General features: G+C 39.9%; 4 protein-coding genes across 8 annotated transcripts; 1 reads left to right on the top strand and 3 right to left on the bottom strand.

Annotated features, from left to right (window-relative positions):
* Window positions 1-5,634: 5,634 nt before the first annotated feature.
* On the bottom strand, window positions 5,635-21,523 carry hs2st1b (heparan sulfate 2-O-sulfotransferase 1b). Its single transcript, XM_004552871.4, has 7 exons — window positions 20,928-21,523; window positions 16,668-16,909; window positions 12,669-12,754; window positions 12,148-12,286; window positions 11,963-12,060; window positions 6,864-7,021; window positions 5,635-6,659 (listed from the first exon to the last, which is right to left on the bottom strand). Exons 1-7 carry the CDS (start codon window positions 21,049-21,051, stop codon window positions 6,433-6,435), a joined length of 1,074 nt encoding a protein of 357 aa, XP_004552928.1. The 5' UTR covers window positions 21,052-21,523; the 3' UTR covers window positions 5,635-6,432.
* Window positions 21,524-27,906: 6,383 nt separating this feature from the next.
* Window positions 27,907-96,792, top strand: LOC143415147 (uncharacterized). Of its 4 annotated transcripts, XM_076880611.1 has the most exons (6): window positions 27,907-28,134; window positions 59,601-59,685; window positions 87,296-87,423; window positions 88,444-88,496; window positions 88,616-88,693; window positions 88,903-89,120. In XM_076880611.1, exons 2-6 carry the CDS (start codon window positions 59,629-59,631, stop codon window positions 88,995-88,997), a joined length of 411 nt encoding a protein of 136 aa, XP_076736726.1. In that variant the 5' UTR covers window positions 27,907-28,134; window positions 59,601-59,628; the 3' UTR covers window positions 88,998-89,120. The 4 variants fall into 4 exon arrangements, 2 of the variants coding, with proteins under 2 accessions (XP_076736726.1, XP_076736727.1); XR_013095762.1 differs by lacking the exons at window positions 59,601-59,685; window positions 88,903-89,120 and adding an exon at window positions 96,593-96,792; XR_013095761.1 differs by lacking the exon at window positions 59,601-59,685.
* LOC101485282 (claudin-18) lies at window positions 28,402-32,464 on the bottom strand. Of its 2 annotated transcripts, none has more exons than XM_004552869.2 (5): window positions 32,123-32,464; window positions 29,808-29,972; window positions 29,595-29,724; window positions 29,392-29,502; window positions 28,402-29,225 (listed from the first exon to the last, which is right to left on the bottom strand). In XM_004552869.2, the coding sequence occupies exons 1-5, from the start codon at window positions 32,340-32,342 to the stop codon at window positions 29,084-29,086; spliced, it is 768 nt and encodes a 255-aa protein (XP_004552926.1). In that variant the 5' UTR covers window positions 32,343-32,464; the 3' UTR covers window positions 28,402-29,083. The 2 variants fall into 2 exon arrangements, with proteins under 2 accessions (XP_004552926.1, XP_004552927.1); XM_004552870.3 differs by lacking the exon at window positions 32,123-32,464 and adding an exon at window positions 31,561-31,895.
* sox14 (SRY-box transcription factor 14) lies at window positions 79,554-81,597 on the bottom strand. Its single transcript, XM_004552868.4, has one exon. It carries the CDS (start codon window positions 81,122-81,124, stop codon window positions 80,408-80,410), a length of 717 nt encoding a protein of 238 aa, XP_004552925.1. The 5' UTR covers window positions 81,125-81,597; the 3' UTR covers window positions 79,554-80,407.
* Window positions 96,793-121,896: the final 25,104 nt, after the last annotated feature.

Genomic DNA, 121,896 nt, shown 5'->3' with positions numbered 1-121,896 from the left:
GCTCATTAGCCAATTAACCAATATCTCCAAAGCTATTACATATATTGCCATTATGTTTGGTACATTGCCCTTAGAGGCTGAACCCTACTTTGGTGATCCCCCAGACTTTTCCTCCAGGTTATTCCAACTTTGTGCTTTTTATTAAATTTTCGAAAGTTTGATGTCTGCCTCGGAATGAACTCTAACAACCTTAGAGAGCCTCTTGCTAAAGCAAAGGTCAAAGCATCACCACCAGGCAAATGATAGACCTTTTATCTGATTCAATTTAATCCAGCCATTGCTCTATCAATCACTCGATAGAGGATTGGTATTTCTGTCAAATTAGATTAAATGTCCTGAATCATTTCTTTTATTGCATCATCATTTATTGCATCATGTTATCAGCAATAAAACAAAGAAACATAAATTTCAGTGTGGACCAAAGAGGTAGAGCAGCTGAGCTACCACGTCACCCCTAAACAGACCCACAGTGAGATATGATGAGACTTAAATAAAACTAAAAAGAAAAATGGTCAAACCTGAAGCACCAGAGACCGAGACCTCCTGACTTTTAATCCGTACAACGTCTCTCGCTCCAAACTTCTTGGGTCCTATACTCAGTAGCTAAATGTCTTTTATTTTAAGGACAATGGCAGTGACAAGTGATTATTTTCTTCACAGAGCTAAACGTCTATTACTGGTGATATTTAAAAAGTTTGGGGTATTCACCAAGAGTTATTGCTGTTCTGAAAGAATTTCTGAAACCCTCAAAGACTCCTCCAACCATCTGGATGAAAGAACATTTTGTTTGATGCACACAGCATCCATTCTCTACACGCCTTCCCTTCCCTGTCACCTGCTAGAGTAATGACATCAGGCTCGATTGCAACATACTGATGCTAGCATTTAGCTCAAAGCACTGATGGTCCCTAATTGGCAACGCTCTTGTATAAGTAAAACATGAGTAACACAAAACAATGATGTCCTGTTTTGATCAGCACTTACTATATTTTCTCACTGACACCACAGTAGGAGACATTTGCTTGTTCCTGTCATCCTGGGAGCTGTATTGTCTGGAGCAATAGCTCCAGGTAGGATCTCCCATGCCAAATAAGTCCCAGGGTAGGGACCAGACAAAGAGCAATTCAGAAAAGCCCAATGAAACACAGTTCTTAGAGCTAGTTAACCTCACTCGGGAGTGGAAAACTGGAGCCCTCACCAAGAGATGGGTGCCAGGCATAGTTTTGGGGTGTGGAGCAGCCTGGGCATGTCCCTTTGGATGTGTTCTGGGATGGCCAACTAGGAAGAGACCCCGGGGTAGACCCAGAACCTGCTGGAGAGATTATATTTCTCATCTGGCTTGAGAATGCCTCAGGATCCCCCGGGAGGAAATGGAAAGTGTGGCCAGAGTAAAAGGATGTCTTGATTACCATGCTTAGCCTGCTGCCACCATGAGCCGTCTTTGGATGTGGAAGATAATGGGTGGACTTTTTTTTGGAATTCATTTCAAAACGTTTAAAAAGTCTTTCTGTGTGATGAAAAGCACACTTAAATACAATTTACTCCAAAGAAGATATTTAAAAAAACAAAAAACAAATACCCAAATCAAACTGGTTCTTCCAAGTCTAAATAGTGAGGCTAGTCCAAGACTGTGGTAAAGCGACATTCTTTCTACAGCCTGCAGGGGGCGACTCATGGTTGGAAAAAGACGTCCAGGTAAATATAATAGAGAACAACCTTTTTGCTTTTCTGATGACTAAGGTTTAAATTACTGATTCGAGGCCTTATTAAATGCAACATCATGATAATTTTGTAATTTATGATCCTCATTAGAGGCCACCAGCAAGATAAATGGTATTTCTTACTGTGATTGATGTCACAGTAGTTATGTCAATGTTTTGCATCCCTTCATTCATCCATTTTCTTCTGCTTATCCAGTTCAGTGTCACAGAGGCAGCGTACGCCCCGGACACATTGCCAGTCTGTCACAGGGCTAATGCACAGAGTCAGCCAACCGTCTATGATCACATTCATACCTATAGCCAGTTAAGTCTATGATAAACAGTACAGTGTTCACCGTAGTCATGTTCACCATTTCAGTTTGTGTAGCATACTGATATTTTCTCCTTAGACAACACTGTTGCTGACGGGAATACTTTTCATTTTAGCACGTGTTTGGTGATGAACCACAGCACAGAAATTCTGGTCTGATGATACAGGGGTGAAAGGAAATTTCATGGCATTCAACAGTTTGAGTAAGATCTTTTTTTTTTTTTGCGTTGACACAATATATTTAGTGTGATGGTTATTGGTGTATTTTAGGATCACATAAGTGTTTTCAGGCAAGCAGTTTGTGAGTTTCCCCAAACATTACCATGTACTTCTCCTCCATAGAAATGGATGCTTAGCCCCGTGTCTTAAATGTAATGCTGATACTGGAGGGGGTAAACTATCTGTGTAGCCTCAAATAGCTGCTAGTGTGGCTGAAGAGTCTTTGTCTTGTTCAACTATCCTTTTCACATCATGAAATGTCAATGAGTAACAGGCCAGAAGGCAAGAAAGCATTAATGGATGAGTCTGGCGATGCTTTATGATGATGATGGCCTCCATCATTTTCTCTCCCTCCCATCAACTACAATCTATCATCTGCACCAGGCTCCAGTAAAATATCAGGGACACTTGAGGTTTTCTTGGCCCAGAGCCTCTGACATGCTGGCTTAATTTTACCTTCCACTGCAGCGTGGCGCATTTACATAAAACACAGAGAGAAGTAGTACACATAATGGTCCCCTTTGGCCAAGCGCTTTAAGGTCCTGTCCACAGTCCCAGCGAGGGGCAGTCAAGCTGCCTCTGCTCTGCTCTGTTTGTTTTATGGAGCAGTAGTGAAACCACTTTGAGGTCAGCTAGCTGCAAAAACTGTGCTGGGTCTCCTATGGTCTGCTGAAAAAGGCTTCAAAGCCAATCCAGAGGGCCATTTGGAGAGGTCCAGCCAACTTCCATTGACAAAAAGAGGTCATTATTGTGCATACATTAGATCATTTCACTTATATCAAAGCTGCTGATCAGTTCTTCTTGCAAAGGAAGAGACAAACCACTAAAAAAAAGCCCAACGTGTTCCTGTTTGCAGGGAACTTCAGTCACACATCCTGAATTAATTTGAGTGCCGTCATTATGCAAGTACGGCACAAATTGTCCAAGACCAAGTGAAACTATTTATAGCCGTCACTAGGCCTGTGAGCCAAGTGTGCCTAATGGTGTAATTTGTATTGTTAATGGTAATGCACTGTTAGTTTGTTCCATTTGGCTTTGCACAGGTGCATTAATGTGGGCCTGTTGAAGCGTTGCAGTCAGTCCAAGAACCCATGCTGCTATGTGCAGGTTTTCAGCAGCACCACGGCTCCCTCTTGTGGATCAGAGTGCTTAGAACACAGGCTGGCTTCAAGGTTAAGGAAGAGCAGGTTATTTTTGCTAAACGAAACAAATGAAGTGGTCTTATTGTGATGGGAAGACCTGCTTTAAACCAGAATGTCAACCACAAACAGTTACAAGAGCAGCATAGACTTTTGAAAAATCGTGTTCCTAATTAACCTTCAAGCTCATCAGGCACAATCAATATAGAGTGTAGCCTTTTTTCCTAATTGAGATGAAGTAATTATCAGACTGTATTCATCTCATTAATGAAACAATGTTCCAATATGCCTGCAGCAAAACTGTTAATTGAGTTCTATTTTCTGAGACAGGCAGCCTCTCCTTGTGTCCATGGCCACAAAGCATCAAATGTGGGTTGGGGCCTTTGTGCTCGTCTCTGTGCAGACACAGGAACAGGCTGTGGACTGGTGGAGCATGGTAGTGCTCTCCCCCCACAGACACTTCCCCTCCCCACTGCCTATTCTCCCATCAGAGAGGAGGCAAGAGTTGGTAATACAGCTGACTTCAGCAGATCATCCCGTCCCAGTGTGTTATTTCACGGTTTCAGTGGTTAAGTGCTCCCTGTTGAGTAAGATATAGCGAGGCAATTATTCTGTAATTATGGAGCCAAAAGACGAGAAATAGAGTCAAGAGTTACTGGGCTCATGTAAATCACTGTAACGGATCTAAAAAGGGTGCAAAAACAGGTTGGATTGTCCACAAGTACAGTCCAGACCATAAGTATGTGGACAATTACATTTTTCCTTCCTCCAAATCAAGTTGGAGTCAGGTGAAATGACAGAGTTCTCTACTAAAAAATTTAGTAGCTAAGGATCCAGTTATTTCTGAACCTCTCTTGTATGGGTTTAACATGTTTAAAGCGCAAACATATTTCTATCCAATATCCATACTATCCCTGATCCAATAGAATGAAGGTACATAAAGCATACAGAGTATTTGAAACTGTATGCTGATGGATTCTGCAAAACATTTGGCTGCGAAACTCTCAAATATCTAATTTAACGCAAATTCCTATTAATGCGACTGTGAATGTCACTACACTCTACTCATCACCCAACCCACCCATGTAGTTGATACCTGCTCCTCCCCGAGCCAGGTTCTCCTGGAGGTTTCTTCCTGCTAAAAATAGGTTTTTTCTTTCCACTGACGCCAAATTTGGCTCGTGGGGTCTCGTCCATTCATTTGTCTATAAAACTACACTGATGCAGAATAGCAGACTGAGGTGACTGTTGTCAGGTCACACTATAAAAATAAAACTGAACTGATTCATTCACCTGGCGAATATCCCCAGATAGTGATCCAGCTGTTAATGCAGTCAAATGGCTGCTCCAAGATGCCAGTTTCTAAATACGCAATTAGGGGAAAAAACCATCGGTTCTACGCCAGAAGTGGAGAGTGGAAAGTTAGTATTATCCACTAATCCACAATAACCACATTACCAAAGAATACAATTGAAAAACCATGGAAAAATCCTTTATATACACAAGTATTAAGTGAATTTAGGTGAACCTTGATTTTTTTTTCCTTCTTTTTCTTGCTTACTGGCTGCAAAGAATTTTAATCTCAACTGTTCCATGCCCCTGAATGCATGATCCTAAAATGAAGCATATCATTTTCTGGACATAAATTTTTAATAGATTTTAATTCTAAAACTATCTTAAACTCATATAAATATCAATTTTAATGAAATAATCAATGTCTCCAGTATTAATACACAGTCAACTTTCACAGTCTGCATTTTTGCAGCTTTCTTTCCTGGCATTTCATTAATACAGCAGCTCCTTTCTCCTTTCTAGCTTTACCATCCAAAGTCCATAAACATTTACACAGAGCTTTTGCTGTTCAAGACACTCATACTGCTGATGTGTCTGCAGCAGCTGTGCCACTTTCAACGTGTGTTATTTGTGTAATTTCTTCATGCTACTGTAATGTTATAGTTTTATCTTCCTTTGTAAAAATCCCTCGCTCTGCTGTCAGTGGACTTGTCTACATCTCAGGCACACAGCCAACACCCCTTTCATATGAACGTGCTCATAACTTGGATGGAGTTTATCAACACTTTTGTGTTACTGCTTATAGCTCGATTGCCACTGTTACAGTGTGTGAAATATATCCTGGGTATGTCGAAGTCATTTCATATTGTATCATTTGGTGAAAGTTGCATAAAACAAGTAAATCACCTTTTAAAAGCCAACCAAACTTATTCACAAAATTCATCACACAAACTTGCAGTTATTTGTTTATATTCAGAGTGTTACTGTGGAGAGTGGAAAACAACAGTAATCATAGAAGCAATGCGCCAAAATAAAAGGAAAGTGAATGTGGGATCAGAGGAAAAATAATATTAAAGAAATGTTCTATACATTAATATAAAGGCACTATCAGTTTCTTCTTGCTTGCAGTAGTACTGTACTCAAACATTCCAGCTGTTAGTCATTAGTACCTTTCTCCTACTCCAGGTTGTCCTTTCAGACTAAAAAAACCCAAAAGAACAGCAGCTGTCTTTTAAGAAAAAACATGCACATTAATATCTGTGATAAATCACTGAAATAATGTGTGAAACATGTAAAAATTGAGAAGATCTCAGTGGAATAAAAAATTACCAGTCACGCACCAAAGGATGCAATGATCCAATCTGTTTTCTTTTGCTACAATTTGGTCCAAAAACATGTTAACACAGCATGTAGGAATGTAGCCGTGACCATCTGCACTAAACACTGTTTTGAAGCTGCTGAAGTAGTTGAGGTTTCCTGCTTTTATTTTGAAAGTCCACCCAAACATCAAACATGGTAAAAAACTCTTCTTGTCTTAAGGTTTGGGAAATTCTTTCTCACAGTATAGACTGACACCTTCGTTTTCTCAACAGCTGCTCTAGCAATAAAAAAAGTAGAAATTTCACCACAGTGTCTGAAAGGATTTCCCAACTAGACCCCAGTGAAACCAGCACTGCTTAATGTCTCGTACTTTCCCGGTGTACACGACTTGTCCCTGTGCAGCTTTGTTAATGCTTTTCTGTTGACACTTTTAGTTCACTTTGGGGTAGATCTTTTCATAGAAGAAGCTCTGTGCAAGGACAAAGAGTTCTCCGTCTTTTTCCCTGACGGCGTGGGCACGCACAAACTGAAACTGTTCAAGTGCAAACTCGTAAAATTCATTTTCGATTTTCCAGATGTTTGACTGCTGCAACTTGGCTATTGTCTCTTTGGTGGGGGGCTTCTTCTCTGTGGTCTTCCTAAGGTGGGATTTCTTTCCTGGAGGAACACAAGAAGGTTTAATGATTCCAGGTAGCATGTTGTTACTGCTCTACTAAAAAAGCATTCAGTCAGTTAAGTGTAAATTGAGACCAGGAAAAGGATTCGTCATATAAAAGTAACTCCAGTACTGACAGGGCTCGTTTTAAGGGCATCACAGCCACAAATAAGAAGTAACAGTATGAAATTGTGTTTTGTTGCTACCTGTTCTGTAGAGATCTGTGGCTCCCTTAAAGAAGCGTGGGAGTGCTGCCTCCAGGATCATGATGAAGTCCTCGAGTTCCTCCGTTACTCCCACTAACAGGTACTCGTTTACCAGGTTGTATTTGGCCTGTTCCAGAGCCCATCTACTGCCCGCGTTCCTGCACAAGAAACGGAGATCACAGTGTGAGTGAGTTTAATTTGGATCGCCTCATCTGAAGGCCAGGCTTTTCTTCTGTTACTTATCTACGTCTTTGACATCACTGCACAATACTCCCTAGCGATAGGTGGGTATTATGCAAAGACTGAGCAGCTTTCTTGAATTCTGCCGTTCTTATTTTCATGCTAGCTCTCTTCCAGCAAACTCTAAATTTTCTCAGTGATGAGCAAAGCCGTTGTTGCATTTAAGGAGCACAATGTCCAGGAATGCTGATCATTAAAAGAAAATGACTACATGAAAGGAAAAATGTCAAACTGCATGCATTAGTAACAAGGTTACTGTGATCACACTCATTTACTGTTTAATTCCTAATAATGAAAATGAATGACTCAGTTTATTTATTATTTATTTGAAAATAATCAAAATAATCTCCAAAGGGAATTCAAAGTCATTTCCAAACTGTACACAAGTTTTTTTCCTTCTTTTTATAACAGATGAGTAATTATGATTTTAGTCACATTTCTAATTTCACTGTACAAAAAGCTAAAAATATACATATTCCTATTGTTGAGGTGAAATTTTAGAATAATGCTGACAAAAAAAAAATCTGTCTTTGGCTTTCAAAAGACATTTGAGGGTTATGAGGATGAATGATGAATGTTTTTCTTCTTTTGGAGGATAGGGAGGCTTTAATGAGAAGATCCTAGGTTGGAAATATATAAATACTGCTTCTGCCACAGGCTGTTCAGTCACTAATGAGTCTGAGTACACAGATTGTGGACTATATATCTATATATGTGCTGTTTACATCGTCTGTGTAATATGTGATTAGTGAGGAGAAAAAAACCCCAAACAGAACTATACCATATCCTCATCACTGTTTACAAACAACAGATGGAGCCTTTTCTTTCACTCAGCTTGGAGAAAGAATAAATTGTCACACTGCGACTAATTCAAAACAGTCATCTAACATTTTATAACAGACACTGACAGTGAATTACACTTTAGTAGATAGTTAATTACATTACATTCAATTAATCCTTACATTAAGATTCTATTAAGATGTAATGACACTCCTCCATGACTCACTACCTTATTCGTGTTGGAGGGGTTTGTGTGTCCCAGGGGCTATCTCTGGGTGAGGGAGCAGACAAATAGCGATTCAAAAACCCCTATGAGTGAAAGATTTAGGAAACAGCTCACGCTGCCCGGGATAGGGTTACCAGGGACGAGTATTTCAGTACCCCTTCAGCTTGCTGCCACTATGTTGGAGTTTTTCCCAGTGAACAGGAGGGTTTGGTTCCCTGAGCCTGTTTCCCTTTCGTTTGCCCTTATGCCCCGAACGACAGTTTAGAGTACCAGACCTTCTTGGTATCCGTGGGTGGAGTGCTTGAGGGTGTTCCACCTGGGGGCTCCGTCGTCTCACTTGGAGACTTGAACGCTCATGTCAACAACGACAGTGAGACCTGAAGGGGCGTGAAGGGAGGAACGGCCTCCCAGATCTGAACCCTAGCGTATCCATAAGTGCACGTGGCATCACGACACCCTAGGCCACAGGTTGATCATCAATTTTGTAAATGTATCATCAGATCTGCAGCAGTATGTTCTGGACACTTGGGTGAAGAGAGGTGCTGAACTGTCAACTGATCACCACCTGGTGGTGTGTTGGACCCTGTGGCAGGGGATGATACTGGAGAGACCTGCGGGCCCCTAAAGGTATAGTGAAGGTGCGCTAAGAATGCCTGGTAGAGGCAATGCTGCAAGGCTGTCTTGGTTATCAATGCCTCTACAATGTTGTTGGAGGTTAGAGGCCATACCTCTGGAATGGATCTTTAAGAAGAGGAAACTGGACAGTGTGCTCCAACTATAGAGGGATCACAGTCCTCAGCCTCCCCAGGGAAATCTATGCCAGGGTGCTGGAAAGGAGAGTCTGTCCGTTAGCTGAACCTCGGATACAGGAGGAAATATGTGGTTTGCGTCCTTTTCACGGAACACTGGACCAGCTCTTTACCCTCTCGAGATTACTTGAGGGTACACAGGAGTTTGCACAACCAGTCTACATGTGTTTCGTGGACTCTGAAGGAGGCGTTTTACCGTGTCCCTCTGAGTCTTCTGTGGAAAGTGCCTCGGAAGTATAGGGCTTCTGGCCCATTGCCACGAGCCATTTGATCCTTGCAAGAGCTTGGTCCGTATAGCCGGCAATAAGTTGGACTCGTTTCCAGGTGGGTGTTGGACTCCGCCTTTGTCACTGATGCTTTTCATAATTTTTAGGGGACAGAATTTCTAGGCGTAGCCAAGTGGTGGAAGGCTTTCACTTGGGCGATCTCAGAATCTCATCTCTGCTTTTCGCAGATGATGTTTCCTGTAAAATAGTCAGATGTCTATTCATATTAATGTACAGAATTCACCTGCTTGCTGCTACTACTGCACATTCACCCAGTGTATATACTATATGTATGTATGTATGTATGTATGTATGTATGTATATATATATATATATATATATATTAGGGGTGCAACGATATTCGTATCGATATTGAACCGTTCGATACAGTGTATCGAGCAATACAACATTTGTAATTTATTTTATCAATTTTCCTTCTGGCAATGCTGTCTGTGTTGAGCGCTCAGTGAATCTGCATTCGACTACTCCGCCTAGGCTCGACAGTGCAGCCTAGGCGGAGTAGTCGAATGCAGATTCACTGAGCGCTCAACACAGACAGCATAGTCAGAAGGAAGAGCGCAGGGCAAGCTAGCGAGACAGAAGTTAAGCTCTCCTTGTAACAGGCAAATTGAACCTCATTCAGATCTGGCGTTTGGAATTATTTTGGTTTTCATGTGACGTATGACCCTGAAGGTAAGCGAGTCATGGACTAAAGTAAAACAGTATGTTGGATGTGCCATGCAATGCTCAATTACATTGGTGTGAACTAGTGTGTTAGCGCAGTTAGCTCGTTAAGTGTTGGCCGTCTAGCCCCATGCACGGGGCGATCGGTGGTAGCTCGTTAACGGAGATTTGCCGTGTTGTGGCGTTAAGGTCATTTCAACGAGATTAACCTGAAAGCACTAGTGGGAACACAACGAATATGACTGCACATTTACGCCGACATCATCCTAGTGCAAAAACAAAAACAACAAGCATGCTACTAACTTTAGCCGAGTCATTTAGACAGCTGTTAGCACATGATTCTCCTTATGCTGCTGAGAATATAGCCCAGAAGAAGCGGATAGTATAGCTTTTATTTTGGAAAGAGCCATTTCTCTGTAATAAACTCTCTTTTCCAAAGATGAGTGATTCCTCAATCAGATACAGGGCTCGCAATATCGCTAGCCCGACGTCCCGGAGCTAGCGATTTTTTCAGTCGGGCTACCAAAATCTATCTCTTCCCTGCCCGTCGGGCTATTGTAGGAAAAATAAAGGTCAATGCTTTTGCATTCTTTCAGAAATGTAGCTGGGTAATTATGTCATTGGCATCGGTGAGCCACTGTCAATATGTGACATATTGAAATCGCGTTTGAATTTGCGCTTGTTTTTTTGCTTTCACTTTGCAATCCTGCGAACTGTGTATAGAGAGTGACAGCACTGATCTGTGAGTGATGATAATTTGTGCACCAATTCCTCTGACATCGTCTTATTAATCGTTAGCTTACTATGCAAACATGACAAGTGAAATCTCCCGCAGCTGAGCTTATGTGAGTGCATGTGTAAAAGCATTTCAGTTCTGCTGAGCCAAATAAGACAGGTCAGGGTGAAGAAGTGACAGCCAAAGAAAAGCTTACCACAAAACGGAGAAGTTATGACAAATCAGACTATAAGGCAAAAAGAAAGTGCAGCTTTATGGTTTCATGGACAAAAGAATTTCTGTGGCTGCAATATGATGAGCTAAATAACCAGGGCTGCACATAAGTGGTCCGCAGGTGCGCATTCGCTGTCAAAATAAAAAACACGCACAAGGGTTAGGGTTAAATTTAAAAACTGTACTTTTGAGTTAAAATATATATTTATAATTTTAATAAATGACAAATAAAAAATGCATGAACATTTTTTTGTATCGAAAAAATATCGAACCGTGACACCAAAGTATCGAACCGAACCGTGAATTTTGTGTATCGTTGCACCCCTAATATATATATATATATAAAATGTTCTTCCTCTACACCGCCCCCCCCCCAATTTTTGCACATGTCGGGGAGCGTGTCAGGCTACATTTCACTGTGTGTTATACTTGTATAACTATGCATGTGACAAATAAAGAACCTTGAACCTTGGTTCTGATGGCTTCGTCAGGTGGTGGCCTCCAGCTCGCACTGAAGCAGTTCGCAGCTGAGTGTGAAGCAGTGGGAATGAGCAACTCCAAGTCTGAAGCCATGGTCCTCTGAAGCTCACAATTGATGGGAGCGGGCGATCGACAGACGGATTGGGTCCGTCGTGGTGAAGAGAGAGCTGAGTGTAAAGGCAAAGCTCTGTATTTACCGGCCGATCTACATTCCTACCCTCATCTACGGTCACGAGCTTTGGGTAGTGGCTGAAAGAATGAGATCATATATACAAGTGGCAGAAATTTGCTTTCCTCAAAGGGTGGCTGGCGTCTCCCTTAGAGACAGGGTAATGAGTTCAGCCATCTGGTAGGCCCTCAGAGTAGAGCCACTATTCCTCACTTTGAAAGGAGTCATTTGAAGTGGTTTGGGCATCTGACAAGGATGGCTCCTGGCTGACGTGTTCTGGGGATGTCCCATCGGGAGGACGCCCTGTGGCATGACCCGGGACATGCTGGACATGCACCCTCTCTACATTTATTTGTATTTCCCATTTTGTCCCTTCGAAACGACTTCTGCCCTGCGCCACTGCTGCATCCCGTTGATGCTAAGCTAGCAGCCTAAACAGGAGTTGTAGCAGTTCAGAGAAAGAGAATGATCGGGCTGTCAGGTGCAGCCCACTCACCAGCACTCTGAATAGTGACCACAGAAGAAAGGGATCTGCAACCACAGTTTCTCCGGAGCACAGTCAGACCCACCTGATGACACACACTCATCAAAGGTCTGAAACACAATGCGAAACGCTTGTCATTGTATTATCCAGACAAAAAACAGGTCATTCGAAAAGGATGCAAGCTGTAAAAGAAGCACCTTCTTGTCTCCTTGTTTCCTTCGTCGAAGGCCTGGTCTGTAGTCATCTCCAAAACGTAAAAAATAGTAGTACGATACAAGGCGCTCTATGGGATCACGCACCACATTGATGTACAGTGGTTTACCTTTCATGCCATGTCTGAACAAAAAGAAAAGGGAGGGCACATTCTTTAAAATCTTTCGAGACTTAATTTATACTTCACTGCAGCAGCACATGAAGCTGTGCTGCTGAATTTTATTGCATTCAAAAAGCATATTCTCCCTAGTGAAAGCATGGAGCAGCATCAGGGAGTGAGAGTGCAAGTTAACCGAATCTCTCTCACTGAGAAACACTTAGACCATTAGAATAATTACCTGTGATCACAGAGATGATAGTGTCAGGGGAGATAAGGACAACAATGCCATTAATCAACACTAAAGCACATGTTAGCGATCAATACGTGACCTCCCTTTATCTGCTCTGCTGGCTGTTTGTAACTAATCTGGATATTAATGGTATTACAGGAAATGAAGGGCCTTACTTTGAGAAGTCCAGATAAGCTACATGGCCGTGGTAGAAGCCGGGCTTCATCTCTCTCCATGAGGTGACGTTCCTGACAAAGCGCACCTGGAGACAAAGATAATGGAAACTAATTACGGAGCCGCGGGGAAACGGAGCCACAACAGAAATGTTTGTGCTACATGTTGCTACAAACTTTACTCAGTTACAGCGCAGAGTTCAAATACAGCAAAAGTGTCAACCCTTCCCAATGAACAAATGAGCATTTGCATTCATATTTATAACTGGAACACATTTTGATAATGAATAATAAATACTAATAATTTTTGGTCATGTGACAGGGTGGAGCCCTGTAGGTCAAAACGCTGTTATAACATGCAGGTGAATCCCAAAGAAGTACATGCCTGTCACTTCTTCGTCTGTTTTCAAGCACAAGCTCTGAACAAGCTGCAGATTTTGAGCACTTGAATTTCACATACAGCTCCAGTCACTAAAACATCCTTGACAGAGTCTTTCCTCTTACACTGCGCCACTGAATGGACAGAATATTTATCCATGCATGTTTTTGGTCTGGATGAGTCACAAAAGCTGCCGTTTAAGGAGAAGAAGTTCAAAGTAGAATGTCAAAGTAAAAACAAGCGTTAAGTAGCTAATGTCCATCCATTTTCTAAACCACTTATCCAATTTAGAGGGCTTGAGCCTAACCCAGCTGTCACAGAGCCAGGATACATACCGAACAGGTCGTCTGTCAGTCCACTGAACGGCTAACATAGAGAGACACAATCGCACTCTGATCTAACATGCGTGTCTTCAGCTTGTGGGAGGAAACTGGAGTACAGAAATTCTTTATCATAAAGATACTACAGAAATGAAACATGAGTATTAATGGTGTACACATTACATGATGATAACGTAATGATCTAAAACTCTGAGATTACTTAAAATGTGTTTATGTAAGCTTGAAAAGAAGTTCTTACTTAAATAAGGCACATAATCTGGTAACATTAAAAAAATTATTTCAATCAAATTCTGGCACCGACGTCTGTATAAAAGGTTCCTTAAGCTGTAACATTGTGTTCAAACAGTGTTCGGATGAAATGAAGATGATTAAATTGTGTGTCTACTAAAAGGTTTCTAAGGAAACTGCACATGGAGCACTAAAACACTGGAAAGTGGATCAGGTGGAACCAAAGCACAAATCACTGAAAATTACTTCATAGATTCATAGAATTTTCTAAATAGAGAACAAAAGCCTCTAAATAGAAAGAATACTGTCAAAGAAAGGCCGTTTACATGCTGAGAGGACGAGCAGCATCTGTGACCAAATGCTGAGGAGAGCAAACAAGGCCAAAAACTTTGAGAGGGTTAAGAAAGACAGATTTAGATGTGAACAAAACTTTATTACAGAAAAGTGAAATGTAAGGACACATACAGAATTATACCACAGCATATCAAGCCCACAGGGAAACAGGGTGATGGGAATATTGAAATCTTCTGGAATAAAACTGGTTCTTGAATGCTGCAGTCAGGAAAACAAAACAGAAGCAAACAAACACTAAGCTAATCTGAAGTTCAGGGACTTTTTGTGCCCAAGGCACAACACAAGACCTCATTCACATTTGCAATCATATCTGCTTGTATGAACAGTATTCAGTATACAACAGCCCACAGTTGGAGTTATAAAACCAAGCATGACAGAAAGACTGCAAACATACTGGCGACGCAGACGGTGACGTGCTGAATCACAATATGTAAACACTCTTAGCATATAACGCATCGCTTATAAATGTATTTCATCACAGACACCAAAACCAGCAGTGTTGATAAATATAAACCAAATCTAACCTAATAAAAACAGTCTAATATGTATTACACCATCTCCCTATCACATCCACCACCTTCAGAGCAGAGAGAAGGCAACTGGACTGCGGGTTGATATCAAGCTGGTGGCAGGGTTCAGGAAAGTCTGGTTTGCCTTATATATGATGCTTATTACCTTGAAAGTCAAATTACCGTAATGAATTTCAGAAAATTTGAGAGCACTGAAGAATGTTAGGGTCAGTTGGTTCCATCAGTATTTAACTGTATAAATGACCAGGATGATGTTAAGTTTTCTTTCAGATTCTGCAAACATGGCCTCTCCACGAATACACTGGATGCGCAGTGGCAGCTCTCACCTGCATATCATCACCACCTGCACATATCCACTGCCTGGTAATAGATGTTTTTATTATAATGCACCAACTCAAATAAAATACACTCACCAAATTACGGTGACACACATCACTGCAGTAAGAAGAACCAATGAACACCAACCTAAATATGATCCATAGATATTCATGGGGTGCTTTGACCATTTGTGGAATGAGGGTGGTAAACATAAAGAGGTTTAGATATGAGGCTGGTGTAGATACATTCCCAGATGGACTATTATTATTATTATTATTTACAAAGTGGAATATGTACCTTTTTAAAATCTGCCTTTTATTTGCTCAAACTATTTTTGTTTTTTCTGCTCACGCTTAATATGGAGCCCATCCACTCTTTGATTAATGAGGCCCCTTTGACTTGCTTTGGGGTACACCACCAGTCTAAACCAGCGGACCAGTACCGGGCCGCGAGAGTTGAGGCTCGGGTGTGAAATCTATGGTTTTCAGGGTTTTTATCGTTAACTCTGTTTCCCTGGGTCTTTTCCCGTTGTTGTACTTCTGTCTTATTTTGAAAGAAGTATTTACGTGTTACCATAGCGACCAGAGAGCATTAAGGGGCAGAGAGGAGGATGTTAGTCGCATTTCAGGAGGATGCTGCTAATAAAGTTACACAATTACACTGTGAATTTGCGTTTATTATTATATTTACAAATACCACCGTTTTTGTCTTGGTCGTATCATTTTATTTTGTTGGCGCAAAAAAGATTGGGGACCACTGATCTAAACTATTAAATAACTAAACGCCTTAGACGTTATAAACTTTAGCTTCTAGTGTAAATTATGCCACTGATCAACAGCATAAAAACACAACACATTACACACATGGACAATATTATGGACAATTAATTATGACATTTGAAACATACACAGATTAATATCACCCTACACTATTAATAAATATCGCAAAGTCAAACATACCTTGGCTGGACTGGATGTTTTAACTTGATACAAAAGTGTTCATATGTAAAAATGAATCTTGGCCGTGACGGGACTGCAGACTGTTGTTTACCCTCATACGTGTGTGTGTGTGTGTGTGTGTGTGTGTGTGTGTGAGGTGGGGGTGGTGAGTAGGTGCGAGCCTGTTGTGAGACGGCAGACAGGATATTACTTTGGCAACTACAAATAACACCACTATAGCTTCAGGGCATTTACACTGTGTGAACTGAGCTGCTCTCAGCAGTAAACATTCACTAAGAGTAACAGGATGCGGAGAAAGACACAGACAATTCTCAAACCAAAATATCATCAGGTTTCATTATTTTCAACGTGCAAACAAACACACCGGAGAGAGGGATTCATTAACAGACAACAGCCGCAGATGATTTTCCCTTCCACCACCACAGAGTACCTTTTTCATGAGTGATGTGGATCATCAGAATAGCGTGAAATTGGCAACTCTGTTTATTACAAGTGTTATTAATGAGAATAAGAGATGCAGCAATGTGCCAACACTGGCACAAAAGCAGGAAAGGGGATCGCTTGCAAGTAAACAAGGAAGCAAACAGGATACTAAATGTTAAAACTTTAAAAACACATTTTCTCTGACCTGAAGATTGCACATTCTTAAATATTCTCTCTAGGACTTCAGCATGTAAGAGTTGCAGAAATATGTCAAAAACAAAGTTAGCTCAACCTAGTGAGATGAGGGACAATAATGAATATTTCTAAGATACAGAAGAAACATTAGTGGAAAATACTCCACTGCGATCTGTCTAGGTATAGAAGCATAAACAGAGCCTTTAAAAATGTATTCCTGCGCAAAATATAATAAACGTTACTCTGTCATTTTGGCTGAGTGTGTGAAGTCTTACTTGGTCTTGTAGAGACATGACAGGGTTGTTCTTGGTTGTGTTGATGTGCAGAACGTGGAAGCGATTCTTCCCACACAGGTCGTAGGCGATGTTAGTGAAGGACGTGCTGGCTGTTTTGGGCACTCTGTTGTAGATGATGACCGTGTCGTCGTTTTCTACTATCGGCGAAACTTCCCGCCCACCCCCGTATTCGCTGTGACGCTGCTCTACTTCGGCCACCTCGTGTCTGGCTATGGTGCGTTCTGAACAAGCAAGTAAACACAGTCTGTTGTTAACATTTTAATTAAACAGCGCACAACTGAATAAGCACAATATTATAATATTCGATTTAGCACTAAAAAAGGACAGTCACTCCAGCTTATCACACCACCATGAAATAGTCAGTCAGTAGTTTTAGGGAGAAATTTGCATGCCAGGTAGCTGGATGTTGTTCGAAGAGATTTATTTAACCTTTATGTCTTCCTATTCGTCTTCTTTGTATTTGCTGATTAGCTAAACAGCTGGAATGAGTGAGGAGCAGGAGCAGACTGGCAGCTGCCAGATGAAATAAACCCTGAGATGAGATTCTCCCCTCCCACAGGAACATGGCATAAGGCCAGTGAAGCTTGTTAGTTAGCATGCCTTAATTAAAGAAAACAACAAGTCCTTCAAAGCACAATAACATCAAAACAAGTAATTAGGCTTTTGATGATAACATTGACAGGAGGCATAATTAAAGGTGTTTTCTCCCTCTTCTTTTCTCCACTGCAATGTTAATTAAAGACAATTACGCGAATGGCCTTGTGTCTCTTAGACCGGATGTGTGGCGCTCAGTATGCTGCAACATCCAGCAGTCCAGCAAATCCTTTACTGTCTGACACGATGAAGGCTGATGAAGCTCGGGGGGTGGAGGCTGTTTGAGTTCCTTTTGTCTCCATTTTAAGGCAGATGGATGGTCACTTATATTAAAGATTAAAGAAAATGGGATGTGTGCATATTTTTCTGTTAGGCGTGTGTTCCTGGTAACTTATTTACGGGTTGATTAAATGGAAGAAAAAATAGTCAGACCAGTCTTTAAGCAAGAACGACAGTGAAAGCAGTCCAAATTGAGCACAGTGTAAGTGGTGAGGTTAAACTAATGCATTTGTATTTAATGAGAGCCGCTTGAAAGCATATTTTGTATGACGTAAAAATGTCAAAATGCTGTTGAGATGGCTATGGAGCCGAATCTGGAACAAAATCTTTCTCAAGAAAAAAGATTAAACTAAGTACACTGGCAGGCGTCAGTGCTACTCAGCATCCTAGTAGATACACATATGACTTCTTGTTATCGAATTCAGAAGATTTTCAGGGAACCTTTGATGGCTGAGGAATAAAAATACTGAAACTACAACTTCAACAGTTTATTCAAACTAAAAAAAACATGTACAGTTATTTTTCTGTGTTAATTTCCTGTAAGCATTAATTACTTTCATCTTTACTTTGATACAGTATAACTTTTGATATTTAAGATCATGATTTTTTCAGTTGGAAATTTTATGTTTGCAGATTTGGGTGTGTTTTTAGCCTTTTAAATCATCTTTGATTGATGAGTTTTGGCCTTGATCTCGCAGGGCGTCAATGTGGCATTAACTGAGAGAAGGGTGGAATCATGAGCGATGACTTCAGATATGTTGTGGAATGCACACAATGTCTGTGTAGGTTCTCAGTCATCCAGGTCATGGAAATTTAAGGCACTTGGAAAGAAAAGCGACTGGACTTCCTCTTTGAAGAGAAAGGAAACCTCAACATTGAAGTTTACCGGAAGCCCACACACCCAGATCAGTACCTATTCTTTGACTCCCACCACCCTCTGGAACACAAACTTGAAGTAATCAGGACCCTGCAACACTGAGCCAAAAACATTCCCTCTAAGCCAGAAGGGAAAGAAAGGGAACACACATAGGTAAAGAAAGCTCTTAAAATATTACACCAACTAAGGAGAAAATGAATGACAAACAGAACAATATTGTTATCTCTTATGTAGCAAGTTTATCAGAGAAACTCGGGAGAATCTTCTCCAACTATGACATCCCAGTATACCTCAAACCCACCAATACACTCAGACAAACACTGGTTCTTCCCAAGGACAAAACTCCTAAACAAAAACTAAACTGCGTAATATATGCTGTTTTCTGCATCGAGGAGCGCTCAGACCTCTACAGTGGAGAAAACAAAGAGCCAGTCCATAAACACATGGCACAACACGGAAGAGCCACCTCAACAGGACAAGACTCAGCTGTACATCTGCATCTAAAAGACAAAGAAGACAGATGGACTGAAAGAGCCATCTACAGTGGCTTGCAAAAGTATTCGGCCCCCTTGAACTTTGCAGTTATTTATTTGTAAAAAATGTTTGGAATCATGTATGATTTTCGTTCCACTTCTCACGTGTACACCACTTTGTGTTGGTCTTTCACGTGGAATTCCAATAAAATTGATTCATTTTGCAAGCCACTGTATGTGCACAGAGGGGGTGGCTTCCAACACCAACTGTCTGCCACCCGCAATCCAGTGTTGAGATCCCTTCCGAAGCACCTTAACACCCACTCACGTCACTTGATCTCAATAGGTCACAGGACAGGGTGAGGCAAGGTCTTAAAATGGTTTCACCCAATACCTCTGTTAATAATGACCCACACCCTTTTTCATACCTTGGCTCATGTGATGAGTCTACGACCCTCTTAAGGGACAACTCCCAATACAGCTTAAAAAGCTGGGACTCTCTGCCATTTGGACTTAAAACTGAAGAAGCTTCTCAAATGAGAGGTGAAACATCTTCTATTCTATTGTATTCATTTGTATTATTTTAAACATTAAAATACTTAATTATCACTTCCACAACATCTGCTTGATTAGGCTTATAAAATGCGGATGACCAGGGTTAATTTTCTTGGTTGCCAGGGCAACACATCCCCTCTGAATAAATTTAGTCAAAAAAAATGTGATAATTATTATCCTTGAATATAAACTAATAAGATTTATTATAAGTCACTATTTCACATTTTGCTGTGAGCACATATTCCCGATATACACGTGTACAGCTCGCTTCAATCAAACTTTATTAGTAAGTGATGAAAAACACTGTTTGTGTTTATCTTAGAAGTCCATTGCACAAAACTACTACTAATCTTCTGGTTTCTAAACGGATATAGCCTCCAGTGTCAGCGTTTTTCAGTGTCCCAAATTTCTTCTAAAGTTGGGAAACGAGCTCAAACTTGCAGACACACAGAGCCAAATGAAGATCAGATCCTGCTGTAGATGATTTGGCCTCACAGAGCTCTGATCCAAACAAAATGATTCATGGCAGCATTTCTGTGTTCAACCACGCTTGACGTTTTGTGCTTGTAACCCAACATGGAACTTGTGTGTGTTTCCAGGAATCTTTACTGAATATTAATGTGGAATGTCTGGCAGTCTGCGCAGGTGTTGGCTGCACTCTGTTTTCACATTTGAAAGGTACAAGTGAAAGAAGTAATTGTGCAGTAAGGAATCAACATGGCTAGTTTACAAAAAGTTGTCATCACTTGTGTGTACTTTTCTGCAATAAATGTTTAAAATTACTTTTGAAAAAAATGTCTATATATTATATTCTTATGTTGATGACCAAAGATTCTTTGGTGGGTGCCAAGTTTTTATTTATTTATTTACATAAACAGGGAAAACCCTGTGCTTGAAGGGATATACTTCTGATGGGTGGAAAAATATGGATTTCCATCAAAATCAAAATTAAAACATACTGGCGTTGTTTTCAGGTTTATCCTTTTCCAATTAGGTCAAATCCGTGTACACAATTAGCCTGGGGAGGCTTTGGTGCATAAGCTTATTGAGACTGGAATATCTATGTATGTGTGTCACATGTCTATGTTGATAAACACTACTCTTCTAAATTATCTTACAGTCTTACAATCTGATGATAATAACAAAGAGTATAATAAACACTGAATTCAATAATAAGCAAAGCCACTATGGAAACTAGCTGAAACCAAACTGAACTGAAAATAAAAATGAAAATAAATTGATCACAATAACGTCGATGTTTGAGGACTTTCAGCATTGTTATGTAAATGATTTTTAAGTTTTAAAAATCTCCTGACTTTTTTCCTATAATGTAATTTTTGGTAAAAACTTGTCCGAATGTTTTCACTTTTTATAAATTACAAATTCTATGTTGCATTGCCGCAGTTTTCAAGCCTCAATAAGCTGGGTTACTAGGTGAACCCACCTTTGCTGTGGTCTTACCTAGTTTGGCTCTGGACTCGTCCAATTTCTGGATCTGATTCTCGATCAGCAGCATCGCCACTCCGAATGCCAAAACAGCCAAAAGCTGGATCTTTGGCAGCATCATGATCCTTAAAATCCCCATCAAACAACCGAATGAATCATGCCGTGGATGCCGGTAGCTTCAGGTTTCACATCCACTGATAACGTTTAACCCAGCACAAGCGTCTGCTGCTGGAAACTGGACTGACTCGGATGTTTTGATTTATATATTGCAAATCGAAATCCGGACGCCGAGGTTAGTTGCTGAGCATCATTAGTAGATATAGAGCTCAGCAGCCATCCTGCAGGGTTAACTCAGCGTTAGCAAAACAAACTAACAGCAGCTAGCTCCGTGCTAACACTGGCCAACCTCACACTACCGGCATATTTCAAAACCAGCTTCGCTGTTCGTGTTTTATTTTGGACTTAACCTGCTTTGCCAACCGCGAGTTCGTGCTGAGCTCACAGACATGAAGGCAATGAAACACAGGTGACTGCATGAAAGATAACCGAGTCCAAACTAAGCTTCTAGCAGGAGTGTCGCTTCTTCTTCATCCTGTGTTTTCATTGGACAACCTCAGAAGAACTCTAAAGGCTCATGTCGCCACCTACTGGACGGCAGTGTGTGCAACAATTATTCCCCACAATGCATAGAGAAAGTTCACAAGATGTTAGTGAGACAAGCTGTTTTGTATGATTTGGAAATGGTGGCGCTGACAAAAAGAAAGGAGGCTGAGATGGAGAAGGGTCACTGGGAGTAACCAGAATGGACAGCATTAGAAACATGTCAGAAGGACAGTTCAGGACAGGTGCTTACAGAGTTAGAGAGGCAAGGCTGAGATGGTGTGGACATGTGCACGGAAGAGAGAGCGCATACAGTGAACAAAGGTTGCTGAAATAGAAGCTGCCAGGCAATAGAAAAAGCAGAAGACCATACAGAAACAGGAGGGTGCTTGGGATAGGGTGGGTAAGGTAGATGATCCATTCCTGCCCTAAAGGGACCAATCAAAAGAAGACGAGACGGAAAATAAGTAAAGGTTAGAACCACCATGCTTAGCCCAACAGTCCAATAGATATATAAAACCTTAATTTTGCTGTCTTTAAAGATGGTTCATCATCACTGACTATACAAAAACCATATTTAAATTCTTACACTGCTGTTTCTGTCACAATCTAAGAGGTATAGTTATGCATGTAATTTAATAAATGTAGTATTTGTTTAGTTTTTTAGAAAACAAAGTCAGTAAATAAACTCAATACAATAGTTCAGATATACACGATTCATTAAAACAACCCAACAAACATATATTTGTGGTATGTAAATACACAGAAAGTTTTAAAGATGTGCAGAAACTTTGTTAAAACACATCTAATCTACTACAATCCAAGGGTTGATCATGTGACGCTCACACATTTTAAGTTACTTCTGACTAAAAAAAACACACTGTTGCAGTCTGGCTCTCATGTGAGGCACAGGACAACCCCAAAAATAACAGAAGGTTTGCTTTACATTCCATTATAAGTTCGACTATCAACCATGTGTCTTATTTTTGTATTTTTCTCTATATAAATAAAGACATTTCCTTCATAAATTAATGCAAAAAATGTACCAGAAATTAAGAAAGGTAAGTTTGACAAATTTCCACAAGGAAGTACTTGAATGAAAGGTGCTACTCTGTTTTTAGCAATAACTTTTCATCTGATTTAAAGGTTTTTCTCCACTATGATTATGGTAGCAAGGTAGTAAACGGTTAAAAATATTATTTATTTTATAAAAGGTTACATTAAGCTGGAAACAAACAAGGAAAAAGAAGTTACTTTCCAAATCTGAAGAACTACACCCCTGAACCCTGGATAACTGCAACCTTAGCAAGAAGTGTATTTGCATAATTGCAACAGAGATCCTTCCACTTGAACCTGATCTTGGCAGATTTTGGGAAAAGATGAGAATTTTGGTATTTTATTGTTATTAGGAGGAGTTAAGAATCTATTTTTATGAAATGTCTTTATAAATCAAGAACTGTTTTGGTGGCAGTGATGATTTTAATCATTTGGGAAATCCATGGTTTAAAAGCTTGTAAAATATTTCATGTTATTTATTTAGTATTGTTTGCATGTTATGTTGTTACTGGCTGTGTATTTTGCTGTTTTATTGTAAGCACAAATCTTCTACAGATCTCTTAAACTGTTTGTTCTGTTTTAATCTCTTAACCTCATCCAATCTATCACCTGCTTTATGAAGATGTTTAACTTATCTCACATCTCCATCTCAAAGAGTTATTAAAATGCTGAACATGCTCTTAGTTCTCCACTACATTGCACAACTGACATAGTGTGGAGGCCTCTTCCCAATTAAACACAGAGGGGAATGAATGTAATTTGGATCTGTGGGTGAGTAAAGATGAAAAACCTTACAGGATTTTTGAATTTCAGGCAAAAGCCAAATATTTAGAAACTTGAGATGATTATAAAGAAACTCAAGTTTTTCACCATTGCAGCTATTCAGAGGTCTGACAACTGATTTCTGTAAGTGAATGCATGTTTTTGGTATTGTACTGATAACGTTGTCAGCAGAAGTTCAGGTTGCTGACGGAACTCGGGCTTAAAAAAAAGCATGCATGAGGTGGTGGTAACAGAGCTGATCCACACCTCAAAGGTCAAACAGAAGTCTCATTGCACGTGTGCTGTTCACAGATAAGTTAACTTCCTTGTCCAATGTGAGTAGGGAAGAGGGGGGAGATACCAAAGTGAGTTATCAGAGCATTGAGATGTATCAGGTAACCTTTAGTTTCCCTCATAAATCTGTGTTGTGAGTTGGATCTTGACGCTTCCTCTCAGTGAACACAGCAAACTCAAATTGTATAAGCGGCCATTGGATGCGAGCTTTGACCCTAGAAGATGTTTGAGAACAACTAAAGTGTAGTAAATGTATTCCAGCCAGTACCCAGGGTTTTAAACGACACCTCACTAGAATGATAAAAACAAAAACCCCTGCCACATGACAACATCTGCTCAGATGTTGATCACAATATTTTTGAGCATCTTAAGGATACAACTGAACCAGCCCGGGTCAGAGAGGTACCACCGCTAAAGCCCACAGATCCAGAGGTCTAACCTCCAACATCCTAATGCAAAGCAACCAGTTTCAGAGATCTGCTGTCCACTCAACGACTGGCTACAGCTGTTTTAGAGTTATGGAGAAGGTTTTAATATTGTGGCTGATCTCTCTTAATTATTTTCTACATTAAATAGTGTTAAAAGTAGTTATTGTTGCTTTTGAATTTTTACTTCTATTTACTTTTTTTCCCACTACAATTCATATTTTTTTCAACTACGGTGGTCATGTAGAGGTTCACATTTCTAGTTTTTAGACTTTCAATTAAGCTTAGTATTTCTGTCAAATAACTAACAGATCTTTGGCTTGCTGGGACATGTTCTAGAAAAACTGCATCATTGTGCTTTGGTCGCAGCTGGACTTGGATACGCAGTAGAATCATTTACTGATTTCTTCATGGTAGTGCTCACCAAACCCACTGTCGCCTTATAGATGTGGAATGCCCCGTGCCTCATTTTAAGGATAAAGGTCATCACTCATAACAACTTCCTATTGATTTGGAGTAATACACTGGGTACATGGACACATGGATTCAAATTATTTATACTTTTACATTTTTATTTTATGGTCCTGCTATTTTAAAATCAGGAGTGTTTGGATTGCACTGTCATACAGGGATGATTATTAGGCTTCCAACATTGGGAGAAAGAAAAACCGCCCAAATATTTTGTTTTCCTGCATTTTTTTAAGGAAGGTACTGTAGATAAGATCAGATTCTTAGAGTGGTCAGGAAATAAGAACAACAAAAGGAAAAAAGATCTTCAATCGTGAATTTACGCTTCATTAAAAAAGCAGTGATGCTGAACTGATCCGCTAGGTGGTGCCAGAGGTCCGGGTATGAGGACATGTTTTCAGTAAAAGAGCCATTTTTCAAAGACCAGTGTGATGGAAACTGGGCCCTGTCCGCTGGACGTTACTGAAGAGCACTATGAAATGTAATGGGTCCATGCTCGGCCTTGTGGCCCCGGCCTTGCAAAGCTTTAGATTACTGGTTTTTGGACCCCCAATGGACTTCAGGCTAGAAATCCTCCAGAAAGGTAATATTTTTCATAGTGAACTTCAAGACTGCAGCCAGTCGTCAGGTGTATTTGTAAAACATCTGAATATTTGAAATCTGTCTGTGCATAAAATGTCAGAAAGAAACGAAAAACAGGGATTATTATTCTTTTAGTGCCAAATGAACCTATTTAGACATCTTTAGTTGTCTGACTAACTTTCAGAAACTTCCAAATGTGGAGTTTATACCACAGAAACATGCAAAATGATCAAATATTCACATTTAAGAAACTAATTTTCTGTCAAATAACTAATCAGCTAATTTATTCAGCTCTAGAGTAATCCCTGGTGCCTAGGTGTCGGTGAAAATATTACAATTTTCATGCATTGTAAGCAAGGGGCAAGAAAAAAAAAAGCAATACATTATTGTAATCATATTATTTGTCTAAAGAAACACTGTTCATAAAATCATTGCCCAATTTGTTATTATTCATCAAACAATTGTATCACTTTAGTTCAGGCCTTTTCTGTTGTGAGTGGCTGTGTGCAGACAGGAATAGGACCCAAGGTGCAGACTCCGGAGACAGATGTGAACTCAAAACAACTTTAATGTTAAACTCAAATATAACATAACTGGAAAAATCAAAATAAACTTACACCGGCAGACTGACAGAACACACAGCTAAGTAAACGGTAGATCACAACACAGACACAAAGAAACACAGGGCTTAAATACACAGAGGAGCAATCAGGGAATGGGTAACAGGAGGGAAACACAGCTGGGGCAAATCAGAACTGACGAGACAAGGAAGCGTAAACTGAACACACTGAGATAAGACAGAGACCTTCAAAGTAAAACAGGAAACACAAAACACAGACTGAACAAAAGACACAGACTCACATGCAGGCACTACAGTGGGACCAGGGCAGACACAGACTGACTGGACACGGGGATATAGCAACTAAGGATACACAGAGATGCGAACTAGACAAGGGAATACAGCTGACAAGGGAGACAGAGCAACTAGAGAAGACAGAGACATAAACCATAAGACAGAACTCAAAGAAACCAAAGACTAGAAATGATAAATAATATAATAAACTCAAAAACCCTGGGTCAACGACCCAAGCATCCTAACATTTTCGTGTGTGCTTTTGCCATAATTGTGACTTTAGATCAAAGTACTGTGGATTTGCTTTGCAGAAAGGACAAGATTGAGATTGCAAAATTGCAGTGATCAGGTGTAACATATGAACACGCGAGGTTTCATACTGTTAATGTGCCACATTACTTTTCTTAGGGAGTTAATAAGTAATGCATGAGCAATACTTTGCAATCCCAACGCAGTTACATTTACTTAATAACTGGTGAAGCTTTAGGAAAAGAAAATAGAACATGATTCTGCTGTGCCAAAAATTGTTAAGCAGAAAAGAAGCTTAAGAAGGGTTGTCTCATAGTCTCAATAACTTCCTTTAAAATTAAATTAAAACAATTAATGACTCACTTTAAGAGTGATTAAATGTTATTAAATGTAACTACTACTTAATACTTTCATTAATTTCAATTATCAAGAAATGTGATTTCATGCAAATCACTGAAACTCTCTTTGCTGGATTTAAGGGCATAATCCAGCAGAGTAACAGACAGCTGTGCTGTCGTGGTATGAAAGATCAGTCCTGTTACATCTGAACAGTCAGCAAGGATTATACCAAAGACACAGCATCTATCTGAGGAAGGAGCACAGATTTTATTCAATTACACTGAAACAATGTGGAAGTAATTTTATTTATCATTGGGCGCTGCAGGGCAAGAGATAACATGTAACTGATGACCACTTGTTTTGATAACGCTAATAGGATAAACAACACAATAATCAATATGAGTGTTGTTTCAGATGGTTGGAGCATGACTTGTATGAAAGCAGAAATAAACTGTTTTGGCTTTTGATAAATGTAATTTCATTTTTCTCAAGATTTCTTTCAAGTACACATTTTACAAAGTGCAGAAAATTTAATCATGTTAAAACTTTCAAAGTATAAGAGTGTCAAAACTATGGTGCAGTCTTATGAAAAATCAGCTGTCCCTAAATTAATTACTACATTATATGTACATTTCACAAGCCTCTTCACACTCATTTTCCACTGGTTAGTTTCAAACTGTACAAACCTACTAAATGTCGCTGCACCATTAGAACATAACCAATGTCCTAGAAAGTAAACACTTCAGTATATATGGCTCATAGACTGTATGGTGAGGAGGGAGCTCTGGCTAATAAAGTCCTGTCTGGAAAACAGTAGCAGATCTTGGTATTTTATAACACTTGCTGAGTTGTCTATCAGATTCTGACTGAGATTATTTCTTTTTGCAACCAGAAGAGTGGCCCCTTCAAAATACATTTGCATTTGTTTTACTTTTCAGACCCAGAAGCTATATTCATGCTCAAGAGGAGAGTAAACTAGCCTCTGTAAAAACAAAGCCATTGTATTTTTATAGGTTGTAAAATAATCCCTAAAACAGTAGTTTTAGGTGGATAAAAGGCCTTAAGGTTAGTCATGTTAGAGCAGGTATGACTTTGCTGCATGTATGAATGCACATTAAAATAATACATTCATAAAATAAACTTTAATTCCATTTAACCAATAGTACCAACAACAACATTTGGTTAGTTAGGCAAGAATTAGACATGACATTTTCTATTTCTATTTATTTATTATTTGTTTATTTATTAAAGTATCAGGTTAATGTGGCTAACATGTTGTCTTTTCCACTCCAGTTCAAAATGGGGATGCATTAGCAAGCTAATGCTAATTTGCTAATGCTAACGTTGACTAAGCTAGCTGGCAACAGTAGCTGCATTTTGAAAAAAATAGTATGATGTTAAGGAAGGGTCCATAAAGAGACTCTGTAAGACTTTGTAAAGAAAAGAAAGGTTCACTTAAAGAGGCTCTCAGATACAATTTAACCGTGGTTCCACTGAGCTGATGTGTGTCTAAATTCCTCGAAAGGCATAGCAAAGGTTTGTCTATTAAGACTTTGACTGGAAAGCCCCAACCTGGAAACAGACCTTCATCCAAGTAAGTAGAAGATACGTTACTGACATAATATCACAAACAAAACTGTTAAAAAAAAACTTGGGAGCATTTAAAACAAGAGGTGGGTCATGTGAAAAATAACGTTTTCGCAAGACTCTGTTCCTGTGAAAAACTAAACTCCACCTCATGATTCAGTAACTTGAATGATTTTCTGTATGACTCAGTCTCACGTTGTTGTGGAAGAATTTCACAACAACTCATCAACCTTCACACACCGTGCTGACGGATGTATGAACACCTCTGCTTGGAAGAGCCATACTTGTTCAGTGTTTTTCTAATTTAACTGTCATGAACTTTAACATTTACATAATAACTAAAGACTGTGGATTCTGAGATGTAGCTGCTGGAGTTTTCCAACATCTCTGAGCACTGTACAATCTGACCTTGAGGTGAATTTGCAGGGACATTATGTCAACACACGTCCGACAGCTCGAGACCAGCAAACTGCCAAAACCTCTGCTTTTGTAGAGGCGCTCACACTTGCTGATAATCAGTAAATCAAGTACATTTAATTAGCATATGGATTTCTTAATTTCTGTGGGAGCAGTAGGTAGTAGTAGTTGTTGTATTGCATCTTAGTGCTTCCCTACTGGGTAGATTTCACAAGAACCTGTGCAAATATCCCTTTGTTTTAATTTTTTATTTTTTATCCCTGTCAAACATGACATTTGCACATTCCTCCACTGAGTTTAATATATGCGTTATGTGTTGTGCTACTGAATTTAGTGTCAGAACAGGTAAGAATCACCTTTTATTTAACACAGACACACATACAAAATATACAGCACAGACTTTATAATTGTGATTACATTTGAAAAAGTAACATGAAATTAGGCCTGAAACCGGTCTTCCAAATTAAAGTAGAGAGAAATAAAAAATGAATGCTGAATGTAGAAAAGTTATCACAGAGCGTATTAAAACAGACATGGTTCTACACGTAGTCAAACCTCTGGTTTGTCTGCCTTTCATCCATACTCTGAGCTTTGTAGGAGTCGTTGTAGACGGGCCGGGATCTGGTGTCAGGCCTGTACATCGTGTTCTGGGAGGCAGCTTTGTAGGCCATCCCATCATACCTGAGGGATAGCGTCACATACATCAAACACTGAAAATATAATCTATGTGCGTACTGTATTTTGCCCTATTTTGCAGTTTTCACATCTCTGCTACTTTATTGTTCAGGAACAGAGAGGTTACTGTCCCTACCAATCTTTTTAAAGATCACAAATAGTTATAAATTACCGGTGTTTCTCTGGTGTCATTGCACGGCAGGCTAGGCACATCAAGATGCCACCGATGAACAAGATAGCGCCACCAATCCAACCCACGAAAAGTGCAGGGCCAAAAGTATACCTGAAAGATTATTAAGGTTAAACATTACCAAAATTAATTCAGCAGGTAATATATTACTATATATATATATGCTAATTTCAGTTTATCTTTACCTTGGCGTCAGAGCTCCCGTTAGTCCACCAACATTGCCTGTACTGCTGAATCCACTGGCAAATGTAGTGAACTGAAAACTTTGTACAATCAAATTAGCAAAGGCTGACACCCCAGCAATCCCACAGACACCTGAAAAAAAATCCGAATTAATGCTGGTATTATCGCAAAACCGTTCTTCTTCGATATCACCTGAGCATTGTTAGTGAAGTAACCTGCAAGGAGAAGCATGATCCCAGCCGACAGAGTCATGGTGGCTTTCAAGTTGTCCTCCATGTTCCCCATTTTCAAGCACTTCAGCGAGAATATGGCGATCAGTAAGCCGATAGCGCCAAGGACGATCCCAACAATCATCAAGGCTCGGACGGCTTGGAGCAGAGCTGAAAATCAAAGTTATGACATTTAGCATATGTTTAGGATATATCTGTTTGTGAGATTGGTATTACCTTGTAGATACTTTAAGATTTATCAAAAAGAAAATGAAAAAAGAAAAAGAAAATGCTGCCAATTAACTCAATGAGTTTAAATAAATAAAAGATATACAATATTCAAACAACCCAAACTTAAATATATTTCAAATGAGTAGAAAATTGAAATGTATTATAATACATAAGTTCAAATTTTAGGTTTAAATATTTCTGGAGTGTTGCAAGTTAAGCATGCATGTTAAAATATCTTCTTTTTATGGTTAATGTACTGCGCTGTATGTTTTAGAAGGCAACACTGTGCCTTGTACAGCTTCAGTTATTATGTACTAAAGGTAATATATACAAAAAATGTGATTATGATTTGACTACGCAACATTATATTAAAAGGTTTAAATTAACTTTTACTCAGCATCATTTATATTCATCCAGTCATAATCAGCTCTTTTTAAAAACCACTTGAAGTTTTGACAATACATTTCGCTAATTATATTTTTGTACTTTTACTTCTGAGTACTTCTTTGATCATGGCCACCATAATACAAATCACACACTAGAAACTAATTATAACTGTAAGGTAGCAGCTTCAATAGTTCAATATATTTTGTCACAGGAAAACGGCAGGTCGGCCATCATTAAAAGTTTCCGCTGAAGATAATATCTGGCATGAAAGAGACAAGAGATATCGTCATTAGAAACTGAACTTGCTTTTATTTTCGTAATTAGTTTGAAACCGTGGTTAAAATGAGTAAAATGTAATACAAAAAGAGATCAAGGTGTTTTACAGCATAATACAATCAACTATTATGCAAGGATTTCTACCTTCTTCTACATATATTATGGAAATATATGAATCCATAGACATACAAGAATAACTGGGCTGAATTACAAGTTTAGCAGTAGTTCTAAAAAGTCTCTGAAAGGGGATCAAAATCCCCGGCAATAATAAATATATTAGTTTTACTGATGCACATGTGCATCATGAATAGAGGCAGGAAAAGCCCGACACTCACGGCATTCACTTTCAATTAAAATGTTTTAAAAAGGGAGAAAAAAAAGCACATTACAGTTATTTCCCAGCACTCATAAATCAAAGCAGCGTGTGGTGAAACACACTGAACTAAATGCCATCTTTCAGCGTCCTCAGATATTGTACCTGTATTATTCTAGATTTAATCCCTTAAGACCTTATATACAATATGCTCTACACTACATTCAGCTGTTAAGTACAGAGTGTGGAAATGTACTTTACATTGTGTGACACTCTGCTAAAGCTTGTGCTTGCTCAGCTAAGCTTTGGATGTCTCATCAAATTTCTATTTGATTCCGGAGAGACACCATCTTTTCTGCAGTCGACTGCATTTTTATTCCAGGGCTGGTCGGAAAAGTGGCAGGGGGTGGAAATGGGGGGGAAAATCTGCCCTAAAACCTCCCAAATATTCTAAAGTACCTTCCGAGGTCCTTTAGAAAATGTTCTCCTTAATCCGACATGTCGAGAAATATTTGATAAATGTCTTTTTCTCTTGGAGTGTAATTCTCTTACCTGGCAGGCCAAGTATGGTGAAATAAGGCCGACACTGTGTGGTACCGTACGTCGTCCCTACACACGACTTCCATAAACCAGAATAGGTATAAAAATTTGTTATTACTGTAAAAGATCGGTCTTGTAAGCTCCACTCGTCCATTGTTGTTGCAGCCGATATTAAAAACAGGCCCAATGTCGACAACATGAATCCTATTAACTGGGTCATTGTGGCAGCCATTTTAGATGTTCCACTCAAACTGAGTTACCACCAGAGTCAGACAGTCATGAAATGGCAGTGTTTGACTGCTGCCTGCTGTTATGTAGGCTTCGACATGGAACAGACCTTATCTGATGTTTACCCAAGACTTACTTCCAGGTTCCGGGAAACTGTGGGGAGCACATTTTCCCCTCCTTTCGAAACAGGGTGTGAAAACACACGCCAAACATGGTTCTTTGTATTGTTCTTCTTTCTGAATTAATATTTAAACCACCTACATGTATTGCATAACCCCCCCCCCCCAAAAAAAAGTCAATTTCATTTTTTTGCCATGTCCGTTGGTATTATTGATTTAAAACATACCTGGCAGGCCGAGGATGGTGAAGTATGGTCGACACTCTGTGAAGCCGGAGCTCTGCCTAACACAGGACCTCCACAGGCCCGAGTACGAGTACACGGCTGTCACAACGTTGTCAAAGAGGTCTTGTGTGGCCCACTGGTCCATCCCCGTCGCGGCGATTATTCCCGCTATTCCTATCAAACTCAGAACGAAGCCTAAACCCTGACACAACGTGGCCGCCATGCTGCCGTCTTCTTTCTGCCGCTGGAAACCGTCAAGTGCTCTCAGCTCAGCCTTTCCTCAGCACTGCAGCTGTGTTTGAATATGATATCGTCCAGTATGAAGTCTAAAAGGACTTTACCAGTAACCCCGCGTGTTTGCACTTATGTACAGATTTGGGTGGAGCGTATCAGTATCAGTGTCGATTAATGTTGGTAAGGAGTGTTCGTCGTGTAGAGGGTTGGAAGTCTGTTTGTGAGTTTGTGTAAATGGTCTTTGAAAATCTAAAATGAGGAAATGATGATGGTCTTTTGGTAAATTTGGAGAAGGAGGTCATTCAGCTTCTATACCAGATTTGTTGGGTAGAAATGGTAAACAGACAGGGCCTTATATAGCGCTTTTCTACTCTTTTGGAACACTCAAAGTGCTTTATACAACAATCATCTGAGTGTTCGTTAATCTAAAAAGAAATAAAGTTAGACCACTTCATTTGATTTTAGATTAACAAACACTCAAGGTCATGTTTTAGTCATGCCATGAAATTGATCCTTTTACACTATTTTCTTCTGCTTTAAACACGTCACCACAATAAATGTGTCACAAGAATGACCTACTTCCTGATTCTGAACGAATCTGAACACATAGTGTGCAGACTGGTTTTTTATAACTAAGTCCAATAGGTTCTTTCTACCTGGACTGTTCAGACTTGGTTTGGTCAGATTTGAGTGACAGTAGCTGGAAAATGAGGATCATACGTTGCTGTTTTATAAAAGTAAAGCCAAAGCCAAACAATCCAGAACAATACAAGACAGTCAGATTGTGGGGACTTGGCTCAAGAGGGGCGTGCTCACATTTGGACCTTGAAACTGCACAGTCAGGCATTACACAGCAGACTCTGATTGCAAATGTCAGCACACGCCTCTTGAAAGTTTCAAAAAACAAGCAGTCTTTTAATATTTAATCGTAACGTCATAAGCACTTTCTGCAAAGTTGTTAAGCTAGCCAACATGCTACCATTCAAAACTGACAAGAATCTTTCAGGGACCATTGATCCATCTACTGTTCGCTAAACCCTCAACAGAAATGGTCTCAGTAGAAGGGCGACTGTCACAAAAACAACCTCAAGAATATTTTAAGGAAGAGGAGAGAAAACGCCAAGAGGCCAAATTCCCCAAGAACTAAATTGAAAACCATAGCAACAGGAAGTGATGAGTATATGTGAAACTTTTGGATTGAATCATCACTTACACCATGATGCAGGAAAAGACAAATATTGGAAAAATCCAAATTTACAGTACAAACAATACAAAAGCTGTGTAAACAATTTCATATTGGTGAGATGGGATCCAAAGTATTTAGCTAATGATTACAAAGGTTTCAATGAAGTACGACCCTTTTTTGTTGTAACATAACATCATCTCAGTTTCTGGTCATATTTTTGTCCGAGATATGTTGTTATAGTCACGACATAACAAGAAACAATAACGAGATTGATATCATTAAGACAGTCTTGTAAAGATGAGGACAGTTTTTCTGGTTTAATACGAATCAGATTATTTTTATTCTGTTATGTTATAATTGAATAGATCAGTTTTGAAAAAACTGCAATAAGCTGCCATGTACTTGGACTTGTTTTCTTTCTTTTAAATAACTGACAAAATTAGGTTATTTCAGAACAGGGCATGCGGGTTTAGGCCATGTCCTGAAGATGGGAAGCCCGGCGTGTCAGTAGCTGTGAGATGTATGCTTCTCCCACTTACTGCCGATTACTTCTGTCTGTCATCCAAGGTAGCACTCAAGCATTTCACTCTGTTGATTCACTCTGAATCTTTCCCCAGGAGAGGTGAACAGAAACAGCGGTCGGAAATAAAGCATTAAAATGTGCTTGCACCCACAACAGTTTTGCTTTCATCAGCTTAGATGATTGCATTAACATGGTACTTTCAAGATTTATTTTGAGCGTAATTCTTCACTAAACTGTATGTTAGACTTGTAAAAATGATTTCAGTTTAGAAGCACAACATCTGCAGATTAAATATTGTTCTATGCCTCTGCCAGGCTGTTAAACGATACTGGATGACAGCATTGTTGGGGTGGGTGCTGCGTATCGTTGTGGCACCAGCAGCCAGTCAGGCGAAAGTAAATACTGATACGATTGTAGTGAACTGAAACCAATTTGCCTGTGGCTGATATGTCGGGGAGAACATTTGAGACACCGGGACTGAATCGAAACTGGGTTGGGGCCTTGTTCGGAGTAAAAACACAGCCTCTGCCGCTCAGTATTCACACATTTATATATAATTTCTTTACTTTTTCATCTTTTCATTTGACATTAAAACTGCTGTTGCCATGATTTCGTAATTTCAAAATAACCTAAACACAGTTTCAGCCCTTAGTCTCAGTGCAAGCACACAATTAATACACAAACTAAAATAAAGGAAATTAAACCTAATAAAATACAAGAGAAGAACATTGTTAAAAAACATTAAACTACACCGCCTCTCTGGCCTCTTTTCCCACACAAAAATTACTCCTGAAAGTTTTCTGAAAACAAGTCTAATGGCCCACCCAGTGAAATGTACCCTTACATAGGCGGCCAGATTTGATTAACATCCTTTGAAATACCAGCAGCTAGTAACAGGGTGTACTAATGATTTTTGCTGTCTGCTGGGCAAAGCCATTTATCCCCCAGCAGGCCAAACCTTAAGCAAATAACTTCTCTAGCTTCTGCTAGAACCACTGTTTACTTATCACGAGCTGCCCATGAAAATGCACATAAAAAGAGAAGGTACTTCACAGAGATTTGTTCACTGAAGGTGTTTGTTCTGCTGTGAATAAGACTGTAAGAAACAGCTGACATTGCCTCCACATGTCAGTAGGTCTGCAGCCACAAACTCTCACTGTACCACTCAATACTCAATACTCAATACTCAAAACCTAAACATCTACATTAATGCACAAAATGTTGATATTTTCCTTTGATCCATATATAGCTAAGCAGACAAAAGAGTAATTAAGAAACATGCATTTTCTCACAAAATAATAAGCTGTAAAAATCATCATACCAACAACTTGGAAATAAAATACCGGCTTATTACTATAACATATTTGTGTCCAATACTCCTTTTAGCCGTGTTTGGGTTATAGCAACTTGGGGAAATGTCTGAGGGGTTTAATGGCCAGCTACAAACTTCTTCTGGATTGAAACAGGGATGGAAACCTTTCAAATGTCGGAGTCGAAGCCAACTAGACTTGTTTTATAGCTTCATGAAGATGTTTCATCTCTCATCTAAGAGGCTTCTTCACCTCTAAGAGCCGAAGTGAAGGAACAGGTATTTAACACCTATGCATTTCAACCTTGGAGGTAGTCCTGAGACATGTCACATGATGACCTAGGCTGTCCTCCTGTGAGTTATTAAAGTCGTGAGTGGGGGTTGAATTGCCAGGGAAGGGATCGCAAGACTGAGTTATAGCTGGTCTCAAAGGCCACCACCTCTGTTCATTGATGGTGAACCATCACTACCTCACTGGGAGTGAAATTCTTGGTGCTCCCCATCACCTTTTAGAACTGATAAAGCCTCCCGGATGAGAGTGACACATCCTCATGAACCTGCCTTGAACTCAAGTATTCAGTATTGAGAACTTACACAGACACAGTTGAGAAGGTAGATTAAGAAAACCCACATGTGTCAAAATCTTTTTCAGTAAATTTAGGAACGAGTTGTACTTGAATACCTACTTTAGCACAATGTAGCTAAAGTAGCTCACGTTTACCCATATCTGGACCAATGTTTTTACTCAGCTAGTGCAAATTTGGTCTGAGGTGGTGGGTTGATAGTGTTTTCAGAGTGTGAAGGGCAACAGCTGCACTCCTTATAGACAGTCCTGGCTCCTATGAGAAATGATGGTGAAGACAACAAGCTGCAACTCTCCTGGGAAGAGTCCTCCCTGGTGAAAGTAAACGTCTCTCCGTCTAGCTGCAGTTGCTGTTAGCATTGCAAATCCTTGTTTGGAAAGACATGTTCGTGATTCTGTGAATACAAGAGGTTTTCTTGTGGTGCATAAAAGTCTCAAAAGATCATCAGAACTCATACTCTGTTGACTGTGAATGTTTTTCACTGGTTTTTGCCTGGATTCAAATATTTAGTTGAGGAGTTTCAAAACTTGTATAATGACTCTTTGTTGATGCAGTGGATATATCTCATGTAGGAGGGGATACAGCACAATCTGCTGCTGTCATTTTCTATAACTTTTTTTTTAAAGGAAAAAAAAAGAGAGAAAGTTTGGAGACAAACCTTGAAAGAAAATTTCCACACCAACTTCTATTTTGAACTCCAGTCAAGAGCTCCATTACCACTCAGGCTACAATAAGAAAACACTAGAAAGAGATGTGCTGAAATGATGAAAGGCTGTCTCAGAAAATGGTAGAAAAATGGCCCATTTACTGTCCTCCACCTTTTGGGAGTCTAAATGGATTTTTATTCAGCAATCAGTGCACTGCCTCCTGACGAACACTAGAGGGCAGAGTGAGTGCAGAGAACAGAGGCTGCGATCACAGCAGGGAGCTAACTTGCAGGGAGTGTGATAAGGAGGGCTTTCACGTTACAGGGCCTGGAGTGCTGTTTCTCTGAGGGCATCGAGAACTTCAACAAAATATGAGCAGGTCAGAAGGAGGACAATCAGCATTTCGGTGCATTTTCCCTCCGGTGAATAAGGCGGCGCATGAGCGAAATCAGTATGAATTAACAGTGTTGGTTAAAAAAAGAAAAAAAGCAGCTTTAACAGGAGCCAGAAGGCAGTGTGAGTGGTCTAGCTGTGGTAAATGAGTAACACTCACCCACTTCAAACATCCTAACAATGAACGCTACCTGGGCAGCCAGGGAGATGAGCACAGCCCCCACAAATCTGCTACATTTGAAGAATGATAGAAAACTTCAAAAATCCCTGAGCAATTAACCAATCACAGTCCAGCAGGACAGTGTGACAGAGTGCACACATCATTGGTCGACAGGCTCACATCCGTTATGCTTTCAGTGGGGCGAGATCTAAATTAGAGAGCCAATTAACTCTGCTAATAGCCCTCTCCTATTTAATCTGGAAGACAATGGAGATTGAAGAAGAAGCTTTTACAATATCCTCTTTCTGCCACGATTCTGAGGGCCCGCGTTTGCCTCCTTGTTTTCACTTCAATTAGCCCAGTGCTTTCTATGATTAAGTACCTATAATTATTTTTCAATTAAGGCTTTGATCTGGTGTGTACTGTATACAGCTCCTTAGCGTGCTTGGAAGAATGAGGATGAAACAGTAAATTTGTTCTCTTCTGTGTTGTGTTGATGAGGGTGCAAGTGAGATTAAGCTGCTGAGAGCGAGTGCAGCCCCAGAACTCGATCAAGATTCTCACCAGCGTTAAACTTTCTTTGGTTCTTGTTCTTTGTTGGCATTTACGGAAGTAATGTAGCGTTTATTTATTTTTCCATGCTGGAAAAAGTGGAAATGGGGGAAAAATCAAATTCCCACAACACCATTATTGAAAAAAAAAAAAATACGATTTATAAGCTGTTGGTGGAGAATGTTTTCTCAAAAAGGAGTAGAAGCAAGCAAAAAAAACCCAAAAACAGAATACAGCCAACCAGATAGCTCCAGAAATAAGCTTGAAATTATTCAAAGTAAAAGTATTGCAAGTTTTTTTATTTGTTCCACAGAAACATTTGAGACCTGTGAATATGTGTAGGTTGTAGCAGCTCCCATGCATAGACTTACCTGAGTACCACCTTGTGTTAATTTGATTACTACTATCAATAATTCCAATTTTATAGAAACTTCATGGCTCAACCAGTTCAAATTTTTAAGGCATATGCAAAACAAAATAGCTCATTTAAGGGGAGCTATCTGCTTATCCAAAATCAAATACAGCAAAATCCAAAAGGTCAGAGGTCAGGTTAAAGGTGACAGTGCCACAGAAAGGAAAGCCGATCTATAACCACAAGATAAAGTAAGGGAAGTTACTTTATCTTGTGGTTCTAAAATCACTTCAGCATATTTCTTTTAAATTTTCATTATAAAATATGATTCATACTTTTTATTAATGATTAAGTACTAGTACATGAGTCAGGTATCAGATTAAATAAGAAATCATGACAAAACTCTAGCCTTTATGCGAGTGGTAGATAGGTACAAAACCATTATAATAAGAAGCAGTTTTATGGTTAAAGGATGTGTATAACATGGTAACTGGTAGGTAATAAAAACAAATAGGTTATTATTACAGTCATTTTATGCACTTCCTTGGATGCACGTTCTGTAACAAGCTATTTTTCAGGTAAAATTTTAACCTGTAAAGTAGCTAACCACTGTATAATATTTCCTTCTGAAATCTGGAGACTTTAAGTATGAAGTTGTATGAATGTTTTTAAACTAAAGCACTGTCTGTCTTAGTTTCCTGAAAGACCACAGTGTGCTCTTTGGTGTTGCATTATAGGCAGAGGTAAAGATCAATAAAGATGTCAGCAAAACAAAACAAAAAACAAGAAGAAGTGCTTGATCCGCTCATGCACAACACGGCGCTTAATAACACTTATTATAATTCCTCTGTTTACCTATAGCTACCTGACCCAGGAGGTTGATCAAAAGCGGCGTGATGTGCAGGGTAAAATGACAGTCTGGGTTAATTATCTGTAAAGCCGCTGGGATTAGAGGCATTCGCAGTAAAATGCAACCCTCGGGGTGGTGAAAAGGTAAAACGCGTTTTCTGAAGGGAAAGCCCAGGATCTACTCTTAAACACACTCGCCCAAACAGAGAAGCTGTGTTAGAATGACTGGATTTTATCTCAGCATAAACCAAAGATAGCACCATGCATTCATTGTGTGATATTGTATTTATTTATTTATTGCAAAAGTAATTAAAGCATCCTTAAAAATATTTTGTTTCATTGCAATGCTGCCCTGCAAGAGGGTCATGCAGTGCATGCCGAAACTCACCAGCATCTGTTATTATAGTAAGTAGAGTTTATTGATGGAGATGATGATCCAACATATTAGTAATTGTTACTAATTAGTTAAAATTTGCAGTAGCCAGTCACTGAAGAATTCAAGATGTGCACATTCGTTTTCTATATAAGTAACACAAGGCTTAGTTATATACGCACAGAATAAAACCAGTGCAGCTGGTAACATCATCACTAAATGTCTCCTTATTTCACATCATTTAAAATGCAAGCGCCTCTTCAGATGAAAAAATAAAAGTTTACATGTTGTTTAACAGTTCCTTAAACACAGTCCTCCCCTAAAAGTACACAGGAATCTCACAAGTAATAATTTAAGATCTTAAGACGTGTCTGAGGGAAGAGTTAATACACGGACAAGGCAGCATGCACGCTGCCAGTGCAGCCAGTCAGAATAAAATGCAAATGAGGGAAAATCTTACATGGATTTAACAAGAGCAAGAACAGTTTTTCCCAACCAAAATCCATCGCTTACACAACATTTCAAGTTATTGATACATAACTGAGGGAGACCCTGAGTTCATAGCTGCGAAGCTCTGAGCACTCCAACTCAGCTCTCTGCTTCTTTGAAATGTTGCTTCATCTTAAGAACGTTTACATTACCTGACTGAGGATGCTAAGGGTTAAAGGTGTCATCGTTAACTTCAGCTTGAATTGACCTGTTTTTCTTTTCTTGCTGGTTTTGTTTTCTCCTCCGAGCAGGTAGTTGATGTAGATTTGAACTAAATTTAAGCTTTTGCTAAAGTGCCTGAAGTTTTATTTTTGAATCCTTGGGAGCAGAGATCCATTCATCTATACGGAAATCATTTCCTAATAGATTTAAAGAGAAAGAAAAACTTTGACTAAAATTCTAGCAGTAAGAAAACACTCAACACAAGCAAGATCGAAAAAAAAGAACATCAATGGCATTTATGAGCACGTCAACCTCTTATTCTTACATTCAGGCCTACTTCCCGTGTTTCAAACTTTTCTTCTTGCTAACTGAGGGTGAGAAACTGAAATCCGCTGAGAGATGAGTAATTAACTCCTTTACTGTAATTAAAACACTAAAGTCTCTAAAGGGTGTCAGGCTCCTAATGAGATGTGACATTTTAGAGTCTCTGCGTACCCAAAACTGTACTGTCACCATGCACTACGTAAGGGAGAGGAAGTGTTCGCAGCTGGGCAAGGAGAGAAAAAAAAAAGAAAAAAATAAATAAAAGAAGAGTGGAAGTAAGAGGAAGATGGGACGCTTTCATTACCCTAGAAGGGTAGAGAGAGGAGGAAATAATGAAATATCAGGCCTTTGTGAAAAATAGAAAAATAAAAATGGGAGGTGCAGGTAGCGAGGAGGAGGGGGAGAAAGGAGGGGAGGCAGGAATTGTGTCTGAAACATTTTGTATGACCTCCTCCCTCGCCCATCCATCAGGCAGGCTGGCTCATTATTCTAACTAGCCAGTTCTTTTCTTCTGTTGCGGGACGCCATCAGCTGCAATCTGCATGCCAATTATCGGCCAGACCCCCTGATACCCCTGCATGGAAAATGATCTGTCAAGGAAAAAAAAAAAAGAAAGAAAGGAAACGAAAAAGCGAGAAGGCTCGTGCACTGTAGCCCCAATCTCTCTCCACCCGCCCACCCCCATCTCCCTCCTTTTACACTCCATTCCACTCGCTCTGCTTTCCTGTACAGCAGTGACAGGGAGGGCTTCCTAGAAAATTAATCTATGGAAAGAGAAGAAAAAAATTATAAATGTAGCTATTCTCCCACTCCGGCCGCTCAGTTCTCTGGGCTCCGGAGGGCAGGGGAAGTGGAGTTTGTGATAATTGCCAGGGAGAGGGGGGCGATAACAAAGGGACACTCTTCCCCTGAATGTTACACTAAGGGCAAGAGGAGCGGTCATGAAGCAACCATCATGATTTTTACGCTCCCAGGTATGCACTCTTCTTTTCCCCTTTCATTCCCTTCTATTTCATCATCAAATTACAGATGAGATGAGCAGCCATTCCTGATCACTCTCTTGATCTCTTTACTGTGCCGAATAGACAGAAACAAGAATAAAAAAAATCGGATGTCAATGGGCCGTGTTGTAATCGCTAAAACTTCATGAACTCTGCCCCCACCAACAAACAAAGCCTGAATGTGTATAAAGAGAACAACTGACCATTTTGTCGAACCCAGCCTCCCCTTAGGTCCTGTTTCTGCACCTGTCACCTTCATATTCTTGCACAGAACCATTTACATTCATAGCAGTGCAAAAGACTTTATAAGATCTGTGGTTTCTCTCATGTTTAATGTCTGCCTCGTTTTCAGTTGTTTGCTTTCCTATAAATGCTAAAGCTAAATATCTGATTTAAAAGATAGTCAGTTTTATAATTTTGGAGAACACCTGGCAGGTGCATTTAGGATTTTTTTTTATCAACATTTCCACCTAATTAATTTTAAACAAATAAGTTCTTAGATGCTTGATAAAAGATAAACTGAGAAATTCAAATACAGATTTATTTCTGTTTGTTGGACCTGCTGAAGCAAAAACAGGATAGTGTTACACTGAACAAGGCAAATGCCTTTAAAGAACAGTTTAAAGAATGTGGCAACAATGCAGTTAAACACTGTTTAAATCGTTCTATACAACTTTGATCTATCATTTTATATTGTAGGTTAAACTCAAACTCAGCCAGTATTGATCTGTTACAGTGCCAACGCAGAGATGCGTACATCTGAGGAGAACAGAGCATCACCTTACTGCATGTCAGAAAGAACCAAGGTCCAAAGTACCTGGAGGTTTTATTGTCATTCCAACCATGTGCAATGGTACACGTTCCTCCTAGACCACGGTGCTACATATGACATATAACACACAATCAACACAGAACTTCATAAAGTGCAATGTGCAAAAATTGCAAAAAAACAAAGACAGTGCAAAACCAGACAGGACAGAACAATACAGACACAAGAGACAGTGCAGAAGCAACAGTGCAATCGAAATGTGCAAAAGACTGAGTATCGTGCAAAAAAAGTCACTTGGAGTATGAAGGGGTGTGTGTGTGTGTGTGTGTGTGTGTGTGTGTGTGTGTGTGTGTGTGTGTGTGTGTGTGTGTGTGTGTGTGTGATTCTGTGGAGAGATTTTAATAAACTAGCAATGGCATTTTGACGCCTTGGTGCACCTAAAGGCAGCAAGACCCTGTGCAGTAATCAGTTCATAGAACATTGCATCTAGCTAACACACATCTTCTGCATTTAAGTATTTGTACATGTAACTCATTTACTGGTATAGTCAGGGCAGTCCAGGTTACCTAACCTAGTTCTTCACTCTTCAAACCTTTGCTAGTAGCTGTGAAGTTTGTTTTAAATGTGACAGGCTGAAAGAAAACGCCCCAGAACGACATTTTCTTTCATTTAGTTTGCTTAGTGAGTGACCATCCTGTGACTGATATGGTCAAGAAAGAAAATGATAAATTTGCTTAATGTCCAACAAAATCATGTAAGTTTATAGATGATTTATAAATGCTGTGATTTTGGTTGCTACTTGTAGCTAAAGATTTGTATGAACAGCAAACCAAGAGAGGCAGTTTCATGACGAGACCTGATAATGTTTTTTTGTGAAGGAGTTTAATTACTGAGTCAATGAGAGCAATTTACAAGCAGTGTGAAATGTACATTCATTATAATGTTATGATGCTCTTGGCTACAGACTTGTAATCTGTTTTTTGAGTGTTTTGAATATTTTATATTTGATTACTTGTATTTGTTTAGTCTCGGCTCTCGATTGTCTTCTGGTGTCTTGTCGTCATGTCTTTGTCTTTGTTGCGTGATTCCCTGCTTGGTCACTACCTGTTTTGTTGGCCTTCTGTCTCTTTTGCCCATCATAGATGGCAAAACACATGTAGAAATCTCATTCACCCTCTTCATTCACCTATGCAGTGAGTTCTATGTAGAAGACTAACTGCTGAGGTCATCAGAAAGATGCTCAGACAAATCATGACAGATCGACTTACATCAAATTCTTGTGACGATGCTTTGACGCAATACGCTGCAATACCAAGCCTGCTCTTCATGAGGCATGTGCACTACATTTGTATAGCAATACTCACAATAAATTCAATAAGGGCTACACAATTTTAGACACAACAGCAGTCCACATGAGCGTATTATTCAGTCTGTGGTCAATTTGATTTACTTTATGACTGTATTTGTATTGTCTTCTCATTGAAGCTATTTGTTTGCGAGACGATTAAGCAAATCATGACTTCTGAATGGATGAAGCGATCAAACAACAGGACGCAATCATGACAACACAAAGTTTACCGTCTTGTCTTAAAGCAAATCCCCGTTGTCCCTTCCTTAAGAGATGAGGCAATGAATATATGAGAATGACAGCGGAAGAAAAACACACATACACACACACAAAGCCAACCTGATCCTGATTTCTAGCACTGAAGCCAAGAGAGGAACAGCCACTCGGCAGAAGCAGCGGAGAATTGGGTTTGCTCTGTCTGCCTTTGTGGTGCATGTGTGTGAGCTTTGATTAAAGACAGAAGATTCTTTAAGCACATTAGGGCCATTTTGTCCAATTGTTTCACGCCCTCTTCCATATCCACCCGCACAAAAGATACAGACTGCAGCACAAAGCGATGCTCACCCTCTTTACTGTGCTCTATCACACTGAGCAGGCCCAGCGCAGGCAAGGACCAGAGGAATTATGCTCTTGTACTTACTAGTAGCAGCAGAAGCCTCAGTGTAATGTCTTATCGCTTTAAGGGCAGATGAAGTATTGACACACAACGCCAAAAGAAACCAAAGGTACCACGTAGCCTCATGTTACGAGCCAAAAGTTCTATATTCTCAACTAACAGCTCTAATCAGACATTTACATCTGATTAGAAATTCTCACAAGGAAAACTGTAATATATTGTTAATACACTTGGTTGCACCAGCACTGATAGGGTCAGGTATCCTATAGCCTGCAGTGCACTTGTATAAAAAATGTGCAGCGTTAAACCCACAGCATGTGCATTTCATTTGCAATCATTCCCTAAATTCAAAGTCTCGGGGTCTGACGTGGAAACGCAGCGAACAAAACTACATTTCAATATTCACAGAGAAGAGGAAAAATGACTCTGTTAGCATACTCAGTAAGAGAGCTGAACCCCGGCCGGCCAGCCACCATACCCTAGAGTAATAATTAAGAATCCTGTCGCCGAGTTGTCAGTAGTCAATTACACCTCCTGTTCACTCGGGCGCACAATCTGACTGCAAGCAAAACGAAGACACTGGAGCTGTCATCAGAGATGGAGAAAGAAGGAAAATGACTGAAATGAAGATTACTGTGGAGTGGGGATTTTGAGCAGGGTTTAACAGCCTCTGTCAGGAGGTGAGTGCTGAATGCGAGTGACCAAACGCCCTCCCAAACATGAAACCATTATTGCCGATTACACAGAACGGGGACTTTGGTGGTGCATTAATTGAAGCTTTGGCTCGCATCAGTTTCCAATTACTTTTATGCTAGCCTACGGTTAATGCGGTGACAATGGATAGTAGGAAGACGCTCCACAGACGGAGGACTGGATATGAAATGAGGGAGGTTCTTGTTCTCTCTGTGAATATAGTCAGATTTGAGAGGCAGAAAGACTGCAGTGCTGCTTCTTTGCTGATGGCTATGAGAATATTCAGCATACAGAAATGGTTTAGGCCAAACACCAACAGCTTCAGCTCATGATGGCCCAATATCCTGCTGCACCAAACAGCTTCCACTTGAACCACATCCAATCATTTAAGAAAAGAGTCACATTATCTTTTTATTTAGTAGAAATTAAAATTGTTCTAATTTATCTCTGATTAACACAGTTGCACCACACAAGGTTGCTATTATGTAAAAATTGGTTTGAAAAGGTTTTCACCCACTAACTGCAGGTGCAACTGAACAGCAACTTAAAAACAAAGCAAAATTGGTAATGCATGACCTTTGCAGACATATGAGTATAAAAGATATTGTGAAATACAGTCAGCATATCGTAGCATTATAATGGTAATGAAAAAAGTAAAAACTGTTGGTTAGCAAAGTCTTACGAGCTTTATGTTCTTTCTTAAATCACACAAACAGCCAGTTTTAATATATGTATGCACATATAGATAAAAGAAAGTAATGCTTTCCTTTACAAAAAGTTTTAGTTGAGTTTAATCTATCAAAATGCATTATTTCTGGTAACAGTTACAGCTTGAGCTTTAAAGTTTTTACTAGCTCAGCACTTTCTTGTGTTTCAGCCGTGCAGCCTTTACACTACACTAACAAATCAGTGGTTGGAAACAGCATCACAATCCAAGTTTTTGCAACTGTTTACAATTAGTTTGCAAACTGGTTGACGGCAACAGTCAGCGTCAGTCTTCAAATAAGTTCTGGTGTCTCAAGATGGTGATAAAGGGCAATGAAAGGGTGCCAGTTTGCCATCAGTTTGTGACAGAATGGAATCAAGTTAGTAATTCCATGCAATCCGTTTGTAATGATATGGCAATTAAATGTGTTAAATCCACAAAAATTCTTTCCTCTACATAAAAAGAAATTTGTATTAAACAGAAATTGACATTCACTCTTTACGTCCAGAGTTGAGCCAGAACCTCATAGATTTGATACCAAAATTCAGAAACGCCTCCAGAAATGGCGATGTAGTTGCTGCACGAATGCAATTTAACCATAAAATAACACGGGCACTCAGCAAGCTTGATTTTATAAACAGAATACAACCAAGTGGCAACCAATCGAGTTGCTGCGCAGATGAGTTGCGCTCATCTGTTTGCTTATCTGAATTGGACAGCAATTATTTGTTAACCAATCTGAGAGTAACTGCAGTCAGTTTAAATCAGACCACGATTATTTGGGGCAAAGCTGTCTCCCATCACATGACCTGTGCAGTCGCCTTATATCAGAAAGTGGTTGTCCAGAGGTTTAGTGCTGCACAGTCAACCTCTGGGCAACCAAATGGTAAGTGTTACTAACTGCAATCACCTGCAAGGAGGATGCTGTTTTATACTTTAGTGTCACTGAGCAGTTTGCTACATTTCATCTATAAAAGAAGCAAAATACTGGAAAAAACACCATACAAGTACTTCAAGTCTGATACCTTAAACTTTCCTCAAAATGTAGTTGTTCCTAATACACATAAACTAAGCAGCATTTTGCCCCTTGTGGTCTGAGCCAACCTGTTGTTTGTGTTCTTGTTGACACTCAGTGTACACTTTTCTTACTTGAAATCGTGACTTTTTTCACTTGTACCCAGTCTTCGTGTCTCAAATACACATGAGAAGCAGAAAACCAGGGCTAAGAGGCTGCTAAATACTCACTGGGGATTGTGTGCCTTGCTCATGGGTACACTTACAACACAAGTATAAAACATTTTTCCTCCCTGCCTGCAATATTTCACCACAGCAGAGTTTTCACACTGACCTACTTTTGTTCACTCTTTTCCCACTGAAAGATGAAGTGACTGTAATTATTACCACTGCAGAGGGCCACATTTATTGCCCTAATGTATTATTAGCTGGATTTGCTACAAACAGATTAAACAGAGGCAAGAAAGGCTTAGGTAATTTGATAATTGCTTTCGGCACCTGTGTTTTGTTCTCCTCTCCTCTGTAACCGAGCAGAAAGAATCCCTCAGCAGAGTTTTAGCTTCGTGGCAAAGGCAAGGGAGGGTTGCAGAGGAGTGGCTCAGCACCCCGCTGTGCGATGCGCTGAAAAGGCTACGCTCTCACGTCTGCTCCACATTTGCCCCTGCTCAGCATGTCTTAGATTCAACCGCATCCAGATTTTTATCACAATATGAATTAAACCTTGATTTTCTGTCCAGTCAGCAAGTGAGCTCCACACCGCTTCCCACTCTGGACAGGCAATCGGCAAAGGTATGCAGAGAACCACAACACAAACTGACTACTTTTTCCTTCCTTTTTTTTTGGTGATGGCCTCAAAATTGCTATAAAGGCTCTTGACAATGATTTATATTTATTTATTTCATTTTTCATCCATCCTCGCATTCAAAGCCTTTCTGTTTCGACCTGGTCTCTGTGGATTCCTGCTTGCAGTAGGGAAAAAAAAAAAGAAAATTAAAATCCATCAGCTAATGTGTCGCCTGGTAATGAAATAAGAATCTGACACTCTCTCACATTGAAATGCAAAAGAGGTGTCCTGGTGTTACCCTAGCAATTTATCATAAAAGCCAGTGAATTTCTACTTAATATACATGAGGTACAGTGAATTATTACAGGGCTTGCCATTATAACAAACTTCTCAAAGTGTACAGACAAAAGGGTCAAGTATATTATTTTCCCTTACGTCACTCGGATGGATGATCTAAATGGCTTTCTGAAGTTGGAGAATTTCATACTTTCTTTGAATATGTTTTATACTTTGTCCCATTTTGCACAATGCAACCCTTTTTACCCTCTGTTCCCTTTTTTGCTGGCGAGAAAATGGAAGAGAGAGGGAACAGAGAGGCAAGGCGAAAAATGTCACCTGCTAGTATCTGAGTGCTTTTCCACAGCTCTAATTCATCTCTGCCAGCAACGTGTCTCTGCTGCGTTCCTTTTCTTCCCAAACTGCACTGAAAAGAGTCCACCAATCCGCCCAGTCATCAGCCTCTCTGCTTCTGTTTATAAAACGCAAAAGTTGATATTAAGCACGGAAAAAAATCCCACTTCTTGCAGTAAAAACCCCTCAAAAAACTCTTGTGATTAATCATTTGTTCTTAATCTCGCAATTCCGCCTGTTTAAAATAATCAGCATTTAACAAAGCTTCTGATTGATATATGAGCTTACCACATTCAAAAAGTGGAGTCATTGAGGCACAATGGTGAATAATGCTCAATAATATCAAGTGTGCTGTACTGTGTCGTTTGATTGATGAGTTTTGTCAAGCGATGGCCTAAAACAGTTTATGCGTCTGTCAAATTAATGATAAATGAAAAGAAAAGCTAATATCACCTCAGCCAGGATTCGTGTTCATGTTGCCAACATCCTCCATCGTAGTTGTCGATATGTCCAGCTCATTATAGTAAAATAATGATAATGTTGTAACTTAAAAGAAATCCCGTGTATGGCTTGATAAAATCCAACAGCGTCAATGAAGTGTTATTCAGCTATAGTCAATTATACACATTCCTTTATGAATATTTAATTAATAATCAAAGACCACACTTGAGCACTGATAGGTTAGCTAACTGGAAAAAGGAAAATGCATTATAAGTGACAGGTCTAAGTGTTTTTCCTCCAGACTGAGAACTGTCACATCAACACATAGTGCATGTAGGCACTGTTAATGTATAATTTATATGACAGGTTTTCCGAGGCGGGTGTAATGGCATTATCATATTGGAGAATATCTTTAGTTCTCCCAGGGGGCATCTCAACAAATCACTGTGTCTCAAGCAAACCAGGGCCAAAGATTAATGATAAACATGACAAGGACAAATTAGAATATGCAGAAGTTAGCATGTGCGAGCCACGCAAAATATCCTGGAGCTGAATAAATAGACATGAGTTCTGATCTATTCCCTGTTGTCCCAATTTTATAAATATTCCTATGAATATTCCTGTTTATGAACTACTACAGTATGTGTTTTTAAATGGACAGGGGCTTCAGCTGTCACATGTAATAACACTGCAGACAGAGAGTGAATGATCAGCATTTACACATCCAGTCGTCAGCAGCACTACATCAAAACAGAAACATCAAGGCAGAGTTTAAGGAAGGGAGTTTAAGAACTAATGTTAATGTAAAAAAAAAAAAAAAACCCTCACAAATTCAGGTGGAAAAAGAGCCACAGACCATAAGTACTAAAGACATGATAGATAGAAAATATGACAAGGAACATTAGGAACATCAGAGGTACTGTAGGGTGGATGTTTGGTCTCAGTATGGGGAAGGACGCAAAAAACCTAGATTGACATGGACAATTGCACCCCATTTAAAATCGGTGCCTTATTACATCAACAGCCTTGTACATTAGCAAGAAATAGCAGAGCTAATCACCAAAATTGGCCGAGGGAGGCAGGAATATGGTTTATGTACCAAATCCATAAATGCAGTTGGTATTAAATTAGTGGTTGGGGACAATTTTAGAAAAGTGGTAGGGACACAGCTACACCATCCTTCCCATAAATGGCACCCATGAAGGGAACAAAAGCATTGAGATATCATACGTAATGTTAAAAAAGAAGAAAAAAGATCAAAACAAGAGGCAAAACAAAACCTGATAAAGGAAAAGCCATTACAAAGTAAAAGAAGAAACAGCTAAAAAATAGTCATGGAAATTCTGCAAAGACAGAAACACACATGGAGGTAGATACCAGGAAAGCACAAAGGAAGAAGAAAAGGACAGCTAAAGTGCACAGCAATGAGCAAACATAGTGAAGTGCTAACATTTTATATTATAGTAAAAGAAGCGGTTCAGCTAAGCGCTAAAGTCCAAACACCAAACATTTTGCATTCGTGAGAAAAAATTAGCGCAATACTACCCTCATTTCAGTTTGGGGCTACAGCTAATTGAACTCTGTCCAAATAAATGAAAAATAATGCATGCAGGATGCTAAGAATTACATATTTACCCTTTTGCTTCATCTATGCAAAAACAAAATCTGTTTGCTTTCCAAAAAATATCTGTTTTTATATGGGTGGGCTGAGTTGAGTGGCTGAGTTGAGACATACACCATAACTATACAACACTGCCGTTTACATATGAAGCTAGCAGATATAAAAGATGACCACATAGAAGCAGCACAGGGGCATGCAGGCTCACTATCCTATCAGTTAAAACAGATTTGTATATAGATTCAATAGCATGCATTGTTTCAATCGTTATACCTGTATCTTTGGACAATCCTAGCTGATTCCTCCTGTTCCAGTCTTACGCTGTAAGCTAAGCTAAGCTAGCTACCCTCTGAGCCTTGCCATATCATGAGAGTGATATTGATCTTATATACACTACTACTACTAAAAGCAAGTTAACAGGTAAGTACATTAGTACCAATATTAACTATAACTTATTATTTACATATATTTTTAATTTATTATTTACCACATTCCCTTTTTAAGAGTTGTTTTATCTAATGTATTGAATGAGTTGGCTCTTACAGCGAGACTCTACATCCTTGTGGTTGATTCGATTTATTGTTTCGGATGGGAAGTGTAAATCCCAATAACAATCAATAGTGAGTGTTGAGCCATTAGATCCTCTGAGTGACTGTCACATCCAGTGGAGAAGCCACTCCTCCATCTCCACCTGAGGCCCTGGAGATAGATGGCCCGCCACTCCATGGTGCACTGACTCATTTCTGCCCCGGTACAAAAGTCAGCACTGATTAAAATATCCACACTGGGTCCTTATTTCTATTACCAATTCACTCAGCCAGCCCAGACCCTCTCAATTAAAGTGCTTGAGCCCAGATGAATGGAGATGAGGGGGTGAATGGTAGCTGACAGAATTACAAACGCTCACAGTCACAATTTATCCTCCTGACAATTAGGAGCAATTTGTTTCATGCTAACTCATCCTTAAGGTTTCAGAAGGTCTTATTTGATATCAACAGGAGTGGCTGCAGCTGTCACAATCCCCTAAGTGCCGCTCTCTGTTTTGATTATACACAGTTGACTGCACTTTACAGTACATGTAACGGTTTGCTCAGTCCCGCTCTTACAGCTAAATTAAATGGGTTTGAAATATGTTTATACAGGCGGTGTATGCTAGTCAGGACTCCAGGACTTTGGTTCAGCCTTGTGGATAACGTACCTGAGATCTGTGCGTGTTTTTCTTTTAATAAACCAGATCTCGCTCTGTCTCATAGTAAGACCCCAAATAATTAGATTCACAACAGTAATTATTCTAACACTTTATAAGGCAGGAGATATATGTAAGCTTTCTCAACAACCTTTTAACTCCAGCTATGAAAAGTGAAAAAACGATGGCGACTTTTCAGCGAGAATGTCTTAGGCTCGGGCACAATGGGGAACAGCTCTCAATGACTGAGCCACTCTCTTTAGCGGAACCACTAAACTTCTGTGGCGATATTCTATTGTGCTTTGAAAAAGGGCTTTTGAAATGCATTAGCACTACACACTTTCTGAAGAAAGACGGAGCACGGATTTGAAACACTGCGACGCAACAAAGAAAATAATAAATAAATAAAAACGATATGCAATCTTTTTCTTTTTTAAAGATTCGCCCGGCCCCCTTTGAGATCTCCCTTTCATTGTTTGCTGACGACTTGATACTGCAAAGTTCTATCTATTTTTTTTCTTTTTCCTCTTCTTTTCTTTCTGCCGTAGCAAATTTGTTTTCAGGCTCCATAAAATAGCCTTTTCTTATTTCAAGCAGCAGTGTATGCAGTGGAAAATCTTTCACATAATATATCCTTAAAAGCACATTACTGTGTCCCATACACCGTTAAGAGTTAAGAACACAGTTAATATTTACAGCTGAAAAAAATGGGAGAAAGGGAAAGGATTTTGCCAAGGAATAAAACACCCCCACCCACGTATACACACTCACTCTCAGTGCAGCAGTTGAACAATTGCTATTCACAATCCTATCCTTAATGCCTAAGACCAACATAAAAGAGGGGAGTTTAAGAATATAGGGATAAGCCCTTTCAGCTTTTCTAAGTCTTAAGGCTGGTTTATGCTCCATGAATACTGAGCATCGGCAGCCAGTGCTGTTGCCACTCTAAATAGATATTACAATGATTTGGGAACAATGCATTCGACTGATTCCCTCAGACACAAAAATACATATATGTGTATATATAGTGAATAGGAGGCAAACATTAGCGCGCGCTGACAATACAAGCATTTTTGATGTAGAAGGGTAGAGCAAGATTAATGTCTGAGCGAGAGAAAAGGCGAGATACCACTTTGGGTGTTTGCTGGGAAAGCTGCAGCGGGAAGATGCTTTGAGAGTCTAAATCCCCCCCCGAGTACAATGCAGGGCTGCTGATACAACCAACAGACACGGGGTCACCTCCCCTCAGGGAGACAATGGAAGCACAACAACAAACTGGAGTGAGGAAGCACAGGGGACTGTGGCGGCACAAAGGCATCGAGGGGAAGGCGAAGAGGGGCGAAATAAAGCGGGAAAGAAAAAATGCAACGTGCCGGCGTTTTCCATCATGATTATTATTGCTAATAAGCGTCAAGGGCTGCTGAATGTCAGCAGAAGAAAGTGACCATTCTCCAAGAGTCTCATCCTTTCTGAATATTACAAGCAAGAAAATTAGACTTCGGGGCGAGTCTGCTTCTATGGGAGTGAATGACAACATGTGGAAGCATTTAATATGCTGAAAGATGGTAGCGTTGCGTGATTTTGAGGAGGGCCGACTCGCAGCACAAGAGAGGTGTGGATAAGCGGTCCTCTTTTTTTTGCCACTTAAGCTTTCCAAACGGCCTCAGGGCTCCAGAACAACTCCGACCCTTGTGTCTCCTCTCCCAATCCAAGATTAGCCTGTCTTCTTGTCTTAATCCAGCAGAAACGCTGCATCCTGACTCCAACACCTCTCCACAATTACTGCACTCCATAATCCCCTGCCTGCCTCCATTTTCCCTACTGCTTTAAGAGGGGTAAAGATCAGGGGTGAGCACTCATCCCCGAGCCCTCCCCTGCCTCTCACCATGGCAGTTAAGTGTCTGTGGAAATCATAGAATGAGTAAGCCTTGTGACAGCTTATTAATACTTCTCTCTTCTCTGGGGTTTACCAATGGTCAGTCCTTAAGTATACTGTACTGGATTAAAAGGATTTGCTTGTAGCTCAGGTTGGCTTCGGCAAAGAGGTATTTCAGTGCAATTCTGCCGCTCTGTTCGTACTAAGATGTCACTTGAAGGGTCTTGAGTCACATTGTGCGCCGGCCTGATGGTCTATGAGATATAATGTGGAACATGAGGCTAAGGTCTTTTTCATGGTCACTACCTCCTATGATTTCAAGAGCCACTTGATCCTCTTTGGGGAGCAAAAGCACTCGAGCCCAGGTCTGAAATACAGCAAGCAGACGAAGTGAGCGAGCAGCTCTTTATTCAGCAAACTTTGATAGTTTTTACTGTTGTTCCAAAGAATGACCACCGCAGTTCTCTTCCACTTAAAGCTGCTGTTCACTGCAGTGTACGCAGCTGAGCAACAATGACTGTGGCGCTTACAGAGATGTGCTTAAATGAATCATCCTGCTGGCTTAGCATAGCTTGGCTGCCTCTGTGCTCTGGATGTCTTTAATGCGTCTGTTTGCCTGCAGGCCCTCCGATTCTTTCTTCCCGCTTTCTCTGCTTTCTAGCCTGGATAGATTATATGTTTTTATATATATATATTTATTTATTTCAAAACCTAAATGGACTTGAATCGATCAATACTGCATTGTGTGTGTAACGAAAGCTGCACGGGAGGGGGGCACCCAATACGACAGATGTTACAATTCAGATTTTCTTTTCATTCTTTTTCAAGTAAACACAATGGCATATCGAAAGGCATTTCAAAAGCTGTTTTAAATTGATTTAAGTTAGCTCCTTGTCATAAAGCTGTGTGTTCACAAGTATCACAAAGATGACTGGGAATGGAGAAAGAGAGTAAAAGAAAGCTGCCTCCTCCAAGGAGTCTAAGCCATTGTAGGCTTCTACCCAAGCCTTAGATTTAAAAAGGGACCAAGCCTGGCCAGATTTGCTCAGAAGTCTTTTCAGAAGATATTTTTTTTTTGAGCTGGAGATAGTCATCATGGAGAATAAACAACTTACTTTCAGAGAAGGGAGGAACATGAAAGAATACGGAGGCAAAAATGTCCCACTGGTAACGAAATCAAGGAAAATAGAAGGGCATCAGAATCCTCTGAGCTTCCATATCAAATGTCCCACCCGATGTGGAATTCACAATAAAAAAGACAGCACTTGTGCATAATGTAACGATTGACATGACATATCTACAGCTGAGGAAGTAAAATGGGGAAAGGAGAGAGCCTTTTATGTTCCGAAAATATGATATGATTAGGGCTTTTGATGCTGGAAGCTACTCGTATTTTTTTTCGGCATCAAAAGGTGAGATCATAAGTTTTCCATATTTCTAGTCCCCCATCATATCGTTCAATATCTTCAAAAATTATTACTGCCGCATAACTGAATTAATCGACAGAAGTACAATTGAGTCGGAACCTCAGTTGCCCTAGCTACAGGGACAATACCGGGGCTTTTCATCCAGTCTCATCTGTTCCATTTAGTCGACATGATTTTGGGAGCTTCTAATCCGCCATGCCTCATTCAGACAGAACGGTGACCACAAAATATGCTGCATCCTCAAACTGTGATAGATGGAGGAGGAAGAAGAAAGGACGAGCGAGTTTCTTGGAAGGGAAGGGGAGAGATGCCTTCCACTGTGCAGCGCCGCAGCCTCACAGAGAACAAAACATGCAATTAGAGCAGCAGTACACTGTGAAGTGGTCATTACTAGAGCTAATGAGCGCGCTATCTGTCCACACATTAAAGTGCTCGCTAACGAGGGCTTGTTCATCATCGAACAAACACAAGTCATCGCATAATCCTATCTCCTGTCCTCTCATCCCCACAGCAAGGAGAGAGGCTTATTTGGGCAAGCGACGGACAAAAAAATCCAAACAAGGGCCGAGGATTTGGTTCGGAGAGGGTGACTTCGACTCTTCAAACTTTGTCAGAACATTCATTTCTTGGTAGTTCTGCTGCTTTGCGGGCCTTTAAAACTGTACTTCAGAGAGATTACCAACATTTTACTCTTTAAAAATGTGTTTTAGTGTCTTAGTTGAGTACAAAAGGAGAGTTAAAGACATTTTTTAAATAACTGGTTGAAAACAACTTTAGTCATTGCTCTTTCTACTGACTGGAGAATCTATCTGAAGACCTCAAGGAAGTTTCAGCAACTGAAATGCCACCAGCCACCACAAGAGGGCACTGCAGCCAAGCATTTTTCCCTCTGACGTCTGCTCTTTTTGCTGCTGCTGCTGCTGTGTGGCATCCCTTACTGTAAGCTGATAAAGGAAAGACAACCGATAGTTGCATCAGATAAAAGGGGAAGGGAACGCACTCCATAGGGTTCAGAGATTCTTAAACATTTGTTATCTGTTTGATTCATTCCTGATTGCAAAATATGTCAAATCCTCCCACAGGGTGAGCAACCTCTCGTTCACGTCCCCCCTCCACCCCCTCTGATAAAAGAAAAAAAAAGCACATCACCTCCCCCAACACAACACTTTGTGTCCTTCTATTTAGAAAAGAAAAAGAGGAGTTGGGTGTGTAAAAGAAAGTTTAGTCTGTCACTGTCTCCGAGCAGAAGCGGGAAATTTGTCACAATGAGAGCGAAATCTTTGCCATTCAGCATCCCCAAACAGTAAGTACAGCTTTACTGTACAAAAAAATTCAAGACGGGTATTTTTTAAAAAGAGTGACTGACACAGGACTGAATGCATCTGTATTCAAATAAAAGAATGAAAGAAATAAGGAGATGAATTTGGATTTATTTTTCCTTCCCGCGTGTTTGTTTCCCTCCTGTCTCCACGGGGCAATGTTCTGGCAGTCACAATCGGATGAACAAGTTTTTTCCTCCACCATTGTTGAGCCTCAAACGCTCCGCTGTGACTCATTTCATACCCTGTAATTATGTTGGGGAGAAAACAGACTTTAATTCTCTTTAATTGTGTAAAGCTCAAACAAAAACTGCTGCCTGACACAGAGTGTTTAACCTTGGGCAGCGATATCCCCACATAAACCAGAACTGCTCCACACCTTAAGATGAAAGATAGAGAAACTGGAAATACATAAAAAAAATGGGTTTTTTTCTACTTTGGAAACATCTTCTGATTTTAATTTTGATTATCTGAGAAGAAGAATCCAGGTCAATTTGAATTTCTTTTGCTTGACATGATACATTTTAATGAGAATAATACTATTAATAAAACCTAATTGTTATAAGGCACTGTAGCAGGCCCTGTGGAGAAAGCGTATCTGTGGTGCATCTCAAGAGTGCTTCTGATTACTTCCTCCCTATTCATCATTTTGTCGTCTGGCCCCAAGGCATCAATAAACAACTGTCATGGATCCAAGTGAAGGCAAATCAGTCAGCTCTCACTGCACAAAGCCACTAATGCAATTTTATTGTTCATTACTTTATCATAATATTATATCTAGCAGCCAGATTAAGAAGTCTCGTGTTTGATTATCTCGCGAGTTTCTCATAAAACTACATTTCCACGAAGGAGATTTGCATCTCGCAAACCCGCTGCTATCTCAATCTGGGTTTTTTTTTCTTTTTTTGGTGGCATAATAGCATGCGATATAGTACATCAACTGCACCTTCGCAGTGTGCCGATGTGTTCGCGCGTTGTATGCATAGACAGATAAACACAAACACACAGACACACAGTGTGATGTGTGATCAGAAGCATCAGAGGGTTTAGCTGCAAGTAGCATCGCCCCCGAGGGACTGCTGCTGTGCCTGTGCAAACATGTGGACCTCGCTCTGCCACCTGGGAGCGCAAAAAAAGGGAAGACAATCAAGATCGGCCGGCCAGATAATCTCTGTTTAGGACACTACATGTATTTAGGCTGAAATGTGAGACTGTTTTTGATCTGCACATGTTTGTTCAGCATCTCTATCAGACAGCGACTGGTATTAAGGCGCACTGGCCAGAGAGACTAGGAGAGGGGGTGGGTGGGAAGGAAAACTAGAACTTGCAAACAAGCTGAAGTGGGTGATTTTAAAGTGAGCATGCATATTTGGTCGATTGAGCTCAAATAAATTCACTGTTTAATAGGACTCCAGACAAAATCTGTGCGCAGAACCAATTTCAAAGCGCCCATTTCAGGGTCAGCCTCATCTCAGCTGTGCTGGGCAGCAATCATGCTTCACGCACACAAATGATGCTTAACCACAATTAACCTGAAGGGTGTGCCGTGTACACCAGGACTATTCAATCTCACTTTCATATCACCAAGAAGTTAGAAGTTGAGAGATTGTCTTGGCGCCTCTCTCATCAGGCATCAATAATTGATTGAGGCTTCTGGGACACATTGCACATTGTGTCGTTCAGGGGCGATCGGCAAGCGGACCCTCCGGTGCTTTGCTTGACCCAACCGATCCTCTATTATTCATTACAGCAAAAAGGATCCTGGTGGACGGGTTAAGGAGGTCAGTCCACATTTAGTGCTTCCTCGATGGACGTCCGTGCAGTTTAGATTAAGCATTTCGCGCTACGCTGCCTCTCCCACACATGCCCTGATTTGATATTAATATCAATCTTCTTTTAACACTTTTCTTCATTGAGATTAGTACCTCTCCCTTTTTTCTCCCCCTTTCTGACACTCATTTTGGTCTAATAGGGACACTGTGAAACGTACTTTGCTCTGGAAGAATAAAATCCTAAATTGGTATTTTGGTGAGGCTACACGAGTATGCAGATTAACTCTTCTCCCACACACGAACACACAGAAGATTCATATTTCTTCTTGCAGCCATCAGTTGAAGCAATGTTAGGAATAAATACACAGTTCATCAGCAGTTTCAGTTTTAAGCCCGATTTGAGTATTCTGATTGGTGTTTTTTCTTTACTGACAGCACAAAGATTTGACCAAAGGCCTGCGGCATCGGCCTCGACCACACCATATCAGTCCGCCCTGTCGCACTGCCATTGTTCAACACCGACAGCAGCATCCCACTCAGACACAAGCAGGGTCAAAGTTCAGACCTCCAAACACTTGTGCAGACACTAACAAATGGCATTTAAACGTGACCCTGGGCCCCAAGGCTAAACAATGAGGTGAAACAACATGGTTTCTTCTGTGTAACAATTCTCATGTATGAAAAGTTAGACCTGTGAAATAATGCATAAAGTCATCCATCAAAGGCTAACAAAGCTGAGGCCAAAACGCTGCAAAGAAGACAGCGAGAACAAACCTTTAAGTCTCTTATCAGCCGATGAAGGAAATTACACGGCTGCGACCCTGAAACATTTAATTAGCAGTTTATGTACTATCTAGCTGTATCACATCTCTGCCACCACTTCTCTACAATCACCCTAAATGCCTGGAGCAGTTTGCAGCAGGTTTGATATTGAACACTTCTTTCAAGTCTTTTGTTTCTGCTGGCGTCTGGGTTCTGCCTCTGTCCCATTGTCAAGACTCAGATATCCTTGTCTGAAAATACCACAGAAGCCGCAACTATTACAACAACTGTGGAGACACAACAAATTAAATTCACCAACTGACAGATTTAGAAGATGTTCCAAAAGGAATATCCCTTTTTTATAGCTTTCCTCTGCGATCACAATCAAAAGTGTGTCCGCTGTGCTGTGTGACTGTGTGAGCGGCTGGTAAATTTGTCTTGCCGGGTCACCTTGAGCATTGCGGTGCACATGGCATGAGGGTCCCGTCGCTGTCTGTGGCGCGCTTCGCTGAGTACTTCCTCAAGCGCGACACTCCCACTCCAGCAGGGATTTCCACACACCAACGGTTGAATCTTCCTCTGGGCCTCCATTGCTAACCATTAGCGCTGGATTAGGAGAGCGGGTAAACGGAAAAAGAAGGGCCCCGGGGGCTAGCTATCAGGTGGCTTTCATAACCGACTTCCTCAGATGACCAGTCAGGGCTTCGGGTTTAAACTTGCAAATAAAGCTGTATCAATTCGAGGTGTACAGCTAAAAAAACAACACTCCTCAGGGTGAAAGTGAGCAGCTTTACTCTTGCAGTCTGCCTTTCCACTCAGCATTTTACTCCTATCCTTGACAGTGTCAATACATTAGCAGAGCATAAAAGCAAAGTGGGTGGCAATTGATGGTCATGGTATCGCCCCATTTAACAAGTAAAGAGTCTTCACTGGCTTACTGACACTTGGCTTCGTCTTAATAAAAAAGCAGTTGAGACAGAGCCATAAGATTTTATCACTAGCGACTGGTAAACAACCCGATATAACTCAAGTTCTTCTCAGACTTTTAATCAAGAGACTGAATAACTTAAAGCTTTTTGAAAGAAATCAGTTGGGACAGAGAAAATGATAAAGACTGACTTCAAATATTGAAGGAACCTTCAAAAAAAAAGAAAGCACAAATCGTCGCAAAGACCTTAAAAGTAAGTAGCAGTGAAGCGGTAGTTGGAGCTTTTTATTTCATTGTTTCTTTTAAGGTGTGAGAGCAATGTTTAAGCAATTCTTTTTATCATTATGAAGTAAATGCTTTTTGTGCAACGTAGTAGAGGTAGAATATTGACCCCTAGGAAAATTAAAGTTGAAATGAGCAACCAAAACAATAAAGCTTCTGCTTTCCCCTTTAGCTTTAGCATTTCCCAGATGAAATGACTTATGCTGGAACAACTTTGGAAAGAAGAAGGAATCGTGCTCTTGGAGGAGGCAAATAAGGTGATGGGAGGCAGTCAGAGACTTTATTTAGCCGAGACATGGCACTAAAAGTATAGTGAATAAAAATCTAGAAAAGACCAAAAGATGGTACGTGTCCTGTCACTACCCCCAAATGAGCCAATCGACAGATGAATCGGGAAACATGTGATCCAATTATGTTGGGACTCTGAACAGTAGAGTTCAACTGAGTACTTGTAACTATGTGCAGTCATGTTTGGAATAAAGATGTAAGCATACGTTTCCTTTTTTTTTTTTTTGCTTCATGCGTAACATGAATTTGCGTGACATCTGGTCAGTGATCTGTTGATCTGATGAACTAACACTGATTGTGTTTGTGTTGGCACTGAGTGCAGAGACTTTAGAAGGTTCATTTAGTTATTTTTTCCACATCTGAAGACAGTGGCACTAAAAAAAAGGAGGCTGAATTGAAGGTGGCAGTGCTGGAGATGTTAAGATTTTCGTTGGGAGTGACCAGACTGGACAAGATTAGAAAGAATACATCACAGGGACTGCTCAGGTTTTAGTGGTTTGGAGGCAACTTTAGAGATGGAAAGGCCAAAAGTTTTGAAGCCTAATCTAAGCAGATATTTTAGCAATTTTTAGCTGTGGTTTGTTAAAACTCATGAAAGCTCTTTATATCCTGTGTTATGTGTTCATCATCTAGTTCAAAGGCTGGGTGCAGAGGAGTCAACTTATGGTGGGCTTGCTCTAAGTGTTTGAAACAGCTCTGTTTCACTGTTTAAAAAAGACTTTACGTGTAGTTTGCAATTTATGAATTGTTTACAAATTTTAAAAAAACCCTATTCATTTCAGAAAGATCATTTCTTCAAACTACAATGTTCAAGATTTTGCAGATGATAATGCATAAGTGGTTTTCAAACCTGTCGACTGATCAAAAACCCAGGTCCAAGAGCAAAGCTGTTGCTGCAATATCTTCAGCACAGACAGACATTGTGACTACAGGAGCCCGCAGGTCTCGCAGCTAGAGGCCACTGAGGTGCAACCAAGCGAATCTGAACGTTGAGCCTGTATTTGTCAAGGAGACAAAAGTCTGGTTTTCACGCTGAGGTCACAGTTGCATGGAGAAGAAAGCCGGACTCCACCAGGTAAATAGGACGTTATTGTGCCATAACAAAAGCATAGTCTTAACCCTGTGACCTCATCAGCTTTGGGGAATGCTTCTCTATTCTCAGTCAGTCATCAGAAGAGGGAGCTTGGCTCTTTTCAAGACACTGCCCAGATACCACAGGTATTAGTACCCCGAGGGCCCACTGGTACACTTGTAGAATGGGATACAAACACAGCAACTTGTGGCAACACGAGCTTTTACTTTAATGGTTCCAAAAAGGAAGCCGTTAAGACACCTCACCTATTATTGAAGAACATGCATTTATGGAAAGGTTAATTCCTTGATGTGGTAATGGTATTTCTCTGTCATATATCACCAGTTTAAAGAGGAACAATGTGCGGGCTGCAAAGAAAAATCTGCACTCAAAAACTTTGAGCTGCATCCATCTGATTTCTTGTTCCTTTACAGCCCCACATTTCCTTCAAAGCCCATCAAAACGACTTTCAGAAAAATGCAGTATCACTTGTTCTGTGATCACGCTAATCTGAACGCTTTAGCAGATTGAGAGCTTCGAGTGCTGAAAGCAAAGGCAACTCAATCTTAGAATTTAAAAGGCTTTTTTTTTTTTTTGCCTCATACAGCCTGCAGCCAAATGGCACTTGTGTTCTGACACGGCACATAAACACACACAAAAGAAGTTATTAGCGTAGATGCAAATCAAATTACTAGCAGTGTAAACTGCTATTCCTCCCTGCACTTGGGCCTGTAATTACTCTGGCTTATAGGACTATAATGAATGCTAATGACACACTACTGCAAGGCCATCAGCCTAACACTTGTGTGAGGTTGGCTGATTTTCACTTAAGTTACGAAAGCCCATTTTGGTCGACGTAGCTTCTCCTTTGCTCAGTGCGAGATTAAAGAGTACTAAAATTTTAGTGAGGAACACTTGCCTGGAATATGTTTCAAGAGCAAATCATTTAAAAATTAAAGGCCATAATTGGATGCATTCAACCATATCATATATAAAGCACATTTTTGCATTTCAAAAGGGATTACAAATTCAGCTACACAAAGAGTGCTTTGGAAATGACAACAGTCGTGAATGCCTCAGAACAAGTATTTGCCAGTGTTCCTCATTGAATCTAATTTCATTGAGCTGATACTCATTTTTGTGGCTGGGAAATCAATATCCAAACAAACAGCAGTGATGCAACTACACTGCAAAGACTGAAACTTGTGTGTGTTAAGTCGTTACATTGCAATGTCCTGCTGAGAAATCTCAGATCCTGGCATTCACGTGGCTGTTACAGCATGTATCCCCAGCCTAAATGTTGTTTTAGATCAAGCCCACACAACCATGCTTAAGTTTCAGTACCTGGTTTCTCCCTTCTGTTTGGTAGTGTTGGTATTAACTAATACTTTAAATACATATCGTTAGCTTCATAGCATAAGTGCCTAAGTCATTGACTTAGTCAAATGACTTAGGCAATTATGCTATGAAGCTAACGATATGCTAATCCAGGAAGTAAACTGGATGTTAGTAAACAAACAGGTCAATCAGATACTTTTTACTTTAATAAATATTTATAAATAATATGAAAAGGGCTTCTCATTTTTTCCCTAGTAATCCTAAAACGCAGTTGCAATCATGTGGTAAACTAATTCCACTCTTACTGTTTCCATAGGAATTAAGAGAGTAAGTAGTAGTCAAGTGCTGCTAATCAAATGTATGTAATGCACTTGTACTGATCATCAGCCACTGTGACTATCTCTATAACAGTAGACGTTTTAGCAGTTTGCCAGTGTGGTGTGTGTTAACACAAAACCACAATCTTCGCAGGAGAGCATGTCCCAGTAAATTCCCTACAAGGTCAGACTGTGCAATGCCTCTTCTTTGTAAAAGGATGTGGCAGCATGGCTTAGGTTTGCAAAGTTGCATCTGAACAAACAGCAAAACTCCTGGAACAATGTCCTCTGGACAGAAATGGAGATCTCTGGCCATAATGCAGAACACACCAAACACAACATATCAACACAAACAATTTAAATCTATAACAAAATGGCTGAAAAATTCAAGAATCAAAGTGTTGCAATGAACAAAGTCAAGTTTCGATTTACTCAAATTAACATTGATCACTTGATTCACTTAAATCAAATAAAGCTTGGAGTTATATTTTTAGTCTTTATACCTGAAGCCATGTAAGGAGAACTGGGTACAAGATGGTGCCCTTTTTCTTGAAAGAAAGTTCTTCACCCAGCAAGGACAAACATATTTTTCCCCGTGTGCATTAATATTTCACTTATCCACCACAGTTTCTTCTGAAATTCTGAAAATACAACTTACTTTTCCAGATGCTACAGAGGTTTCAGCAATATAAAAGAGACAAAAATCACACTAGAGAGAATAATTTAAGCCTTGATTGCAGTTGGAAGGTTGTTGTTGTTTTTTTGTCACATGGTGTTATTTAGGGATGTTACCAGAACCAACGTTTTTGATACCTTGCCATAAGAAAAATCTGAAAATGAATGGTAATTGTTTTTGGTTTGTTTGGGGTTCTGGAACTGACAGGGGCAACATAGACTGACTAGCACGTGTTGTAATCTAGCCTTACATCGTGAAGAAGAAATAGAACCCCAACAACTACAGGAAAAAACTACACATAGAAGATTGTGACTAGGGCAGCTGCTGTGACAGCTTCGGCCTGACTTATTAACAAGAAAAGCAGTGAGAGTTGAGTATGAAAGTACTTTGCATTTTTATCCTTAAGCACACCTAAATAATTTTTCTGTGAGATAACTGGCATTGCTATCAACCATAGGCCAAAATATTTGGAGGGGTTAATGCAATTCAAGTCAATTTAATTAAATTTTATTTATACAGCACCAAATCACAACAGCAGTCGCCTCAAGGCGCTTCAAGTAAGTAAGTAAAATGTATTTATAAAACGCTTTTCACAGATAAAAATCAAAGTTCTTTACAACAAAGAAAATGAAAAGAATGGAAATACAACAAATAATAATGTAAAACAGTAAAATACAACAAATTAATTAAAAGCTTGCCTATATAAAAAGGTCTTCAGCTGCTTTTTTAAAGAATCAATGGAGTCTGTACAGCATAAAACCAGTGGAGAGAATTCCACAACCTTGGCGCCACTGCCTGAAAGGCCTGATCACCACGAGTTTTGAATCAAGTGCGTGGGGCCATCAACAGTCTCTGATCTGATGACCTTAGAGCAGTTTCAGCAGGTCAGATATGTACTGTGGGGCTTGACCATGTAGGGCCCTAAAGGTTAAAACTGAAATTTTAAAATGAAACCTAAAACTTACAGGCAACCAGTGAAGGGAGGCCAAAACTGGAGAGATATGAGATCTTCACTTGTTGCCTGTTAAAAGTCGTGCTGCGGCGTTCTGCACAGTCTGAAGACAATTTAAAGATGATTAGTTAAAACAAGTAAAAAGACCATTACAGTAGTCTAAACGTGAAGAAATAAAAGCATGAATAATCATCTCAAGTTCAGCCTTTGACACCATTAGTCTGAGTTTTGAAATATTCCTTAAATGATAAAAACAGCTTCGGACCAGCCGCTGCTCGAGCAACATCGAGCTGTCAAATGTGACACCGAGGTTTCTAAGGCTCGATTTTACATAAGGGTCTAAGAAGCTGATATGCTGACTAATTTCTGGATTCATATGGTCAGGAGCAATAATTAGAGTTTCTGTTTTATCAGAGCTTTATATTGTAAGGTAGACCCTACAATAATACATACCAAGAAAAACCCAACAATCATATCACCCCCTATGAGCAAGCACTTTGGCGACAGTGGGAAGGAAGAAAGAACCAGGCTCAGGGACGGGCGGCCATCTGCCTCGACTGGTTGGGGAGAGAGAAGGAAGACAGAGTAAAAGACATGCTGTGGAAGAGAGACAGAGATTAATAACAAGTATGATTCAATGCAGAGAGGTCCTATTAATGCATAGTGAGTGAGAAAGGAGACTGAAGAAGAAACAATCAATGCATCATGGGAATCCCCCAGCAGCCTACACCTAATGCAGCAAAACTAATGGAGGATTCAGGGTCACCTGATCCAGCCCTAACTATATGCTTTAGTAGAGATAGTGTCTGTCTCTCGAATCTAAACTGGAAGCTGGTTCCATAGAAGAGGGGCCTGAAAACTGAGGGCTCTGCCCCCCATTCTACTTTTAAATACTCCAGGAACAACAAGTAGGCCTGCAGTGTGAGAGCGAAGTGCTCTAACGGGGTGATATGGTACTACGAGGTCATTAACATAAGATGGGGCCTGATTATTTAAGACCTTGTATGTGAGAAGCAGGATTTTGAATTCAATTCTGCATTTAACAGGAAGCCAATAAAGAGAAGCATATTTGGAACATTATATAAATACTTAAGGTCTCAGCAACTTTTGCAGACAAGCTGGGCAAGTCTGTGTGACTGTGGGGATAGTCCCCACAGTCTTCACTAGTGGAGATAGTTACAAAGCTTTCTTCGTTATGAATTAGCGATACATGTTTTTATTGAACATTTGAAGATAAAAAAACAGAAACTCTTGTAGAGGACATCAAGTCAGAGATAGAAACGACAAGGAGCAGGTGCATCTAGTACAGGTAGAGCTGCTGCAAAAACCCACAGAGCTCAGCAGCCAGCGCGACAAATTCTGGATCCTTGGCTTTTAGTTAGCAGTTAGCATTAGCAGCACACGCTGCGTCGGATGTGAAAGGACCTTTATGCTGCGCACTGTGACTCACAGCAATGGTCCCGGGGCAGCCCTGACCTTGTGTTAAACTAATCCTAAAGTAATAATGGTATTTCTAACCACTGATATACCACAACTTTATCCTTTCAACAGCTGCTGAAAGTTAGGGGACCTAGCTGCTATCGGATGTATTAAATAAAGATCCTCCAGCTTCAAACTGTATTGAATTCAAACTGTAAGTCCACACACAAATCTTTTTTACGCACACACAAATTCTTTTTACACATACAAATCCTAATTTACAACTACAAAACTGATTTACAAGTAAAAAATATTTATGACCACAATTTGAGCCCACACACATCCATCTTTTATATACAGACCATGGTGTTTAGCTCTCTTAATGCCATACTGAGGTCACACTGGCAGGTAGTTGTGTAACAAATACCTGACTATACTACAGACAAGTTGCATTGTGGGTAAAAAGAAAGTGTTTTGGAAAAAACTGGAGAAGAATGTAGAGTGACGTTGTTTCTAAAACATTACTTTAGACATTTGTTCCATTGTAAGTTCAACTTTATTATAAGGGATAAATAATACAAGTAATTCAATTACATGTTTTGTGATGATTATAAACCACTTTTTTAAATACGAAACTTTATTTAAATGCTTTGACAGTTAAAATATCTCGGCCTTTGCAACATTTCAAAGATCTCGTAACAAAACCTACACATCAGGTATTTTTACACACACATCTTGATGCCTAAACAGCACATTGGATTTGAATATACAGTAACATGTCTTCACCTTGCTCTGCTGACAATATGCTTATTGAATGATATCATCGACTTACTGGTATAACAGCCACCACCTCTGTAGATTTCTTAGCACAAACAGAAAAGCGAGCTGAAGCTCCCCATCAACTGCCTGAATAAGGGATTTCTCTTGACCCGAGTTAAAGGTCACCAGTGCAGAAGAAATGCTGCAGTAGAGGGAATCCAGGGTCTGAAATCTGTGCGGATCACCCAGAGATAAGGAGCGGAGGAGAAAGCGGAGAGGACAAGGAGTCAGTGAGCAATGCATCACAGGCTTGTTGGTGGCACAAGCGCCTCACAGGCGAGAACTGGAAGCTTCCCAGTTTCCTTCTATCGTGTTACTAAGAGCACTGAAGATAGCAGCGGCCGGTCAAGGAGAGGGGCTGAACATCTGAGATAGCGACGGCTAAGATTAATGGTACTGAAAACGTTCAGTTTTACATAAACGTGTCCACTTTTTCTTAGAAAAGATCCACATTTATATACAGTATCGATACAGGTATAACACATTTGTGCTTCTCAGTTGCATTTGTCTGGTATTTTTTGGCTGGTTTGTCACAGCATGTTCCATAAGGCTGTACATAGTATGAGTGATGAGAAATGGTAATCAATCCACTGTCATACAGATAGAGTGATAAATAGGTCCACCTACGTCCAGATGAACAGAATCAACCTTTTGGGGTGTACATAGGTTGCATTTTATTGTACTTTCACTGTCAGTTAATGCAGTGCAGTGGTTAGGACTGCTGCCTCACAGAAAGACAGTCCTGGGTTCAAATCCACCATTCTGTAGGTGCATGTTTTGCATGTTCTTCCTTCGTCTGTGTGGGTTCTCTCCAGGTATTCTGCCTTCCTCACAAAGACATGGAGTTAATTGGTGATTTCTAATCGCCCTTTCTTTTAAAACAACTTTAATTATCTTATTTTCAGATCTTAGAGCGGATTTATGCTTCTGTATTAAATATATACTGTAGGTACATAAGAAAAGAAAAAACCTCCTGAAACCCAATGCTGTAACTTATACTGCTGTAACCTGATGTGGACATCCCATGAAGTGAAACTGTGTCACACTGAAACAGTTACTGTGATTGCCCCGTTCAGTGTCGTCATTCCTGCTTCTCTGGACATTTTAATTTTTTATATGTACTAGAAGAAAATGGATCGAAAAAGAAAAACTACACTGCAAGCTATTGTTTTGGCAGCAACCTTGCAGAGAAACACCAAGTATAAATACTAGGCATTGGTGGTTTGCACAGGCTACATGATAGGCTCCTCTATGATTCAATGTAGGAGTGTAAAATAAGCTTTAGATTCAACATGTTGAGTTGTGTTTGAACTCAGGTCAAGAAAAAAAAAACATGCTCTCTTTTTGTGACTTATTTTATTATATGAATTCCACATTGGCATTTTGATAATGTCACACCTTGACAAATGGAAAAACTATATGATTTCAATAACTGGCCTAGTTTACCTCAGACAGAGTTGATGGCAGGTTGTGGCAACCTAATATATGTAACAGTATCTGAAACCAGCTTTATATTTGAGGGTTAAAGATCTTCTTACGGTTATGAAATAGTAATTGAGTTTTTCCTTTTTCGAAGCCACTGCTGAATTAGACAGAAAACGCTCCAGTGAAGTGAAGAAAGATGCAATTGGGGTCATAAAAACGGGCAATTTTCAGTGTAAATTCTGTGGAACAATGGCAGCATTCATCATAAAGAGAAAATATAGTTTCAGTTCTAGCCACAGAGGCAGAGAGAAAGAGACAGCGGTGAATTAAAAAGACATTTCAAGGTAAATACAGCATGGCCAGCATCAGACCCAATCACAAAAAATACATTCTCACATTTTGAACTTCAATTTTTTCTAAAGCATCACCTCTTATGAAACTTGTTCAATTAATTACTGAAAGCACAAAACCTTATTTAATCCAGCCTCATCTTTGTGCTGTGAGTTAACATAATATTGAGCACATTTACCTCGATGAGCATCCAAGGACAGCAGCAGCAGCACATTTCCTCTGTCACAGCTGAGGAACAGGGTGATTTTTCAGATCTCAGTGGACAAAGCATCCGCAGTAAATCTCAGATCAAACAACATGCTGAAAAGTTGGGTCCCAAAATAAAGAGCCACCGTCAAAGAGCCAGCGGGTAGGAAGAGGAAGGGAAGATTGTCTCAAATGAAAGACACTCCATTGAAATCCTATTGAGCTATTTTCAGTGAGAGGCCCCAAAAAAGCGAGAGAAAAGAGTGCACTGGTAAAGGTCAGCGTGAACCCAGATCATAGAACCTGAAACATGGCACACAGATAAAGAGCCCACTGAGAAATATCAATTACGCCTTGACATTTTCCAGGGAGACAAAAGAGGCTTGTATAATAACACAAGAGGGTGGGGCTGTGGCTACTATGTAAAAATGTATGCAACATTAATTCATTTTACATAATAAATATCCTCAAAGATTTTCTCAACTATCAAAATCTATAACAAATGTGGCGACATCACAGCATGATTTCATTTCCCGCTAAAACATGAAATGTATCTGACCTGCCAGTGAATCCAGAAGATTTGGCATATTCCATTTTGAAGAGGAAGTTTGAAGCTTTATGCACACAGAAAGATGTTTTTCCATTCATTACATTCTCACAGTCGCCCTGCAAGTTGCTCATCTCCGACCTACAAAGCCCTAAGTCACCGCAAGTTCATCTTGACAAAATGTTTTTCATGTAGTGAGGAACCTGCACTTCACTGTATGGAACAGTTATTCATCCATTCTCTTCCGCTTCTCTCCTTATCAGGGTCTCAGGGAGGCTGCACCCTATCCCAGCCGCTATAGCGCAATAGGCAGGTTACGGGGTACACTCTGGACAGGTCACCAGGCTGTCACAGGGCTAATAAAGAGAAACAGACAACCATTTGCACCCACATTTACACTTATGGGCAGCAGTGCTACCAAACACCCAAAAGATAAACTGCTTGCATTTGTGCACAGTTCTACATATTTGCACATTGAAGAACATATCCTGGTCAAAAATGGCTTCAAGATTCCTCACAGTGGTGTCCAAACCCAGGCCTCGAGGACGGTGTCCTGCAGGTTTCAAGACATGTCCTTGATCCAACATGTCTTGAAGTTCTCCAGACACCTGGTAATGACCTAATCATTTGATTCAGGTGTGTAGACCCAGGGTGAGATCTAAAACCTGCGGGACACCAGCCCTCGAGGCCTGGAGTTGCCCAAGACATTCCTGTAGTTTAACTAACTGATGTGTCATCTGTCTTCAAGGATAGATAAACCTGGGTATCATCTGCATAGCAACGAAAATAATATGCTATGCCTTCTAATATTGCTGCCTGAAGGATGCATGTAATATAAATAAAATTGGTCCAAGCGCAGAACCCTGTGGAACTTCATAATTAACCTTAGAAGAAACTGAATTGTATTACATACAGCACAGTACCTTTGATACCTACCAGAGTCCACTGTCAGAGGGCGTAACATTGTTCATAATCTCTGGCTAATATGCTGTCAGGTCATGACACCACATCATCCATGAAAATCCAAATGTTACAACCTTTGCCTGTTGGTGGATAACCACTTACAACACAAGTACAACACTGTTTCTTTTCTTGCTTGTAAAATGTTGCCTCGGTGTCTCCTCCAGCTACAACCAAATGACATTTAAGAACTGTGGTGTAATTTTTTTCATAAATTTAGTATCATCTTTGGCCATGGGGCATCTTTATGATGCTGAAATGGCGTGAATGGTGCTTTTTTTTTTTTGGATCAAAACAAGACTACCTCATTATGCTGGCCATTTGCTCATAAGGCCATCCTCCACCTCTTAGCAGGAGAAAACCGCAAACTTAAACTAGACATGAGCCACCATTAAATAACACAAGGGGGAAAAGATGACTCTGTATTAATTTGGTGTGTCTTTATACCTGGTTTCCATCCTCCTGTTGGTATGTTCACGTCACACGTGGAGCTCCACACTCGATAGATTCTTTAGCAGGACAGCTCTCACAGCTTCCGTTTCTTTGGATCTCTGTTGGTTACGTGCATTTGCCCATGGCTTTCATTTGCATGTTTGTTACATGTATTCACTGGTCTCTTAACGCCACACTGTACTGCATATTTTTCTCATTCATTCATTTGTCATGCACAATATTCTTGACACACTTTCATCCCATTTTGACAGTCAAAAAAGAGCTCATTTATTTAAGGGGAGAAACAAGTTTACTATTAGAAACAACAATAATGAATAAAAAAATAGTTTTTAGTTTGTTTTTTGTCATTTCAAGTACAATTTATTGGTTAAATAACATTAAATATTTAAAGTGAAAGTCCTTCTAGAAGCAGGTCACTGCGCTCAGCATTCATTTGGCTAGTTATCGTGAAGCTCCTACATTTCACAGGTTTTTGTGGTGTACTGCTAATTATGTGACAAGGAATTTCAGGTCATGTTACCAAGTAATGGTAAAGTAATGTAAATCATCCAAATTTACTATACTTCTAGCACTATCTTTAGCATTACTTAGTTCTCACACAGATTTCTTCGAGTGACATTCTCCTCTCATGTAATATTGCTGGTAAAATAAACGTGACTGGGGAAGCAAATTACCTGAAGACACTACAGAGAATCAGATAGCGTGAGTCATCCAGGGCAACAGCATAACTGCATTCAGTGACATATTAAATAAGATAATACCTAGTTCAGTACATCACATGGTGCAATTTAATTCGTATTTAACATGACACTTGAGCTCTGAAGGTTGTAATATGATGATTTGGACTCTTTTTCTTCATGAGGTCGTCCCTAGCAACAATGTAACAATTGAAACAATGTGAAATTAACCGTGCATCTTGTATGAAGCCCCCTATCATGTCATGTACTGGGAGGCACCTGAATCTTACATTATTCAACAATACGGAAAATCAAGCCTCTCTACAAGGCTGATATCTTATTCATCTGCTGCTCTGTGCTACCTCAAGTATTTGCTGGTATAATTAGTTGGCATAATCAACCCTGTACAGCTTTGTGGTGATAACAGTGTTGTACAGTGCACATCATTTTATGGTGAATGAATGTAAAGGGGGCACCTCTCATACAGACTCTTATTCCATTCCTGAGCCAAGGTAAATCAGTACAGCGGACAAAAAGATTATCGTATTATTCACATATAAGACTTCCTGCAAACGATTTAAATGGCATGCCGATTCCATCCTGGTACACTGGAGGACTTTGAAGCAATCAATGTGATTATAAATCACAGCTGTAAGGCACTCAAGGCCGTTCTTTTGGTTTCATCGGATGCCGTGGCTGCTCAGTTCAGGGTGTGTCAGGCCGTGACTGCTTGCATTCACTGGAAGTTAACAGCATGAATAGGCAAGGACAAACACGAGGTACAGTAGAGCAGCATGGTCAGGGTAAATAACAACAGACTGAATGTTTAATATTCTGCATCAGCCTCAAGTAACTCAACGACTGGCAAATGTTACAAGCCGGTAAAAGATCCCGTCTCCTCAAAGTTAGCTTAATGTTATAGAACATCTACGGTGATCCTATTAATGAGCTAACAGAAACTGATCCATCATCTAGACTGATTTACTGAGGTGAATGATGGGCAAGCATATGACGTTTAGCTGGAGGTTGGCGAGAGAGGGGTGGGGTGGGGTCACATAATTTAAGCCTGTGTTGGATTTCCTGCATGAAACCTCTTATAAAATATATGAATTAGAGATGCTAAATCAAAATAAAATATTTTCCAGGAAATCAAGATGTTGAAGATCCCAGTTTCAGTTAAGGAAAAATATTAGTCTGGACTATTCAAGCAGATTCCTGCAAAAAAATAACCACGATCTGTTTCCAAACACAACACAATCCTGTTAAGTGGGGAACACGTTCCCTTTGAAACACCATGCACAAAACAAAATGTCCCGATGACCCATGTATGACATAAAACATATCATCGCCTGCATTACTCAAGTGAAAAGTACTTTTACTAACACCAACCCAGAATACAAAAAAATGCCTTCATAGTGCAACACATGCCTGCCGGTACAGAAGCTCTTTAAGATGATTTTGGCACAGATTTTTGTGACCTTTGCACATACATCTGGAGCCTATCTGAGCATCCTTTTTTCTCTTTTTTTGGCTTTCCCCAAAATCAGAATCAAGTCATAGGTAAACCGAGGTAAATGCCACAGGATTACTGACACAAAAAGTCATACGCCTTCAATGGAAATCACACTCTTGTTCGAATGCTGGGTTGAGGAGCTGCTATTCGTAAAACATACAATGTATATAAGAGGAAAGCATTTAACCCTATTTGGTCATCTTTAGCAGATTATGTGACGGGCCTAAATGTCTGCGTGCGTTCAGATCAGCAGCTGACTGAAGCCTCTGAACCCCTTGATGGATTGAGAAGAAGAGAAGATGGTTAATCAGCTCCAAATGTCATATAAAAAACGTTTTCAGACGTTACATTTGCAGCGCACACATGCTGAAAATTCTAATTGCCTGCAGACAAAGTAAATTTCCTGACTTCAAGCATCTCCGAGCTGTCAATGCGAAAGTGAGCAACAAAAACCAATTTCAAATCCTTTGTTTAAAATATGTACCACAACTTTTAAAACAAGGCTATGTTGACTTTGGCAAAAATGTCAATAACATGATGCTAAATACAAATATGTAAACTGTGTAGTATAAGGTTTAACAATCTGGCAACTGATCAGCTAATCTGCAAACTTCAAACATTACATCATCGTCACATGTTACAAGCCCGGCTTCTGGTGTGGTCAAGATATCTGGTTCAAAACAGATACATTATTAAAAGATAATAAAAAGATCAATTTTTGTCAGACGATAGCTGATAGTGTTTCATTTTATTGAACGGCATCTGTCTTGTGTTGGATGAACTACTTAACTAGATGTGATTATTCAAAAGATACTGGAGTGGACTACAACTGTAAATCAGAAAACTACCAGAAACAAAAGTCTGGTTCTACACATTCATGTGCGCATCTGTTTATAAAGATTAGCGGTTTGACAGTGGGAACAGTGGAGAAGCGTGATAGAGTCACTGAAGTGACTAATGCTAGCTCAGCGTCTGCGGCATCTGTTGTTTGTTAGCCTCAGTTTCTGGTCAGACCATGAATTCAACTTTTAATTTGATAGAAGACTTTCAGTTTGCACTGATCTGCTTTAGCTGCCACGTAGGACCTGCTGCTATCCTGTACCAGAATTATACGTTAAAAGCTGTTTTCCAGTACTATCCTAATAATTTTTCAGTAGCATTTTACCCTTTTCTACATGTGCTGTCATTAGGATTTTCAATTGTTTGGAATTATTTTGTCAAACAAGCAACTCAAACTTGGATTAAATAACTTTTTTTAATCGAGAAGCGGAAGATAGACTAGTCAACTATCCCACATCCCTTCAAGAAATAGAGATTAATTTGAAGGTAATCATAAGTGTGAAAATTGCTGTTATCTTCTCACTATTCCTTTGACTGCTAACGGCCTGTCTGGCTCTGAAGTCATCCCGGTAATAAATATTCATATACCTTTCAGGGTCTTTGTTATGTTGACTACCTTCCATCAGTCTGATCTGCTGTGGCACGAGAAACAAATGGTGGAAATAAATTAAGAAAAAAAATCTAAGTAAATATATAAATAATAAAGACAATGAGTGAACGAGGAGGGGAAATTTGGAACATCAAAGGCTCCTCTATCTTTGCAGCATGTAAACAGTGCATGCCTTCAGTGAGTGGAAGAGCCCTTTTTAATGATTCCATGGAAGATTGCCACATCGACAAGCATTCCTGTAATAAATAAAATTAACAAACATTTCTGTAGGGTCTTTTCAAAGGGAAAGAGAGCCCAATGTTTTTTTTTCAGATAAGTGGTCTATACATCCCCTGCTCCTTCCTGATTAGTCTAATCCAGTGAGAAGTGCGTGCAGGGTTTTGATTGAGTCAGCCGTCGAGGACCCCGAGGGGAACCCTCCTGATAAGTGCCTTTACCTTTCACCTCCAGAACCCCACGCACATCGTTTCGCCATATCCCACATCCCTCTAATCTCATTTGGCCCAGGAAGACATGCTCAGGCACAAGAAGCTACGATTAGCATCCTCTTTACCGAGGGATTCCATTGGCTCGGACTGCCAGTGCTGCCCTCGACCTGAGTCGCTGAAGGCACTAAAACAGCCAGGTAGTTCTGTGTGTGTGTGAGAGAGACAGAGTGTGTATGCATTTGCATCCAACCTTCACAACTTGATGTCAGAAGCTGACTTTCTTCTGTTTACTTGCTTTGTAGTCAGTGAGCAGCAATACTCTCCTTTATTTTGTGTCATGAATGAGGCAACAATCAGGCTGCACTAGAGACCAGCCAAAAAAAAAATATATATATATATATATATATATATATATATATATATATATATATATATATATATATATATATATATATATATATATATATATATATCAGGAGATTTACCCCATCTTTCCTTTTTTAAATGTGTTGTTTTTGTCTCTGCAATTCGGCTTGGTTGGAAAAAAATCTTTTGAGATACTTATGAACTCAGTAAATCCTCAGTGAGCTACACCCTGTGCAGTGGGACAAATACAGACCACTTCATGCTTTAAACTGTAATCAGCTGCTTTGGCCATACATGTACAGCATATTCATCTTTCTATATTCAACACTCATCACTTTTCATTATAGCGGGAATTGTTCTCTGGTATGACGTATCATCCGGTGGTGTGGCATGTTTCCAAAAGGGTATTTTGTAAAGATTAGCTGAGGAGATTGTTTGGTTAAAGAAGTAACCGTGATTAAAGAAAAGAGTCACATGAGCTCATAACAGTATAGAGGCCTCCACTGAACCGTGCACAGCTTACGCGAATTGAAAAATAAATCCAATGTAACGCAACATACAAGAATAACTGTTAAAAATGAAACAAATAAATGCAGTAATTTCACTGAAAAACGCAACTTTATTTATAAATAATGAAGGAATGAAGAATGCTCATTGGTCATATCAGAGTTTTTTTTATCAACTATGCTTCCATATATGTAACAAACTTACAACCTTTTCCTTCTAAAAAGACCTTCAAGAGTCTTTAAAAATAAAAAACATAAAAATTACATTATATAGAAACTGAGTTTTACCAAGAATTTGCAGTTTTGCAAAAGCAAAGGTTTATATCAAATATCAGAATATTTCAAAATTGTGTCATTTAAGTATAAGTTAGCTTTAACACTCCAGACTCTGCATTTTGTAATTAATGTTATATTTTTCTTATTGATTTAAAGTGTGATGTCTGAAAAGTCATCTCAAATATTAAAAAGCTCACATGCATGACTGGAAAGTTTATATGGCATGAACATTCAGGACAAAGACAACACAATGGCTTAAAAGTATCACAAGAAGCATACACACAACTGTGGAGGTGTGTGATGTCTCATTGTACATCACGACATCAGTGTATATGTAAGGTATCTGAGCATATGCATCGTCATCATTATAATATAATGATAACAAGGATGAATAACTAAAATAAAGCAGGTCACATGGCTCTAAAACAACAGCTCGTCTCAGCTAAACAGTCTATAAATCATGCAGATAAATAAAGAGAGAAAAAGAAGAAAATCAGAGAAACAAAATAAAAGACAGAAAAACGTTTGATGTAGAAATGAACCTGAAACAGTGGATTGCAACCATTAAATCTGAGAGGTAACAAGGTAGGAAAGAGGGAAATGTAAATCCAGGCAGACAAAATTTTTATTATTTTTTTCTGATCTGAGATCTTTATCTGATCTGAGATCATGAATTTTACCTCATTGTGTGTCTCACTCATTGACATATGCAGCATGAAACGGTGGTCAAACGTGATAACTTTTAATAAGTCAAATTAAAAGATTTATACACTGGCATGAATGAGATTTTTTAATGCTCTCATTTGGTGGCAAAAGTGTGCGATCCATGTCTGGGGGCATCTTTGAGTTGAGGAGTTTAAATTATGATTTGATTTAATATGTGGAAAAAATTATTGAGCAGTATTCAAATAAATACAGGAAATATTTTTGCACACAAATCATTTTAACGTAAAATAAGCACGAAATTTATTTCATTCGTTTATTTTAACTTCATTTATTTAAAAATAATTTAAGAAATTTAAAAAAAATAAGACAGGCAAAAATGAAGTTGTGGCTTTTGAGGGTTCCAGATGTTGCAGAAATTACAGGACGTACAAAATAAAAATGAAAACTATCCGAAAATGAAGGGGTTAACTGAGCGCAGAATAAACTTTCGCGCAAACTGTCCGCTGCACAGACTGAACCTGATGGATGCAGTTCGCTTCTGTGGGTGAAGCATAGCGTCCGTATCCAAGCAATCTGTATCCGATCATCTCCAGAAAACTGACCGCACAGGCCCACGTGCACGTGTGCGCGCCTGCATGTGTATATGTAAACAATAATGCAAAAGAAGAAGAAGAAGAAGAAGAACGCTCGCGCTGTCTCTCCATCAGTCGGGGGGAATAAAGTCTTGGTGTAAATCACTTTTCCGACTGGTGCAGCGCATTAAACAACCGTGCCATGATTCCTTTTCTCTCAGCTCAGCTGCCCCCTCCCATTTTTTTCTTTATCAGCTCGTTCACCATTTCATTTCTTTCAAATGAGAATTCAGGGACCCCCAAATTCAAGCCCCCGCGTCTTCAAACAACAAAACTGTACGGTTTTACTTTTTCTCCCGTCAAAATGGTATCCCAGATTCAATTTTAGATAGACCAGGATTTAGCCAGTGATGACTTCTTCCTTTTTTATTTTTTTAGACAATATTTAATATGCTGAAATGAGATCAGCTTTTACACAGACACACACACTCACTCACAAAAATGCTGCTTTTTTTTTTTATAAAATGTGAAATCTCGCGTTGAAATAAAAATGAATTCAGCTGTGATAAGCCGATCTGTGTCTTGGCATATTTTCCCCTTCTTCTATCATCATCATCGTCATCATCACCATCAGAGAAGCAACAACAATGACACTACCATCATCATCTTCATCATCATAATCTTCGACCTCTGTTTTAGAAAATTAGCACGCCTAAATACAAAACCACATCCTCAAAGCCACTTATCAAAGTCCATTTCCTGCTGATGATTTCAGGGTGACATTAAAACACAATAATGTAAATGACCCATGACTTTTAATTAAAAATGTCCACCTCCTCACCTCCTCATCCAATTATTGTTTCGTCTGTTTTACTTCTTTTTTTTTATATACTTTATGTTGCTGAGAGAAATAAAATAATAATGAAAAGAAGTCAAAGCGCCTGCTTTACTCGGTGTTTCCCCTCCTCATTGACTTTTATCACCAAATGAAGCATATAAATGACCTGAAAGCGCTGGCTGTCGCGTTAAATTAAATAAAATAAAGAACAATTATCCTCTCCTTTTTCCTCTGATCTCGCGCTGAAAAGGAGTCCTGGAGAGATAAGGCAGATTGAATTCTCTCTGTTGTGCTCCAATAAAAACGTCAAGGGGGGGAAGAGAGATTTAAACACACACACACACACACACACACACACACCCTTTCCCTCTATAATTCCAAATCATAATTTCCCTCCCATTATACCTCTCACATGCCGTTTATCGTTATTTATTTCAGGGCGTTGTAACCGCACTCAATTTCCGTGACTAAGTTGGATAATTACAGGTAGTGAGTGAATCAGTCTCTGTGATGTAAAACTTAAAAATAAAAGAGACTGCAAACAATACTGTCTTAAATATATTTTTAAAAATGAATGATATATATATATATATATATATATATATATATATATACACACACACACACACACACACACACAGACGGGCCTTTATCCAGCTACTCCTGAAAGTAATTATAATTGTCTCATTTCAAAGTTGAATTAGAGCGCTTTAGGGTTTTGATGTAAAACTTCACATTCGGTTCAATGAAGTATCACCCTAATTTACAGCTCCAGATAAGAAGCAAGTCTGTCATAAAAATCTGCCCCCCTCTCCTCCTTTCCCCTGCCCTCCCTCCTCTTCCTCCCCAGGATGGAATTGCACCTTGGGCAATAGTGCAGAATGGTAACTTCTCCCCACATATGTTCCTGGCAGATAAGTAAACAATTTGGATGTGGAATGATTTTTTTAATTATTACTACAGTATTAATATGGGCAAGCTACACACACTCACACACGTGCGCGCGCGCGGTACGCAAATCCATCAGTCTCCATTAAGAAGAATAGAAGAAGAAACAGACCCCCTTGCACCCGGCGCTGGGTCGAAGTTTTCTTTCTTTCCTGCTTGTTTTTGGGTGAGTTGTAGAGCTGTGCTCACTCTCTGCTGTCTTAATGAGAGCCGGGGCCTTTTTCATTCACAGGTCGCTGCAGGTTTAAACACGTGCAGATGACTCGGCGCTGATAGAGGTTTTAACGAAGTTTTTTGGCTGCAGCAGAAATCGCACACGCAGAGATTTTTTAAACTGCATCACAGTCGAGTGGTAGGCTGCTGTACAACCAACCAAAAAGTCGCAGATTGGGTGAAAAAAAAATGGAGCGAGAGAGAGAAAAAAAATCAGTATTCGCCATTAGTTAAACCTATAATTAAGCAGCTTCTTGAAGTGATTAAGCAGTCAGACGAGTCGGACGGGCGGAATCCCTCCAGGGAGGCCTCTCCTGAACTGTCAAACATCAAAAACCGGTTCATCCCGGTGTCACAAACACACCTTCATCATGCTGCACCGCTGAACATGCCTGAACCCTGCTTCTGCAACACGAAGCAGAGCAATCATCATAATAAAAATAAAAAAAAGAAGAAGAAGAAAGAAAGAAAGAAAGAAAAAGAAGCAGTTAAGGAATAAAGCTTTGTGGAATGATCAAAGGGCCGGGAACTGACAGCTTTAACTACCGCACACGGGAGAGGGAATCGATGAGGGAAAAGAGGATTGATTTGATGTTATTGTTCTAATGTGCAGACTATCAACAGTATTGATTAGCTCGGGTGTATTTTTTTTAATCTTTAAAAAGATTAAAGTATTTTCTTAATTTATAACTTCAATTTTGTATATTTATTTTAATTTAAATTTTAAAATAATTATTAGTTTGTGATCATTAAACCTTTTATATCTATTTAATCGAACTTTTATTTTGGCGGTTTAAACGCCCCCGCAGCACGTGCACATTATAACGCTATCTCTGTGGTCTCAATAACCTACAAATACAGGAAATTGATCTGGTTGAAGACAGATTGTCTTTATTGAAAATGTCTTTGCTCGGCACTTGAACAAAGAGCAGGAGGTATCAACCTTCTAGATACATTATCCTTTCCATAACATGACAGGTTTTAAATTACCATCTTAGATAGAAAATACACATAGAACTCCTTGAATTCAAATAGAAGTTATCCTTAAAAAACAAAAAACAAACTAAAATGACGCGTGTGACTATATTAGCACTGAACCACAGGTAAAAATGCAAAATGAAACATCTGGATGTAAATGATTTTTTTTTCCTCATTTGTGTCTTCTTAAATAGACCGTATAGTTTTATGTGCCAGTTTTCTTTTTTCTTTCCTCTTTTTTTGTGATAAATATAACAATATAACCCGTATGTAATCCAGCCTACATGTCCTGATTTTGACCCTATGTCCAGAACATCGTCATAAAATTGCCAAAAATGTGGACTCCTTAGGCTGATACAGGAAATATGAACGCTAATTGTGCAAGCCAATTTTTCAAAATAAAAGTGAAGCCTATCAATAATCAACACAAATCAGCATATCAGCATTGAAATGTACACAATAAATAAAGTTAAAGGCCTCCTTTTCTGGTTGCCATAAACGTTATAACATTTACATTTCTTACAGTTCACAGGGCTCCGTCCTTTACACCAAACTCCAGCTCCTTTGCTCAGGCAGGAACTTGGTGGATTTCTGCAAAAGTTTGTTTTTTCCTCTTTTTTGTGCCATAACAAGTCCAAGGCAGTTAACACTGTTCATGCCTTTTTAATAGGGCGCGCTGTCCATAATATATTTACATGCATTTCAGTATTCAAGTGAATTATAAAGAGCAAATGAGTCTTGAGGGTTACATGGCAGTGGCATGTGCGGATGAATATGGGTCTATCCCAGTCTTGGTCATACCTGGAAAAAGTATGTAGGCCACCGGGGGCTGTAAACTTGACGTTGACCAGGCTGTGCAGTTACACGGGACGACATAGCCCGGGTTTGTGGGCGACGGGTGGGTGTGGGTGTGCTGACTGGGGCACCCAAGGGTGCCGAACGCGCCGTTTTGGTATCCCAGTGAGGATGCGTACGGCAAAGTGCTGGTGCTCAACGTGTGGGGCATCTCGGTCATCTTCTGGATGGCGCTGGAGCTGAACTGACTCGGGTCGAGGAAGGAGTATGGGGCGGATGTCGGCGGCAGAAACGCTCTGGCTTTCTCTGAAGAGCCCAAAAGAGAGTCCGCGGCCGACACAGGAAGTCCCTTCAAGTGATCGGTGTCCCCGAGGTAAGGCAGCGGAAAAACGTACCGGTCCTTCTTGAGCAGGTTTTTGGGTTTGCGCCTGGGTCTGTACTTGTAGTCGGGGTGCTCCTTCATGTGCTGAGCCCGCAGCCTCTTGGCCTCATCGATGTAAGGTCTCTTCTCAGACTCTGACAGCAGCTTCCACTCAGCGCCCAGTCTTTTGCTGATCTCCGAGTTGTGCATTTTGGGATTATCCTGTGCCATTTTCCTCCTCTGGCCCCGGGACCAAACCATGAACGCGTTCATGGGTCTCTTGATATGATCAGCAGGCTTTGACATCTTAAGACTATACTTTTATCCCCAATTTTAATGACGAGGAAAAGTTCTGATCGGAAAGAAGGCAAACTATTCACCTGTCTAGATGCCCGATACCAGTCATGCCCCGCCTGGGATCTTCAGATTCTGGAAAACAAAAGCAAAAGAAAAGAAAAGAAAAATCCAGCGCCCGGTGCGTTTTCCCCGAGTTTAAACACTGGTGCGCCTTCGTTTAAGTCCAGTAACAACTCTGTCAGACCTGCGCCAGGCAATACGGGAAAAAACACATGCGAGACGCACACACGTAAAAAAAATCCACAAAGGTGAAAGCGATGTTCCGCAGTCAGTTTGCTGGAGTCGTAAAAGTATTAGGTGTTTTTTTTTCTGCCACACACGCGCGCTCTCTCTCTCTCTGAGGTTTGTCGTCAAGCACCTGGCTTGGAAATGAGCGGAAGAGCGTGAATACGAGCCAAAAGCGGTGAAGTTCAAAGGCTGGGCTGGTTTGGTTTCTGCACGCAATCTGACATAATCTGCAGGGCGTTCACTCACCAACCTGAGCGCCCAATCAGCACGGAGAGCGGCTATTATAATACCTTCACGAAAAAATATGTACATTACAACATAAACAAAGAGCGGGAGGTAGTAGTAGAAAAAAAAGAAGAAAAATAAGGAAAGGGGTGTGTGTGTGTGTGTGTGTGGTGTGTGTGGAGGGGGGTAATACCCAGGATCCCTTCCCGATTCCATTTAATGTAATGAATCGCAACAAACATGGACCTTCAACCTCTTTTCCAGTTAAAACCTGACTTCAATCCAGAGAGGTGACTATACCGTGCAACCAATTTACTGTACAGCTTTACGCACGGACGCCGGGGAGCACTCTGGATGTAAAGTCCCCCAAAAATGCACACGTATCTGTGGGCCTTTAATACAGCGGAACCCGGTTTTATTCGCATTTTCACATAATAAAAATAAATAAATAACATTAAAAATAGTCATTATAATAATAAAAGCACGACAGTTCATTTGCAACCGAGAGGTCTTCCACTGTTGCTCAATGACACTTCAGCCGGTTTTAACCTCTGTTATCCCGCTGCTGGTGGGGTAGCTGGGGGGTGTGGACGGGGTCACAAAAACCTCTTACAAGTCCATTTTTTTGTTAGCATTCCCTTAAACCACCTAACTCCCACGAGCACGCACATATGATGATAAACACGGGCGCGCACACGGTTTGGGCCCACGCGTGCCAATGTGTAAAACTAAAACTAGGCATCGGCAGAATTACAAACAGCGAGGAAATATTACATATAGCAATAACTACAAACGTTAAGAGGAGCCGTCATTGTGCGTCTGTAATTGCTGCATTAGTTCACATCGATTTGACAGATTGTTCTTTTTAAAGAGGCGCAGAGTGATCGTTTTAAAATGCAAATGTCAACCAGGACCACTGCCTAATAGCCCTCGGGCTAATGTGCTTGATATATGATACTTTCAGCTGTGATTATTAAGCGAAAGGCAGGCGGATGATTTTTCCCCCTCTACACACACCGTCAAAATGCTGTAAGTGGAGATACAACCCCGGTTAGTTACACTGCTAAGCAGATTTATTTAAGGTTGTCTTTGGCCTCCATCTCTCTCTCTCTCTCTCTCTCTCTCTCTCTCTCTCTCTCTCTCTCATTCTCTCTCTGTACATATGTGTATTTTGCGGGCTGCGTATTATCATCTCATCTTCCTCTCTTCTTTGTGTGGCTTAATGTAAACAGATACTCTAAAGATGGTTTTAGGTTCTTTAACATGTCATCACATCACACTCACACGCGTGTTTCTTATACAGAATGACCCGTCTAAAAAACCCGCAGATTTTTGCACACGTCCGCGGGCAATACATTGACTATCGTGATCCAAACCTCGTTTTATTTCGAGACCCAAAATAAAGCAAAGCGTAGTTCGTTTTTCTGTCTGATTTTCCCACATTTCATCCCCATCTCTGTCTCTTTTTCACGCTCTCTCTACGCTCCCTGTCTCCTCGCACACGCATGCGTCAATCGGCAGCTTGGAACAAGAAGATTTCCATCACATCTGTCTTTACAAAAAACAAACCAAAAAAAAAACCAACTTGAATATATCGTCTAAAATATGATCGTTTTGGGAGAAAGATCCTCCTCACCCCGACCCAGAGAACAATCAGTTGAGAACGTCTCCGACTTTTTTTTTCTTCCCCCTCCCAGTACATCCGCGATGGCAGGATGGCAGGAAAAAAGGGGGGAAAGAGGTAGAAAAAAGAGAAAGAAACAGCTCCTACACAATCCTCCCAATCGGCAGGCTATATGACGCTCATCTGCAACCGCGAGGTAGTATGCCGCATGTTTGCACTGTATATTTCGGCTTGCATTGAAGTTTTAAATTGTGCTATGCTATCTATCGCAGAACAGCGCATGCAATTTAACATGTAGGCTGCTGCTGCTGCTGCATGCTCACACCGGCTTCATTTTATGATCAATGAATTAGATAAGAGGAAATTATTTTAGGGGCTGAGCCTCCTATACTCACGAGGGAGAAGTCGGCTATGTTTCTTATTCAAAAACTGATTGTCTAAGAAATGCACGCCTGAAAGTTCCCTCGACAATTTACCGGGATAATGAGAAATGCAATAGGGTTTGATTCGTCAAGGACTCAGATGATGATTATTATTTCCATCTTTAGTTTTATTACATGCAGCCGCGGTACATTTTTGCTCTGAGATAATAATAAAAAATGCAGTAAAGAAATTTGGGGGTTTGGGTTTTACACCTGAATGTAAAAAGATGTCCAAACCTAAGTTATTTGGAAATGCCAAAAGATCTGATAACAACATATAAACAGAATTTTAAAAAGTGAAAAAAAAAATGCCTGTAACGGAATATATTTGGCTTAGAAATGACTCCCAAAATGAAACACACTATCAGTATTGTACACTGAAAATCAGCCTACTGGGAAGTTTAATGTTGGCTTTTATGGAAATAGAACAAAATTTAAATTTTGAGTCTAATAAATTTAAATCACACCCAAACATAGAGGAGCGCGCGAGACAAACACAGCACACATGCGTGCGCACACACATAAACTAGGATTATCTGAGGACACATGTCCATCCATCTCGCCTTAAAAAGTGAATGGGGAGCGGCCTGACACACGGAGAGCCTATTAGCCAACTTGGGTTCCCGTGGAGAGCATTGAGGTAAGCTCCCCTACCGTAACTGTCCATGGTGCTGAAGCGGTAAGAGGTTTTCTTTACTGCACACTTGCGTCCTCCCCTCAAAAACTCTTAAAAGCTAGGGTTGACATTTCAATGCCTTTTATTGTATTTCCATCCTATTTAGTGATGGTTCTCTGTAAAAATAAAATATTAGAAACCGAGACAACTCACATGGTCTACAACTTTCCTAACTTTTTTCCTTCTTCCCAGCAGAATGTTTTTAAGCCTATTTTTTCCACAGTGTGGAAGAACTACTGCTGAACCATATTTGGAACTAATAAATTGTGGCAACAGAAATTATCTTAGGCACACAAACATTTTTATGTTGTCAGAATATGTCTGCGTGTCCTGTACTGTAGCATCAGTGCAGGATTAAGTCTAACTCGGCCAGTGCATGTTGGATACAGCATGTATTACAGCATCATCTATTATGTTATTATATTGAATCATTGTTCTCAAGATGAATGGCTCATAGGTGGTGACGATCTGCTAATATAAAAGTAGAACCATACAGTGCACAGTACCAGCAATTAGACAATGCCATTTACAGTTTTGCTTCAATACTTATTCAGTAGTTTGCACAGATAATAGTGAGCTCTCCTTGAAAGTTGTTCTTTCGCTTTAATTTTGCAGAACCTTATATGCACACATCTCTATGAAATGTTCAGTCTGAATGTAAAAGCATTTAACAGTTAAAGCACAAAGTAGAATGTCTTTTTAACCATGTATAGACAAAATGTTCTATCAGCTTCATTTATAGCCTCATATATTGAAAACTGAGTGTTCATGGTCAAGCTGTTTATCCCCAGCAATGGCACAAAAAAATGCATATTCAGACTTTGGCTGTTGATAATTATACGTGCAATGTTAAAGACACAAAACGGGCTTTCTTTCACTAAAACTCAAATTCTGCATACAATAGGGCAGATCTTTTTACATTATTCCTTTACAAGTACCATTCACTAACACTGAGAAGCAATCAAAACAGCAATGAGCCGCATTTGAGATGTACTGCCAACATGCAGACTATATTACTAAGCTCAATATATATCTTTGTGGTGAAATTATTTCTCAGGAAGATAGAGAAATCAGACTTAAATAAAATTTGAAAATGACTGAACTTAAGCTGCTCTCTCCTTTATTCTCCAACACTGGATAATGCAGAACGGAGCTGAAAAAAAATTAACGGAGGTTCAAGGCATCAGGTAATAATGAAAGGATAGGGCCAATACTTCAAAGACCAAGAGGTCCACATCACACAATTATACAATACAATTAGGATTAAAGGGGCAAAACAGAGATAACAGGAGATAGGGATAAATTATCACAAAAGGAAAGATGTGACTCTCTCCTGACCTTCATTAAGAGAAAAAAAAACTCATTTAGAGCTGGCCTTCCTTGCAGGGGGATTTCAGCCTTTCACATGAGACTGTGACTCAGTAGATAAGATTTAACCAGCATAAATGAGAATCTGAACTGCTACCAAACAATAATATAAGATGCATATTCAGAAAAAAATTCAATAAGTAGTGATGCATATGTATATACGATTTAAACAACAAATACATCCATTTCAAAGCAGGGTTAACTGGTGTTATGCAAACCTTATTATTTTGACGCTAAACAGTTTATTTAATAATCTAAAATATTTCAATAAGCGGACACGTTGACACTGCTGGCTGTTAACGTGGTGTTCCGGGGTTTTCTAAGAGCTTAAACACATCCAGAATACAAGTCTATGCGGAGTTCAGGTAAAACCAAAAGACGCTCAACCTTAGACATCTTCGTCACTCAGATCAAGTTAACTGATGAGTATGTTTACTGGGTATGCCAGACCTATCAGGTAACTCTGAAATGGTCACATGATGCCCGGGGGTACTAAAAAATATATCCAGAGTCAGTGGGAAGAACTAACCAAAAGAGCTTTGTTTGGGAAGCTGCCATGTTGCAAGATGCCATAGTTATTCAGCATGTCTTCAGTAGTATCAGAACCTCTGACGCACAACGCTCATATTAGTCTTTAGAATTTCTATCCAGGTCCAGATGTTTTTCTTGTCATTTCAAAACAATAGAGGATAGAAATTAAATAGAAAATGTTAACTACTGACCTGGTTGAAGGTACTAAAGTTATAAGGACAGATGATAAGAACCTAGCCTTCAGGCAAAGACCCAAATAAATCAGTTTATGGTAGCCTGTTGACCAACTCAACAATGTTCAAGAATTAAAGAACTGATCTGAGTTCTCACTTGTTAAACAACTCTACAAGGCCCTAGAGTTAGAGCTTTAGTCTTTCAACATGCCCCCTCACCTTACCCTCAGCTTTCCGCTCTATGCAGCAACTATAGTGTCCAGACATCGTCAGTCTCTGCCCGATGGCCAAGCATCTCCACTGACATTCATGATCATCATCTCCCTGACATCTGCTTATTTTGCCTGGTACTGTGATTGTCTTCTTGCCAATGATGGAGTTCAACTTAAAGCGCACACAGAAAACGAGTAACAGCAACACAGTGACCAGACTATGGAATGTTAGTGAAATTTGCAACTTATAGAAATGGCTGAGTTACACTAACCTTCAGGTGTGTGATTAAAAGAAACAATCTGTGGTAAAGAATACCGCTGAGTAACGTATGAGGTGAAGAGAATTGCTTATGGAAATGAATCCTGTAAACCATTGATCTGACCTTCCTGCAATGGGCAATGAGCAACAATAAAATACATGTATATAGAAATTCTGCTAGAAGAAGGCTTTTACAATCACAACTTCTAAATTCCTGACATACAGTTCTCCTACGACATGTTTTGATTCTGTGAGGTTAGATCTTCTACCATCTGTCCTCACTTCCACACATATCAGACAAATCACCAAGGGAATTTCTTTTGTGTTCCCTGGGTTACCAAACAACTTCTAAGGACTTGGGAGTGAGTTTATGGGATCATGTCTGCCGATCCTTTCTTGCAGATGGCGGATGCAGATGCCACAACAGACTTGTGCTGGATTCATCACGAGGAAACTACAGATATCAAACTGCATGTGAAAAACAGATCTGTCACAACTGTACCACGTCTAGAATTCTTCCTTTTGACCCAGTAAGCCCCGATTTTTTATTTACAATTTAGATTTCTACTACAAAAATGACCAAATGCCACAACTTTATATTGATAAGAGAAACTTGCGATAAAGTTTTAATACAACAAATAATCTTTTCTCCATCAACAGGATAAAGAGTTTTCTAAATCAAAACAAAGCAAAAGTCCAAGTATAGATACTTTAATTGTGGATCTTAAGAAACTGATATTCAGCTTTAGGACCATGTATGAAATACCTTTACAAAATATTCACTGTCAAGTCCTCATCTGTCCTTCCCAATCTTTTGGGAACAGGTGCAGAACTTCAGAAAGAAAAAAACTTCATCCTACGATACCAGAAAAACCTTCACCATAAAATGAAGATGGAGTTCTTTATAGCTCCAACATAGCTTTCATTCCATGTTGAGTTCCAGTGAGCTTGCATCATTTCACATTCAGTTGTTCACTTATTGCTTCAAAGCTTGAGGTAAAATTAATTACTAAATACCAACATGGTTAACAAGATGATGATGTACAGAACTCATTTCTGACAAGAGCTCCCAAATCACAGCTTTTTTTAGTCACACGACGACATTTTGTATTTGGGGACGTTTTCAAATTAACAGCTGCTTTACAACCTTTTAAGTAAAATATTCGCGATAACACCTCGGACACATTTATTACCTCTCATTATAGCCACGAGCCATATCTCATCAGTGGATGTAATTTGTCTGTTGGAGTGCACGCCCAGCATTGGCATTCAGGCTCTGTCAGACCTTTTTAATTATTGAAAAAATGCTTTTTAATATGGCACTTTATGAAATATAATGTTTTGATTAATTGGATTTGCCGGTTATAATGTAGACTGCCAGGGGTAAAGCAAAGGCAAGCGAGCACATTTTGCTGGTCGACTGCGCTGTAAAAGTGTCTGGCCCAACATATAAAGAGTCAAGTAAAGGCCAGATCATCCTTTACATCCTATAGCCATATTCATAGATTCCTGTTCACCTAGGGCCTGTCGTTTTTTATCTTTCACCACAGGACTGATCTGGGACCTGAACCTCAAGATGTGCTGCAAGGCTGCTGGGAGTCAGGTGATGAATTCAAAACTGAAATTAAAAATTAATATTCCACGTCGTGACTCTTTAACACCACCAAATTCTACATATCAATCAGCCTCTGCTGGTATGTTTTCTCTCTGCTTTGTTTACAGACTTTTGCGTCCTGAATTATGATTCCAAAAAGGCTTTATTGGGGGAAAGAAAAGCACAGCCAGTAAGCTGCACTGTAGGTAATGTAACATGAAAAAAAATCAAATGTGCAATAACGTAGAAGAGACAGCTGAAGAATCCAAGAGCTTTTGAAGCCAGGAAGAGTGACAGAGCGAGAGAGTAATACAATTCTCCAAATCTGTATCAGTGGATGATTAATTAATTTTTGTTGAATGATCTGTCCTAGTCTTATGAGATATCAGTTTCCATTTCTTTTACACTTTTGCAGAAGATCTCAAGAGACTGGTAGTTCAAAAGGAGGTTCAATTTAGAGCTCCCATTGGAAACGGCTTCAAAAAGTCTTTGCCATACATCGGGCTTTGATGTGTTTTAACTGTCATAATCTCAGTGTTCAGAAATGGGGAAAATAAATGCGGTCCATTGTAAACGCTCTCTTTTTTTTTAATACTTGAGCTACATCTTTCCTGACATTTCTGTCTCTATTTTGATTGAATCACAGCTATCTCCTGACCTACATCAGACTGCAGCAGGAAGGCAGCCTGATGTCAAAGGCGGGTCATTTATTAATCAAAGGAAAGATTGATTTCCTGTCATTTATTCCACTTTTTTTTTAAACTAGCGGTTGTCTTTGGCTGGTTTGGCTGGTGCTGCCCCACACATTATTTTCTAATAAGCGGCGCATTTCGATATACGCATTTGCAGGTAGGTGATAGCTGTTTATTCAAAAGCAAACTGAACTTGAAAAGAGGATATAACCTCGAGTCAGAACTCTGGAGGGGTGGACTAAGATTGAAATTGGTCTGACTCTCCCTCTCTTTTTCGAATTGAGGGGCCATTGTAGTACGTCAAACAAAAGGGTTTTATCAGAGGCTCTTAATGTAACCCCTCCCCTCGCTCTCTTGGCCACCAACTCATTCTTCTCTTCCTCTCTTTTCTCATTCATTTATTCCACTGTGTGTGGAAATAGGCTGGGCAACAATTAATTTCAGAGTGAATTCAGGCAGGATCTATTACCCCTCTCTGCCTCTATTGCTCTAATGGAAATCTATTTCACTTCTCTTTTGTGTCCAATATAATTTAATGCCCATTTTATTAATGGCCTGAAATAATTACGGAAGGCTTTTGTGATTCTTGAGTATGTTTCATTTAATTGTGTAATAAATGTCTAATCAGAGCTCCCATCTGAAGCCATTATGGCATTAAAATTAACAATTACGCCACAAATGTCTTGGTGAATGCGTTGGGGTCTATAGAAATCGTTGCTGATAACAAGACACATATAAATCATTCATGAGAATTTTTTCAGAGAAAAGCGGTCTGAGAGATAGGAGGATGGGAGGGAGAAAAAAGAAGTGGAGGAAGAAAAGAGGAGAAGAAAGAGGCTGAGTTTTCTTTATTCCATTGAAAAACGGGGATGGCCAAAAGATAGGGCATTCTAAAACTGTGTCACCCTCTCCAGTCCCTTTCTTCCCCTGTCTCTCTCTATCTCCCTTTAATTTGCCTTCCTCTTTATTTTTGAAGTGACAGATTTCACTTTGGGAATTCATTAACCGTTAACTTGGGCGATAAAATATCTATCAGGCCCTCTGCCCGGTTCCTTTGCTAAGCTGCGTGGCACTTCGGTTCAACGTTGTGGGTGACCGAAGGCAATTAAAGAGGCTTCACACTCTCTCACTCTGCCAGTGTCACTTTCCCTGTGAAAACAGGAAGGCTGCTCAACGTACCAGCAAGAATTGTTTTCTTAGTAGCCAAGTATACAAATTTCATGGTATGGGGAAACTCCATCTGCCACGAAAAACCCTCATCAGTTCCTCCGTGTCATTTCCGAGCTAATATACTACAATTGGTTTTGGTGAATCTATTTTAATAGCATAAGGTTTTGGCCTTCTTTGTTCTCTATTACCATGATGCACAAAGGACCTCCCCGGGCAGCGGATTGCACCCTGGTCCTAACCAGACTCTTTCAAGTGACAGACTTGAGGAAGGGACTTTGATGTAGATGATGTCTCGTGTTAATAAGAAGGCTGATTTGATTCTCAATTGAACGCACCCCTTTGAATCGAGCAATCTTGGATAAGTTGGTTGATATCACCCATCTCGGTCTCCGTCCCATCTGAGCGCAACAAACCGCAGCTACTGGAGAGCCACTCAGTCACAGAGTTCCAGCACAGAATGAATACAACTGAACAAAATGATTCGATAGCTCAGACAGACTGTTACTATAAGAACTGTATGTGCACTGCAGTTTCATATAAAGCTTCAAAGACTAAAGAAAACCAAAGTAGGCAGTTGTTTTAATCGTTTGCTGCCAACCATTCTTTCTATTTTTAGTGGTTTCATTTTCTGTATTCTCTTTTTACTGCTATTCTTCTTCTTACCATCAATGATCTTTAATGTATAGCTAATAAATATGATTTTAAAGGAGTGAGGCTGCAGCGTGTCCAAAGAAGTTGTTTTGCTAAGTAAAATGGAAACATACATAAACAATGGTGATTTGTAATCATTCCAAAATGTGTTTAAACTTGTAAATCTGTAGAGAAAACATCAAACTGTAATCTTCATTATAGCTGCCAGGCTCAGTTGCAAGCGCGGCTGACAATGTAGCCTATCTGCAGGTCAGAGCTGTGCCTTGTTAAAGGCATTTGGTGGAATATGGAACAAAATACCCAACAAAGAAGGCTGTGAAGTGTTGATGAAATCCTAAAACAAGGAGGAATGGAAGAAGACTTTTCTTTCAAAACTGCCACATTTGTCTCGCTTCCACAGGGCTTACAGAGTGTTGTTAAAACAGGTGGTAAAACAACACAATGGGAAACATGGCCTTGTCCCAACTTGTAGCTAAAAAAAACCCGGACCAAATAAAATTTCTGATTCAACTGTGGCTTTTCACAAGTTTCAGTGAAACTATTTTTTTATTAACATTTTAAAGAACATCCCAGCATTTCTGGAACAAAGTGATCTCGCTACAGGACACATTTCCTTGACCTTTTATTGTCCAATCACAGAATTACTCAGCACAATTCAAGTCAAACCAATAAAATGATTTGAAGTACAAACTGTAAGTAATCAGTGAGATAAAAGGACGTGGCTGCTGTAACCCAGACCCTTTCATTTGTATATTGTTTGCAGTGTGCTGTATGCAAATGAATTTGAAGCAAACAGTAATTAAATTATAATTAGATTTTGAAACATTCACCCTTAAGTTAAGGCTTTAAAGTGTGTCTTAAAGATCTGCCCACATCAGAAGCAATGAGAAGCAGGGCGATTGTGGCTCAAGAGTTGGGAGTTCGCCTTGTAATTGGAAGGTTGCCGGTTCGAGCCCCGGCTCGGACAGTCTCGGTCGTTGTGCAAGACACTTCACCTACCGCCTACTGGTGTTGGAAAAATCACTATCATCATTTAATTCTATGTATTCCCATTTTTAAAAACAAATGTATAAGGGAATGAGCGCAAAACAACAGCCACACCGTAAACTGATTCCTGGGGTTGTGGAACTGCTTTGCTGGGTTAGTGATCCAGCTCCATGGGCCTGACCTTGACCACACACTACACCTGAATAATGGTCTATGACCAACAAAAGGAGAAAAGAGGCATGTTTGCATCTTTGTCAACTTCCAGCTGAGCACTGACCGGCCCAAAAATAAAAAAGTAAAAATGATTGTGCTGGTTTTTCAATTTGAATCTGACAATTCAGAATAAAATTTGACAAACCTGGAGCATTGGAGAGCACCTTGAGGTTCAGTATCTTGCTCGTGCAGACTGGAGCAGCAGCCAGGGACTGAACTGCTAACCTTCTGAAGGGCTGCTCTACCTCATGAGCTGCAGCTACCCCATTTCAATGCAACATGAGTTCTGTTCTGTGGAATAACAATGCATATACAGAAAACACATGTTGTGTTAGCTTTCCGCCATCTGCAGGGATGCACAGATACTGAATCGCCTAAAAGCCTAAAAAGTTCAAGAAACAAAATGCTTCTGATCTTTTTAGTATGGATTCTTGTTAAGGTTGTCTTGGTATCATGTTTAAACTCATCGAGTAAGTCTAATTTTTCAAGACACAGAGTTAACAATGTGAAAGTGCAAGTTTAACTGCAAACCTAACAACAACCAAAATGAGCTCTGAAGTGCAAAGCTGAATCTAGTCTCCTGGCTGACACACTTGTGATCGGCTCCACTGCCATCCCTTCAACCTCCTAATGTGGACTGTAGCTCTTTAAAATGGGGTTGTTATCTCTGGGCATCCAGTACTGCCATGGCGGGCAACAGTGACAAAGAACACCTCGTACGATCTCTGTATCTCTGCGAATCCAGCCGTGCCTGACAGGCCAGCTGCATTTGACGGCCTGCATGTGAACGCCTTGGAATGTTCGGGATTAAACTTACATTCACCTTTAAATGCAAATGTTGAGCAGACCCTTCCTTATAATAACCAAAGATTTATAGCTGTACTGAACATTTTAATGGTTTTAATATTAAATGACATTCCTGAACATTTACATTAACATTAAGTACTTAAAGTAAATTATCAAGTACAGAAAACTTTAGCAGTTTAAAATGTTTTAAGTAAACAATGGTACAACACACAGATATGAGGTAATATACCTCTGACATCAGACACTTAACTAGACTTTCACCTGTGCAACGTAGCGACTAAACAACAATCAGAATGATCTGTTCTTTCTCAAAGTATTCCACAGATTTTTTAAGATGTTGAAAGCGTTTTGTATGAGATCCCCTAAATACTAAACAAAGCACAATTTTTAAAAACTTGAATGCAACCTGCAATGAAAACCCATCGTTGCCTAAAAGGTGCAAAAAAACCAGAACTTTTATATTAAGAGAATTATTTAAGGAACAAAAATAGATTTTTAAAAATATATATTCTATATTTTTCAAAACTTCTCTTGTATTCTGCATGCATTTCTCACCTGTTCAATGAAAAATAAAAACATTTTCAGCAAGTTCTATTAGTCCTACTTTGTACTATTATTGTATGATTTTTGATATAATGAAGTTACATAGAAATAACATGAAAAGTTCATTTTCCATGTTATCATAAAGCAGGAAATGACTTCTCTTTTAGCTTTTGAAGTTTCACCCTTTTGACTTTTCTTCAAAACAATATTTCAATATTACTCTTAACATCTAAATTTTGAAAAATACACTTAAAATAAAAATCTTAATGTGGCTATAACTGCCTGATGCAGTGTAACTTGAACTATAGAAAATATATTGTGTTTGGAACAATCCAATATAAAAGCTTCTTTATTACTGTATTATAATACAATAATAAATAAATTTATAATACAATTTTGATGATTTGTATTAATTTATTTTGCTTTGTAATTGTCATCGTGTCAAAGTTTGTTACTGGCAGATAAAACTTGGAAGATCTTTAATAACAATGCTTCATCATCATTTTTAACAGTCGTAAAAAATCAAAGGTTTGGACAGCTGAGCCTTCATGTCTGTGTTAGCACAACGCAACAATCCTCCCAGGAGTGGACATCCCAGCAAAAGCACCTCCAGGCCAGACTGTGCAATGCTGAAAGAAACTGGAAAAAACCCAAGAGCAACAGCTCAAACTCAACAGGCCTCGGCTATCATGTTAAACGTTAAAATCGTGAAAATTAATATGGCTCATTTGGAAGGGTAGCCATAAGAAAGCCTCTAGAACTGGTGGTGGGACAGGCTTGCAAAGTTTCATCTGAACAAACCACTTTTGTACTTTGACAAAATGTCCTTTGGACAAACAAGATCAAAGAGGACATGTTTGCACAGCGGCACGCTTGGAGAATACCAAACACAGGATAAGGCTGAAAAATAAAAGAATCAAGGTGCTGCAATGATTCAGTCAAAGTCCAGACCTTACCCTGATTGAAATGCTGTAATTGGACCTTAAGAGAGCTGTGCATAAACAAAAACCTCAATAACTCAATGAAAAGATGCAAAAACGTAAAGAAGACTGGGCCAAAATGTTTGCGTAACAATGTGAGAGGCTGATAAAGAAAATTATTACTTCAAGTTATGTTACTAAATGTGGTTCCGCAAGCCACTGAATCACGTGGTGGACTCCTGAATGTTGATCTAAAACGTGTGCATGCGCCAACTGTTGTTTCTGTATCATGTCCAGCACATGTTTGTATGGTTTTCTGACATACCTGAAAAATGTGCACTGATCCAGCACAACTCTTTCACAACCATTTACAGCCATTCCTCTCAGCCTTTCTTCTTCTTTTGCCCCACCATAAAAATAAAAAAGTATTCCCTCAAGTTGAAAAAACACAAATAACAAAATAGAGCTTATTGCTATTAAATGTGAACTATGCTAACGACTGTGGAAAACTGTGGGTGAATTTGAATGAGGACGAACACTGAGAGACAAACAGCAAAGCAAACACAAATTGCTATCAGCATCTCAGCTTTTTGCTACATTTCTCCTGATTAGGCTTTCCTTCAGCCAGACAGATCTCCTCTTTAATTATGCATTTAACTGATGTGCAAATTAAACTTGGCTTTTTCACAAAGACACTTATGTTTTTGTGATCACACATCGCACCTTTCCCCCTCCTCTTCTTCCAGCCAATTTAATTCCAAGCTTCAGATTTCATGGCCAATTTTATCTCGCTCACTTTCAAAGAGTCCATCATCAATTCTTCACAACTTTTCATGTCCCCTTTCTCTGCAGATTCACTGCGAAATTGCCCATTCAGGTTAATAAATAACTGTGACTGCTATAAATTTATGGCAACACCCAACACTTTGAACATGCATTTGAAATGCTGACCTCCAGCAGCAATTAGTCTTAGTTTTTGTTTATCCTTTTCAGAAATCACACAGCACTTTTCACTCTTCATTTTACTCTCTTTGTTAGCATTAAATGACTGAATCAGCCTGCGCCCACAGACAACAGCTAGTCAGTTCTTTTCCTTACACACACACACACCAACTTTACATTCAAAAGGTAAACAGTTATAAGAATGCTTCGAGCAGTAAGAAGAGCTTTCAAAAGCAACACTAATGACTGTAAAAAAAAAATTGTTTAATCAGATATTTGAAATTTCATGTTTTTCCCAAAACACAACACGTGATCGGCAACAGCATCGATCGAAGACTGTATATCAAAGATGGATGTAGCTTTGCTGTAACAGCAGCTTAATCAGGCATTTGTTCTAATGGCCATCAGGGGAGCAACTCCTCTGGCTCCAAAAAGGTCACACCGTTTAAAAAAGACCTTACTGTCTACTTCATTATTGGCTTTAATTACAATTTCCATGATGACTTTATTTGCTGTAAATAAGGTCTTACTTAAAATGTAATCAAAAAGAAGTCCAATTATACAGAACTGTATCAGGAACACAACTCGCTTAGCTCGCTTAAACTGTGATTTCAGCAAATATTTTTTTGATTAGTTTATGGTAGCAAGCAAGGCTGTTTGTCAGTCAGATACATTCCTTCCTCATTTCGCCTGTGTTCGCTGTCTGATGTCTCTGAATGCATTTAGTAAACATCTTTGGCAATAACAAGAAGAAGAAAAAGAAGGAAATAATTTATCATGGCAATAATTTGTCAAATATAGGTGTTATTTTATCAAATGTGAGGAAAAAATATATAGCATTATTATTTTATGTATGTATTTAAATATATTTCTTTTATATCCATCATTTATACTGTCATTACATTGTAATAACAAGGTTTCTACCCTCCCATTATTGACAGGACCTTGATGAACATGATACAAAAAAAGTTTTGTTTATGAGGTTTATTTGCCATTTTTGATTTCTCAATCAGGTAACTGAACACTGTCACATGTTTGTCTGTCTTTATTACAGACAATTGACTTATTTTGTTTCTTTCGGTAATGCTACCCTATACTTCTGGTCAGAGTAATTAAGATAAAAGCAATATCTTTATGACATTTAGTCACACAGTCTGAGTCCTTTTCTTTGTCTTTAAAGACACCATGGGCTATAATTGGAGACCATTGCACATCATCTCTCGGCTGAGAGGGTAAATGAGGGATCCCTAGACTCCAGGATTACCCTATTATTGAGAAGACGTTCCACTAAGCCTCCACCACTGACACATATTCCTGTTCTATGGCCTATTCACTTTGAAATATGTCTTGTCAGGGAGGCTTACAGAAATCTGCATAATCCTTTTTCATCACAATTAAAGATACCACTGAACAATAAAATTGCTTGCTCTCTGGTTTGTTTCATGTTGCTCTGAGAAAAAAAGGTGAGGAAAAGGCAGCTGGGTGTCGCTGAGAGTTGCAAAATGCTGGGGTGAGTTTTGTGTTGGCATAGAGCACGGAAGGAAGGAGCCTGATAAACATCCAGCCGACCTTTACAAGTTTACAGGAGACCTTGTGAAACAGAAGGCGAAAAGGTTATTCCACTGTGCAATTTGTCGTGAAAAACGGTTTTAAAGAAGAAATGTGTTATAAACTAATGTTATTAAAATGTAGTTGAAAGAAAAATGAAAACCCGGTGGAGAACTCTTTCAAGAGGTTCAACAGAGAATGAAAGATATACTTGAGGTTTTAATTCATGTGAAAATTTGATTAAAATGATTTAGTGGCCCAGTTAATAACCCTGCAGTATTTGTAACTGATGAGAAGGATTTACTGGGTGAATTGGAACATTTTGTTTCCTTTACTTGTCCTTTTGTGTTCTGAAGAAGACTTTATTTGTAGACGTAAATTGCCGCGGATTGAAAAGAAGGAGAGAGTTGTTGTTTTGGTTTGTTTGTTTCTTTTTATTTGTTTGTTTGTAATTATTATTATTATTATCATTTAAAATCAATAAAGATACTCTCAATTAAATATTTCTTTTGCCTTCCCACCTGTCTGCAGTAGTCGTATAGTACGAATGACTAAAATTAAAGACAAGACAAACAGGGTATGAACTCAGGATAGGTTCTCTTGAATGTAATCCTCACAGCCATAATCTTTAATTTCCTTCAAGCTATAGTGGTGACTACATGATGCTCTGTGACATAAATGAAATTTGAAATCGTTCAGAGTGACAGATTACTCATATTTAGTCAGAATCCAGTATTTGCTTTGGCACCACTTAAATTCCATTTGTTACAAATGACAGTAATTAACCTAATGTTGAGAAAATATAGCTTATTCATCACAATCTGTCAAAGGCTTCATCAAACCCATGTGATGAAGCACATGTTCTCATTTCAATTATGTTATGAAAGTGCAGGTAGGCTTTGGGGAAAGTATGGAAATTCATCAAATAGAAAGAGATTGAGAGCGACATGAAAACCAACATGGCACATCGATCCCATATGTTCCAGATAAAAGTGGAACGGCTACTTTGCTTAGTTGTTCGCCTCGATCGATCGAAACAATAAAACTAGTGATGAATGATGAGCGGTGAAGAACACTCATCATATCAATAAATTTAAAGGTTATGCTGGGAAACCTTGGGTCCTGGGATTCATTTGGATTCTTAGCAGAACAAGCACTCAGCCCTGAAGGCACTGACACTCCCTAACAGCAACTGTTTCCCCAACAATACGTCCAACCCTACATAATAACCTGATCAGGTGCAGCATAAGTAACATAACAAAGAGCCTGATTCACTGACACCCAAAAATAACTTCGATCAAGTCATCTCTCATAATGCAAGGGCAAAAAGATCAGTCGATCTACAGCTACGCAAGTACGGCAGCATGAGCAGGTGTCTGAAAGTAGCTGTTCGGATCACCAAGAAAGCCTTAAACTAAAGTCAAGATTCTGTACTAAACAGTTTGAGGCAGATACTGTTACACTGTTAACTTTGAGGCTAAATAGTTTTGAAGGAAACACCATGTTGACCACCAGTTTTTCCTAGTTGCAAGGAGGTTGCTGGCCGGTAGCGTGACTGAGCAATAAGGGACTGGCTTGTTCACATTTCTGAAATTGTATTTCTTGTAGAGTTTATTTATGCAAAGTAATGTCATTTTTCACTAGTCACATACTGTGTTTTAGGAGCTCTTACACACGGCCTGCAAGCTTGCATTCTCTGGGGTGTGTATCCATTCACAGCTAAGACTCTCACGAAACACTGAATGTGTCTTGAGGTTGGGTTGCGGTGAGCTATTGAAGTCTGTGCAGGAACTGGTTTGTCTTCCTCCCTGTGTGACAGCAGCGAGTGTATGAAGAAGTCCTTGCACTTAGACTCTGCAGGCCTGACACCAAAACATGACCTTTGACATCCGAATTCTCCTGCTTTCCTGTGACCTGTAATGAAAAATTCAAAACCCGCCTCGGGGTGTCAGCCACGTTTATTCAGGCTGTACTCCTGGCATCCATTCTATGAGTCTATAACCTTTTTAAAGGACTAGTAGCAGTGAAGTTAACAAGTAAGACACAGTCCGCAGACTGCTACAGGATTATTTGAAGTACAGTGCATTGGGGAGGGCACAGGGAGAAGGGCAAGCATAATCTTGCTCAGAATGCCCAAAAGCCCGGGTTTTACATCTGTCGCTTCTTTCATCTCTTGAATCCGTATTCTCCGAGTCCTTACCTACAGTATGAGGTCAGCTGGTGTCATGACAGAAGCACGGGGCCTTCTCTGTTACCACTCCATACTCCTCCACCTTCAACGTGTCTCTCAAAATGTGCCCCTGCAGAGCTCCACAGTGCTTTTGGTATTCTGTTTGCTTGTTACATGGTAAGTCATTGCCATTAGCTTGTGGACCCTCAAAATAAATGTGAATGTATGACCTGCGGTCACACATTATAGGTTTAGTGTTCACATATGCGTTGACATATGTTGCTAGAAGTATAGTTATTATCCCCCTAAGCTTGTTTCAACAAAGTAAACGAAATGATCCTGTGTACATTTTTATTATATGCTCCATCTATCCTCATGTGAGAAGTTTACTTTGGGATTCCCTGGAATGCCCTGGGAGGCAGATTGAGAAAGACTGATATGAAACGTACGCTGCTGTAATAAATCTATAACAGGCTACGCTGAAGCTAACACAAATAAACTGGGTAAAATACTCTTATCTCCGAGCCTTGAACTTGAACCGGTTACCAGTGGCAGCAATAAGCTGGACTAAGATCAGGAGCAGCAGCACTTAAGAATGTGAATCATCAACTATCTGTCGGAATTTTGAATTCTTCCATAGGTTTCTATGGGCAACTGTGGCAACCCAGTTCCTGCAGTCTGTATGCCGAAGTGTCCTTGGGAGAGATACTGAATCCTTTGATGCTTTACTCAGGATGTGAGCATGTGATAGATAGGCATTTCCAGATCAGCGTCCCTTAGACCTGGAAGCTACATCCATCTATGAGATACAGTCTATCTATCTATCTATATTTATACCTTTATCTATATCTTTCTATCTGTCTGTCTAGTCTATGTATGGGCTGAGTCCAGACAGGATTGTTGTTAAAATTAACATGTTACAATAAATCATCTCCTTGAAGTTTTTCTTGTTTGTTATTAAATTTGATTAGCTGTTATTGCTTTGTGCTCGTATAAAGGATGTGCAGATGTGCGAATATTATAGAAAAATCTCAACTCTTGATTCCTACAGAGAAAGGAAACACTGATTGTTGCTGTGTGGGCATTTTATTAATGGCATAGGTTGAGTCTACTTGTTCCCCAAGAAGGGAAATGCACTCTAAATCAATGAGTGATCATATTATTGCATGGTATAATAAAGTAAGTATTCCTTTTTGTCTCCATTGCCAGAATAAACAGCAATCGATCAACAGAATAGACAATAGAGGTCTGTTCTATTCTGTTCTATTCTATTCTGTTCTGTTCTGTTCAATTCTGCTGGAGTATCAATGATAAAATTCTTTCTTTGCCATTTCAATTATGTTTTATATAAGAGCATGTGCTATTTAAGAATATAGCTATACTTCTATGCTATGTGTACATGAAAAAGATTTTCTGGCATGCTGGTATGTTATGAATAGCAGGATGCCCTGATGGTTTCAGCCAGCATGCTTTTCTAGCCATTTTGACCCACATCCCTCTCCACAGCACAGTATGTTGTATATGTTGCAAGAGAACACAAACAGATGATTTAAAGGATGTAGCCAGATCATTTTTTTTACTTACAATTTTATGCCACAAATAGTGAGGTCAAAGTTCAAGGCTCAATGTTGTGATGCAACGCTATGTTCCAGCTATACGGATCCTGGATGCAGTGCTACTGTGTACAGGCAGTATTCATTTTGGAACATTGGGAACGTGTAATTGCACTTTACACTGCAAAGTACCAGTGTGAAATCATATCAAATCTGTTATCTGATATATAATAAAGCAGATAAGCTCATAGGTAGGCTGCACTGTTTTTGAAGCACCACACATGGCGAAGACTGTAAAGTGTATCTTCTCCATTGTCTGTGTTGTTGTGTCAGGACCATTGCTCATGCATTATTTTAGTATGAATGCAGTTTCGGGCACGTGCAAGTACAGATTTAATAGTTACCTTGTAACACAAAGCTTTTCTAACCAACCCTTCAGTCTAACCTCTCTTTGTGAAATCTCAAATAGTACAAACTTTGAAGTTGTAGTATTTCTGCCTGCAATCTGCCACCCTCAGGTCTTGCAAATTGCAGTTCTTGTTTTGTTGTCGACAGTGTAATCCTTGAAAGTAAAGCTAATTATCTTCAGAAGCATGTCTTCCAAATACCAATTTGTAACTGTCTCTGCAGCTGGGTGGTGTCTAGAAGGGATACAGGAGATTTCAGGAGGTAATCTCCACTCGTGCTCTATTCTGAATGGCTGCTGGTGGCTTTGGTTCAGAGGGGATGTGAAACTGAAGAGAGAAAAAAACCACAGTATTTTATTTATCTGCCAGCTAAAGAGAGATTGTCAGAACAGGTGTCAAGGTGTCACAGCTGCTGTCAAGCCCAAAGTGAGTCATGAGTCACAGGCATTGAAATTAAAGTAGAGTCGCAAGTCTGATTAAATTTGAGGAGTCGAGTATGAAGTCCTCTAATTTCTGAGTCTGGGCCATATGGAGCGATTTTACATCAGTTAATGAGAAACCTGAAGCAGTCTATAATGCTTTTGCCACAAAATTAGACTTATGGAGTTTAAGAGTATTGAAAAAAAACACGTGTAAATAAGCCCCATAAGAAGTAACATCAGAAAAGATCATATCCAAAGCCAGGGAAGAGGCTTTGTTATACATAACAAAAAACATTTTTATGTGTCGATCATTTTTATTATGTTTACCTCCCTTAATTTATGCTTAATTTATGCATTATGTGTTCTTGTAATAAGTGACTGCATGTTTGTCTGTACCATTTTATACACACCAGAATTCTGAGATAATTCTGACTTTAATCTCAGAATAAAGTCAGAATTATTTCAGAATTCTGGAAAAGAGAAAAACGTGCCCACGTTTTCCCCCAGTGGCACTAGTCCTCTTCCGTAATAGTAATACTGTTTTTAAATAAAATAAAATTTAGTGTGATTCCAACTTGAAGCTACAAGCTGAATATGTTGGATAATAACAAGGTAGGCCCAGCATAAAACAATCTCCAGTTTTCATCCATCAAGTTGTATTCAAAAAGTCTTTAAACTATTGATTAAGGCAATAAACCCACCAGGAAAGCATTTATTGAGAGAAGAGTCGTTTTCTCAAATCAACAGTCAAACTTCTTTTTCTATTTCCAGGTTTATCCAATCACGTTCCTGACATCCAGTCACCCGATATCCGCCACACCTTATCATCCCCTCTCTCCACACCCTCTCTGTCTTCCTGTGGGCTCACTTCAACATGACTTAGCACAAAATCGAAACTTTAAAATCACTTCATTACGACACGACATCTCGTTAATTCAGTAACATTAATACTTTTTCTCACATAAAACGTTTGCATTTCTCTTATTAAATCATGTTAAATGTTAAAACCAAACTTTCTCTGAATATTTGCTTAGTCATTCACACCAAGCACTGCAGACCTCAGACGAGCTCGTTTATGGCTATGAGCCATGTTTACATTCCCTGCTGGTGCAAAACAAGCCCACACACACACACACACACACACACACACACACACACACACACACACACACACACACACACACACACACACACACCAAATCACAGTAAAAGGTCAGAAGGTCAGGTATTACAACCATTTCATTTCACTTTGGTTTAAAAAAGACGATTTACTATTAGCAATGCACATACAGATCAACTTTATTATAGCACTCTGTATCATTTAACACGTCAAAAGGATAAATATTACGTCCTTCTATTGCACCTCTGGATGGGGCTGAGCTGAGGGATCTCAATCTCATTGACTCCCTGCTGACTATTAAAAAAGACACAAGCTTAAGGTTTATCAGCATCACTTTTAAGACCCAGAGGCCAGGTCTAGTTTTAAAATACTCCACGGTTCCAGCCTGGACTAACTAACTCAATAGAACGAGTCTCTAAAATCGAGGCTGTGTGCCCATAAATAAGTAATCTCATCTGTTGTTTGTGAAGTGCCTTTGCCACACAGCTATGTGTTGTTGTGGATGATGTGAGGTGTTTTCTCTGACCTGGAAGATTCACAAAGGGAGGTTGTCTGGGTGGATGTGTGGATTGAACAAGCTTCAGCCTTCTACAAAAGATGGTTTTGCTTGTTTGTTTGTTTTTTGTTTCAAACAGAAAGTTAACGCTACTTTCAACCTTAACCACTCTTAACCGTCTATTGCTGTAACCTTGACATCAAAGTATTTTTGTTTGTCTCCAATGTGAAAATCAATCTTTCTACAAGAAAATAAACAAAACTCTAAACCCACAGCAACAAATTTCAGTGCCTGTACAGTTCTCTCAATCAAAATGTAACCAACGATTGTCGTGAGGTACAATAGGATGAGATCATGATATTACATACTATTATCTAGCATTACTCAAGCTGTTACGATGTTCACTAATAAGGAACTGTATTAAAGTCATATTGACATTATATTTACTTTTTGTTACTTCATCCTAATAGCTGCAGACATGGTTACCTAATGCAATGTTAATTTATAACATACTACTAGCTAATGCTATGTAGAAGATTTATTTGCAGGGTGACCCAGCACTGTAATCCATGGTCAAAGCAATCATACTGAACATTAATCTAACATTTGTGGAAAAAATAGCAACTACTAGGGATACTCTGCCACTGACAGGCAGGTGACTTCAGCTATGTAGCTTTCAACCAGACCTCCAGTCTTTCTTTAAACTGAGTTTTTACCCACTTAATCCTTTAAAGTGAACAGACAAGGAATAATATCTGTGCTGTATATCTTCCAGACCAGGAAGCTTATTCAGCAAGAGCTCCCATGGGTCCTATCAGGCGATAGGGACTGTGACCTATATGACTTTTCAGGTCAGATGACTTGAAGGATAAAACAGGTGCCAATTTACTTACATAATACAAAAAAATAATGACAAAATACAGAACTTGTACAACAACATGTGGCTACCATTTCTAGTTGCAGAATAAATTTTTTTGTTGTTTGTGAAATATGATTCAAGGCCAACAACTGTACTTACTTGGTTAAATATTTGTGGTACTTATTTTTAATGTCACAGCGCAATGTGACAAGATCTTGATCATATTGACAAAATCCAAAAAAAAGGGGTTGTTGACTTTTCTCAGTTGGAAACAGAAGAAGACAAGCGGAGGACCTTGATACTCTTTGTCTGTTTTACACACGACGCTCAGAGCCAATCAAACTCAACTGATGACTTTTGACCTTGATAAAAGGGACGCTGAACCCCTAAGGTCTCATAAGCTTTGTGTTGATGGGTCAGAGAGAGCGTTAGCTTAGCATATAATTAATGCTTAATAACCCCTGGTTGTTTGTCAACACTTTTCCCACTGTCTTTTTCCATGCCTTATAATCTTCAGAGTGCCTGCAGGCACAGCATTCGCTGATAACATCTTAAGCCTCTTGTTCCAATACCCTGGCCTGGCAGTAACAACACTGGCCAGTCACTCATTTACAAGCAAAGATAAATGCACAGTCCTTAATCTGTCTCCAGTTAGGGCTTCAGCAACACAACACAGGCCAGGCCCACGCCTTTCACTCCTCCTCAGGCTTAGCTGCTCCATCATCCCTGCTGCTGCCACGTAGGCTGCCTCCACTCTCACCTCTATCACCTGCCACACAGGTACCGGGTGATAAGCGCACACAGCCACAGAAATCTCTCCCAGTAATTAGGATGAATTTTAAATTTGACAGCTTTTGTGAAAAGCCATTATTTTAGCACTGCTGAAGACTTGCTTTGGAGTTTCTTTCTCTAGAAATATCATCTGGATGAATAAAACTAAGATTATTTGATCCAAACACTGAGTTAAAACACTAATCACTTAGTTGATTTAGCTTCATCAAATAGTTATTTAAAAAATTGCCAAACATCATTTCAGTCTGTCAGTGGTGCAGATTTGATGTTTTCGTTTCATGTACACTAAAACCTATACATTATTCCACGGGTTAAGGGTAAAAGACATGTTAATAAAGATTTAAAGATTCAAAATTGTACATATTAAAGCTGCATAACACAATCGTGGATGTCTCCCGATACCACCAAACAAAAAACGATTAATTAGTCCTGCAGCCCAAGAAAAGAAAGTGAGAGTCAGGTGACAAGATAGTTTCAAGAACAAGTATATTAAAAAAAAACATTATGACATAAAGTATCTATACAAATATTTGCAATTATTTTCACTGGTATTTAATTTTCAACATTAACATCAACTTACAACAAGGAAAACTTAAGGTAAACCCCTTAACCTGACTCTTAGATAAGTTAATGTTATGAGGGAAAGATAAAGAAAATGTGCCGTGGTATATTTGTGGTTAAAATGTGTCAATTATCTAATCACGGTGACCAAGTAATTATATCAATTAACTAAAATATTTTACCCAGAGCTCCATACCACTTTCATGTCTGTGTATTATGTGTAAAGGCTGGGCAAGGGTAGCTTATCATACAAACAGACAGCCTGACTCCATACTAACAATGAGCCAAGCGGCATCTCCAACTACTGACTTGTGTTTACTGTTTCTCTATCCTGCTGATATCAGGTTAGCCATACATTTACAAACAATATGCTAATCTATTTTTTTGTATGTTGAATAAAACTGTTGTTCCTCTAGTCGGTTTATCTCTCATATCCAGAAAAAGCCAAACACTCTTCACCGGACTCGAATTCCTCCTGTGTTTGATCGGTAATATTTCTGTTTCAGTCACTCTTGAGCTCAGGCAATTTAAAGTGTCAGGCAAGCACAACAAAATCACTGTCAGTGCCATATAATTATTGAGAAGAAAATAAAGAAATAATTAAATGTGAGTCAGTTACACAAGCTCATTAAAGCTTATGGTATCCACTCTATTTTCCTTTTGGTTTGAATGAGACAAAGAGAGAACAATATCCCATTAAAGGCTGTTTCCACATCCTATTCATTTGAATTGGTAGTGAAGTGTCAGTGTTTTTCTGTGGATTAAAGTCTGATAGCACTCACAGGAAGAATGATTCCCCCCGTTTGAAGACTTGTGAATACACACAAGGCAAGACAGACAGTGAGAGGCAGAGGAGAACAGACAGAAAGAGAGACTGAGTGAGAACAGATGAGTGGGAAATATAATGGAAGAATGCTTCTAATGCACTGTCTGTAGAGGGTGAATTAGGAGGCAAATGGTGTGATTATTGTGTGATGTGGTAGTGGTAGTGGCGGTGATGGTGGGATCTTGCCAGCCCCAGGATGCAGATAGAAACCACCAGGGGTACAGAAGGGGAGCAGGCAATTGTGATTTATGGGTAGCAGCGGGCTGATAAGGCAGCTCCCTTCATTTAATGCCTTATCGGCTGCGTTAAAGAAAGGCCACAATTTGCAGCATTCTTAAAAGCCCCAGATGTGACTAATCTCTGCAACCTTCCGCACAATCTGTCTCAGGAAAAAAACTATAGATCACTCACTTGTCTTACTGATCTCAGCCTCTTCTCCCTTTAGCATAACCACGGAAACGTGATGGAGAAAAATGTGTGTTTCAGCTCTGAAATAATATGCTAAAGCTGTACAAATAATAAATAAAAATTTAAAAAAAGAACACTGCAACACTTAAACCATTAAACTAGAACTTTAATACGAAAAAAATAAATGTTTTTATAATAATTTGCAGATGCACATTATAGATGCTGAAAGAAAATGTGCCTGAATTATGTTTTATATAAGAAGCGTTCAACGTATCAGCACAGATGCAATGCCCTTATGAGCTGCTGTCATTTGTTGACATATGTGCGTACTCAGCTCGGTCGATACGATGCCTGAGAGGAGCTCCCGTGTTGTGGAGAGGCTGGTATTTTGATGGTCGTGACTGTATTAGCCAGTCCAGATGACTGCCTGGCTGTTAGCAGCCGCCTTATTTGTGCTATCAGGTGTTCATGAAGAGTGCCGATCATGTCAGGTCCCAGTTATGTGCAGCTCTTCATTCGTGAGACCTGGGATGTTGACTGGTTTTTGTTCTGTGAGGTCGCTGTGGTCTGCTCTTAGGTCCACCAGCCACATGTTGTTGATGTTGCGTGACTTTCTCTTATGTTGATCATGGCTTTTTGGTCATAGTATGCAAAAACTTGTAGATTCAACCTAAACATAATAGGGCACACAAGATTGTCTCAGTCTCCTCTGAATGGATTAAACTTCCAAAAAAACATTTTTCCATGCAAATGGAAACCACGACTTGGTCATAAAACTGCATAAAAACTGCAGTGAAGTTCATGCAAAACTTAAAAACTCAAATGAAATAAAGTTAAATGAAATCATCACTCAGTCCACACACAGAAAACAGAAACTTCTGCTACTTTGTCAACTTCCTGCTTTCACTGTCAGGATGCAGTTCCCAGTGTCGTGCTTCATACACCCACCATCTACTCTGACCTCCACCCTATAATTCATGTCATATGAAAATATAGAACTTTGTCCACTTAAAAAAGGACAAGCAAATTAGAATACAGATAAAATTTTTGGGCAACAGAAAAAATGGTATCTTTAAAAGTGTGCAGAAGAAAAGAAGCAAAACTTCACTTGAGTGGATTAAATATTCTCCTCTAATTCACTGCATGCAGACACTTTATGATTGAATTTCTATTGCAGACTCACACACACACACACACACACACATACACATCTCCAGTGTCAGTTGTCTCACCAATGTTCTACCAATAAAATGGAAACTCGACATAGCGGCTGATCAATACTAATCACAGAAATAATTACTCACCAGAGCTTAGTATGTTATTGATTTTTAAGGCAGTCGTTTGCATTACTGTCATATCTGATCCTAATAATCTTAAAGGAGTTTTTTCCCCTTCAAGTTTAAGGTCCTTAGTCACGTTGTGTATAATGTATGAATGTCATTGCAAGGTCTAATCAATGCATACTGATGTCTTGAACAGCAGCTATAGTGACTTCTATAAGCAGCCGTATGCTTTTAATGTTTGAACTGCGCATGAATAACATTGCTGTAGATTAACAGTGTCATCTAGGGGAAACTTATTTATACAAGAGAGCAGGTAAGTATTGATCAGTTTGGTCAATACGGCAAATAAACAATACAGACTTTTTCCTGAGCAGTCTCAAATTAACCGGACTAGCCAAAAGAGGCGCCCCCACACTGGTCTGCACTTGTTTTTTCACAGATCAAACTGTGATTTACCATCAGGCTCAGTAAACTGTGGAGTTCTCTTAATAGTTGTGTGCAAATAGGCTGAAGGAACTGAAGCAGTGTTCATCTTCAGGTCACTGATGTGCAACGTGACATTGCCTGGTAATCCCTCCCGTGCCGTCATTCACCTCTGCGGTTAGCACAAGCGGCGACAATCCTCCAAATCTATGGGATTTTTGACTTTAAAACGCTTCTCTTTCTTTAAATTAAGTGCATATATTAATTTGTTCATATGCCTCACTGTGTTCTACAAGTGTAATTAGTCTGGGATACTCAGCAGTAGATTTTTTTCCCCTCCTTCATTCTTAAGTATTCATGAAAGCCAGTGATCTGACAAATGGAATTTTTCAGCACGGTAGCATCTCGCATCTCAAACCTTATTCCAACAGATAATCCTGTTTAAATATCCAGCCTGGTTTACACAGCCCAGGTAGGGAAAGATCTGCAAATTGCTTTTAAACACTTGGACATGCATACTTATGCACGTGTTTAACCTTCTTCTGTCACATACCTACATATAATGAATGCAACACAAACAAAAGTGCACATCTACGTTGGTTTGTGATCAGTTCCTATAGGAAAACAAACAGAAAGGATGCTTGCTGTATTTCCTGTTCCATTTGGGGCTCGGCTTCCACCTGACCTCCGCGCTTCTGTTATATGGAATGTCCTACAAGCTAACAGTATCTGCCCCTGGGCTGCTGCAGCCTTGACTTTGCTGTGTTAGTCTATTCTCAGTTCGCCAGACTAATTCATCACGAGCACGCCGCTAACACCAAGGTCGCTCTCATAATGAGGCGGGTCAGCGTGATAAAAGGTAAAGCTCTGATTGGATCGCAGCAAAGGGCCCAAAGACGACCACCTTACAGGTTCACATTTACCCTTCAACCTCTGCGACTTAACTTAACATGTCCCTGTTGCTGTTACACATACAGTGCACCACCCACCGCAGCGCTGGCAGCCTGCGTATTGTTTACTCTCCTCTCTTTGTTGTCACGGTCCATTGGGGAACATCCTACAAGTGAACTGGCATTTGACGGGGGTCTGTATGATGTGGGAGGAGGAGGGGGAGGCGGCAGCCCAGTGCGCTGGGAGTCACCTATTTCCTCGGGAGGCAGGGCCTTTTGGTCTGCTGGTCCGCGCTGCGTGTTTCCTGCCCCCTCCTCTGTCTCTGTCTCCCTGTGTTTCCCCACCGCTCCAGCCCGCCTGCACGCCTGACAGACAGACAGATGCTATCTGGCGTGCATCTCCAGCTCTGGGCCTCTATCACTCTCCACAAACAGCCCATTGCTTCCACACAGGCTGCAAATTTCGCCTGCCTCTCTCCCTTTAGATAAGGGCCAATATCAGTGACAGAACATATTTTATGTATGAAATGTAGCTCACAACAAGCAGTCAAGCATTAGGTTTGTTTAAATAGATGATCCTTATCGGCATTCTTTCAACACAGAGTTTTGACATTGTTCTCTGTTTATTTTTCTTTGCACACAATTCTTTTTGCGCTATCTAGCCACACAATTGGCTTTTAGAGAGGCTCCTGTCCAGGGGTTGAATTCATTGCTATTTTAATTATAGCCGCTCAGTGCAGCAGGACCGACTGAGTGAGGAATATTTCCTGCCCGACTGCAGTTGTAGTTCTTCTTCCTAAACCCATCCAGTCAACATTCCAGCGGATTATTTGCCAGGGATTTCTCTTGTCAGAGAAGCGACACTTTTCCCCCTACTGTTGGCTGTTGTTAGCATCAGATATTGGATGATTTCCATTTAGTGCTTAGGTTATGCTTGTCAGTTTGTGCCCAGCATTTTTGTAATGATGGAAATAAGATCTCACATATGCCATGAGTCGAGCTGACATAATAGTTTGGTTTTGGCTTGTGTGAGTGTGTGTGTATGTCTGCATGTTTGAACTGCAACAACAAAAAGATATGTATTTATGTGTTGCAATGAAATAAACTCTATAATAATTATTACTGTTTCTAAAATTCCCAAACATGTCATAAATTATAATGTACAGTGGGGCATCTTTTCTTTTTTATTATTATGTCTCAAGCTTTACCTTGTCATAACAAGCCCTGCCCTTGTACATCCTTTTGGGTTGTCCCCTCTAAACACCCCCCCTAAAAAAGAGCAAAGCCTCACCCCCAACGGCACACACAGAATGGTGGGGGGGGGGCATGCAGGTCATTACCATAACAAGCTGGCGTGTTTCTGAAGATACACTTGTTCAGAATAGACGGGGGCAAGAGGGGGGCAGGCCGGGGTGGCAGCGCAGGCCCAGTTTATTTCAATAACAACAGCCAGACACAAGGCCTATCTAGCTGGACTTTGAATGAAACACTTGGGCTCCGATGGAGCGATAAGACACAGATGCTAAAAAAGGAGGACTGCTGGAACGGCCCCTTGACCCTCGCCTTGCTTGTTTTCATGGAGCAAATGAACGTGGTAAATACTGGTAAAAATGGCATATAGTTTAATGAACTGGTTCATGGTTCATGAACTGGTTCATCCTTTAAGCTCAATCTATTAACATAGGAAAATAGTATTAATATCAAGTTAAAAATATTTTTAAGCTACATCCTCTCCACCAATATAGCTTTGTGTAAACCTGAATTGTTAATTACAGAGCAATCATTTTCACATGAATGGCTGTGTTTACTGTGGGGCAACTGATCTATCCCTGGGGAGGACGATGTCAAGTGCTTTACACATAAACAGATGTGTACCCCTCACTCCCACAACCCGTTTCTTTTTCCCCCTTTTTTTTTTTACACTCAGGTAATCCTTGAGGTTAAATCTGAGCTAAACTCAACAGTGAAAAAGAACCAGTGTTTTATTATTTGTACAGATAGAGCTCGCACACTTAGATTTAGAAGGCGATGTCCTAAATCTCAGCTTGATTTCCTATGTTAACTGTGGCTTAGCTGTGGCTGGGCTGGATGCAGGAGAGCCTGTTGAGAGTTAGTGGAGTAGTTGTAAATATGTGGTAACACTTTCAGTGGTAATCCTCCTGCACAAAGAATTGCCAGAGATTATGGACCGGTTGTCTGACAGAGAGAATCCTCCGGCACAATCAAATTCCTATGGCTGCTGAGATTTGGAGAGGGCACAATGCTGTACTGCTCGGCTCGCCGGTAATGTGAGGGCAAGCTTCTCCCTCGATGGAGAGCTAAGAAGCAAATATAGCATAAAGTGCATAGTAAGTAAACAGGGGGTGGCTAAAAATATAGCATTATAGCTGGGAATGGTGGCAGGAAAACGGTGTTTGAATTTTTTATTTTCCCCAAGTAAGATGGCAGTTGCGGTCCACTTCACCGGGACAATCTGACCTGGGCCTGTCTTCCCCTGTTGATACCGCCGACCATCTGTGCTGACCCGAGCCGAGAAAGACGTGAGAACCGGCAGCCTCCTCCACCTCCTCCTCCTCCTCCTCCGAGTGCTACACAATCGCCCTCGCTGACACATTTTGAGTGGGGTTTAAGGAAGTGAAGTGAAGAGAGAGTGTGAGGGAGCGAGAAACCCCACCACAGCCCCGAGGATGAATAGAAGATAGAAGCCGTTTCATTTCAAAATCGGCCTCTGCACTTGGCTGAACCTACAATAAAAGTTGATAATTGAGAAGTGAAAGAGTAGGATCAATATGACTGTGAAAAAAAAATGGAGGCTTGGGCTTATGTTTAATGCAGTTTAACTGATATTTAATATTTTCTGCTTTCTCTCTCTTCTTCTCCTTTTGTCCACATTAAAATACTTCAAAAAGAATTCTAATAAAGTGGAAATTAAAAGGAGCGTAGATTGGGGTTGGAAAGAGAGGCCTCTAATCCTGCTATCTCTTAATAATTCAAAGTCTCTTTTATTTTCTGAATAAAAAGCGGAATTAATCTGGCACTGTGAAGCTGTCCTCTCTTCTCACTGTTTAAATAAATCCCCGTTCGTACATTAGACGCGAGGAGGCCGGCTCTGGCTCCTCGCCAAGCTCTGTGTCAATTCCCTCCTGCCTCCTTCCTTTCTCTCCCAGCCCCTCTTTATTCCCTTTCTTTTGCTTTCTGCCAGGGAGGGACCTGTGAGAGAAGCCATGCCACCAGAGAGCTGCTATCTCCAGAACCTGCTCAGCACACAGGCCTATCACAGGCAGCTAAGACCACTTAGCTCAGGCCGCCAAAAGGCACCCTTATGAAACTTTACCCAGATATTAGGGCACTGTGAAGCCAAAAGATATATTACAAAGGCATTGTGTAAGGCAGTGACCATTTATAGTATTTATATAAGGCTGCCCCAGCTGTCAGAAGAAGCAGAGTTACTATTTTGGAGAAAAAGCGAGGTGAACATTTTATCATTTCAGCCCAAGGAAAACTGAGAATTTTGATTGTGCCTGTAATAAATACAGAAGAGAACAGAGTCATTTCTAATAATGAATTATATCATTATTTGCTTTGTTTCACTCAAGATTTAGTCAGTGTTTCTGTACAAGAGACAATTTCAACAATTCAACAATAAGTCCACTCCACAAATGGATGGCTAAGTCACTCAGCTTTTCATGAGACAAAAGACGAGCCTTTGAAAACTGACACCATGAAATAAAAGGAGCTTAGGCTCCGAGAGCAAAAGCGAGTGAACGCAGCAGACGGAGGAGTGGGGATATAGAAACAGGCCCGAGCATGAGCACAAGGGCCTGCAGGCTCCTTGATTAGCGCTGCCCTCTCTATCAGTTTGCAGGCTGTCTTCAGAAACCTCTTGGCAGCAGGCCCCCCCCTCCTCCCCGTGTCCGTGAACTCCTCTTCTGGCGGTGCTGCAGGGTAGGAAGCTGATACAGTCGACACGCCGGCACTCTCTGCATCCCAATGATGCATCTGTAGAGATGAGCGCTGAGGCTGTCCTTGCTCTGATAGACGCCTTTTGTGGTACTCTAGAATCTGAGATCCTCGGCTCGATCCTGGATCAGCCTTCCCTCTCTCCCCTCTGTGGTCAGAGATTTATGGCATCGCTTTCCCACTCTGTCTTCCTCGCTCTCTGCATACGCTCCGGCTCAAACTGCCCACACTTCCAATTGTGACGATACTTTCCTCCGAGACTCCGGCTGAAAGACAGACAATGGCTTTAGACTCTTTGCTTTTTCTTCGGCAGACATTCATCCGGCAAGATGCGCCGTTTGAAAAGCACACCCGTGTCAACCAATTGGCTGTTTATGATTTAACAATATGCTGGAAAATATCAGTATCTTCTCAAGGTGAAGCCTTGGACTTGTGCACCCTATAACCAATACACACATCTAATTTATGTGTTGAAAACACGTTGATTTTGTGAGGCTGTTGGAAATGAGATTGACATGCCCGGTTCTAGGGCCAAGCCTTTCTAAAACCCAACACGATTTTTTTTTTAACTGCTATATTGCTCCTTGCAGAAATCTCTACTTTATATGTTATCAAATGATAAAAAAAAATATCAAGAGAAGGAAATAGAGGAGGCCCAGAGGGAAAGTGTAAAGGTGTGTCTTAAGTTCCCTGAAGGCAACAAAAAGTCATTTTCACTGAGGTGCGTGCTATTTTTATTTATATACCTCCTTTGCTCTGTTTCTTCATACATACTGTTTGTGGGGCTATCATTATACCAGACAGAAAGGTGGGGGTAAAAACCATTTGCATTAGCATCACTGTCTGACTCCAGGCACTAAGCAATGATACTTTATTCCATACCATTCAGAGAGGCCATTATCACTCTCCCCCCTCTGTCCCCTCTTCCAACAGGGAACTCACACACACACACGTACTCGCAATTACACAACGCGCCGCGCACACCATTCCCATCCAACGCTATCACGGATAGCATCTCCCACAACACTGGCACAGAGGTACAGGACGGGTGAGGGAAGTGGAGGGGAGGGACATTTCCGGAGGGGGGTCCTGGCATGTAATTGTCCTGGTGAGCACTCAATAGCACCTTAAACCAAGCAGGCAATCTACAAAGCTGTGCAGTGAAGGAGGGAAAGGCCCCGTGGCTATGGGGACCCTAATAGGAACTTCTTTCTCACAGAGATAAATGGAGAAAGTTCCTTTTATTTATCGGTAGCTGCTGTTTGGGACTGGGGCTATCAAAGCGCAGCAGTGCTATTTATCCCTCCAAAAAGGATTCGTCCGACACAGGGCTGAGGGCGAAAAAGGGAAAGAGAAGGCTAAGGAGGGGGGCGACCACTGGAAATTGGCAGAAACAGAAGGTCGAACTGTTTATCTTTTTATTCCCATGTCTCTCGCTCTCCTTCATTCTTCTCCAACTGTCCTCTCTCGGTTTACCTGTTGTGGTAAGATACACAGCTGCAATAAAAAACTCTTTTGGTAGCTGTTACTGTATGGAAAGCAGACAGGTTTACGGCCACAGAAATTCAGTCAGAGATCAAACCGGCAGGGTTATTCCAATATATTACAGCCAAGGTGAGCAAATAATTAGTTTTCACTCTTCAGATGATGGAAGTTGCAGTGACAGTCAAATTCAAGAGTAAATGAACAAAAAGCTCCACGCCATCCATATCAGGCCAACTCCACTGCTTTGATAGTGAGTATAACATCCTAATGCATATGTTAGGTTATCAAATAAGTGGGCCCTCAAGCGTCAGTCACCTAATTCACTGAAACAACAGTGAGTGAAATATCACACCCCGAGTGCTTGTCCCTTCTGTGTCCTGAGCATTGCATGGAGAATAGCTCCACTGAGAGGCATTCGCTCTGCCGTGGATGAGTGAGCATTGTTCAACAAACGCCTGTCAGCACTCGTGACCCTGCATACATATTCTGTACTGTGCACACAATGCAAAGGGAAGTAAGAGTGTGCTTAGTATAAAGCCTGTTACTGAAAATGCCAGCTAAACACAATAACAGCAAAGCAATGACGCATTCAGGAACAACTGAAGTATCCAATAGTTCGACTGTTTCTTATCTTAACTTCCACAATATCTCAAATATCTCTCAAAACGATGTCCTAAAAAATTTGTTTATTGAACAGTTTCGTAAGTGTATTAACTGCAAGTAAACAATGCACGATTTAACCAAAAATCATTGAATCATCTCAGCACACCCACCCGTGCAACCTGACCGGGCAGCCAGAGAAATTCGCCCCCTTAGCGATGCTGGCGCTTCTCCCTCTATAGCCTGTGGCGATAAATCTATGCAAGCTTTGACTGATCAGCAGTTTCGAATAAACTTAGTAGAGTTTTTATCAAGAGTTTAATCGTTTATGAATGTGCAATGAGTGACTATTTCTATATTGAGATCATAAGGACAAAAGGAGACTTTTTTTTGAACATGTTAATCTAGAAGCTTTGCAATGTCAGGAAACAAAACAGGAAAACTTGAACATTTACGACTTTAGCCTGGTTTTTTAAATGCTGTCACGATAGTTTTAAATGATCTACACAGGCAACACAACTGTGCTTGTAGTGATGATATTGAATGTCCGCATCAACTTCAGCAGTCACATTTGTTAAATGCTAACAGCTGGTAAACAGTGCAACAGTGCTAACAAATGTCTGTGAAGGTTCTCAGTCATCCAGGTCATTGTAGTGGCTTCTTTCACTCCTCTTTGAAAGAGGAGTGAACGCCTTAACACCCACTGACGTCAGGAAATCACACGATAGGGTGGGGCTAGGTTTCACAATGAGCTCACCCGAAACCCTGACTGATTGTGACCCACACCCGTTTTCACACCTTGGCTCATGTGATAAAGTAGAGGATGATCAGGGGGTCCTTTTGTCCCTCTTTGGGGGGATACTCCCACGGGGTTTAAATCTGGGACTCTCCACCATTTGACCCTAGAACTGAAGAAGCTTCTCGGATGAGAGGTGAAACGTCTTCAAGCAACTTAAAGAAGTCCAGACACTTTTCTTTCCAAGCTCCTTAGAGTGCTAACAAATGTTAATAAGCAGCTAAAAAAATGCTAACTGTAGTTCTGTAGCACGTTACACAGTCTAGCTTCTTTGTATCGGAATAGTCGCCCCCTGCTGGTCTTTAGAAACAATGCTATTTTATAACCTTGAGGCTACGTCCATCTTTTGTACACTGTGTTCCACACACACTCTTTTCTAAAATTATCTTGACAGTTTGAATATGTCATGTACAACCACTCTGTTCCCTGTATTAAAGGCAGGTTATATTCATAGCACCCACCTGATTATATCAAAACATATCTGAAAAAAACTAAAACAAAACAAAATACTATTAAATAATACAACTTCTATTTTGACTTAAAGGCCATTTTATAAATTCTGTAAAAGAACCCACAACTTACCGCTTAGTTCGGTCTCTCGCTCTGTTAAGCTAGCATTGCCTAGTGTATCTTCTGAAGTATGAAAAACGTAGCAATTTATCGCAGTATTGTGTATGTACATTTCTGTTGTGGTTAGAAACCCTTACAAAGACACAAATTCTAGACAATCTAACATTTTTATAACAAAAAAGCATCTAAAGCAGACATTATTTGGAAGTCACCTTATGACAGCGATCGATCACCAAACTGATCTGAAATTAAAGTCATCGCTTGTCATTAACATCAGTCTCTTCTCCAGCAAGTGTCCTGGCAAAAGAAGCTCAATTGATGGCTCTCTTTGAAGCCAAGTGTGGTTTAGGAGGTGAAGGAGGACTGGGCAAACCACACACTGGTGATGAATGACTTCACTGATCCATTACTGTCTATTTTAGTCCAGTAATCCAAGTGGGAATGCCCACATCAAAGGCTGGCTCATTCCTAAGAGGAATTCCCCTCATACTTGGACATGCAAATGAGCAGGGTCTCCTCCAGGCCCCCACACCTGATTGAGGCGTGCAACGCTATTGCCAACGACGTGCCATGGGAATTACATACCAAGGGATGGCATCCAATTGGACCAAACTCTCCCTAAGCAATTTGCTTTGGCATTATTCACTGGCATAGTCAGGCATGGCAGCACTTCCTTTATTTCACGGCCATGCCGCAAGATTTCTGGCTGGACCTTGCTTGGAAGCCATATTATGGCTGAGAAAGGAGGAAAAGAGGGATTTGGTTTTTACAAAAGAATAGCACATGGATCTGTGTCAGTGTCTCTGCTCGTTCAGGTTTTGGGGGACGATTCACTTGTTGCCTGAGCTTATGATGAGATGTTCATGATTCTCCTGCTGCTACTGATCCTATTTGAACAAAAACAATTGTCGCTGCTCCGAGTTAAAGCTGCCAAACAAGTTTTTACTTCCATGAAACAAAAGGAACATAAATGTGGAAATCTACAGCTGCTGATACAATGCTAATTCATTTATCTGATTCCACGGTTGAAAACAACAAAATCTGGGCGTGACACAAATACGGTGCATGGGAGAAAGAAATGTAAATATGGAAGTAACCAGACTTGGCCACCTCCAAGTTTTAGTGATTATATTGTCCCACAAAGAGAAGGTGGGATTTTACTGCTGCACTGCAGACAGGACTGAGTGCAACAACATGAAGGTCACTTGGCTCCCTGGACAACCCCTGCCAGTAAAATGGCAAGGGAACAAGGGAAGAATAATAGATATTTCAATGAGTAATTCTTAGCTGAAAAGTGAATTTATGTACATGCAGATGAGGAGAAGAAAAACGGGTCAGTGACTGCAATGGACCCTGGCTGGGGGAGCAGGAGCACAGGTTTAATTCCTGCTCAGCCATGCATTCGCCAGCCAGAACAGCAGACGGCCACTCTCGCTGTGTCTATAGTCGGGGACTGAGGGTCTCTGTACATCGGGGTCACAGGGTGGAAGTCCTCTTCCCTTGTAGATAATGAGATAGCAAATGCCCGGCCCTTTTTCTTGGAGGGTTCTGATACGAGGCTCCGATGCCTCTGCGAGTTCACGCTTTAGCGGGTCTTGCTCGTGCGCCCCAACCATAATTAATTTGTTTTAATTGCCTTGCTGCTCTGGTCGCTGTCCCAACATTATTTCTCCACTCTCTGCAGAGTTAACGCTTAAAAAAATCTCTCTGATCAGTCAGCAATGGGACCGCAGGAACAGTGAGCCTTTTGTGTCCCGAACAAAGTAGACAAAACAACCACAACGTGGGCTTTTGTGCTGTCATCACAGGAATAATGTTTATTACTTTTAGAAAAGAAAGGACAGTGTCATCCAATTAATATTAATGTATTGCAGCATTTAATGTGTTGAATGGTTTCAGCGGTAGTTACCAGGAAATGCCATAGAAATATATTTAACTTGTTCGAAATGACAATATTTAGTATTCATGTAAGTTAATGTTATTCTCAGGCTTTGATCTTTCTCTACCTCTCACTACGTCTCAGGGCACTGAGATTGAATTATCAACACTAATAAATAACCAATTTCTTCTTATTTGGGGCATCACATGTTAAATTTTTATAAATGAACTTCAAATAAGGTTTGAACCCTTTGCTGGGAATCAGCTGTAAAGAGCAATTGAATTTTAGGGAGCTCATTACGCATCTCATTACATTCAATCGGGGTCATTTTAAAAGACAGGCAAGTCACATGTGAGCATACCCCTATGTTTCTTTAATGTTATAATAATTTGGGATGTGCCTGTATTTTATTCTGCAATTCATCTATGCATATGTCATGTGTATTATTGAGCAACGACTGCTGATTGAGCTATTCAAATAAGAGTTAAATAAAAAATTCACTAGCAATTACGGAATTAAATAGATATTTACACTACAAAATGGAATATTATCTGTCTCTCTCTCTTTTTATATATAATATAATAAGAAAAAATCATGTTTTTTATACTGTGTTTACATCCGATGTTCTATTTTAAAGAAATATATTTAAACAAGCAAGAATAAAGTACTTGGTGTCATCTGGTTTCTTTAAAAAATTCAAAATCTCCAGTAATGGAGATAAAACATCACATAATTAAACTTCATATTAACAGGTTAAAGTACAGTATATCTAAGCAATTTAAATAACGAGTAAAAGAGGAGATAATTTAATTTAAAATGAATTGTAATGTCTAAAGTTTGCCCGCTGGTTGGCACAAAAGTGAAATTTCTATGTGTTTAGTGGTGCAAGCATTACAAACTCAAATGATCAAAGTGACACATGGACGAGTGGCTACATTTCATTGCAGGTGAGTGAGAAATGATGGTGTAATGTCAATGAACACGACTTTTAAAGAAATGCTTGGGATTTAGATTTTTTCTATTATGATCTAACCTTAACACCTTGTTCTTTGGCAAAATGCCCTTCTTCCTTTTTCCACTAGGCTTCCCCACCCAGAAAGCCCTGCTTGGCAGATTTGTGCCTTTCTTGTGCTCCTTTCATAGAGCAGAGAATGCAGCTGAAAGGCAGGGCAGGCTTCCTCGCTGCCCCGGGACCAGTCCAAATTGTAATCCTATTCCTCTGTTTATCAAAAAGAGGGAGAGAGCAGAGAGAGGGAGGCATTGAGCTGACAGCTTGATTGTGATGCTCCTGTCTGATAACTCAGCTAACCTTATCCATCTATTTCACCTCAACCTTGCAGCCATGTCCCCAACCCCCTTCCACCTGCTTCATCCTCTATCCTGTGAGAGCTGCACACATACACAAACAGACACACACAGGCTTACCTTTTTGCGCACACTCCCTTTCCCTCCGTCTCTCTTTTTCTCTCTCTCGTTCCCGTAATACACACACACAAATAATCACTGCACACCTCTGACCCCTTTATCGAGTGTCGGTGTTAATCCTCATCTCTCTGCTCAATGCAGAGCACAATCACAGAGACCCGCAGGACCTGCAGTTAGCGCTGTGGTTAAGTAGCCCACGGTGAAGAAGTCTGTGATAAAGGTGGCACAAAGGGTCAGTAGCTGCTAGGAGCATGGGCCTGAGACCAGACTGGCCACGGCCTTGAGATGGGACAAAGAGGCGGGGTGCAGAGGACTCCCAGAGAAGAGGAGGGATTGAAGAGGAAGTGCAGGACAAAAGGAGAATGTGCATGGCAAGGGTTCAGCTAATACACTGGGATAAGATGTACCTCATGTTCATAAAAAGCTGTCTTCAGTATCTGAAGTTGTTTATGAAAGTGTTGAATGTTTTAAAGGACGGGTTCTTAGAGACTGACACCGTAGGAAAAAATAGCTTTTAAGAAATACGTTCTTACATTTTTTAAAGCCAATCATCAAATGCTCACAGAATTAGCTATTAATTCCTGTTTGAAACAGATGTGGATAAAACCGATCAGATTTGTTTAGATGAAACCTATTCTGCTCATTTCCAGCTCCATATTTTAATGCCTGGACTCCATTAGAGTAGCTCTGCATGATTCAAAGTTGAAAATAATTCTTTTTCATCTTGTATTAAGAAATAGTGCCAACTTTTATTCTGATTGGCTGTTCTTTAAAACTCTGTGACATCATACAGAATTAAGAGGAGAAAAAAAACAGCATGAAATTGAGCACTTAAGATTTTGGATTGGGGTTATTTGTGCATAGACTGACCTTAGTATAAGAAACTTTGGTCATGTTCAACATAAAGACATTAAAGAAAATAACAAAAGCTGAATAGATCCACTACAAAGCCGAAGATAATAAAAAAAAATGATTAAAGGAGGTGTGTTTTTCCTATACATGACTTTACATGACTGAGAAATATACTACCACACCAGAGTATTACTCTTCATACCAAAGAAAGAAAATCTTAATCACACATGTATGGCACACCTTGTCATTGTATCTGACCTTACTTAGACTTCACAGGTTTTATTTCCTTTGCTCCTGCTAGCATTCATTTATGCCTACAAGATGGTTAAATGGGCTAAACTACAATTAAAAGTTCCTGTTACACTTGCCTCCGTCACCTGTTCCTGCAGCTCCCCCTCTGCATTAGTGGAGTTGAAGTAGCATGTACATTAGTCAGCCTGGCAGCCATCACATGTCAGCCAACTTAACAAATGTTTTGTAATTAATATCATCTAATTACTGTATAATGAAAAATTACACACTTCCTACTAAATTAAAGATTTTTTTTTACATTGATGGACTGTAGAGTGTTGATAAGTAACATATTTAAATTGAAGCCATTTGCTGGTTTTATGTTAACATCCAGCCACTGTGGTTCAGTAAATCAATCAAGCACAGCACAGGTAGCTTTAATGGTATTTTCCAATGTTCACAAAACATTCATCTTCCCCTCTCATTCCACTGTGGCCTGCGCTGGGGATTGTCCTTGGGACACCCATATGACACGCAGCGACACGCAGCCAGTGCAGAAACACTGGCAGACGCGTGCTCGCACAAACACACAAGCCTGAGCTCACACACTCTAGACAGCTTCACTGTCAGAGATAAATGATGCCTGACACTGTGGCCTGGAGAAATGGGCCGAATGAGCAGCAGTGAGATCAAGATACTTCTCACAAAGGTTCCCTGAGCCAAACAAGTAGTGTCCCCGGGAAACCCGGACGCTGACTTCTGTTGCTCGAGGGCCACGTGTCACTCAAAACATCCTCCAAACAGCCACTCTGAAAGCTGACCAACTTTATCACCCAGGCACAAACTTGTAGATTGACAACTTAATGGCAGGATATGTTCCGCCTAAACTGATGCCTTCATTCAAATACAAATCAGGAACTGTGCATTT

This window comes from Maylandia zebra, linkage group LG23, assembly GCF_041146795.1.
Source record: "Maylandia zebra isolate NMK-2024a linkage group LG23, Mzebra_GT3a, whole genome shotgun sequence".
Taxonomy (NCBI): Eukaryota; Metazoa; Chordata; class Actinopteri; order Cichliformes; family Cichlidae; genus Maylandia; species Maylandia zebra.
This window is presented reverse-complemented; position numbering and strand designations above follow the sequence as displayed.

Coding starts and splice junctions, on each gene's coding strand:
- hs2st1b (XM_004552871.4), bottom strand. CDS start 21,051: ATGGGGATTTTAAGGATCATGATGCTGCCAAAGATCCAGCTTTTGGCT. Junction 12,061..12,147: donor GGAAACAAGGAGACAAGAAG/GTGCTTCTTTTA, acceptor ATTGTGTTTCAG/ACCTTTGATGAGTGTGTGTC. Junction 7,022..11,962: donor GGTCACTATTCAGAGTGCTG/GTGAGTGGGCTG, acceptor TTTCTTGTGCAG/GAACGCGGGCAGTAGATGGG.
- LOC101485282 (XM_004552869.2), bottom strand. CDS start 32,342: ATGGCGGCCACGTTGTGTCAGGGTTTAGGCTTCGTTCTGAGTTTGATA. Junction 29,973..32,122: donor CACCATCCTCGGCCTGCCAG/GTATGTTTTAAA, acceptor TTTGATTTTCAG/CTCTGCTCCAAGCCGTCCGA. Junction 29,725..29,807: donor GATCATGCTTCTCCTTGCAG/GTTACTTCACTA, acceptor ATTTTTTTTCAG/GTGTCTGTGGGATTGCTGGG.
- LOC143415147 (XM_076880611.1), top strand. CDS start 59,629: ATGCTGGAACAACTTTGGAAAGAAGAAGGAATCGTGCTCTTGGAGGAG. Junction 59,686..87,295: donor TCTTGGAGGAGGCAAATAAG/GTGATGGGAGGC, acceptor CCTTTCTTGCAG/ATGGCGGATGCAGATGCCAC. Junction 88,497..88,615: donor GCAAGGCTGCTGGGAGTCAG/GTGATGAATTCA, acceptor CTTTGTTTACAG/ACTTTTGCGTCCTGAATTAT.
- sox14 (XM_004552868.4), bottom strand. CDS start 81,124: ATGTCAAAGCCTGCTGATCATATCAAGAGACCCATGAACGCGTTCATG.